Source organism: Anoplopoma fimbria, chromosome 9 (genome assembly GCF_027596085.1).
Source record: "Anoplopoma fimbria isolate UVic2021 breed Golden Eagle Sablefish chromosome 9, Afim_UVic_2022, whole genome shotgun sequence".
NCBI lineage: Eukaryota > Metazoa > Chordata > Actinopteri > Perciformes > Anoplopomatidae > Anoplopoma > Anoplopoma fimbria.
The window spans coordinates 4,980,986-5,095,817 of record NC_072457.1 but is presented as its reverse complement, the minus strand read 5'-3'; the positions used below and the strand labels follow the sequence as shown (position 1 = coordinate 5,095,817).

General features: G+C 40.5%; 11 protein-coding genes across 12 annotated transcripts; 7 read left to right on the top strand and 4 right to left on the bottom strand.

Annotated features, from left to right (window-relative positions):
* Positions 1–7,389: 7,389 nt before the first annotated feature.
* On the bottom strand, positions 7,390–19,032 carry tbce (tubulin folding cofactor E). Its single transcript, XM_054604083.1, has 16 exons — positions 18,714–19,032; positions 16,426–16,510; positions 15,890–16,054; positions 14,892–14,977; positions 14,064–14,163; positions 13,868–13,970; positions 12,399–12,475; positions 12,212–12,304; positions 11,845–11,909; positions 11,409–11,473; positions 10,099–10,251; positions 9,773–9,911; positions 8,946–9,014; positions 8,734–8,793; positions 8,481–8,572; positions 7,390–7,817 (listed from the first exon to the last, which is right to left on the bottom strand). Exons 1-16 carry the CDS (start codon positions 18,847–18,849, stop codon positions 7,722–7,724), a joined length of 1,584 nt encoding a protein of 527 aa, XP_054460058.1. The 5' UTR covers positions 18,850–19,032; the 3' UTR covers positions 7,390–7,721.
* A 235-nt stretch (positions 19,033–19,267) lies between these two features.
* On the top strand, positions 19,268–25,373 carry rbm34 (RNA binding motif protein 34). 2 transcript variants are annotated; one of them, XM_054604086.1, is made up of 12 exons: positions 19,268–19,321; positions 19,409–19,461; positions 20,513–20,669; positions 21,131–21,267; positions 21,549–21,762; positions 22,532–22,591; positions 23,170–23,213; positions 23,326–23,409; positions 23,498–23,561; positions 23,642–23,684; positions 23,787–23,905; positions 24,029–25,373. In XM_054604086.1, exons 2-12 carry the CDS (start codon positions 19,439–19,441, stop codon positions 24,359–24,361), a joined length of 1,278 nt encoding a protein of 425 aa, XP_054460061.1. In that variant the 5' UTR covers positions 19,268–19,321; positions 19,409–19,438; the 3' UTR covers positions 24,362–25,373. The 2 variants fall into 2 exon arrangements, with proteins under 2 accessions (XP_054460061.1, XP_054460062.1); XM_054604087.1 differs by having other exon boundaries at positions 19,284–19,302.
* A 1,253-nt stretch (positions 25,374–26,626) lies between these two features.
* On the top strand, positions 26,627–30,151 carry LOC129095588 (zinc finger protein RFP-like). Its single transcript, XM_054604092.1, has 2 exons — positions 26,627–26,742; positions 27,326–30,151. Exon 2 carries the CDS (start codon positions 27,339–27,341, stop codon positions 28,980–28,982), a length of 1,644 nt encoding a protein of 547 aa, XP_054460067.1. The 5' UTR covers positions 26,627–26,742; positions 27,326–27,338; the 3' UTR covers positions 28,983–30,151.
* A 4,757-nt stretch (positions 30,152–34,908) lies between these two features.
* LOC129096144 (E3 ubiquitin-protein ligase TRIM21-like) lies at positions 34,909–38,453 on the top strand. Its single transcript, XM_054604827.1, has 2 exons — positions 34,909–35,017; positions 35,622–38,453. Exon 2 carries the CDS (start codon positions 35,635–35,637, stop codon positions 37,246–37,248), a length of 1,614 nt encoding a protein of 537 aa, XP_054460802.1. The 5' UTR covers positions 34,909–35,017; positions 35,622–35,634; the 3' UTR covers positions 37,249–38,453.
* Positions 38,454–42,352: 3,899 nt separating this feature from the next.
* On the top strand, positions 42,353–45,061 carry LOC129096181 (E3 ubiquitin-protein ligase TRIM21-like). Its single transcript, XM_054604874.1, has 2 exons — positions 42,353–42,465; positions 42,968–45,061. Exon 2 carries the CDS (start codon positions 42,981–42,983, stop codon positions 44,622–44,624), a length of 1,644 nt encoding a protein of 547 aa, XP_054460849.1. The 5' UTR covers positions 42,353–42,465; positions 42,968–42,980; the 3' UTR covers positions 44,625–45,061.
* A 3,298-nt stretch (positions 45,062–48,359) lies between these two features.
* LOC129095333 (mitochondrial import receptor subunit TOM20 homolog) lies at positions 48,360–52,980 on the bottom strand (the record flags this gene model as incomplete). Its single annotated transcript, XM_054603736.1, has 4 exons — positions 48,360–49,016; positions 49,170–49,312; positions 49,745–49,826; positions 52,915–52,980. Coding segments are annotated over 4 exons (336 nt in total), but the record flags the coding sequence as incomplete, so codon positions are not given.
* Positions 52,981–53,460: 480 nt separating this feature from the next.
* LOC129096046 (E3 ubiquitin-protein ligase TRIM21-like) lies at positions 53,461–56,061 on the top strand. The gene is made up of 2 exons (XM_054604695.1): positions 53,461–53,596; positions 54,242–56,061. Exon 2 carries the CDS (start codon positions 54,255–54,257, stop codon positions 55,896–55,898), a length of 1,644 nt encoding a protein of 547 aa, XP_054460670.1. The 5' UTR covers positions 53,461–53,596; positions 54,242–54,254; the 3' UTR covers positions 55,899–56,061.
* A 4,109-nt stretch (positions 56,062–60,170) lies between these two features.
* LOC129095332 (mitochondrial import receptor subunit TOM20 homolog) lies at positions 60,171–65,330 on the bottom strand. Its single transcript, XM_054603735.1, has 5 exons — positions 65,318–65,330; positions 65,202–65,248; positions 61,563–61,644; positions 61,000–61,142; positions 60,171–60,846 (listed from the first exon to the last, which is right to left on the bottom strand). Exons 1-5 carry the CDS (start codon positions 65,328–65,330, stop codon positions 60,802–60,804), a joined length of 330 nt encoding a protein of 109 aa, XP_054459710.1. The 3' UTR covers positions 60,171–60,801.
* A 187-nt stretch (positions 65,331–65,517) lies between these two features.
* On the top strand, positions 65,518–68,469 carry LOC129096292 (E3 ubiquitin-protein ligase TRIM39-like). The gene is given in 6 exon segments (XM_054605043.1): positions 65,518–65,899; positions 66,507–67,801; positions 67,804–67,871; positions 67,874–67,901; positions 67,904–67,946; positions 67,948–68,469. Coding segments are annotated over 5 exon segments (1,635 nt in total). The 5' UTR covers positions 65,518–65,899; positions 66,507–66,519; the 3' UTR covers positions 68,162–68,469.
* A 3,577-nt stretch (positions 68,470–72,046) lies between these two features.
* Positions 72,047–82,788, bottom strand: LOC129096206 (mitochondrial import receptor subunit TOM20 homolog). The gene is made up of 5 exons (XM_054604913.1): positions 82,554–82,788; positions 77,047–77,093; positions 73,422–73,503; positions 72,852–72,994; positions 72,047–72,698 (listed from the first exon to the last, which is right to left on the bottom strand). Exons 1-5 carry the CDS (start codon positions 82,675–82,677, stop codon positions 72,654–72,656), a joined length of 441 nt encoding a protein of 146 aa, XP_054460888.1. The 5' UTR covers positions 82,678–82,788; the 3' UTR covers positions 72,047–72,653.
* LOC129096205 (E3 ubiquitin-protein ligase TRIM39-like) lies at positions 77,645–80,675 on the top strand. The gene is made up of 2 exons (XM_054604912.1): positions 77,645–77,744; positions 78,352–80,675. Exon 2 carries the CDS (start codon positions 78,365–78,367, stop codon positions 80,006–80,008), a length of 1,644 nt encoding a protein of 547 aa, XP_054460887.1. The 5' UTR covers positions 77,645–77,744; positions 78,352–78,364; the 3' UTR covers positions 80,009–80,675.
* Positions 82,789–114,832: the final 32,044 nt, after the last annotated feature.

The window sequence follows — 114,832 nt, the reverse complement described above, 5'->3', positions numbered from 1 at the left end:
CTATACTATGACTTTTTCGACATACTATACTATGACTTTTTTTTTCAACTTTTTCGACATACTATACTATGACTTTTTGTTAACATTCTATACTATGACATTTTTTTTTCTTTTTCGACATGCTATACTATGACTTTTTTTTTTACATGACTTTTTTTCGACATACTATACTATGACTTTTTTTTCAACTTTTTCGACATACTATACTATGACTTTTTTTTTTTTCGACATACTATACTATGACTTTTTTTTTTTTTTCGACATGCTATACTATGACATTTTTTTTTCTTTTTCGACATGCTATACTATGACTTTTTTTCGACATACTATACTATGACTTTTTTTCAACTTTTTTCGACACTATACTATACTTTTTTTATGACATTTTTTCGACAGTCTATCCTATGACTTTTTTGCAACTTTTTCGACATACAACACTATGACTTTTTTTCAACATTTTTATACTATATGACTATACTTTGACTTTTTTTTCGACATGCTATACTATGACTTTTTTTTTTTTTCGACATACTATACTATGACTTTTTTTTTTTTTCGACATACTATACTATGACTTTTTTTCAACTTTTTACATATATACTATAACTTTTTTTCAACATACTATACTATGACTTTTTTTTTTTCATGACTTTTTTCGACATGCTATACTATGACTTTTTTTGACATGCTATACTATCGCTTTTTTCAACTTTTTCGACATGATATACTACGACTTTTTTTCGACATACTATACTATGACTTTTTTTCAACTTTTTCGACATGCTATACTATGACTTTTTTTCGACATGCTATACTATGACTTTTTGTTGACATTCTATACTATGACTCTTTTTTTTTCTTTTTCGACATGCTATACGATGACTATTTTTTTTTTCGACATACTATATACTATGACTTTTTTTTTTTTCGACATACTATACTATGACTTTTTTTCAACTTTTTCGACATTACATATACTATGACTTTTTTTACATCACTATACTATGACTTTTTTTGCGACATGCTATACTATGACTTTTTTTTTTTTCAACTTTTTCGACATGCTATACTATGACTTTTTTTCGACATACTATACTATGACTTTTATTTTCAACTTTTTCGACATACTATACTATGACTTTTTGTTGACATTCTATACTATGACTTTTTTTTTTTCTTTTTCGACATGCTATACTATGACTTTTTTTCAACTTTTTTTTTTTCGACATATTATACTATGACTTTTTTTTTTTGACATGCTATACTATGACTTTTTTTTTTTCGACATGATATACTATGACTTTTTTTTCGACATACTATACTATGACTTTTTGTTGACATTCTATACTATGATCTTTTTTTTTTTTTTTTCTTTTTCGACATGCTATACTATGACTTTTTTTCAACATACTATACTATGACTTTTTTTCAACTTTTTCGACATACTATACTATGACTTTTTTTCAACTTTTTCGACATGCTATACTATGACTTTTTTTTTTTTCGACATTACATTACATTACATTACAGTTTTCAGACTTTTATCAAAGCGACATGCTATACTATGACTTTTTTTCGACATGCTATACTATGACTTTTTTTCGACATACTATACTATGACTTTTATTTTCAACTTTTTCGACATACTATACTATGACTTTTTGTTGACATTCTATACTATGACTCTTTTTTTTTCTTTTTCGACATGCTATACGATGACTTTTTTTTTACTATGACTTTTTTTCGACATACTATACTATGACTTTTTTTCGACATACTATACTATGACTTTTTTTCAACTTTTTCGACATGCTATACTATGACTTTTTTTTGACATGCTATACTATCGCTTTTTTCAACTTTTTCGACATGATATACTACGACTTTTTTTCGACATGCTATACTATGACTTTTATTTTCAACTTTTTCGACATACTATACTATGACTTTTTGTTGACATTCTATACTATGACTTTTTTTTTTCTTTTTCGACATGCTATACGATGACTTTTTTTCAACATACTATACTGACTTTTTTTCAACTTTTTCGACATACTATACTATGATTTTTTTTTTTTTTTTTCAACTTTTTCGACATACTATACTATGACTATACTTTTTTTCAACTTTGACATGCTATACTATGACTTTTTTTCAACTTTTTCGACATGCTATACTATGACTTTTTTTCGACATACTATACTATGACTTTTTTTTTTTTCGACATACTATACTATGACTTTTTTTCAACTTTTTCGACATGCTATACTATGACTTTTTTTCAACTTTTTCGACATACTATACTATGACTTTTTTTCGACATACTATACTATGACTTTTTTTCAACATACTATACTATGACTTTTTTTCAACTTTTTCGACATGCTATACTATTACTTTTTTTTGACATGCTATACTATCGCTTTTTTCAACTTTTTCGACATGATATACTACGACTTTGTTTTTACATGCTATACTATGACTTTTTTCTATTTTTTCGACATACCATACTATAACTTCATTATGATTTTTTTTGACATGCTATACTTATTTATTTTTACTGCTAGACAATGACTTTTTTACTCTTTAGACATACTTTTCTATGATTTATTTTTTACTCTTTCGGCATACTTACTATGACTTCTTTCAGCATGCTATACAATTACCTTTTTATTTTTTGACATGTTATACGTTGACTTTTATTTGACATGCTATACTACAACTTTTAAGTTACTCTACTATGACTTTTCTATGACATAAACATGACATGATATAGTTTGACTTTTTGAATGCATTTTCATAACATACTATACTTTTTACTATTTTTATGTCTAAGTACTACTCCTGTGGCTTAATTGATGACCCTGTCGCTCCACTTTGGTTCACTGCGATCTTTGCTGGCTGTATCTTGGTAGTCTTGCAGGATCCGGGGTTGTCAGACTCACCTTGGCCGGTGTGGCTCATGTGTGGCTCATTTAGTAAATTATCATCATCCGCAGTCCAAATATGGTGACTTCCATCCATTTGTTGCAAAAAGCCAAGATGGCGACGGCCGTAATCCAAGATGACGACGTCCAAATCGTCGAACTCAAGGCCTCAAAACGGCAGTCAACAAACAACGCTTTCTTCCCTTTGTCATGTGGCTGCTGTTTTGTTTTGTGTTTTGCAGAAAGTTCACACATTCCTACATGGTTAGATGACTGCTTACTGATATCCAAGTTTGTTTTGTAGTCTATAGTTGTGTTTTAAATAAATATGCTTATTTATCACTTTTGTCACTCTTCTTGTCTCACTTAGCGTATGAGTCGAGCAGTGTCATATGACATACTATAACAATTTTTTTATGACATACTATACAAGGACTGTTTATGACTCTTTGTTGAATTTTATAATTTATGGTACTATGACTGTTCTGAAATACTATAATATGAGTTTATTTCGACATGCTATACCATGACTTCTTTTTTCCTTTTCCGACATGCTATAATATGACTTTCTTTCTACTTTTTCAACATGCTATACTATGACTTTTTTTTAACTTTTTCGACATACTATACTGACTTTTTTTCAACTTTTTCGACATACAACACTATGACTTTTTTTGACATACTATACTATGACCTTTTTTCAACTTTTTCGACATACTATACTATGACTTTTTTTCTTTTTCGACATGCTATACTATGACTATACTATGACCTTTTTTTTTTCGACATACTATACTATGACTTTTTTTCAACTTTTTCGACATACTATACTATGACTTTTTTTCAACTTTTTCGACATACTATACTATGACTTTTTTTTTTTTCGACATACTATACTATGACTTTTTTTTTTTTTTTCTATGACTTTTTCGACATGCTATACTATGACTTTTTTTTTTTTCGACATACTATACTATGACTTTTTTTCAACTTTTTCGACATGCTATACTATGACTTTTTTTCAACTTTTTCGACATGCTATACTATGACTTTTTTTCGACATACTATACTATGACTTTTTTTCAACTTTTTCGACATGCTATACTATGACTTTTTTTTTTTTCGACATACTATACTATGACTTTTTTTCAACTTTTTCGACATACTATACTATGACTTTTTTTCAACTTTTTCGACATGCTATACTATGACTTTTTTTCGACACTATACTATGACTTTTTGATACTATACTTTTTTCAACTTTTTCGACATACTATACTATGACTTTTTTTCAACTTTTTCGACATGCTATACTATACTTTTTCTTTTTTCGACATACTATACTATGACTTTTTTTTTTCTTTTTCGACATACTATACTATGACTTTTTTTAAACTTTTTCGACATACTATACTATGACTTTTTTTTCAACTTTTTCGACATGCTATACTATGACTTATTTTTTTTCTAACTTTTTTTCAACTTTTTCACATACTATACTATGAGTTTTTTCGACATGCTATACTATGAGTTTTTTTTCGACATACTATACTATGACTTTTATTTTCAACTTTTTCGACATACTATACTATGACTTTTTTCTACTTTTTCGACATGCTATACTATTTTTTTTTTTTCGACATGCTATACTATGACTTTTTTTATTTTTCGACATACTATACTATGACTTTTTTTCAACTTTTTCGACATACTATACTATGACTTTTTTTTTTTCAACTTTTTCGACATACTATACTATGACTTTTTTCGACATGCTATACTATGACTTTTTTTCAACTTTTTCGACATACTATACTATGACTTTTTTTCGACATGCTATACTATGACTTTTTTTCAACTTTTTCGACATACTATACTGACTTTTTTTTTTTCAACTTTTTTCGACATACTACACTATGACTTTTTTTGACATACTATACTATGACTTTTTTTCAACTTTTTCGACATGCTATACTATGACTTTTTTTTTTTTCGACACATACTATACTATGACTTTTTTCAACTTTTTTTATACTATGACATACTATACTATGACTTTTTTTCAATTTTTTTTCGACATGCTATACTATGACTTTTTTTCGACATGCTATACTATGACATACTATTATGACCTTTTTTTTTTTCGACATGCTATACTATGACTTATTTTTCGACATACTATACTATGACTTTTTTTCAACTTTTTCGACATACTATACTATGACTTTTTTTCAACTTTTTCGACATACTATACTATGACTTTTTTTCGACATACTATACTATGACTTTTTTTCAACTTTTTCGACATACTATACTATGACTTTTTTTCAACTTTTTCGACATGCTATACTATGACTTTTTTTTTTCGACATGCTATACTACTTTTTTTTTTTTGACATTGACTTTTTTTCAACTTTTTCGACATGCTATACTATGACTTTTTTTTTACTATGACTTTTTCGACATACTATTTTTTCGACATGCTATACTATGACTTTTTTTTTTCGACATACTATACTATGACTTTTTTTTCAACTTTTTCGACATACTATACTATGACTTTTTTCTATTTTTTCGACATACTATACTATGACTTTTTTTCGACATACTATACTATGACTTTTTTTTTTCTTTTTCGACATGCTATACGATGACTTTTTTTCAACTTTTTCGACATACTATACTATGACTTTTTTTCGACATGCTATACTATGACTTTTTTTTCTTTTTCGACATGCTATACTATGACTTTTTTTGACATGCTATACTATGACTTTTTTTTTTAACTTTTTTTCGACATACTATACTATGACTTTTTTTTTTTGACATACTATACTATACTTTTTTATTTTTATGACTTTTTTTCAACTTTTTCGACATACTATACTATGACTTTTTTTTATTTTTTTTACTATTACATACTATACTGTGACTTTTTTCGACATACTATACTATGACTTTTTTTCAACTTTTTTGACATGCTATACTATGACTTTTTTTTCGACATACTATACAAGGACTGTTTGACTTTTTAACATTTTATAATTTATGGTACTGTGACTATTCTGACATACTATAATATGAGTATTTTTTTAAGTAACACTTTTCGACATATAGTACGATTACTAATTTTGACAAGTTTCAACCGACAGTGATTATTATTACATACTTTTCTATGACTCCTTTCAACATGCTATACTATGACTGTTTTTTTTCAACTTTTTCAGAATGCTATTCTATGACTTTTTTTACTCTTTCGACATGCTATACTATGATTTTCTTTTAACTTCCAACGACATATAGTATGAGTTGTTTTATATTTTTTCCAACATTCTATACTGTAACCTTTATTTAACTTTTTTGACATACTATTCTATAACTTTTTTTGACACACACTATCACTTTTTCCAAATTCTTTAAGATGACTTTTCCAACATAAAATTCGACATTATTTACTGCAACATTTTTCAACATACCATACTATGACTGTTTTATGAAATTACATTTTTTCATGACATACTATACTATGACTCCTTTTATGACTTTTTTCCCCACATGCTATACTGACTTTATTCAAGACTTTTTCGACATAATATACTATGAGTTTTTTTTTGTCATTTTTTGACATGCTAAACTTTGATACAATAAAGTGATTTTTATTGACTTTTTGCAACATACTATGCAATGATCTTTTATGACCTTTATAATTTTATTCACAAAATACTATACTACGACTTTTTATGAAAAGCAAAACGAGGTCTTTCAAGAAAAGAAATATGTTTTCTGCGACCCAGTGTTAGTCTGCTCAATTTGTGATTATGTTCAGTAGAATTTGGTGCACTTTTGTGAAGGGGAGAATTTTATTTTCAAATGGAGTCGTCTAATCCAGTATTTTTTTGTATTGCAGGTATTGACTTGATGAGTCACTGCAAATGAGAAGCCTTTATTTAGAACTGTGGTCTGAGGAGGGGTAAGTGACATTTTGCAGAAATTCACTTCAGGTTATTCAGATCCAACTCCCAGCTGTGTTAACTCTGCCCTTGTGTATATTACTGAACTGAATCTGTAAACTTCAAACGCATTACCTAGTATTAGCTAGTATTTTGTCCCCCTTGTTTTGGAAATGTGGGATGTCCTACCCTATCACATTATACCACACTATGACTTTTTATGACATAATACTATAATATGACTGTTTCATGACATACTATACTATGACTTTTTTGATATACTAAACTCACTTTTTTAACATCCTTCACTTTTTTTAATGACATATTATACCATGACTTTTCATGACAGTATTCATATAACACTCATAGTGTAGTACTATGACTGTTTTATGACATACTATACTATGAGGATTATACAGCTCTATCTGAATCCTCCTTATCAAACTGTTAAATCTAACCGATTACATTTAAATCAATAAAAAAAAGTAGGCATTCGCAAATAAAGTGTTGTTTATTCATCAAGTCCTTTGATTTGTTAGTGCACTTGTAGATTTCACTTTTTGACTGTGGTGACTCTGAATGAAGTCCTGAAAGAAGAACAAGGGTACCATGCATTAAGCTGAGAGGTGATTTGCTCCCGATGCGGTTACATTTTGGAAACAACAGATCCAGAATGAGCGTCATTATGCTGTTAATCCATCTCTCCGTGAGTCCTCTCCAATAGGGACACAGTCTGCTGATGGATCAGAGTCCAACACAGAAGCAGCTGCAGTTCAATTCCGTCCTGAAAGTTTTTGTTCCGTGAGAACGGGGTTTCTTCCTCACCGCTGCAGGGTCTGCAGGGTCAGGACCAGCGGACCAACACCTGGTCTCCGTCCTCTATGGAGTAAAACTCTAGAGTCTTCAGGTCACTGTCGATCTCAAACTCCGTCCCCAACATCTGCAAAAAAAGGATGAAACTTTAAGATTTTCTGGTTTGATATATTGAATATTAACAGAAGAAGCGTTAAATGTTTTTTTAGGATATTTAATGAAGGTATATTTAATATCTTTCCTTGAGGGTTGACATATGGTTCTACACAAAACAGATAAGGAAAGCTATAAACCAAGAATATTCAAGTAAATAAACCCTAATGATAAACAAATCTCAACATTGCATATCTAAGTATAATTAGTTATAATAGCAAGAAAGGTTTTTTACTAAATACAATAGAATATATCAAAGATGAGAATACAATAGAGTAAGAGTGACAGTTAATGGCAATTTTCAATTAGTAGCAAAGTAAATGACAATTTAAGATTTGCACTTTACTTGACTTCTATAATTAATAACAAACCACATATTACTGATTAAGAGGTTTGTCAGTTTCTGCTTGCTCACACAACAGCAACAAGCAGCTTCTTAAAACTCTGTATGACCTGTCTCTTCAAATGCAGAAACAGAGACATCTAAAAGTCCAACTCCTCTGCTCCTTAAACACCTCGTTAATCTCTAAGTGCTTCACTCGCCCAAAATATGCTAACAGTTCCAGGAACAAAAGTTGGAACTAAAAAGTCTGTTTTGCACATAACTTCTCATTGCATATTAATGTTAATATCTTACCTTGGGGCTGGTGTAGGTGAGCTTCAGATCTGCTGCAGGAACCTTCAGCAGTCTGTACAGGAGTCCCTTCACTTTCTGAACAACCATGGAGGCTGCAGAACAGACAACACACCGATGAACTCAACTGGAGCTTATTTCATATTTCAGTTTCATTTGGAAACATCCTCTCAGTTGATTCAAACAAAGTGTTATACAAGATAAGAGACGAGAAATACATTAAAGCTCTTGACTTCAATTTCTTTTGCGGTTTTACCTGGAAGCTTCTTCTCAATAGGCTTCCGGTCGGCGTCATCAGGAAACATAAACTTAATCTCTGGTGAGGAGAGGGGAGGAAGAGATCAGTGTTCAGTAAATATCACATACCATAATATCCTTGTGAGGTTTTACTCTGCAGGGAAAGCTGCTGGAACACAGTTTGTTTATAAAATATCAGCCAATCAGAGAGCAGAAGGAGGTGGGACTCACTTAACAGCTGATTTTTCAGAGCAAACGGCTCCGGCTTCTTCAGCTCGCCTTCCTCTGGAGCGCCGTACTCTGAAACACACGATGATGGTCTTCATCATTATCATCATCACTGCAGATCATCATAGGATAAGAAATCTAAATAGTAATCATAATAAACTTTATTCATCTAAAATTAATTTAAAAGTCAGTTGAATCTGTTCTGGTAGAATTTTTTTTTTTTTTAAATTTTTAAATACTTTTTGTTGTTTATAGATAACCAAAAAAACAACAACATAAATGAATTAAATAAAAAGCTATTTTATTAGTATTTGCTTATAAATACTCCACTCTCCCAGAACAACCCACTGAGTGCTCTGATCTTTCTCTAAAACCGACTGAGCATCCGTTTAAAGTCTTGAGTACTGATGTGAAGTTGGCATTGTACTTGTTTGCTGGCAGCTCACATCTCCAAAGAGTTAAATTCACTGCTGCAGTGACATTTATCAACAGTTGACTGATTAAATTATTGTTAAAAAGCAATCTGGCATAAAACACAAAGAAATGTGAAGTGTGTCTGCTAAGGAACAGACTGCTTGAGGAGTTGAAATGACTGAACTAATCCCAGTTAAACTATAATGTACTTCCACATCAGCTACAGTGTTTTTGTTGCTGCAACCCAAAAACTGTAGCTTGAAATCCCAGCATTGAATTGTCCAAACACTATTCAGGGCCATTAAGGAGAAATCATGTTTGCTGTAGTTTCCTATAGCTGCCTCTAGATGTCAGTGCTGAGTCACTCTTTATTTGACTGTTCCTTTAAATAAACCGGCCGGTCTGCTGGGCCTTACTGTCGATGAGGCTCAGGTAACGAGGGTGCTGACTGATGAACTCGGTGCTCGTCTGACTCCCCCCACCCGCCTTCAGCCACTCCTCTCCAAACATCTTGATGTAGTCGAGCTCCGCCCCCCTCCTCTCCTTTTGGGTGATCTGATGGAAACCATGGCAATAGGTTAGCATGTACACACACACACACACACACACACACACACACACACACACACACACACACACACACACACACACACACACACACACACACACACACACACACACACACACACACACACACACACACACACACACACACACACACACACACAGAGGTTGATTTTACCTCACAGTTGTTGAGGAAGACCAGATGTCGCAGTTTGGCGATGAGCAGCTGATTGGCTGTTTTGGGGTTTCCATCACTGCTCACCAGTTGGTTACTGCGACACACAAAGTGAGCCAACCTGGGAAGCTTCCCCAGTTCATCCACCACACACCACTAAGAGAGAGAGAGGGGGGGGCAGAGAGAGACACAGACAGAGAGACAGAGAGAGAGAGAGAGAGAGAGAGACAGAGAGAGAGAGAGACAGAGAGATAGACAAAGACAGAGAGAGACAGAGAGAGAGAGAGATAGACAAAGACAGAGAGAGACAGAGAGATAGACAGAGAGAGAGAGATAGACAGAGAGACAGAGAGACAGAGACAGAGAGACAGAGAGACAGAGAGAGAGAGATAGAGAGAGAGACAGAGAGAGAGAGAGAGACAGAGAGACAGAGACACAGAGACAGAGAGACAGAGAGACAGACAGAGAGAGAGAGAGAGACAGAGAGATAGAGAGCGACAGACAGACAGACAGACAGACAGACAGACAGACAGAGAGAGAGAGACAGAGAGACAGAGGGACAGAGAGACAGAGAGAGACAGAGAGAGAGACAAAGACAGAGAGAGACAGAGAGAGACAGACAGAGAGAGAGAGACAGAGAGACAAAGAGAGAGAGAGACAGAGAGAGACAGAGAGACAGAGAGATAGACAGAGAGACAGAGAGATAGACAGAGAGACAGAGAGACAGAGAGAGACAGAGAGACAGAGAGAGACAGAGAGACAGAGAGAGACAGAGAGATAGACAGAGAGATAGACAAAGAGAGAGAGAGACAGAGAGAGACAGAGAGAGACAGAGAGAGAGATAGACAGAGAGACAAAGAGACAGAGAGATAGACAGAGAGAGATAGACAGAGAGAGAGAGAGACAGATAGACAGAGAGAGAGAGAGACAGACAGAGACAGAGAGACAGAGAGAGAGAGATAGACAAAGAGAGAGAGACAGAGAGAGACAGAGAGATAGACAGAGAGACAGAGAGATAGACAAAGAGAGAGAGAGAGACAGAGACAGAGAGAGAGAGAGATAGACAGAGAGACAGAGAGACAGAGACAGAGAGAGACAGAGAGACAGAGACAGAGACAGAGAGAGACAGAGAGACAGAGACAGAGAGAGAGAGACAGACAGACAGACAGAGAGAGAGAGACAGAGAGAGAGAGAGACAGAGAGGTGAATCAAACGGACGAATCAAACCAACACTCTTAATAAAGCTGATTGTTTTCTGGCCGTTAACCGTGAATGTAAAGGTCAGCGTCTCTGTTCACCGTCTACACACTAACCTCTGTGATGTTGTTGTGGTCCACGTTGAGCTTGGTCAGCGCTGAGAACATGGCTGTTTGAGATCCTACAGAGGAAAGAGTCAACATTTACACTCAGTGATCGTCAGTGTTTGATCAAAACCCAGGCGTGTCTTATTTAGTATAATGCTATAAAAGACGTACAGATTAGGTTCTACTACTAGCAACCAGGACTAAAAATGGAGCCAAAATATCCCAAAACAACAATATAAATATTAAAAACTACAAAGTAATAGTAATAATTAAACAGATAAAACATATTGCAAATAAAACAGTGTGCTAGCATGAACAAAAATATGTTTAAAAAAGAAACTATATAATTAACTAAGGATGTGAATGTGAAGCAATAGGAGGTTAAATGTTAAACAGAGTAATTATTAATGTTAAGCGCGTTATTAAGATGTGTTATTTTTCTTACCAGGAGCAGCGTCGTCAAATCGAATGTCAGACAGTCCAGTCCTGGACAAGTTCAGATGCTCAAGTCTGCAAAAGTTTTTTCAATTTATTTTAAGAAGCTTATGTCAAAAGGGAGGACTACTGTATATTTCTGAATGGTCTTTCATGCTTTTAGGTTGCAGAAAGTCCTCTTTACAAATAGATGTTTTAGGTATGAAGGGTTTGTGTCCTACATGGAGAACATGCTGTTTTTATATCTGTTAGAATAGCCTTTATTTAAGGAAATAAGAAAAAAACATCAATCTCACAGCTGATTCCAAACTTTTGAAAGCTCAAGTGTGTGATATTGAACTGATCAAAGTATTGTGAACGTGTTGTGTGGTTTGTACCTGGGCAGAGCAGCTAAACTTAGCACACTGTGCTGCACTAAAGGATTACTGGACACGCTGAGGCTCTTCAGAGACTGCAGAACTCCTTCAGGCCTTTAAATCATCAAACACATGAGAGTTACACAAAGTGTCTGAATGACAGGTAAATAATGATGACGGAAACAGGAAGCAGAGACGACAGCGTTACCTCTGCAGCTCAGTGATGTCGTTCTCTTCTACACAGAGATCCTCAAGCTGTGGCCACATGGGGGCGCACTGCAGGATCTGACCAGAGACCAGCAGGGAGAGAGAAATCAATGAGAAACAAACACACACACACACTAAAAATAAGATATACACATGGAGAAATAAACACAAACAGGAAACAAGGGCAGTGTGTTCACCACACTTTCATTTTCACAGTCGAAAAAGAAAAAGATCAGGATTTGGACATACGTGTCACATAACATGGAAATGATGTTCTCAATTACAAGAGACCTTTAAATGATTAAACCTTTTATGTTAATTGTTTGTGTGAGAGAAATATATATATTTTTTAAATAAATAAATAAATGTATCGCTAATATAAAATAACTATTTATACTTTTATTATACTGTTGTGGAATATAGGAATATACATGAATTTAAAAATAAATCATTTCTTCAGAAATAAATAATCATAAAATATATTTGATATTAATTAATTCTAATTTCTAAGTTTTTTTCAATATACTTTATTTCTAAATAATACATCAATACATATATAAGGGCCCAAAATAAATACATACCTAAATACAACATAAGTAAATAAACTTTATTTATAAATAATAGCAATATAAATTAATAAGCTTTATACATAAATTATATCTTAATAAATACAATAATAAATCACTTTGATAATTTACTATAATATTTAAATGCAGGTATAAAGAAATACTAAATATAAAAAAAAAATACTGGTAATATATATATTCATTTTCACATACATGTTCTCTATTTTGAATAAGATTGAATTCTTTATATTATGTAATAAGTCCGTTTCACACTGACGGGTTACAGCTGAAAGAATAAGGCTAAAATATCGTCATGAATGTCACAATTTCCCCAAGAAGGAAGAATAAAGAAGGCCTATCTTCTATTCTAGCATATTCTATTCTATAAGAATAAATCAAAGCAGCAAATGTATTTATTGGAAGACACAAATGTTATCATAGTCAGTAAAAAGCAGTGGTATTATAAGCCTTTTAATTTACACATCCACACAGTCAGTGATTTTTTTCCCTGGCTTTCTGTTATGCATTTGGCAGCTGCAACTGTGTTACTTTTAACCCGGATTATGTGTTTAATTTCTTCATATTTGTCTTATATTATTGTCTCCTCTTCATTTGTAAAGATGCCGCTCTAGTGACACTAGACTTGTTCATGTTTGTAATTGGATATATGCTGCAAAACACCTCCTCTTCTAACGTGAACGTGCTCACAGCAATATTGAGAAAACCCACAGTTGACTTACTGAGTTGATAACCACCGTTGTTTAAAGTGAACATGTTTGTTAGGGTTAGTTAAACCGGATGCATTAGCCTGGGTATGTTATTATATTATTATTATTGAATTCTCTACGTTGTTCAGGCCTCTGGTGAACAGACAGGTGTGCGTTATGTGTGTGTTATGGTGTACCTGTGGCCAGGTGAGTTCACAGCCGTTCAGGACGAGGACTTTGATGCTGCGGAAAGCCTGGCAGTGAGCCGAGGGGTCAGAGGGCAAACTCAGTCTATTGTTACTGAAAAACAAAACAGGATGAAGAGCTCAGTGAAAAGAAAGAATAAAAAATATATAAATCAAATCCAACACACATAGTCAGAGGAATCTGTACCTGAGCTGTAGTCCCTCCAGTTGGTCCAGCTGCTGAGTGATGGCTGACACTTCCTCCCAGCAGGACAGCAGAGAGCCACTGATGTCCAACCACTCAACGTCTGATCATCGCTGTTAAGGACTCACTGAACAGTCACCAATTATCAAAACCAGACTGAGGCAACAGTGTGTTTATACCTTTAAAAAATTTCTCTGATGTTTTCAGAGGACAAAAAATGTCCATGTCAAAAATCTGCCATAGAAAATTATATATTCATATTTTCAACGTCACTGAGTTACATTTTTTAACCAACTTCAGTCCCGATCATAACTGCCGAATATTCATTATTTTGGTTTGTTTACATAATACCAATCTTGTGATTAAATTAAAAATGTATAATATTTTCTGTATACTTAATGCTATGGGAATTTGTCTTTTCACAGTTTGGATATATCAATGATTAGCAACAACACTGATTTCGATGCACTGCATTAAAAGACAGCAGTGCTCAATAATAGAGCAGCACTGCCCCTAGTGGAAACGAGGAAAATAGCACGTATTTGCCTGTGGGGATAAGCAGCACTTTTAGAAGCATAAACTAGTTATTTTCTGGCCGTTTGGCTTAAATGAAATGACTCAAAAAAAGCCATTAATCAACTCGTGGATTCAAATTCCGATCTTTATCACATATGCTAAGAGAAATAAAAGTTGCTGAGTTTCCACGGTGGACAAAGTCCAGTCAGAATTTACGCCTGGTAAACTATAAATGTCCTTAACAAAACATTAAATCACATCAGAAATGTATTTTTGTGAAGCCAGATGAGGCCTTGTGGGTCTGTAAAAAGATACTTGGCGTTGTTTCCCTGATTTCTCCATCAGGCCCGGACCCGTTCACTTCACAGCAGCCCAGCAGCGCCGATGGAAGACTCTCTAAACTGTTGAGACAAACAAACAAAAACATGGGAATCATTAAAAACTAAATACATCCTCCAGCCGTGAACTATTTCACAATGTTACCTTTCCCTCTCCAGTAAGACAAACAGAAACAAATGAAATCACCTGTACTTTAGGTCTACTGATACATTTTGTAAATCATAAACTACCGTTGTTTGGAATCAGCTGTTATATTGATGTTTATCTTTTTTCCTTCAATAATGGCTATTCTAACAGAAATAAAAACAGTACATTATTACAGTAGAAAAAGTTAATTATACACCATATGTATTATTTACATTCAATTAGTTTTAGCCAAAAAATAATAAGAAGAATTAAATGATTAAAAAACGTCCATTTAGCCAATGTCACCACAGTGTTGGATGACAGCATAGATTACTGTTGGAACTTGGATTTTGAATTTGTTTTCTAGTCCAGAGAAGCGTCAGTGACCCTCCATCAATATTGAACCCCAACGGTGCAGCCTGGCTCTAAATATTTAGTTTAAATATCTGTTAAATGTCAGTTTTTCTTTGGTCCCTATGCAGTCTACTCAGTGTTACATTGAAGAGGTTAAACTGTGATTTGTCAGTTCATAGTATGTTCAGCTGATATTCTAATATTGATAACCCTACAATAATGTTCTATTTCTAAAACAACACGTTTCCTCTTAACTCCAGCTTCCTATAGACTTAACGGAGCACTTGACACTGAAACAGGAACCTGTTCTTATTTAAATCTGCACATAATTTAATGCTAAGGTTCCACTGTCCGGCTGCCTTTGAGCAAAGCACCCGCAGCTGCTTCTCAATACCCTGACTATCTGCAGCTGTGTGAATATAAAGAAGGGCAGCGGTATGAATACTGAGGAGAGATTTAAACATATGACACAAACTGTCTGATGAGCATCGTACCCGCGGTCCTTGATTCTGCCCCACTTGAGCTTCTTCGAGTCGATGGAGATCTCCTCCCTCAGCACCTCCTCCTTGTCGATCCGATACAACTGTTGCACAGCGGTGAGGTAGTCCACTCCTAAGCTCACCTTGGCTGGACGGACAAAGGAGCCTCCTTTAGGGTGCCTGAGAGGATGCATAGAAAACAATCAGGGACATTTACTCATCTAAGATCGGATCATTTCAAATCACCAAATTAAAGGATTGTATAATTTTGGATTGAGCTATTGATCCTTATTCTATTTGTTGGATCTATCAAATGACAGAAACATGTTCATCACTCAGACGTCATATTTAGTAAAACAAACATAAAAAAGAAAAAAAAAGTCTCATTTTTGTGGAGAAATTAATTGTTTTAAGTTTTAATTTGAGCCCACTGAGTTTTCAGAAATCTGCATATGTTGCTTTTCTGAACTACACTTGAACTTATGTGAGTGGATAATAACTTTCTAGACTTCCGCTTGTAGCTTCACGTGGCATTAAAACGACAGAATTACCTGCACGTGAAGTACTGGACTCCCCCGTGGGTGCCGTTGTGTTTGCCTCTCTCCGGGTTATCCCACTCAACGCCGAGCCACAGCCCTGAACACACAATACAAACACTTGATTAATGCTCATGAACACTCAGGATCAACCCGTGTGGGAGGTGGAGTATCGATGTGGGCCCGTAGGAGTTTTTCAGCAAGTTTTTAAATTTAATAAAGAAGTTCTCCAATGTTGAATGTCGTCCAAACACAAGATGCCGTACAAAAAGTTAAGTCTAAAAGAAGCAAAACTTTGATTTGTCAGGAACTATCTGATCAAACCATAAGTAAACATTTTAAATCTGACTAGACATTTGATCTGAAACTTAAAGACACAGTTTTGCCTGCTCTTATAAAGTATTGAGGTTTTATAACTGGCCTACTTAGTGATGGTAAAACCGTAATGTATGGTGAGGCAAAGCATGATGACACTGGTCAAACATCTGTTGGACTAGAAAGCTGCAGATGTCATACAGCCTTCTTTTCTCTCGTCTTCTTCCATTTGTGTGTTGTAGTAATTACTCATTGTCTCGCCTGCAATGCGTTCAAAAAACTGATACTTAACTTCAGACCACATTACTCAGATGCTTCCAGTTTGGTGAAGAATTGCATTCAAAATATGTTTACCGTTTGTTTGTTTTTAAGGCACCCAATTGTCTACCCCCTTTACGACATTTAAAGGTTTTTAAATGTTAAAGTTCATCTCTCAGATCCTCTGTTTACAATCTAAGATATTTTACTTACTAAAAGTCCTGCATTCAAATGTTTAGTGAAGTAGCAGTACAGAAGTATTAGCATCAAAATATACTTAAAGGACAATAAGTAAAAGGTCTCTTTGTGCAAAATGGCCACATTTCTGAATAATATATTATATTATTAGATAGTTATAATGTGTCGATCACTGTAATGTTGCAGCTGGTAAAGGTGGAGCTTATTTTAATTACTTTATATCCTGCTGGGAGAATTTCACCAATAAATCAATAAAGCTTTATCTAAACCTACAATATTACACCATCATTTATTTGTTGATTATATTTAATATTGTTAATCTGAATCAACAAAGTAAATAAGGCTGTCCAGAATAATGTAATGGAATAAAAAGCCCATGTGTCTCTGAGCTGTAGTGGAGTAGAAGTACAGTACCAGTCAAAAGTTAGGACACACCTTCTCATTCAACTACTTTGAAGAATCTAAAATATAATTACTTAATTAATTAAAACATATTCTGGTTTGTTGAGCATTTGTTTGTTTACCACATAATTCCATATGTGTTCCTTCATAGTTTGGATGTCTTCAATATTAATCTACAATGTAGAAAAATAAAAAAATAAAAATAAAGAAAAACCATTGAATGAGAAGTTCTACCCTGAGCCTTCCACTTAGCACTTATTGTATTAGTTTATTAGTTTGTTTGCACTTATTGTATTCGTATTAGTTTGTTGCACTTATTGTATTCGTATTAGTTTGTTGCACTTATTGTATTCGTATTAGTTTGTTACACTTATTGTATTCGTATTAGTTTGTTGCACTTATTGTATGTATTAGTTTGTTGCACTTATTGGTATTAGTTTGTTTTGTTGCACTTATTGTATTGGTATTAGTTTGTTACACTTATTGTATTCGTATTATTGTACTTATTGTATTGTATTAGTTTGTTACACTTATTGTATTCGTATTAGTTTGTTACACTTATTGTATTCGTATTAGTTTGTTGCACTTATTGTATTCGTATTAGTTTGTTGCACTTATTGTATTCATATTAGTTTGTTGTATTGTATTAGTTTGTTGCACTTATTGTTAGTTTAGTTGTTGCACTTATTGTATTAGTTTGTTGCACTTATTGTAGTTTGTTTGCACTTATGGTATTGGTATTAGTTTGTTTCTGCTCTGGTTTCTGCTCTTAGATGCTTGTTTAAGAAAGGAGATGCACTTATGACTTCTGGTGACTAGTAGTTCTCTTGAATACCTATGTTGAATACACTTATTGTAAGTCGCTTTGGATAAAAGCATCTGCTAAATGACTGTAATGTAATGTAATGTAATGTAATGTGTCCAAACTTTTGACTGGTACTGTATATAAAAATGTGAATACTTTAGTAAAGCACAAGTACCTCAATACTACTTGCTTTAGTCAAATATACTGACCCCAGTTACTTCATTCTTTTGCAGAGATACACAACATGTCTGAGGATATTTGTATTGAATAAATCTAAAACAGTGACCTTACAACAGTCTGACCCTTCCTCCAGGTGTTGACTCACCTGCTGTCGGTGGCACCGGGCCCACGTACCGCACCGTGGCCCGCTCCCCGTCGCAGGAGACCCGCCTCCCCGCAGAGAGCTCCTTCTCCTCCGGCTCCTCCTGGTCGACTCCCATCGAAGCAGTGTTATCTGTCATCAACGCCAGAGCTGTTTTCTACAAACCTACCTCCCCAAAAATGAAACCTACTGGTAGACTAAGAACTGACAAGAACATATACAACGATGCAATGATTTGTGACGTTTAAAAATATAGTATTTAAGGTAGTTTAGCTTGTATTTATCCAGCAGTTCAGCGTTACAGCCCAAAACATTTGACGTCTCTGGCTAACCGGAACGGACAGATTTGCAGGTTGCACCAACGTCGCACCTTTTTTTTTTTCCCTCTCTAAATAAAACAGATGTTAAATACCTTTAATATTAAATAAAAAATGTACATTTACGCAATCTGACTTATTCGAACTATTATATATATATAGTGTTCAATTCGGCAATATCAAATCAACGTTGATTTAAAATAAACGGAACTATTGTTTCGCAGTGACTTTGTTCCCCATGGGAGATAATTTGCAGTAGGGCGGGCTGTGTGCTGGTAGGAAAAACGTGTGAACGTGAGTGTAATATATTGGTGTTTAAGTCGTGGAAATTCGTGTAATTGCGGGAATAAACCTGATAAATTACTTTTTTTTGATAAATAGAATAAACCTGTGGAATCTCAGGAAGAAACCATGAAGAAGGCACCCAAGAAGAGGTTTGTTTACACACTTCTATTTCCCAAAGTCACGTGAATGAAGATAAACTGCTCACTTTCTTTGACTACAAATTAATTTATAACATTTTGAAGCGAAACAGCTGTGTGGCAAACACAATGCAGGACAAAATGGCTCAAAATCATTAATTTAACTGTTTATATCATCCCTCAGTAATGGTGAATAAAGTATTCATAATCAGATCCTTTACTTAAGTACAAGTACTAATACCACACTGTATAAATACTCTTATACAAGTAAAAGTACTGCATTGAGATTGTTACTTAAATACATGTATGTAAGTTTAATCAGGAATCTGTACTTAAGGTTTAAAAGTATTAAAATGTCCCGTGCTTTTATACGTTATATCATTAGATTATAATTACTCATGCATTAATGTAAAAGCAGGATTTCACTGTTGTAGTTGGTTGAGGGTGAAGCTTATTTCGAAGTATTAACTGATGATTATTTCCATTATGGATTTATCTGCTGATTATTTTCTCAATTGATTGATTGTTTGGTTTGTAAAAATGGTAAAAAAAATTGTGAGAAAGAGTTAATGACATTATTAAAAGGAAAGGCAGCAAATCCTGACATTTGTGAAGCCAGAACCATGAAGTGTTTTACATGAAAAATGACTGAAGGGATTATCCAAGTAGCTTTCAGTGGATTTTCTGATCGTTTCAGCTGTACTTTTACATTTTCATATGTTTTGTGTGCTAAATTAGCAACAGTAACAGTGAGCGGAACAAAAGCTTAGATATTTACACATTGTTTTCGCTACAATTTCCTTTTCATGTACACTAAAAATCTACAAAATAAAGCCCTGATCTATCCAGTTATTGTACAGGTCAAACCCCGTATTCCCTATCCGGATGACAAATATCCACTGTTTTATCACTTTGAAGTTCATATCTTTAATCACATACTGTGTTCTCAGAGCTGATCCTTACGAATAAGTGTCACCCTTTTTGATTTAGCAGCTATGAGAATAGTGGATACGGATGTTTTCTGGGTGCTTCACCTTCTTCATTTCTGTGTTTCTGTCCTCAGTGAGGAGGCGTTGTCGGGGCAACCACCAGCTGACTACGAGGTGGGACAGGTGTCAGGAAGTTTGTTCAAGAAGAAATCTGCGGCCTCCGGATCTCTGTCGGCTTTATTCAGCACCGCTGCACCGGCTGGTCCTCTTCTGTTTCAGCCTGCACCCAAGGTAACTCAAACACACAATTATAGTGTTTCTAAATATGTCTTAAAACAGATTGCTACTGGAGTTCTTATCAAACAAACCAGGGGGAAATAGTGCATGTGTTGGGGACTACTTTCAGGGGCGGAATGATCCACATCTGTTGCTCTAGTGAGTATTTGTGGCAGCAGGAAGGTGTGTGTGCCATTGAGTCAAAGTAAACTACAGTGTGTGTGTTCATGGTGATGAAGGAACATGTCACAGAGTGCAACAGTGAGGCTCACTGATATGTTTTTAATATATGTTGGACAACAGAGGAGCTCTATGGCTCAGAGGAAGAAGATAACTCAGGCTTTAAAACACACATAATACTTGTTAGTAGATTCACTGTTGGTTTGAGTCTGAACATAAATAAAAATACAGAATATTATTACCGTACTTATACTTTAACATGTACCGTGTGGTTGTTTCTTTTGTTTTTATGGCAGCCTGTTCAGAAGATCACAGAGGAAAAGGAGGAACAGAAGGAAACTCCAGAGGTGAAAGGTCAACCCGGTCAGAAGAAGAAGACGAATCAGAAGCAACTTCTGGAGAAATCAGAAGCCGACCAGAAGCTGGAAAACAGGTGAGAAACAGACATCAGTCCAACTATCCATTCGTTAATCCACAGCTGTTGTCTTTCTTTCTTGTTATATTCTTTTTTCTTTGTTTCATCCTCTTTCCTTTTCTTTTTCTTTTTTTGCATTTGTATATAATACCAAAGTTATTATTTTTAAAGTTTGAAGAAAATAAAAAAAATCTCGTAATTTCTTGTTTTTGATTTTAAAAAAATTCTTTGATTCTATAACATCCATCACCTCTCATTTCTTTAATTTCTCTCCATCTCTCCTCCTCCATCGCTTTCAGGGAGATCAGTTTACAGAACGCCGACGAGGACGAGCAAGGGCCGGCGGCGCCCGCAAAAAAGAAGAAGAGGAAAGCGCCGGAGCCGGACGGGCAGACCAGTGCGGAGCAGTGGGTGATGAAGAGGCAGAAGCTGAAAGCCGTGAAAGAGGAGGAGGCGATGAAGGTGAAGAGGACGGTGTTTGTTGGCAACCTGCCCATCAGCTGCAACAGGAAGGTACGGAGAGAACAGAAGATTGAAATGCTTGTTGTTGAACGACTGAGGCCATGTCCATATAGCGTACAATAAGTCAATAACGTGACAGGCCTAATAGAGAACATTAAAAAATGAATTATTAACACACCTAAAAGCCTGTAACAGAAACCATTAACAAACCTTTTTTCATTTATCAGATTTTAATTTCCTTAATGGGTAAAGTGCTGGAATCCTACAGTACGTCACGCTACAACCTTTACTTTATTTATAGTCTTCTGTGACCTGACGGAGACAAGATTCAGCAACTGAAGATAAAACTATAAATCTAACAAATAAAACATAGTTTTCTTTTAGACCTACACCTCGAAGTCCGACAGTAATAAAAATGTTTTTGTGCAAAAGCAGTTGAAAAGGCATCTAAAAAGAGTTTAAACTGAGTGTAGATTTTAATGACAATGTTTCAACGTGTAGTAAATTTAAACATGAAGTGCTGGGAAAAATATGAAGACTATATGCAGCCTTTATTCAAAACCTGTCCTTACATTGATGACCAATCATAAAAACAATAATGTTAAAGATAGTCCTTGATAATTAACTTATACACATCCGGGATTTTGATAAACAAACTCAAGAGTTTTGATTAACGAGAACAGAATACATCTGTGTTTAGTGAAAAAACATTTGGCCTCAACAGCTTCACTGCTTTTTTTTTTAAACTTTAAACATGATTTTTCTTTTTAATAGTTTTTTCCTGGACTGATCAATAATATGTATTCCCTCTGTGTTTCAGACACTGCAAAGCCTCTTCAGAGATCAAGGATCCATCGAGTCCATCCGGTTTCGCTCTGTGGTAAAAACACAACAACAACACACAAATAATGCCAGCAAATCACTCTGAACAGCCGGATCTATGAGCTTCTCTCTCCCTTTCTATAATTCACAGCTCTTTGATATGTTGTTTTCCGGATTGTTCATCATTTAATTCAGGAAAAATGACCAAAGAGGGAGGAAGAAGAATGACGCTAAATGTCATTCGCTACCAAAACCAAAAATTCACAGTTCATTCAGAGGACACATTTTTCAGATTTGAAAGATCAAAACACTTTGCTATTAATTAAAATGTCAATTTTCCGACGTTTATTATCCGCCTGTGAGAAAAAGCACTGATTGATGTGATTCTGTTGAAATTAAATGATTAAAATGTTTGTGTGACTGAGCTTTTATTCTCTAAATTTGCGAACCTTAAGAGAAGGAGAGGCCTCACTGAATCTTTCTAGTTTCTTGGATTACACTGCACAAACAGAACTTTCTTGATTGACTCTTGTAGAAAAATGAGTTTTCACATCCACTTCACTACAGCCAGAGTCCATTAGGGAAACTGTATCTTCTCTTCAGCTCCTAATGATCTGTTTTGTTTGTCCTCTGCAGGTCAGAGAGGATCCCCTCATGTCCCGCAAAGTAGCAGTTATCCAGTAAGTTTCTGTCTGTGTCCGAGTGAAGAGTTGATAAAATAACCTCCTCAAATGTTAAAACTCTTGTGTGGTTTCATCATATTCTCATTTTTTTTTTTTGTTCCTTTTACAGACGCAAAATTCATCCAAAAAAGCAAAGCATGAACGCCTACGTGGTGTTTAAAGACGAGGCCGCAGTCGCCAACGCGCTAGAGAGGTCGGTCATTAAATCATTCCCACTAATGGAGTCGCCGCTTGCATTCAGACATCAACAAGCTTTTTCTTCTGTTTGTCTCTGCCGACAGGAACGGCATGGAGATCGAGACAGGCTTTCACATCCGAGTGGACAAAGTGACGGACGGCACATCGGTGAGTCTCCTCGTCACAATTCATCTGTAAATCTGTTGTTTTAGGAAAGTAGTTTTTGTGACGTTGTTCTTTTCTTGCAGTACGATAACAAACGCTCCGTGTTCGTGGGGAATCTGTCGTTCGGTGAGTCTCTCTGCTGCTTTAACGTTGATTGTTGAGTGTTGATGTTTGTCATACTGTGTTGAAGTTGACCTGCTGTGTGTGTGTTTTTTTGGGGGGGTTTAGAGATGAAGGAACTGACTTTTCGGCGGCACTTTGAGGAGTGTGGCCCGGTGGAGGCTGTACGAGTGGTGCGAGACCAGAACTCTGGACTCGGGAAAGGATTCGGTTACATCCTGTTTGAGGTACGACGACCCAAACGGCGCTTTATCTTTTTTAGTTTGTGTTCTCTTGAGCTTATTTTTTTTTATGCCAGGTTTTTATGTGAGAGTTTCTGGTGGTTATACCCGTTTGTCTTCCTGTCGCAGAGCGCCGACTCGGTGCAGCTGGCGTTGGAGCTGGACGGCACCAAACTGGAGGGCAGACCCATCCGGGTGAAGAGGGCAGAGAGGCAGAAGAATAAAACGGACAGTAAAGGAACCAAAGGAAGGACCGACAAGGGCCCCATGAAGGGCCCCAAGAAGGGCCCCATGAAGGGCTCGGGGCAGGAGAGAGGAGGTTTCAAGTCTAACAAGAAGTTCTCTGGAAACCAGCAGAATTTGACCAAGAGCTCCAACTCCTTCAAAGGAGAGATGGTGGATCATATCAAAAAGAAAGTGCTGAAGAAGAAACAGAAGCCCAGAAAGAAAGTTCATATCTGATCTACATCTTAATGAAATAAAAAAGTGTGTGAGGACTAAACAACAGTTTAAAGATGAACAAAAAGCCGGAATTTCTAGTTTGTCAACGATGACGGAGTAGTGATGGGCCTCTGTTGGGAAAAATAATCTGAATCGGAGGTGGTGAAGTTATAATTCGTGTGGACAATAATGGTGAGATGTATGTGTGACATTAGTTTTGGTTTTCCACCTCCGATGAGGAGCAGCTCACTGCCGACGGTTCTCTGTCTCAGACGGTCTGAATGAGATACTACTAAATCACTATTGGGGCAAGTTAAGTTGTTTTTCAAATATTACAACATTATTTTCATAACATTACGACTTTATTCTCGATTTACAGATATGTGGGTAATGTTTTAAATGTGCAAAAAGGTTTTGTGAAACACATATGAGCTATTAAAGTCCAGAGGACACGGCAGATATAACGTTAAATATTTGAAAGGACAACAGAATATCAGAAAATTAGTGTATTATATTTGATTTGTCACCTGGCATATGAATTTCGTGTTTTCCGTCACATACATAAAGACATTTCCACCATGAATCACTGCATTAAAGAAGTCCCCAGACTGCCGTTTGTTCCTGCTTCTAAAAGGTGATGACACGTTCAAGGCAACAAGGAAGAAGTAGAGGTGGCTTAATTACGTTATAAACAACGGTCAGCGGCGGGAAGTAAAAGTCTTCTTTCACCGTTTCTTTTTGGGTCTCAGTGGTCAGACCTCACAGGAAGTCATCATCCCATGAACAGTTATTAGCTCTGATCTGTGAGACAGTTGAACTTCAATCCTCCTCCAATCACCATTATCCAATAAGGAGCAAGATAAAAGCAACTAGCTTATAACTGAAGTCCTCTTCAAAATAAATGTGTATAGCTAGTGAACTGTTGAACTATGTATATCATTATATTCTCTCATTTGTATGTATACATGCTACATTTTATTCCCATAGCCATCTTTCAGAATGAAATAAGAAGTGATGTTTTGCCTTCAAAATAAAAAGCATAAGAACATGGTTTACTGCTTCTGCTAGAAATACTATTTGTTATCTAGCATACAGTGTTAATGTTATTACTTTTTTTTTTAACATAACATCACCGAGTACAACAATAATATTCTTAATAAGATACACTTATTATTTGGTGATTGTTATTTCAACAAACACATTTTTTTTACATTTTAGAGTCCCTGAACATATTTGACCATATTTTAATAACGTAATTAGTTTCCTCTCCACAGCATACAGCTCACTGATCTGTTCTGAATTGACTGACTGAAATCAGGAAGTGTGTTCAGTGAAGATGTTTTGCCTTCAAAATAAAAGAGTTTCCTGCTTCTACTAGAAATATTATATAAGTTTTCGAGCTTATCTATCTATACTGTTTTAATTTTATAACATGTGAAAAGGATTTTTTTTTTTAAAGAAATCATCACTGATGATAAAAATAACAATATTCTAAATGAGATATACTTACGATTATTTGATGACTGTTATTTCATTTAATAAGATTTTTCTTTCTTACATTTTAGTGTCACCGAGAAATATTAGATCATACTTTGTAAACTGAATTAGTTTCCTCTCCACAGCATACAGCTCACTGATCTGTTCTGAACTGATTGACTGACATCAGGAAGTGTTGCAACACAATAACAGGTTTCGTTGTTGAGCTCACCTTTGCCATGCCTGCCCTCTCTTTGACTGCCTTCTGCTTTCTCCGCCCTGCGACAGAAACACAAAGACAAACACCAAATACAGTCAGAGTCCAAAGGGTATAAGTGTTTCAATCACTGCCAGCTGACATGTCTCTATTGTCTCTCTGTAAACTGTATATGCAGAGAGGTAAATTAATCAGTTTAAATACATTAAATATTTATTTATGCCGAACATAAATGGTATGAATAATGGTTTGGTTTCATGAAAATGTACAGGGTTGTACCTGTTTGACTTCAGCCTTACCATGGCCTTTCTGCAGTGTCACTATATTTCATATAATAACTACATTTAAATCACATTCATTGGTTCAACTTGTACCTAACGTATGTTCTTGGCAGGCTTTAGGGTGTGTACGAAAGAGACAACTGGGACAAATCTGATGAGGGTCACATGACTGACTACACACAAATAGCCAGACTACTCTGTGTAGATAAGAGGGAGGAAATAAAACCTTAACAGAGCTACAGTTTAGAGGCGGAGCTACTCTGGAGGGAGGAGAGCTTCCACGTCACACTCCAGAAATAAAACTTAAGTTTGTCAGAGAGGCAGACACACACAGGCGAGACAAATCTCTGCTTTTTCTCTGAAAAACTATTCAAACTGACTTCATCAGGTTTTTCTCAACAACACAGCAGAGTCTCTTCAAAACACTGGTGAGTACAGCTGATCATATTTACACTTTCAACATCCAGGATTAACACAAAACTTCAGCTTTACTCAGGCAGCTTTTCCACTCTTTTTACTTCCTACTTGTTAAATATTTAACATTATAACTATGTCTGTTTATCCACAGTCCCTCTATACAGAATATCACTCTTATAGCTTTTAACAGTCTCGGGACTTTAGTAACTTGTAACTGAATCTCTGTGGTTTTAAGTTTAGCCTCACTCTGACTTCCCTGCTATTATTAATGTTTACTGACTGCTTCCTCTATTTCCTCTAGTTGTGTCACATTAAAAGTTTTGCACCAGCAAACAAGTGTGAAGCTCTTAATGTGAAGCAGCTAGAGGAAATGTGATGTGTTTTTAATCAAGTAAGCAGAGCGCTGTTAACAGTGTTGTTCTTCAATACAAATGTGAAACTTCTATCTCGGTTGCTCATGGCTCTGTTCAAGTCAAAACATAGTATACATTATTCAAAATGTATTCATTAAAATAACAGTAATCACATTTGTTTCCTTTTCAACATATAATTAAACTTTATTTTTAAATCAAATTGTTTTCTTTTCTTCCACAGTACCTGTGTAGATATGGCTGCTGCAAACTATCACTCATCTGAAGATCAGTTTCTGTGCTCCATCTGTCTGGATGTGTTCACTGATCCAGTCACCATACCATGTGGACACAACTTCTGCAAACATTGCATCAATGAACACTGGAATACTAGTGACCAGAACCTGTGTCCAATGTGTAAAAAGGTTTTCATCTCAAGACCCGAACTGCACGTCAACACTTTCATCTCTGAGATGGTTGTTCAGTTCAGACAGTCAGCTCAACAGAAAACCAGCAGCAGCAGCTCAGAGCATCAAGAGTCCAAACCAGGAGAAGTTCCCTGTGACGTCTGCACTGGAACCAAACTGAATTCCCTGAAGTCCTGCCTGGTGTGTCTGGCCTCCTACTGTGAGACTCACCTGGAGCCTCATCTGACAATGACAGGCCTGAAGAGACATCAGCTGATCGACCCTGTGGAGAACCTTGAAGCCAGGATGTGTACGAAGCACGATAAACCTCTGGAGCTGTTCTGTAAGACCGACCAGACATGTGTCTGCATGCTCTGCAGTGTTTTAGACCACAAGATGCACGAGTTTGTTCCTCTGAAAGAAGAATATGAAGGAAAGAAGGTCAAATTGGAGAAAACAGAGGCTGAAATTCAGCAGATGATCCAGAAGAGACGACTGAAGATTCAAGATATCAAACACTCAGTCGACCTCAGTGAAGAAGATGCAGAAAGAAAGATAGCAGAAGGTGTTCAGGTCTTCACTGCTCTGAAGGAGTCTGTTGAGAGAAGCCAGGCCAATCTCATCGACACGATCAAAGCGAAGCACAAAACAAAAGAAAACCAGGCCGAAGCTTTCATCAGAGAGCTGGAACAGGAAATCTCTGAGCTGATGAAGAAAAGCAATGAGGTGAAGCAGCTCGCCCACACTGAAGACCACCTCCACCTTCTCCAGAGTGTACAGACCTTAGACATCCACCACCCACCACCCAGCAAGGACTGGACAAAGGTCAGCATCCGTTCATCATATGAGCCGACTGTGGTGAACGCTGTGTCTCAGCTGGAGGAGACACTCAGTAAAAAGATAAAGACCCTGGTTGAAGCTGAGCTGAAGAGGGTCCAGAAGTATGAAGTGGATGTGACTTTCAATCCTGATACAGCTCATTCCATTCTCGTCCTGTCTGATGATCGAAAACAAGTACGTTGTGGTAAAGTACAGCAATTTCCCCCAGATAATCCACAGAGATTTTCTACTAATCCCGGTGTTTTAGGAAAACAGAATATCTCTTCAGAAAAATTGTACTACGAGGTTCAAGTTAAAAGAAAGTCTGATTGGGATTTAGGAGTGGTCAGAGAGTCAAATAACAGGAAAGGAGAAATCACACTGAGCCCTCAGTATGGTTACTGGACTATATGGTTGAGAGAGGGAAATGAGTACAAAGCTCTTGCTGGCCCTTCAGTTCTTCTCTCTCTAAAGTCTCGGCCTCAGAAGGTGGGGGTGTTTGTGGATTACGAGGAGGGTCTGGTCTCCTTTTATGACGTAGATGCTGCAGCTCTTATCTACTCCTTCACTGACTGCTCCTTCAATGAGAAACTCATCCCTTACTTCAGTCCCTCTCTTTATTATGGTGGTAAAAACTCTGCACCTCTGATCATCACTCCTGTCGTAGTAAACTAATCACTTATCCCACTTCATTCAAGGGAACATATTCAGCCTCAACACCGTATAGTCTACATCTTATCTTCTACAGAACCTGGTAGCTGTAAGGATGCACAGATACAGATACAGATACCAGTTTGGAAACTGTGCTCATGTACTCGGTACATGCAGCCACTTTCCCTGTAAGTCTCCTCCACATCGATAACTTCAGCAGTGAGGTTCTCAGCTGTGTGTCTGTCTGGCATATTCTGTCAGAGTTTCCACCAGTGTATTGCAATATTGTATACATAACAGTTTAACTGATTGCATACATTAGTCAAAATTGTTATTATCATTGTAATTATTAACATCCCTACTGCAAACTATGCTAAGTTGAATGTTAAAATGTAAAATGAAGCATGTTTTAAAAGTCATTGCTTGCTCTGAAATTGTATTATTTAGTGCTAATATCAGTACTCGGTATCGGGAAGTGACCAAATGTACTTGTTGAAAAAAAAAAAGCGTATCGGTGCATACCAAATTTACTGTTAAGGATTTTCATTATATGTATCCCTTTACATAGGCAACACGTTTATCTTATACCTTCATCTTTACAACCCTGTATCATGATTTACGTAATCCTTTAAATCCACTGACATTTATTTTCACTTCCAGAAGAAATCATTATTTCTAATGACACCAAATATGTCAAGGTGCAGTTTGTGTATATTTCCAAAGAATTAAAATAAATACAGCAAAAAAATCTTATTCTTATATTATATATTATATTCTGTCTGATGTGCAGCTGCAGAAAACATATTGTTGAATATTTCATGGTCATAAAGTTTCATTTAAGAGTAAGGATTATTACATGTGTTTAGTTTCTACAGAATACAGTATGTCTCATTATAATACAGGACATAAAAAGTTTATCTACAAAGTTAAGAAGAATAGATGCCAATAGAATGTTTTAATTGGTTTGAAAAGTGGTTTGATTGATTACTGGTCACTTTGGCCATTTGTTGTTTGTTATTTTTGGATAATAGTTGAGTGGCTTATGAGTCAAATAAATCTGTAAATATATGATTGTTGAACACGAGGGCTGAATAAGAAGTGACTTGTGCATTAACCTATGACCTTGTATTTCATTAAAAATGCATTGTGATTCCCGTGACTGCTGCTTCACAATAAAAGCTTCTTGTTCAAGACTTTGACTCGAAACATTTTAATGATTGACCTTAAAACATAAGTCAACAAGTAGAAACTACTCAGTTTGCAGAGTTGTATTTGAAGTCCGATGTGTAGATGGAGAAGAGGATTGACAAAAACAAAACATTTCATCACTTTTTATGTTTCCAAGTCGAGACCGACAGACGACTGATTACTAAAAAAAAACAAAAAACAATTTAAGCTGCAAGCAGCGATGATCGGGCCCTCGCACTGCGCGCGCGACGGGGTGCCGGCGGGACGCCACGAACGCCTGCGACAGTCGGACACCGCGTCCAATACTTAGATGCCTAAAAGTACAGAAATTTAACAAATTACTGTAGCGACCCCTATTGGATGAACGTAATGAAAGTTTCAGGGTTTGTTACAGGATGCTATGCCGACATATTCTGCAAGTTTCTTGACGATAGGCCAAACGGTTTTCTATTTAATTGTGTTGTTGTATTATGCTCACAGCTGCATATCTTGTAAACGCAATGAGATATGAACAAGCTTTTGATCACTTTTGATGACATCGATCCAATAATGATCCACAGGAAATCTGGTGGAAATTGGACTGAGCGTTCAGGAGGAGTTCGCAAAAATGTGTTTTTCAGAAAGTTTAAAATGGCGGAAAATCTAGGAGGCGGAGCCTAAAAGTTGTAGGGCATGGTTTGTAGAGCAGATGGAACTGGATATGTGTGTAAAATTTCAAGTCAAGCGGACATACGAGATGAGGGCCGTGGCCTTTCAAAATCGAAATTTTGTAGGGGGCGCTATCGAGTCGTCTTGCAACTCTGACGCATTCAAATCATATCAGGCAACTACATTTTGGACTTTTAATGTGTGTGCCAAGTGTGGTTGTGTTTCAAGCATTTTTAGACCTTTAAAAACACATTCGTTTTCATGGCGAACAATGCGTCGCCACGGTAACAACAAACTTTTGATAAGTTTTAATCATTAAGGTCTTTAGATTGGACTGACCAAAATTTAAGTGGATTCGATGAAATCCCTAGGAGGAGTTCGTTAAAGTGTAGTGCCTGTAAATAACCGAGAAAGTGATGAAAATGCACACAAAAATCTAAATGGTTGACTTCCGGTTTGGTTTGGAGCATGGTCCCGAAAGGCTTTTTTTTAAGTCCACATGAGATACATACGCCTAGCAAATTTCATACATCTAGGTCAAACGTAGCGCTGGGGCAGCTTATTTGAAAATTTGTAGGGGGCGCTATCGAGGCAATTTTAAACGGCAAAGCACAATTCTGATACGAAATATTTATTTACATCACCTATTACACGTGTGAGAAGATCCATGAGTTCATGAGCATCCCAAGCCACAGAAAAATCAACTTCCTTTTTCATGGCGAACATAGCGTTGCCACGGCAACGGGGTTCAACTAAATCCAACAATATTCAGGATGATGCATCAACAAGGTCTTAAGGCTTTCCTTACCAAATTTGAAGTTGATCTGGTTCACTGGCTAGGAGCAGTACATCAAAGTATAAAGCTTGTCATTTCCTTTTGTCAGTAGGTGGCGCTATGCTTTTGTCAATTTTTTTGCATTGGAATCTGTTCAGCCCTGAACCAGCATCATGCACAAGAGATTTTGGCCAGAATGGACTACGTACCTTGGAGTTACAACAACTTCCTTTTTCATGGCGACAGGCAGAAAGTTGCCACAAAATGGTCGTCACACCACGTCAAGGTGCTTGTATCAAACCTCACCATTTTGATAACTTTTGATCATAAAGGTCTCAAGATCATCCTGACCAAATCTGAAGTCGATTGCATAAATTCTGTAGGAGGAGTTCGTCAAAGTACAACCCCTGAAAATGATGAAAAATGCAGCAAATTGAAAAAGTGACTGTATCGCTCCCTAGTGGTAGAATTTAATGAAAATGTAAGGGTATGTAACAGGAACTCCTCCAAGGCCGCAGTGTCAGAATCCTCGAAGGCTGAGGCAAGGTGGACGGGCAGAAGCCCTCTGGGAGGGGTGAACAGGAGGACGACCAAGGCGGACGGGGCCTCTCTGGGGATCGGCCACGAGGAAGACCAGGCCGAAGGGGCCTCCCTGGAGGTCAACCACGGGGACGACCAGGCCTCTCTGGAGGTCGGGCGAGGGTCTCTCGTGGCGGGCGGAGGATCCTCTCTGGAGGTCGGGCGAGGGTCTCTCGAGGCGGGCAGATCATCTCTGGAGGTCGGGTGAGAGTCTCTGGAGACTGGGGCTCTGGAGACTTGGGCTCTGGAGACTGGGGCTCTGGAGACTGGGGCTCTGGAGCCTGGGGCTCTCGCGGCAAGGTCTCTCGGACCTGGGGCTCTGGCGGCAAGGCGGGAACAGGAGCAGGGGGACGCTGCGACCCAGCGGGAATAGGAGCAGGGGGACGCTGCGACCCAGCGGGAACAGGTGGGCGCTGCAGCCCAGCCGGGACAGGACCCAGGGAAGGGCGGCTGCCCTGCCGGGAGGGTGGTGAGTCGGCCGGAGAGCCGACGGGACGGGTGGTGCAGGAGTCGGCCAGGGCCCCGACGAGTCAAGAGTCGGCTGGAAAGCCGACGGGTCAGGAGGTGACAGGAATCGGCAGGAAAGCCGACGGGTCAGGAGGTGAAGGAGTCGGCATGAAAGCCGACGGGTCAGGAGTCGGCAGGGACAGGAGTCGGGTCAGGAGTCGGCCGGAATGACAGGAGTCGGCTGGAACGCCGACTGGACAGGAGTCGGCAGGAACGCCGACTGGGTCAGGAGTCGGCGGAACGCCGACGGGACAGGAGTCGGCTGGAACGCCGACGGGTCAGGAGTCGGCAGGAACGCCGACGGGTCAGGAGTCGGCAGGAACGCCGAAGGGTCAGGAGTCGGCCGGAACGCCGAAGGGACAGGAGCGGCCAGAAAGCCCGTGAGACAGGCGCAGTCTGGAAAACCGCCGAGACAGGCGCAGTCTGAGACAAGCTCAAGCAAGCTCAAGACAAGACTCAAGACAAGCTTAGGGACAGGCTGAGCGAAGGTCTGCGAAATGGCTGTCGTGAGCTGCTGAACCTGGTTAAACAAGGCAGTCCAGGCCTGGTTGCTGCTCGCCAGGGTGTGGCAAACGTCAGCGGTGTTGGTGACAACCTGGGTCTCCCGTCTCTGGAGCGCCTCTTCGATGAACCCGAATGCTGGGTCCATGTCGTGGCCAGATCGTACTGTCACGGGTGTGGTGTGGACCCAAAAGCAGAACGACCAGGAGACAGATAAAGTTCTGGAGCTTTATTCAAAGCTGAGCACACAGCAGACATACAGGCAGGGTCAGAATGCAGGTGAACAGAGTGAGCCAATTAGGTGAGTGAGACAGAGTGACAGGGAGTATGGAGCCACTGACAGTATGGAGGAAGAACTGTGACAAGCTGGTGAACTTTTAAAGTACATATATCGTCATATTTTCTCATTTGTATGTATACATGCTACATTTTATGCCCATAGCCATCTTTCAGAATAAAACGAGAAGTGAGGATGTTTTGCCTTCAAAATAAAGGCTTAAAAACAGGATTTACTGCTTCTGCTAGAAATATTGTTATTTTTTATCTAGCATACAGTGTTCATGTTATAACATAATGTCTCAAATTTTTTAAAGAAAAACCAAAAGCCACTGATAATAGTATTAATAATAATTTAAAAAAGATTCACTTTGGAGATTACGTGGAGATTGTTATTTCATCAAACACGATTTTTTTACATTTTAGAGTCCCTGAAAATATTTGAACATACTTTGTAAACTTAATTAGTTTCCTCTCCACAGCATACAGCTCAATGATCTGTTCTGAATTGACTGACTGAAATCAGGAAGTGTATTCAGTGAAGATGTTTTGACTTAATAACAGGGTTTACTGCTTCTACTAGAAATATTATATTAGTTATCTAGCATACTGTTTTAATTAACATGATGTGAACAGGATTTTTATTTTTAAAGAAAATGTCACTGATGATAAAAATAATAATATTCTAAATGAGATATACTTAAGATTATTTGGTGACTGTTATTTTATTAAATAAGATTTTTTTTTTTTACATTTTACAGTCACTGAGAAATATTAGACCATATTTTTTAAACTTAATTAGTTTCCTCTCCACAGCATACAGCTCACTGATCTGTTCTGAATTGATTGACTGACATCAGGAAGTGTTGCAACATAATAACAGGTTTCGTTGTTGAGCTCACCTTTGCCATGCCTGCCCTCTCTTTGACTGCCTTCTGCTTTCTCCGCCCTGCGACAGAAACACAAAGACAAACACCAAATACAGTCAGAGTGTTTCAATCACTGCCAGCTGACATGTCTCTATTGTCTCTCTGTAAACTGTATATGCAGAGAGGTAAATTAATCAGTTTAAATATATTAAATAGCTATTTATGCCGAACATAAATGGTATGAATAATGGTTTGGTTTAATGAAAATCTTCAGGGTTGTACCTGTTTGACTTCAGCCTTACCATGGCCTTTCTGCAGTGTCACTATATTTCATATAATAACTACATTTAAATCATATTCATTGGTTCAACTTGTACCTAACGTATGTTCTTATCAGGCTTTAGGGTGTGTACGAAAGAGACAACTGGGACAAATATGATGAGGGTCACATGACTGACTACAGGTCAAATAGCCAGACTACTCTGTGTAGATAAGAGGGAGGAAATAAAACCTCAACAACAGAGCTACAGTTTAGAGGCGGAGCTACTCTGGAGGGAGGAGAGCTTCCACGTCACACTCCAGAAATAAAACTTAAGTTTGTCAGAGAGGCAGACACACACAGGCGAGACAAGTCTCTGCTTTTTCTCTGAAAAACTATTCAAACTGACTTCATCAGGTTTTTCTCAACAACACAGCAGAGTCTCTTCAAAACACTGGTGAGTACAGCTGATCATATTTACACTTTCAAAAAACAGGATTAAACACAAAACTTCAGCTTTACTCAGGCAGGAAGTTCTACTCTTTTTACTTCCTACTTGTTAAATATTTAACAATATAACTATGTCTGTTTATCCACATTCCCTCTATACAGAATATCACTCTTATAGCTTTTAACAGTCTCGGGACTTTAGTAACTTGTGATTTAATCTCTGTGGTTTTAAATTTAGTCTCACTCTGACTTCCCTGCTATTATTAATGTTTACTGACCGCTTCCTCTATTTCCTCTAGTTGTGTCACATTACAAATTTTACACCAGCAAATAAGTGTGAAGCTCTTAATGTGAAGCTCTTAATGTGAAGCAGCCAGAGGAAATGTGATGTGTTTTTCATCAAGAAAGCAGAGCGCTGTTAACAGTGTTGTTCTTCAATGCAAATGTGAAACTTCTATCTCGGTTGCTCATGGCTCTGTTCATGGCTCTGTTCAAAACATAGTATACATTATTCAAAATGTATTCATTAAAATAACAGTAATCACATTTGTTTCCTTTTCAACATATAATTAAACTCTATTTTGAATCAAATTTTTTCTTTTCTTCCACAGTTTCTGTGTAGATATGGCTGCTGCAAACTATCACCATGAAGATCAGTTTCTGTGCTCCATCTGTCTGGATGTGTTCACTGATCCAGTCACCATACCATGTGGACACAACTTCTGCAAACACTGCATCAATGAACACTGGAATACTAGTGACCAGTATCTGTGTCCAATGTGTAAAAAGGTTTTCATCTCAAGACCCGAACTGCACGTCAACACTTTCATCTCTGAGATGGTTGTTCAGTTCAGACAGTCAGCTCAACAGAAAACCAGCAGCAGCAGCTCAGAGCAACAAGAGTCCAAACCAGGAGAAGTTCCCTGTGACGTCTGCACTGGAACCAAACTGAAGGCCCTGAAGTCCTGCCTGGTGTGTCTGGCCTCCTACTGTGAGACTCACCTGGAGCCTCATCTGACAATGACAGGCCTGAAGAGACATCAGCTGATCGACCCTGTGGAGAACCTTGAAGCCAGGATGTGTACGAAGCACGATAAACCTCTGGAGCTGTTCTGTAAGACCGACCAGACATGTGTCTGCATGCTCTGCAGTGTTTTAGATCATAAGACGCACGAGTTTGTTCCTCTGAAAGAAGAATATGAAGGAAAGAAGGTCAAACTGGAGAAAACAGAGGCTGAAATTCAGCAGATGATCCAGAAGAGACGACTGAAGATTCAGGAGATCAAACACTCAGTGGACCTCAGTGAAGAAGATGCAGAAAGAAAGATAGCAGAAGGTGTTCAGGTCTTCACTGCTCTGAAGGAGTCTGTTGAGAGAAGCCAGGCCAATCTCATCGACACGATCAAAGCGAAGCACAAAACAAAAGAAAACCAGGCCGAAGCTTTCATCAGAGAGCTGGAACAGGAAATCTCTGAGCTGATGAAGAAAAGCAATGAGGTGAAGCAGCTCGCCCACACTGAAGACCACCTCCACCTTCTCCAGAGTGTACAGACCTTAGACATCCACCACCCACCACCCAGCAAGGACTGGACAAAGGTCAGCATCCGTTCATCATATGAGCCGACTGTGGTGAACGCTGTGTCTCAGCTGGAGGAGACACTCAGTAAAAAGATAAAGACGCTGGTTGAAGCTGAGCTGAAGAGGGTCCAGAAGTATGAAGTGGATGTGACTTTTGATCCTGATACAGCTCATTCCATTCTCATCCTGTCTGATGATGAAAAACAAGTACGTTGTGGTAAGGTACCGCAACATCTCCCAGATAATCCACAGAGATTTTCTCTTCATGCCTGTGTTTTAGGAAAACAGAATATCTCTTCAGAAAAATTGTACTACGAGGTTCAAGTTAAAAGAAAGTCTGAATGGGATTTAGGAGTGGCCAGAGAGTCAAATAACAGGAAGGGACAAATCACACTGAGACCTCAGAATGGTTACTGGACTATATGTTTGAGAAATGGAAATGAGTACAAATCTTTTGCAAGCCCTCCAGTCAGTCTCTCTCTCAAGTCTCAGCCTCAGAAGGTGGGGGTGTTTGTGGATTATGAGGAGGGTCTGGTCTCCTTTTATGACGTAGATGCTGCAGCTCTTATCTACTCCTTCACTGACTGCTCCTTCAATGAGAAACTCATCCCTTACTTCGGTCCCTCTCATAATAATGTGGTAAAAACTCTGCACCTCTGATCATCACTCCTGTCGTAGTAAACTAATCACTTATCCCACTTCATTCAAGGGAACATATTCAGCCTCAACACCGTATAGTCTACATCTTATCTTCTACAGAACCTGGTAGCTGTAAGGATGCACAGATACAGATACAGATACTGATACCAGTTTGAATACTGTGCTCATGTACTCGGTACATGCAGCCACTTTCCCTGTAAGTCTCCTCCACATCGATAACTTCAGCAGTGAGGTTCTCAGCTGTGTGTCTGTCTGGCATATTCTGTCAGAGTTTCCACCAGTGTATTGCAATATTGTATACATAACAGTTTAACTGATTGCATACATTAGTCAAAATTGTTATTGTCGGTTCAACGGTTAATTATTAACATCCCTACTGCAAACTATGCTAAGTTGAATGTGAAAATGAAGCATGTTTTCAAAGTCATTGCTAGTTTTGAAATTGTATTATTTAGTGCTAATATCAGTACTCGGTATCGGCAAGTGACCAAATGTACTTGTTGAAAAAAAAAAAGCGTATCGGTGCATACCAAATTTACTGTTAAGGATTTTCATTATATGTATCCCTTTACATAGGCAACACGTTTATCTTATACCTTCATCTTTACAACCCTGTATCATGATTTACGTAATCCTTTAAATCCACTGACATTTATTTTCACTTCCAGAAGAAATCATTGTTTCTAATGACACCAAATATGTCAAGGTGCAGTTTGTGTATATTTCCAAAGAATTAAAATAAATACAGCAAAAAAATCTTATTCTTATATTATATATTATATTCTGTCTGATGTGCAGCTGCAGAAAACATATTGTTGAATATTTCATGGTCATAAAGTTTCATTTAAAAGTAAGGATTATTACATGTGTTTAGTTTCTACAGAATACAGTATGTCTCATTATAATACTGGACATAAAAAGTTAATCGACAAAGTTAAGAAGAATAGATGCCAATGGAATGTTTTAATTGGTTTGAAAAGTGGTTTGATTGATTACTGGTCACTTTGGCCATTTTTTGTTTGTTATTTTTGGATAATGGTTGAGTGGGTTATGAGTCAAATAAATCTGTAAATATATGATTGTTGAACACGAGGGCTGAATAAGAAGTGACTTGTGCATTAACCTATGACCTTGTATTTCATTACAAATGCATTGTGATTCCTGTGACTGCTGCTTCACAATAAAAGCTTCTTGTTTAAGACTTTGACTCGAAACGTTTTAATGATTGACCTTAAAACATAAGTCAACAAGTGGAAACTACTCCAAAAAAAAAATCTGCAGGTGGCAGTTTGCAGAGTTGTATTTGAAGTCCGATGTGTAGATGGAGAAGAGGATTGACAAAAACAAAACATTTCATCACTTTTTATGTTTCCAAGTCGAGACCGACAGACAACTGATTACTAAAAAAAACCAAAAAAACAATTGAAGCTGCAAGCAGCGATGATCGGGCCCTCGCACTGCGCGTGCGATGGGGTGACGGCGGGACGCCACGAACGCCTGCGACAGTCGGACACCGCGTCCAATACTTAGATGCCTAAAAGTACAGAAATTTAACAAATTACTGTAGCGACCCCTATTGGATGAACGTAATGAAAGTTTCAAGGTTTGTTACAGGATGCTATGCCGACATATTCTGCAAGTTTCTTGACGATAGGCCAAACGGTTTTCTATTTAATTGTGTTGTTGTACAAAGCTACGCCCCTATTATGTTCACAGCTGCATATCTTGTAAACGCAATGAGATATGAACAAGCTTTTGACCACTTTTGATGACATCGATCCAATAATGATCCACAGGAAATCTGGTGGAAATCAGACTGAGCGTTCAGGAGGAGTTCGCAAAAATGTGTTTTTCAGAAAGTTTAAAATGGCGGAAAATCTAGGAGGCGGAGCCTAAAAGTTGTAGGCATGGTTTGTAGAGCAGATGGAACTGGATATGTGTGTAAAATTTCAAGTCAATCGGACATACGAGATGAGGGCCGTGGCCTTTCAAAATCGAAATTTTGTAGGGGGCGCTATCGAGTCGTCTTGCAACTCTGACGCATTCAAATCATATCAGGCAACTACATTTTGGACTTTTAATGTGTGTGCCAAGTGTGGTTGTGTTTCAAGCATTTTTAGACCTTTAAAAACACCTTCGTTTTCATGGCGAACAATGCGTCGCCACGGTAACGGCGTTACGCGAAACAACAAACTTTTGATAAGTTTTAATCATTAAGGTCTTTAGATTGGACTGACCAAAATTTAAGTGGATTCGATGAAATCCCTAGGAGGAGTTCGTTAAAGTGTAGTGCCTGTAAATAACCGAGAAAGTGATGAAAATGCACACAAAAATCTAAATGGTTGACTTCCGGTTTGGTTTGGAGCATGGTCCCGAGAGGCTTTTTTTTTAAGTCCACATGAGATACATATGCCTAGCAAATTTCATACATCTAGGTCAAACGTAGCGCTGGGGCAGCTTATTTGAAAATTTGTAGGGGGCGCTATTGAGGCAATTTTAAACGGCAAAGCACGAATCTGATACAAAATATTTATTTACATCACTTATTACACGTGTGAGAAGATCCATGAGTTCAAGGTGGACGGGCAGAACCCTCTGGGAGGGCGAACAGGAGGACGACCAAGGCGGACGGGCAGAACCCCTCTGGGGGGGTCGAACTGGAGGACGACCAGGCCGACGGGGCCTCTCTGGGGATCGGCCACGAGGTCGACCAGGCCGAAGGGGCCTCCCTGGAGGTCGACCATGGGGACGACCAGGCCTCTCTGGAGGTCGGGCGAGGGTCTCTCGTGGCGGGCGGATCCTCTCTGGAGGTCGGGCGAGGGTCTCTCGAGGCGGGCGGATCATCTCTGGAGGTCAGGTGAGAGTCTCTGGAGACTGGGGCTCTGGAGACTTGGGCTCTGGAGACTGGGGCTCTGGAGACTTGGGCTCTGGAGACTTGGGCTCTGGAGACTGGGGCTCTGGAGACTTGGGCTCTGGAGACTGGGGCTCTGGAGACTGGGGCTCTGGAGACTGGGGCTCTCGGACCTGGGGCTCTGGCGGCAAGGTCTCTCGGACCTGGGGCTCTGGCGGCAAGGCGGGAACAGGAGCAGGGGGATGCTGCGACCCAGCGGGAACAGGTGGGCGCTGCAGCCCAGCCGGGACGGGACCCAGGGAAGGCTGCTGCCCGGCCGGGACTGGAGTCGGCTGGAGAGCCGACGGTTCAGGAGGTACAGGAATTGTACCAGAAAGCCCGTGAGACAGGCGCAGTCTGGAAAACCGCCGAGACAGGCGCAGTCTGAGACAAGCTCAAGCAAGCTCAAGACAAGACTCAAGACAAGCTTAGGGACAGGCTGAGCGAAGGTCTGCGAAATGGCTGTCGTGAGCTGCTGAACCTGGTTAAACAAGGCAGTCCAGGCCTGGTTGCTGCTCGCCAGGGCGTGGCAAACGTCAGCGGTGTTGGTGACAACCTGGGTCTCTGGAGTTCTCTGGAGCGCCTCTTCGATGAACCCGAATGCTGGGTCCATGTCGTGGCCAGATCGTACTGTCACGGGTGTGGTGTGGACCCAAAAGCAGAACGACCAGGAGACAGATAAAGTTCTGGAGCTTTATTCAAAGCTGAGCACACAGCAGACATACAGGCAGGGTCAGAATGCAGGTGAACAGAGTGAGCCAATTAGGTGAGTGAGACAGAGTGACAGGGAGTATGGAGCCACTGACAGTATGGAGGAAGAACTGTGACAAGCTGGTGAACTTTTAAACTAGATATATAGTCATATTTTCTCATTTGTATGTATACATGCTACATTTTATGCCCATAGCCATCTTTCAGAATAAAACGAGAAGTGAGGATGTTTTGCCTTCAAAATGAAGGCTTAAAAACAGGGTTTACTGCTTCTGCTAGAAATATTGTTATTTTTTATCTAGCATACAGTGTTCATGTTATAACATAATGTCTCGAATTTTTTTAAAGAAAAACCAAAAGCCACTGATAATAGTATTAATAATAATTTAAATAAGATTCACTTTGGAGATTACGTGGAGATTGTTATTTCATCAAACACGATTTTTTTTACATTTTAGAGTCCCTGAAAATATTTGAACATACTTTGTAAACTTCATTAGTTTCCTCTCCACAGCATACAGCTCAATGATCTGTTCTGAATTGACTGACTGAAATCAGGAAGTGTATTCAGTGACGATGTTTTGACTTAATAACAGGGTTTACTGCTTCTACTAGAAATATTATTATTAGTTATCTAGCATACTGTTTTAATTAACATGATGTGAACAGGATTTTTATTTTTAAAGAAAATGTCACTGATGATAAAAATAATAATATTCTAAATGAGATATACTTAAGATTATTTGGTGACTGTTATTTTATTAAATAAGATTTGTTTTTTACATTTTACAGTCACTGAGAAATATTAGAACATATTTTTTAGCCTTAATTAGTTTCCTCTCCACAGCATACAGCTCACTGATCTGTTCTGAACTGATTGACTGACATCAGGAAGTGTTGCAACACAATAACAGGTTTCGTTGTTGAGCTCACCTTTGCCATGCCTGCCCTCTCTTTGACTGCCTTCTGCTTTCTCCGCCCTGCGACAGAAACACAAAGACAAACACCAAATACAGTCAGAGTGTTTCAATCACTGCCAGCTGACATGTCTCTATTGTCTCTCTGTAGACTGTATATGCAGAGAGGTAAATTAATCAGTTTAAATATATTAAATAGCTATTTATGCCGAACATAAATGGTATGAATAATGGTTTGGTTTCATGAAAATCTTCAGGGTTGTACCTGTTTGACTTCAGCCTTACCATGGCCTTTCTGCAGTGTCACTATATTTCATATAATAACTACATTTAAATCATATTCATTGGTTCAACTTGTACCTAACGTATGTTCTTGGCAGGCTTTAGGGTGTGTACGAAAGAGACAACTGGGACAAATATGATGAGGGTCACATGACTGACTACAGGTCAAATAGCCAGACTACTCTGTGTAGATAAGAGGGAGGAAACAAAACCTCAACAACAGAGCTACAGTTTAGAGGCGGAGCTACTCTGGAGATAGGTGAGCTTCCACGTCACACTCTAGAAATAAAACTTAAGTTTGTCAGAGAGGCAGACACACACAGGCGAGACAAGTCTCTGCTTTTTCTCTGAAAAACTATTCAAACTGACTTCATCAGGTTTTTCTCAACAACACAGCAGAGTCTCTTCAAAACACTGGTGAGTACAGCTGATCATATTTACACTTTCAACAACCAGGATTAACACAAAACTTCAGCTTTACTCAGGCAGCTTTACTCTTTACTTCATACTTGTTAAATATTGAACAATATAACTATGTCTGTTTATGTCCCTCTTTTCATCTTAAGCTTTAAACAGTCTCAGGACTTTAGTAACTTTAACAGTGTTGTTTTTAAGTTTACAAATGTGCTATTATTAATGTTTCTGTGCTGCTTTGACAGTCAAATTTTACACCAGCAAATAAGTGTGAAGCTTGAGCTTAATGTGAAGCAGCCGAAATTCTATCTCGGTTTTGCATCATGGCTCTGTTAACAGTGTTGTTCAAAACAAATGTATACATAATTCAAAATGACTTTACCAAGTCAAAACATAGTATACATTTTCAAAATACTTCATTAAAATAACAGTAATCACATTTGTTTCCTTTTCAATGTAGAATTAAACTCTATTTTGAATCAAATTATTTTCTTTTCTTCCACAGTATCTGTGTAGATATGGCTGCTGCAAACTATCTGCCAGGTGAAGATCAGTTTCTGTGCTCCATCTGTCTGGATGTGTTCACTGATCCAGTCACCATACCATGTGGACACAACTTCTGCAAACATTGCATCAATGAACACTGGAATACTAGTGACCAGAACCAGTGTCCAATGTGTAAAAAGGTTTTCATCTCAAGACCCGAACTGCACGTCAACACTTTCATCTCTGAGATGGTTGTTCAGTTCAGACAGTCAGCTCAACAGAAAACCAGCAGCAGCAGCTCAGAGCAACAAGAGTCCAAACCAGGAGAAGTTCCCTGTGACGTCTGCACTGGAACCAAACTGAAGGCCCTGAAGTCCTGCCTGGTGTGTCTGGCCTCCTACTGTGAGACTCACCTGGAGCCTCATCTGACAATGACAGGCCTGAAGAGACATCAGCTGATCGACCCTGTGGAGAACCTTGAAGCCAGGATGTGTACGAAGCACGATAAACCTCTGGAGCTGTTCTGTAAGACCGACCAGACATGTGTCTGCATGCTCTGCAGTGTTTTAGACCACAAGACGCACAAGTTTGTTCCTCTGAAAGAAGAATATGAAGGAAAGAAGGTCAAACTGGAGAAGACAGAGGCTGAAATTCAGCAGATGATCCAGAAGAGAAAACTGAAGATTCAGGAGATCAAACACTCAGTCGACCTCAGTGAAGAAGATGCAGACAGAAAGATAGCAGAAGGTGTTCAGGTCTTCACTGCTCTGAAGGAGTCTGTTGAGAGAAGCCAGGCCAATCTCATCGACACGATCAAAGCGAAGCACAAAACAAAAGAAAACCAGGCCGAAGCTTTCATCAGAGAGCTGGAACAGGAAATCTCTGAGCTGATGAAGAAAAGCAATGAGGTGAAGCAGCTCGCTCACACTGAAGACCACCTCCACCTTCTCCAGAGTGTACAGACCTTAGACATCCACCACCCACCACCCAGCAAGGACTGGACAAAGGTCAGCATCCGTTCATCATATGAGCCGACTGTGGTGAACGCTGTGTCTCAGCTGGAGGAGACACTCAGTAAAAAGATAAAGACCCTGGTTGAAGCTGAGCTGAAGAGGGTCCAGAAGTATGCAGTGGATGTGACTTTCAATCCTGATACAGCTAATCCTTATCTCATCCTGTCTGATGATGAAAAACAAGTATGTTGTGGTAAAGTACATCAATTTCTCCTAGATAATCCACAGAGATTTTCTCTTCATGCCTGTGTTTTAGGAAAACAGAATATCTCTTCAGAAAAATTGTACTACGAGGTTCAAGTTAAAAGAAAGTCTGATTGGGATTTAGGAGTGGCCAGAGAGTCAAATAACAGGAAGGGAGAAATTAATCTTAGACCTCAGAATGGTTACTGGACTATAATGTTGAGAAATGGAAATGAGTACAAAGCTCCTGCTGACCCTCCAGTCAGTCTCTCTCTGAAGTCTCGGCCTCAGAAGGTGGGGGTGTTTGTGGATTATGAGGAGGGTCTGGTCTCCTTTCATGACGTAGATGCTGCAGCTCTTATCTACTCCTTCACTGACTGCTCCTTCAATGAGAAACTCATCCCTTACTTCGGTCCCGGTCTTAATAATGGTGGTAAAAACTCTGCACCTCTGATCATCACTCCTGTCGTAGTAAACTAATCACTTATCCCACTTCATTCAAGGGAACATATTCAGCCTCAACACCGTATAGTCTACATCTTATCTTCTACAGAACCTGGTAGCTGTAAGGATGCACAGATACAGATACAGATACCAGTTTGGATACTGTGCTCATGTACTCGGTACATGCAGCCACTTTCCCTGTAAGTCTCCTCCACATCGATAACTTCAGCAGTGAGGTTCTCAGCTGTGTGTCTGTCTGGCATATTCTGTCAGAGTTTCCACCAGTGTATTGCAATATTGTATACATAACAGTTTAACTGATTGCATACATTAGTCAAAATTGTTATTGTCGGTTCAACGGTTAATTATTAACATCCCTACTGCAAACTATGCTAAGTTGAATGTGAAAATGAAGCATGTTTTCAAAGTCATTGCTAGTTTTGAAATTGTATTATTTAGTGCTAATATCAGTACTCGGTATCGGCAAGTGACTTGTTGAAAGAAAAAAAAGCGTATCGGTGCATACCAAATTTACTGTTAATTTACACTTTATTGGATTTTCATTATATGTATCCCTTTACATAGGCAACACGTTTATCTTATACCTTCATCTTTACAACCCTGTATCATGATTTACGTAATCTTTTAAATCCACTGACATTTATTTTCACTTCCAGAAGAAATTATTGTTTCTAATGACACCAAATATGTCAAGTGGCAGTTTGAGTAAACTTCCCATATCATTAAAATAAATACATCAAAATATCTTATTCTTATATTATATATTATATTCTGTCTGATGTGCAGCTGCAGAAAACATATTGTTGAATATTCCATTGTCATAAAGATTAATTTAAGAGTAAGGATTATTACATGTGTTTAGTTTCTACACAATACAGTATGTCTCATTATAATACAGGACATAAAAAGTTAATCGACAAAGTTAAGAAGAATAGATGCCAATGGAATGTTTTGGTTTGAAAATTGGTTTGATTGATTACTGGTCACTTTGGCAATTTTTTTTTTTGGGATAATGGTTGAGTGGCTTATGAGTCAAATAAATCTGTAAATATATGATTGTTGAACACGAGGGCTGAATAAGAAGTGACTTGTGCATTAACCTATGACCTTGTATTTCATTACAAATGCATTGTGATTCCTGTGACTGCTCCTTCACAATAAAAGCTTCTTGTTTAAGACTTTGACTCGAAAAGTTTTAATGATTGACACTTAAAACACAAGTTAACAAGTGGAAACTACTGGACGGCACCAAACTGGAGGGCAGACCCATCCGGGTGAAGAGGGCTGAGAGGCAGAAGAATAAAACGGACAGTAAAGGAACCAAAGGAAGGACCGACAAGGGCCCCATGAAGGGCCCGATGAGGGGCCCCAAGAAGGGCCCCATGAAGGGCTCGGGGCAGGAGAGAGGAGGTTTCAAGTCTAACAAGAAGTTCTCTGGAAACCAGCAGAATTTGACCAAGAGCTCCAACTCCTTCAAAGGAGAGATGGTGGATCATATCAAAAAGAAAGTGCTGAAGAAGAAACAGAAGCCCAGAAAGAAAGTTCATATCTGATCTACATCTTAAAGAAATAAAAAAGTGTGTGAGGACTAAACAACAGTTTAAAGATGAACCAAAAGCCGGAATTTCTAGTTTGTCACGATGACAGAGTAGTGATGGGCCTCTGTTGGGAAAAATAATCTGAATCGGAGGTGGTGAAGTTATAATTCGTGTGGACAATAATGGTGAGATGTATGTGTGACATTAGTTTTGGTTTTCCACCTCCAATGAGGAGCAGCTCACTGCCGACGGTTCTCTGTCTCAGACGGTCTGAATGAGATACTACTAAATCACTATTGGGGCAAGTAAAGTTGTTTTTCAGATATTACATTATTTTCGCAACATTACGACTTTATTCTCGATTTACAGATATGTGGGTAATGTTTTGAATGTGCAAAAAGTTTCGAACATGAGCAGAAATGTTTTGTGAAACACATATGAGCTATTAAAGTCCAGAGGACACCGCAGAGATAACGTTAAATATTTGAAAGACAGAATATCAGAAAATTACTGTATTATATTTTTATTTGTCAACTGGCGTATGAATTTTGTGTTTTCCGTCACATACATAAAGACATTTCCTCCATGAATCGCTGCATTAAAAAAAAAAAGTCATCAGACTACCGTTTCTTACTGCTTCAAGTCTTTATGCTAAGCTAGTCTAACCACATTCTGTCTGTAGCTTCATAAATAACATCCAGACGTGGTATTTATTGATCTTCTCTTCTATAACTGGGCAAGAAAGTCAATAAACATGTTCCCTGAAATGTTAAATGTTCCATTAATACTGCGTTCACATCATATCTAGTTTTAGTAAACATCACGTCAACTTTTTGTGTAGAAATATGGAGGTGCCTAAAGTGCCAAACAAATTGCTGGAGAAGGTAATTCCATTCAAGTGTAATGCATAATTTTTTAATAATATTAACACACAGTATTTTAACCCTTTAATGACTCTGAAATCATTCAACCAGCACGAGTCTTCTGATGTAAACGCTCCAAAGTTTTAAACAATTGAATTTTACTCTTCATTGCCTTCTAGTCAATAAGGAATAAATAATAATAATAAATAATAATAATAATAATAATAATAATACTTTAATTTTATATAGCGCTTTTCTAGGTACTCAAAGACACTTTACATAGGGTGAAGACAAACAAAACAAAAAAGAACACAAAGGAGCAAACAAAACAAACAAACAGAACATTTTAGTAAAAAAGAAAACTGGAGAAGCTGTGCGGAATGAGTCATGTAGTGGAGGGTAGGGAGGGAAAGGGAGCAGGGGTTAGCAGGTGAAGGCGAGTTTGAAGAGGTGGGTTTTGAGGGCTTGTTTGAATGATGATAGGGTGGGAGCCTGACGGATGTGGATGGGGAGGGCGTTCCAGAGGGAGGGTGCAGCAACTGAGAAGGCCCTGTCACCCCAGGTCCGGCGCTTGGTCCTGATGGTCTTCAGAGTGTTTGCGCCGGCGGACCTGAGGCAACGGGTTGGGGCGTGGAGGGGAGGAGGTCTGAAAGGTAGGGAGGGGCCAGGTTGTTTAGGGCTTTGTAGGTGGTGAGTAATATTTTAAAGTCTATCCTGTATTTGACCGGGAGCCAGTGGAGGTGGCGTAGGACCGGGGTGATGTGTTCATAGCGGCGGGTGGAGGTGAGCAGTCGAGCGGCAGAGTTCTGAACATATTGGAGTTTATTGAGGATTTTGTTGGGAGAGCCATAGAGGATGCTGTTGCAGTAGTCGAGTCTGGAGGTTATGAGGGCATGGATGAGAATTTCGGTGGTGGCAGAGGACAGGGAGGGCCGGAGGCCGCAAAGACCGCATGAATGCAGCGCAAAGTTTGACAATTTATTTCCATGGGACACACGTGGATCGCAAGGCATTGTGGGATTCCAGGCAACACAGGACTAACTGACAACGCAGAAAAATTTAACTTTATTTTGCCTCAACATTTTTTAAAGACAAAAGAGAAAGTGATGCAGCAGCAGGACAAAAGGTTTAGTTTTTACTTACTGAGGATGAATCTTCCTGTAGGAGAAGATCTTTTCTGTAGTTTCTAGGATGTGTTTTTTGTTTGTCCTGCAAGATTACAGGGACAGAAGTTGAAGGATGCTGATTTGAACTGTATGTTAACTAGGAGCTACTTTCTAAAAAAAATGCGATGAGGCTTAATTATTACATTATAAATAAAATAAACTCACGAGACAACTTCATAGTTTGTTCATATTTTGTATTTATTTTTTCCTAAAGAGGGTCGTCCTCTTTAAAATGACAAAAACAAAACATTTCATCACTTTTTAAAAAGTGTTTCCAGACAGACGACTGATAACAAAAAAAACCAAAAAACAATAAATACTTTGTGAAGCATCCGAGCGGAGAGAAGATTCCTGTTTCTGTAACTTTCCACGCCTGATATCATGAGAACCGTGAGGATGGCTGGTACGAACACGTCAGACGGTGTAAACCTGGTACATGATGCTGTCAGGACGTGTGCTACACCACCCTGAAGGGAGGAGCGGATTCGTGTTAACACCCGGTCCACTTAATGAGTGCGTACCTAATGATGGTGAAGCTGGGACGGGCTCTTGTGTTTCTCTGACCGTTAAGATCCAGATACTCTTAATACCCCAAAACGGGTAATTTAAGTTAAAAAAAAATAAAAACACTACTGTGATGGTTAAACCAGGAATTAAAAAAAACCGAATTCCAATTTAGGAGGTGATGGACGTCGGCCGGAGTGATGGAGGCCGAGGCGTTGGCGGGGTCGTCATGGAAGTAGCACATGAAGAAGAGGAAGAGGAGGGTTTGTGGGTCGTCTCCTCCCGGTCCTCTCATTCTATATCGTCCTCGCTCAGACTCTGTGCACTCACAATACGCTGCAGGACAGAAGCAGAAAAACAAACTGGCTTGTTTTTTTTGTTTGTTTCATTGATAATCATTTCAAACAGTTTATTATTGTTTCTGTGTGGAGAACAGAAGGACTCATGGAGATCATCAATGAAGAATTAAAAGAGAAGTGTTGGGCCTACCTGGCTGATGCTGGGCAGCTTGGTGAGCAGCATCTGGAAGACGGGCGGAGGCAGAGTCTGCTGCAGCACCTGGAGCAGCTGCTGAGGCTGACCGCACACGGCGATGGCGTTGGTCAGGTGGTCAACACCTTTCTCATAGTCTCCTGTGGAGCCAAGCACAAACACGAGACATAAAGACACATATACTCGCACACGTCTCGTATGATATCTTATGAAAAGTCATTCCTCATTTTTCTTTTTCCTATAAAAAGCCTCTTTTATCTATACAAAGCATCTATAACGTGTCAATTTTAGTTTTTTTGAATTTTTTGAAAACTCATTACTTTACGTTTTACAGAAATAATTAAGAAATAATTTCATGGGATGTTTACAAATTATTATTATAAATTACAAATACTGGATGAGCACAGCCTGCCAGTATAAAGACACCATTACAGACTCCACAGAGACCAGAGGAAAGACTTTGACAGAACTCACTGCTGCCTGTAAAAACACTGAGAAACAGCAAAAAAATCACATGAATGACAATGAAAAACTGTGAATGTAGAGAAGGTGTAGGTGTGAGGAGGTGTTACCCTGAGCCAGCAGCTCCTCCCCCAGCTGGATCTCCTCCAGGAAGAACTTCTGCACCGCCTCAGCGTCCTTCAGGTCGGGGAGCTGCAGGACAAACAACGGTCAGCAGCGGGAAGTAAAAGTCTTCTTTCACCGTTTCTTTTTGGGTCTCAGTGGTCAGACCTCACAGGAAGTCATCATCCCATGAACAGTTATAAGCTCTGATCTGTGAGACAGTTGAACTTCAATCCTCCTTCAATCACCATTATCCAATAAGGAGCCAGATAAAAGCAACTAGCTTATAACTGAAGTCCTCTTCAAAATAAATGCATATAGCTGGTGAACTGTTAAACTAGGCATATCACCATATTCTCTCATTTGTATGTATACATGCTACATTTTATGCCCATAGCCATCTTTCAGAATAAAATGTAAAAAGTGAGGATATTTTGCCTTCAAAATAAAAAGCATAAGAACATGGTTTACTGCTTCTGCTAGAAATATTATTATTTGTTATCTAGCATACAGTGTTCATGTTATAACATAATGTCTCGACTTTTTTAAAGAAAAACCAAAAGCCATTGATAGTAATAATAATAATTTAAATAAGATTCACTTTGGAGATTACGTGGAGATTGTTATTTCATCAAACACGGTTTCTTTTACATTTTAGAGTCCCTGAAAATATACTTTGTAAACTTAATTAGTTTCCTCTCCACAGCATACAGCTCAATGATCTGTTCTGAATTGACTGACTGAAATCAGGAAGTGTATTCAGTGAAGATGTTTTGACTTAATAACAGGATTTACTGCTTCTACTAGAAATATTATTATTATTAGTTATCTAGCATACTGTTTTCATTTTATAACATGATGTGAACAGGATTTTTATTTTTAAAGAAAATGTCACTGATGATAAAAATAATAATATTCTAAATGAGATATATCTAAGATTATTTGGTGACTGTTACTCCTCCAATGAATCGCCACCTTATCGTGGTGGAGGGGTTTGTGTGCCCCAGTGATCCTGAGAGCTGTGTTGTCGGGGGCAATAGCTTCCGATTCACAAAATTCACAAAACCCCAATGAATCGGATGATGCAAGGTTGTGGCACCTCGCCCGGAATAGGGAAACCGGGGCACCATCCTGGAGCCAGACCCGGTAGGGGAGCTTGCCGGCAGCGTCTGGTGGCCGGGCCTTGGCACATGGGGCCCGGCCGGGTCAAACACCCGAAAAAGCTACATCGTGCTGCCAACCTGTGGGCCCACCAACCGCAGGGATAGGCATTGGGGTCGGGTGTAATGTGAGCTGGGCGGCAGGCTGGGGCGGAAACCTGGGCGTGCTGACCCCCGGCATCACAGACTAGCTCTAGGGACGTGGAATGTCACCTCTCTGGCGGGGAAGGAACCGGAGCTGGTGCGGGAGGTGGAACGCTACCAACTAGAAATAGTTGGGCTCACCTCCACGCATAGCACCGGTTCTGGAACCAAACTCCTGGAGAGGCTGGACTTTTTCCTTTTCCGGAGTTGCCCAGGGTGAGAGGCGCCGGGCGGGTGTGGGGATACTCACAAGCCCCCGGCTCATCGCCGCTGTTCTGGAGTTCTCCCCGGAGAACGAGAGGGTCGCTCTCTGCGACTGCGAATCGCAGGGGAAAGTCTCTAACTGTCGTTTGTGCCTATGCACCAAACGGCAGTTCGGAGTACGCAGCCTTCTTGGAGTCCTTGGGTGGTGTTCTGGAAAGGGCGCCGACTGGGGACTCCATAGTTCTTCTGGGAGACTTCAACGCTCACGTGGGTAACGATGGAGAAACCTGGAGGGGTGTGATTGGGAGGAACGGCCTGCCCGATCTGAACCCGAGTGGTGCTTTGTTGTTGGACTTCTGTGCTAGTCATGGACTGTCCATAACAAACACCATGTTTGAGCATAGGGAGGTTCATAAGTGTACTTGGTACCAGAACACCCTAGGCCAAAGGTCTATGATCGACTTTGTAGTTGTGTCATCAGACCTGCGGCCGTATGTCTTGGACACTCGGGTGAAGAGAGGAGCAGAGCTGTCAACTGATCACCACCTGGTGGTGAGTTGGATCAGGTGGCGGGGGAGGCTGCCGGACAGACCTGGTAAACCCAAACGTGTAGTGAGGGTGAACTGGGACACACTGCTCAGCCTCCCCGGGAAAGTTTACTCCAGGGTGCTGGAAAGGAGGCTCCGTCAGATTGTCCAACCTTAATAAGGAGGAGCAATGTGGATTCCGTCCTGGACGTGGAACAGCGGACCAACTCTTTACCCTTGCAGGTCTGTTGGAGGGTGCATGGGAGTTTGCTCATCCAGTCTACATGTGTTTTGTGGACTTGGAGAAGGCCTTCGACCGTGTCCCGAAGGCCTGTGGGGGGTACTGCGGGAATATGGGGTACCTGGTTCGTTACTACGAGCCATTCGGTCCTTGTATGACCAAAGTGAGAGCTGTGTCCGGATACTCGGCACAAAGTCGAGCTTGTTCCCAGTGCGTGTTGGCCTCCGCCAGGGCTGCCCATTGTCACCAATCCTGTTTGTGATTTTCATGGACAGGATTTCAAGGCGCAGCCGGGGGGAGGAGAGTTTCCGGTTTGGGGACCTCAGAATCACATCCCTGCTTTTTGCAGATGATGTGGTTCTGTTGGCTTCTTCAGAACGTGACCTTCAGCACGCACTGGGGCGGTTCACAGCCGAGTGTGAAGCGGTCGGGATGAGAGTCAGTACCTCCAAGTCTGAGGCCTTGGTTCTCTTCCGGAAAACGGTGGATTGCACCCTCTGGGTTGGGAGTGAGATCTTACTGCCCCAAGCGTCAGCAGTGAGTTCAAGCCGTATCTCGGGATCTTATGGTTGAGCTTTGGGTAGTGAAGGGTAAAATGGAGCGGGAGATGGACATCCGGAGGGAGCGGTTCGTGTCCGAAAGGGGCCAGCTGAGGTGGCTCGGGTGCAGGATGCTTTAGAGGTTTTCCAGCAGTCCAACTGGTGCGGGCGTTGTGGCCGGACCGTTTTGTTGTGAAGAAGGAGCTGAAGAAGATTTTTTTTTTTTACATTTTACAGTCACTGAGAAATATTACACCATATTTTTTAAACTTAATTAGTTTCTTCTCCACAGCATACAGCTCACTGATTGACTGACATCAGGAAGTGTTGCAACACAATAACAGGGTTCGTTGTTGAGCTCACCTTTGCCATGCCTGCCCTCTCTTTGACTGCCTTCTGCTTTCTCCGCCCTGCGACAGAAACACAAAGACAAACACCAAATACAGTCAGGGAGTGTTTCAATCACTGCCAGCTGACATGTCTCTATTGTCTCTCTGTAGACTGTATATGCAGAGAGGTAAATTAATCAGTTTAAATACATTAAATAGCTATTTATGCCGAACATAAATGGTATGAATAATTTGGTTTCATGAAAATCTTCAGGGTTGTACCTGTTTGACTTCAGCCTTACCATGGCCTTTCTGCAGTGTCACTATATTTCATATAATAACTACATTTAAATCATATTCATTGGTTCAACTTGTACCTAACGTATGTTCTTGGCAGGCTTTAGGGTGTGTACGAAAGAGACAACTGGGACAAATATGATGAGGGTCACATGACTGACTACAGGTCAAATAGCCAGACTACTCTGTGTAGATAAGAGGGAGGAAACAAAACCTCAACAACAGAGCTACAGTTTAGAGGCGGAGCTACTCTGGAGATAGGTGAGCTTCCACGTCACACTCCAGAAATGAAACTTAAGTTTGTCAGAGAGGCAGACACACACAGGCGAGACAAATCTCTGCTTTTTCTCTGAAAAACTATTCAAACTGACTTCATCAGGTTTTTCTCAACAACACAGCAGAGTCTCTTCAAAACACTGGTGAGTACAGCTGATCATATTTACACTTTCAACATCCAGGATTAACACAAAACTTCAGCTTTACTCAGGCAGCTTTACTCTTTACTTCATACTTGTTAAATATTTAACAATATAACTATGTCTGTTTATCCACAGTCCCTCTATACAGAATATCACTCTTAAAGCTTTTAACAGTCTCAGGACTTTAGTAACTTGTGATTTAATCTCTATCTGGTTTTAAGTTTAGTCTCACTCTGACTTCCCTGCTATTATTAATGTTTACTGACTGCTTCCTCTATTTCCTCTAGTTGTTTCACATTAAAAGTTTTCCACCAGTGAACCAGCAGAAGGCTTTTAATGTGAAGCAGCTAGAGGAAATGTGATGTGTTTTTCATCAAGTAAGCAGAGCGCTGTTAACAGTGTTGTTCTTAAATACAAATGTGACATATTCTGTGCTGCTTTGACAGTCTAGCAAGCTTGAGCTTGTCGGCCCGACTTCTATCTCGGTTGCTCATGGCTCTGTTCAAGTCAAAACACAGTATACATAATTCAAAATGACTTTACCTAATATATTTAATACTTAAAATAACAGTAATCACATTTGTTTCCTTTTCAATGTAGAATTAAACTCTATTTTGAATCAAATGTTTTTGTTTTCTTCCACAGTTTCTGTGTAGATATGGCTGCTGCAAACTATCACTCATCTGAAGATCAGTTTCTGTGCTCCATCTGTCTGGATGTGTTCACTGATCCAGTCACCATACCATGTGGACACAACTTCTGCAAACATTGCATCAATGAACACTGGAATACTAGTGACCAGAACCTGTGTCCAATGTGTAAAAAGGTTTTCATCTCAAGACCCGAACTGCACGTCAACACTTTCATCTCTGAGATGGTTGTTCAGTTCAGACAGTCAGCTCAACAGAAAACCAGCAGCAGCAGCTCAGAGCAACAAGAGTCCAAACCAGGAGAAGTTCCCTGTGACGTCTGCACTGGAACCAAACTGAAGGCCCTGAAGTCCTGCCTGGTGTGTCTGGTCTCCTACTGTGAGACTCACCTGGAGCCTCATCTGACAATGACAGGCCTGAAGAGACATCAGCTGATCGACCCTGTGGAGAACCTTGAAGCCAGGATGTGTACGAAGCACGATAAACCTCTGGAGCTGTTCTGTAAGACCGACCAGACATGTGTCTGCATGCTCTGCAGTGTTTTAGATCATAAGACGCACGAGTTTGTTCCTCTGAAAGAAGAATATGAAGGAAAGAAGGTCAAACTGGAGAAAACAGAGGCTGAAATTCAGCAGATGATCCAGAAGAGACGACTGAAGATTCAGGAGATCAAACACTCAGTCGACCTCAGTGAGGAAGATGCAGAAAGAAAGATAGCAGAAGGTGTTCAGGTCTTCACTGCTCTGAAGGAGTCTGTTGAGAGAAGCCAGGCCAATCTCATCGACACGATCAAAGCGAAGCACAAAACAAAAGAAAACCAGGCCGAAGCTTTCATCAGAGAGCTGGAACAGGAAATCTCTGAGCTGATGAAGAAAAGCAATGAGGTGAAGCAGCTCGCCCACACTGAAGACCACCTCCACCTTCTCCAGAGTGTACAGACCTTAGACATCCACCACCCACCACCCAGCAAGGACTGGACAAAGGTCAGCATCCGTTCATCATATGAGCCGACTGTGGTGAACGCTGTGTCTCAGCTGGAGGAGACACTCAGTAAAAAGATAAAGACGCTGGTTGAAGCTGAGCTGAAGAGGGTCCAGAAGTATGAAGTGGATGTGACTTTTGATCCTGATACAGCTAATCCTTATCTCATCCTGTCTGATGATGAAAAACAAGTACGTTGTGGTAAGGTACCGCAACATCTCCCAGATAATCCACAGAGATTTTCTCTTCATGCCTGTGTTTTAGGAAAACAGAATATCTCTTCAGAAAAATTGTACTACGAGGTTCAAGTTAAAAGAAAGTCTGATTGGTATTTAGGAGTGGCCAGAGAGTCAATCAACAGGAAGGGAGAAATTAATCTTAGACCTCAGAATGGTTACTGGACTATAATGTTGAGAAATGGAAATGAGTACAACGCTTTTGCTGGCCCTCCAGTCAGTCTCGCTCTAAAGTCTCGGCCTCAGAAGGTGGGGGTGTTTGTGGATTATGAGGAGGGTCTGGTCTCCTTTTATGACGTAGATGCTGCAGCTCTTATCTACTCCTTCACTGACTGCTCCTTCAATGAGAAACTCATCCCTTACTTCGGTCCCGGTCTTAATAATGGTGGTAAAAACTCTGCACCTCTGATCATCACTCCTGTCGTAGTAAACTAATCACTTATCCCACTTCATTCAAGGGAACATATTCAGCCTCAACACCGTATAGTCTACATCTTATCTTCTACAGAACCTGGTAGCTGTAAGGATGCACAGATACAGATACTGATACTGATACCAGTTTGGATACTGTGCTCATGTACTCGGTACATGCAGCCACTTTCCCTGTAAGTCAGCACCGCATTAAAAACAGACTTCCCTTTCCCGGGCCACATTGACCAACTCTGACGGGGGGATCCGAGGCGTTCCCAGGCCAGTGTTGAGATATAATCTCTCCACCTAGTCCTGGGTCTTCCCCGAGGTCTCCTCCCCACTGGACGTGCCTGAAACACCTCCCAAGGAAGGCGCCCAGTGGGCATCCTTGCCAGATGCCCGAACCACCTCAGCTGACTCCTTTCTAAGTAAAGGAGCAGCGGCTCTAATCCGAGTTCCTCACGGATGGCTGAGCTTCTCACCCTATCCCTAAGGGAGACGCCAGCCACCCTTCTGAGAAAACTCATCTCGGCCGCTTGTACCCGCGATCTCGTCCTTTCGGTCATCACCCAGCCCTCATGACCATAGGTGAGGATAGGAACGAAGATCGACCGGTAGATCGAGAGCTTTGCCTTGCGGCTCAGCTCTCTTTTCGTTACAACGGTGCGGTAAAGCGAACGCAATACCGCCCCCGCTGCTCCGATTCTCCGGCCAATCTCACGCTCCATAGTACCCTCACTCGCGAACAAGACCCGAGGTACTTGAACTCCTTCACTTGGGCTAAGGACTCATTTCCTACCCGGAGTAAGCAATCCATCGGTTTCCTGCTAAGAGTCATGGCCTCAGATTTAGCGGTGCTGATCCTCATCCCAGCCGCTTCACACTCGGCCGCCAGCCGATCCAGTGAGTGCTGAAGGTCACAGGCCGATGATCCAATGAGGACCACATCATCTGCAAAAAGCAGTGACGAGATCCTCAGACCACCGAACTGCAACCCCTCCCCACCACGACTACGCCTCGATATCCTGTCCATGTATATCACAAACAGTAATTATTAACATCCCTACTGCAAACTATGTTAAGTTGAAAAAAAAAGTCATTATCGGTGCATACCAAATTTACTGTTAATACCAAATTTACTGTGGTGATTTTCATTATATGTATCCCTTTACATAGGCAACACGTTTATCTTATACATTCATCTTTACAACCCTGTATCATGATTTACGTAATCTTTTAAATCCACTGACATTTATTTTCACTTCCAGAAGAAATCATTGTTTCTAATGACACCAAATATGTCAAGGTGCAGTTTGTGTATATTTCCAAAACATTAAAATAAATACAGCAAAATATCTTATTCTTATATTATATATTATATTCTGTCTGATGTGCAGCTGCAGAAAACATATTGTTGAATATTTCATGGTCATAAAGTTTCATTTAAGAGTAAGGATTATTACATGTGTTTAGTTTCTACACAATACAGTATGTCTCATTATAATACAGGACATGAAAAGTTAATCGACAAAGTTAAGAAGAATAGATGCCAATGGAATGTTTTGGTTTGAAAAGTGGTTTGATTGATTACTGGTCACTTTGGCAATTTTTTTTTTTGGGATAATGGTTGAGTGGCTTATGAGTCAAATAAATCTGTAAATATATGATTGTTGAACACGAGGGCTGAATAAGAAGTGACTTGTGCATTAACCTATGACCTTGTATTTCATTACAAATGCATTGTGATTCCTGTGACTGCTCCTTCACAATAAAAGCTTCTTGTTTAAGACTTTGACTCGAAAAGTTTTAATGATTGACACTTAAAACACAAGTTAACAAGTGGAAACTACTGGACGGCACCAAACTGGAGGGCAGACCCATCCGGGTGAAGAGGGCTGAGAGGCAGAAGAATAAAACGGACAGTAAAGGAACCAAAGGAAGGACCGACAAGGGCCCCATGAAGGGCCCGATGAGGGGCCCCAAGAAGGGCCCCATGAAGGGCTCGGGGCAGGAGAGAGGAGGTTTCAAGTCTAACAAGAAGTTCTCTGGAAACCAGCAGAATTTGACCAAGAGCTCCAACTCCTTCAAAGGAGAGATGGTGGATCATATCAAAAAGAAAGTGCTGAAGAAGAAACAGAAGCCCAGAAAGAAAGTTCATATCTGATCTACATCTTAAAGAAATAAAAAAGTGTGTGAGGACTAAACAACAGTTTAAAGATGAACCAAAAGCCGGAATTTCTAGTTTGTCACGATGACAGAGTAGTGATGGGCCTCTGTTAGGAAAAATAATCTGAATCGGAGGTGGTGAAGTTATAATTCGTGTGGACAATAATGGTGAGATGTATGTGTGACATTAGTTTTGGTTTTCCACCTCCAATGAGGAGCAGCTCACTGCCGACGGTTCTCTGTCTCAGACGGTCTGAATGAGATACTACTAAATCAATTAAGTTGTTTTTCAGATATTACATTATTTTCACAACATTACGACTTTATTCTCGATTTACAAGTTAAGAACATGAGCAGAAATGTTTTTGAAACACATTCTATTAAAGTCCAGAGGACACGGCAGAGATAACGTTAAATATTTGAAAGACAGAATATCAGAATATTACTGTATTATATTTTGATTTGTCACCTGGCGTATGAATTTTGTGTTTTCCGTCACATACATAAAGACATTTCCACCATGAATCACTGCATTAAAAAAAAAAAAGTCATCAGACTACCGTTTCTTACTGCTTCAAGTCTTTATGCTAAGCTAGGCTAATCACATTCTGTCTGTAGCTTCATAAATAACATCCAGACGTGGTATTTATTGATCTTCTCTTCTATAACTGGGCAAGAAAGTCAATAAACATGTTCCCTGGAAATGTTAAATGTTCCATTAATACTGCGTTCACATCATATCTAGTTTTAGTAAACATCACGTCAACTTTTTGTGTAGAAATATGGAGGTGCCTAAAGTGCCAAACAAATTGCTGGAGAAGGTAATTCCACTCAAGTGTAATGCATAATTTTTTAATAATATTAACACACAGTATTTTAACCCTTTAATGACTCTGAAATCATTCAACCAGCACAGTCTTCTGATGTAAACGCTCCAAAGTTTTAAACAATTGAATTTTACTCTTCATTGCCTTCTAGTCAATAAGGAATAATAATAATAATAATAATAATAATAATAATAATACTTTAATTTTATATAGCGCTTTTCTAGGTACTCAAAGACGCTTTACATAGGGCGAAGACAAACAAAACAAAAAAGAACACAAAGGAGCAAACAAAACAAACAAACAGAACATTTTAGTAAAAAAGAAAACTGGAGAAGCTGTGCGGAATGAGTCATGTAGTGGAGGGTAGGGAGGGAAAGGGAGCAGGGGTTAGCAGGTGAAGGCGAGTTTGAAGAGGTGGGTTTTGAGGGCTTGTTTGAATGATGATAGGGTGGGAGCCTGACGGATGTGGATGGGGAGGGCGTTCCAGAGGGAGGGTGCAGCAACTGAGAAGGCCCTGTCACCCCAGGTCCGGCGCTTGGTCCTGATGGTCTTCAGAGTGTTTGCGCCGGCGGACCTGAGGCAACGGGTTGGGGCGTGGAGGGGAGGAGGTCTGAAAGGCAGGGAGGGGCCAGGTTGTTTAGGGCTTTGTAGGTGGTGAGTAATATTTTAAAGTCTATCCTGTATTTGACCGGGAGCCAGTGGAGGTGGCGTAGGACCGGGGTGATGTGTTCATAGCGGCGGGTGGAGGTGAGCAGTCGAGCGGCAGAGTTCTGAACATATTGGAGTTTATTGAGGATTTTGTTGGGAGAGCCATAGAGGATGCTGTTGCAGTAGTCGAGTCTGGAGGTTATGAGGGCATGGATGAGAATTTCGGTGGTGGCAGAGGACAGGGAGGGCCGGAGGCCGCAAAGAATGCAGCGCAAAGTTTGACAATTTATTTCCATGGGACACACGTGGATCGCAAGGCATTGTGGGATTCCAGGCAACACAGGACTAACTGACAACGCAGAAAAATTGAACTTATTTATTTTGCCTCAACATTTTTTAAAGACAAAAGAGAAAGTGATGCAGCAGCAGGACAAAAGGTTTAGTTTTTACTTACTGAGGATGAATCTTCCTGTAGGAGAAGATCTTTTCTGTAGTTTCTAGGATGTGTTTTTTGTTTGTCCTGCAAGATTACAGGGACAGAAGTTGAAGGATGCTGATTTGAACTGTATGTTAACTAGGAGCTACTTTCTAAAAAGCGATGAGGCTTAATTACATTATAAATAAAATAAACTCACAAGACAACTTCATAGTTTGTTCATATTTTGTATTTATTTTTTCCTAAAGAGGGTCGTCCTCTTTAAAATGACAAAAACAAAACATTTCATCACTTTTTAAAAAGTGTTTCCAAGTCAGAGACCGAACAGAAAGACAGACGACTGATAACAAAAAAAACCAAAAAACAATAAATACTTTGTGAAGCATCCGAGCGGAGAGAAGATTCCTGTTTCTGTAACTTTCCACGCCTGATATCATGAGAACCGTGAGGATGGCTGGTACGAACACGTCAGTCGGTGTAAACCTGGTACATGATGCTGTCAGGACGTGTGCTACACCACCCTGAAGGGAGGAGCGGATTCGTGTTAACACCCGGTCCACTTAATGAGTGCGTACCTAATGATGGTGAAGCTGGGACGGGCTCTTGTGTTTCTCTGACCGTTAAGATCCAGATACTCTTAATACCCCAAAACGGGTAATTTAAGTTAAAAAAAAAATAAAAACACTACTGTGATGGTTAAACCAGGAATTAAAAAAAACCGAATTCCAATTTAGGAGGTGATGGACGTCGGCCGGAGTGATGGAGGCCGAGGCGTTGGCGGGGTCGTCATGGAAGTAGCACATGAAGAAGAGGAAGAGGAGGGTTTGTGGGTCGTCTCCTCCCGGTCCTCTCATTCTATATCGTCCTCGCTCAGACTCTGTGCACTCACAATACGCTGCAGGACAGAAGCAGAAAAACAAACTGGCTTGTTTTTTTTGTTTGTTTCATTGATAATCATTTCAAACAGTTTATTATTGTTTCTGTGTGGAGAACAGAAGGACTCGTGGAGATCATCAATGAAGAATTAAAAGAGAAGTGTTGGGCCTACCTGGCTGATGCTGGGCAGCTTGGTGAGCAGCATCTGGAAGACGGGCGGAGGCAGAGTCTGCTGCAGCACCTGGAGCAGCTGCTGAGGCTGACCGCACACGGCGATGGCGTTGGTCAGGTGGTCAACACCTTTCTCATAGTCTCCTGTGGAGCCAAGCACAAACACGAGACATAAAGACACATATACTCGCACACGTCTCATATGATATCTTATGAAAAGTCATTCCTCATTTTTCTTTTTCCTATAAAAAGCCTCTTTTATCTATACAAAGCATCTATAACGTGTCAATTTTGTTTTTTGAAAACTCATTACTTTACGTTTTACAGAAATAATTAAGAAATAATTTCATGGGATGTTTACAAATTATTATTATAAATTACAAATGCTGGATGAGCACAGCCTGCCAGTATAAAGACACCATTACAGACTCCACAGAGACCAGAGGAAAGACTTTGACAGAACTCACTGCTGCCTGTAAAAACACTGAGAAACAGCAAAAAATCACATGAATGACAATGAAAAACTGTGAATGTAGAGAAGGTGTAGGTGTGAGGAGGTGTTACCCTGAGCCAGCAGCTCCTCCCCCAGCTGGATCTCCTCCAGGAAGAACTTCTGCACCGCCTCAGCGTCCTTCAGGTCGGGGAGCTGCAGGACAAACAACGGTCAGCAGCGGGAAGTTAAAGTCTTTCACCGTTTCTTTTTGGGTCTCAGTGGTCAGACCTCACAGGAAGTCATCATCCCATGAACAGTTATCAGCTCTGATCTGTGAGACAGTTGAACTTCAATCCTCCTTCAATCACCATTATCCAATAAGGAGCCAGATAAAAGCAACTAGCTTATAACTGAAGTCCTCTTCAAAATAAATGTATATAGCTGGTGAACTGTTAAACTAGGTATATCACCATATTCTCTCATTTGTATGTATACATGCTACATTTTATGCCCATAGCCATCTTTCAGAATAAAATGCAAAAAGTGATGATGTTTTGCCTTCAAAATAAAAAGCATAAGAACATGGTTTACTGCTTCTGCTAGAAATAGTATTATTTTTTATCTAGCATACAGTGTTCATGTTATAACATAATGTCTCGACTTTTTTAAAGAAAAACCAAAAGCCATTGATAGTAATATTAATAATAATTTAAATAAGATTCACTTTGGAGATTAAGTGGAGATTGTTATTTCATCAAACACGGTTTCTTTTACATTTTAGAGTCCCTGAAAAATATACTTTGTAAACTTAATTAGTTTCCTCTCCACAGCATACAGCTCAATGATCTGTTCTTAATTGACTGACTGAAATCAGGAAGTGTGTTCAGTGAAGATGTTTTGACTTAATAACAGGATTTACTGCTTCTACTAGAAATATTATTATTATTAGTTATCTAGCATACTGTTTTAATTTTATAACATGATGTGAACAGGATTTTTATTTTTAAAGAAAATGTCACTGATGATAAAAAATAATATTCTAAATGAGATATATCTAAGATTATTTGGTGACTGTTACTCCTCCAATGAATCGCCACCTTATCGTGGTGGAGGGGTTTGTGTGCCCCAGTGATCCTGAGAGCTGTGTTGTCGGGGGCAATAGCTCCTGGTAGGGTCTCCCAAGGCAAAGTGGTCTCGGGGGAGGGGTCAGACTAAAAATTCACAAAACCCCAATGAATCGGATGATGCAAGGTTGTGGCACCTCGCCCAGAATAGGGAAACCGGGGCACCCATCCTGGAGCCAGACCCGGTAGGGGAGCTTGCCGGCGAGCGTCTGGTGGCCGGGCCTTGGCACATGGGGCCCGGCCGGGTCAAACACCCGAAAAAGCTACATCGTGCCGCCACCCTGTGGGCCCACCAACCACAGGGATAGGCATTGGGGTCGGGTGCAATGTGAGCTGGGCGGCAGGCGGGTGGGAACCTGGGCGTGCTGACCCCCGGCATCACAGACTAGCTCTAGGGACGTGGAATGTCACCTCTCTGGTGGGGAAGGAACCGGAGCTGGTGCGGGAGGTGGAACGCTACCAACTAGAAATAGTTGGGCTCACCTCCACGCATAGCACCGGTTCTGGAACCAAACTCCTGGAGAGGGGCTGGACTTTTTCCTTTTCCGGAGTTGCCCAGGGTGAGAGGCGCCGGGCGGGTGTGGGGATACTCACAAGCCCCCGGCTCATCGCCGCTGTTCTGGAGTTCTCCCCGGAGAACGAGAGGGTCGCCTCTCTGCGACTGGGAATCGCAGGGGAAAGTCTCTAACTGTCGTTTGTGCCTATGCACCAAACGGCAGTTCGGAGTACGCGGCCTTCTTGGAGTCCTTGGGTGGTGTTCTGGAAAGGGCGCCGACTGGGGACTCCATAGTTCTTCTGGGAGACTTCAACGCTCACGTGGGTAACGATGGAGAAACCTGGAGGGGTGTGATTGGGAGGAACGGCCTGCCCGATCTGAACCCGAGTGGTGCTTTGTTGTTGGACTTCTGTGCTAGTCATGGACTGTCCATAACAAACACCATGTTTGAGCATAGGGAGGTTCATAAGTGTACTTGGTACCAGAACACCCTAGGCCAAAGGTCTATGATCGACTTTGTAGTTGTGTCATCAGACCTGCGGCCGTATGTCTTGGACACTCGGGTGAAGAGAGGAGCAGAGCTGTCAACTGATCACCACCTGGTGGTGAGTTGGATCAGGTGGCGGGGAGGCTGCCGGACAGACCTGGTAAACCCAAACGTGTAGTGAGGGTGAACTGGGACACACTGCTCAGCCTCCCCGGGAAAGTTTACTCCAGGGTGCTGGAAAGGAGGCTCCGTCCGATTGTCGAACCTTAATAAGGAGGAGCAATGCGGATTCTGTCCTGGACGTGGAACAGCGGACCAACTCTTTACCCTTGCAGGTCTGTTGGAGGGTGCATGGGAGTTTGCTCATCCAGTCTACATGTGTTTTGTGGAGGCCTTTGACCGTGTCCCGGGGAGTCCTGTGGGGGTACTGCGGGAATATGGGGTACCTGGTTCGTTACTACGAGCCATTCGGTCCTTGTATGACCAAAGTGAGAGCTGTGTCCGGATACTCGGCACAAAGTCGAGCTTGTTCCCAGTGCGTGTTGGCCTCCGCCAGGGCTGCCCATTGTCACCAATCCTGTTTGTGATTTTCATGGACAGGATTTCAAGGCGCAGCCAAGGGAGGAGAGTTTCCGGTTTGGGGACCTCAGAATCACATCCCTGCTTTTTGCAGATGATGTGGTTCTGTTGGCTTCTTCAGAACGTGACCTTCAGCACGCACTGGGGCGGTTCACAGCCGAGTGTGAAGCGGTCGGGATGAGAGTCAGTACCTCCAAGTCTGAGGCCATGGTTCTCTTCCGGAAAACGGTGGATTGCACCCTCTGGGTTGGGAGTGAGTCACTGCCCCAAGCGAGGGAGTTCAAGTATCTCGGGATCTTATTCACGAGTGAGGGTAAAATGGAGCGGGAGATGGACAGGCGGTTCGGTGCAGCGTCAGCAGTGATGCGGGCGTTGTACCGGACCGTTTGGTGAAGAAGGAGCTGAGCCGTAAGGCAAAGCTCTCGATTTACCAGTCCATCTACGTTCCAACCCTCACCTATGGTCATGAGCTTTGGGTAGTGACCGAAAGAATGAGATCGCGAATACAAGCGGCCGAAATGAGCTTCCTTCGTAGGGTGGCTGGGCTCAGCCTTAGAGATAGGGTGAGGAGCTCAGACATCCGGAGGGAGCTCGGAGTAGAGCCGCTGCTCCTTCGCGTCGAAAGGGGCCAGCTGAGGTGGCTCGGGCATCTGATCAGGATGCCTCCCTTTAGAGGTTTTCCAGGCACGTCCAACTGGTAAGAGGCCCCGGGGTAGACCCAGAACACGCTGGAGAGATTATACATCTCGTCTGGCCTGGGAACGCCTCGGGGTTCCCCAGGAGGAGCTGGAAAGTGTTGCTGGGGAGAAGGACGTCTGGAGGACCCTCCTTAGCTTGCTGCCCCCGCGACCCGGCCCCGGATAAGCGGAAGGAAATGGATGGATGGATGGATGGTGACTGTTATTTCATTAAATAAGATTTTTTTTTTTTTTACATTTTACAGTCACTGAGAAATATTAGACCATATTTTTTAAACTTAATTAGTTTCTTCTCCACAGCATACAGCTCACTGATCTGTTCTGAATTGACTGACTGACATCAGGAAGTGTTGCAACATAATAACAGGTTTTGTTGTTGAGCTCACCTTTGCCATGCCTGCCCTCTCTTTGACTGCCTTCTGCTTTCTCCGCCCTGCGACAGAAACACAAAGACAAACACCAAATACAGTCAGAGTCCAAAGGGTATAAGTGTTTCAATCACTGCCAGCTGACATGTCTCTATTGTCTCTCTGTAAACTGTATATGCAGAGAGGTAAATTAATCAGTTTAAATATATTAAATAGCTATTTATGCCGAACATAAATGGTATGGATAATGGTTGGGTTTAATGGAAATCTTCAGGGTTGTACCTGTTTGACTTCAGCCTTACCATGGCCTTTCTGCAGTGTCACTATATTTCATATAATAACTACATTTAAATCATATTCATTGGTTCAACTTGTACCTGACGTATGTTCTTGGCAGGCTTTAGGGTGTGTACGAAAGAGACAACTGGGACAAATATGATGAGGGTCACATGACTGACTACAGACAAATAGCCAGACTACTCTGTGTAGATAAGAGGGAGGAAATAAAACCTCAACAACAGAGCTACAGTTTAGAGGAGGAGCTACTCTGGAGATAGGTGAGCTTCCACGTCACACTCCAGAAATGAAACTTAAGTTTGTCAGAGAGGCTGACACACTGCAGGCGAGACAAGTCTCTGCTTTTTCTCTGAAAAACTATTCAAACTGACTTCATCAGGTTTTTCTCAACAACACAGCAGAGTCTCTTCAAAACACTGGTGAGTACAGCTGATCATATTTACACTTTCAACATCCAGGATTAACACAAAACTTCAGCTTTACTCAGGCAGCTTTTCCACTCGTTAACAATATAACTATGTCTGTTTATCCACATTCCCTCTATACAGACTATCACTCTTATAGCTTTAAACAGTCTCAGGACTTTAGTAACTTGTGATTTAATCTCTGTAGTTTTAAAATCCCTGCTATTATTAATGTTTACTGACCGCTTCCTCCATTTCCTCTAGTTGTTTCACATTAAAAGTTTTCCACCAGTGAACCAGCAGAAGGCTTTTAATGTGAAGCAGCCAGAGGAAATGTGATGTGTTTTTCATCAAGTAAGCAGAGCGCTGTTAACAGTGTTGTTCTTCAATACAAATGTGACATATTCTGTGCTGCTTTGACAGTCTAGCAAGCTTGAGCTTGTCGGCCCGACTTCTATCTCGGTTGCTCATGGCTCTGTTCAAGTCAAAACACTGTATACATAATTCAAAATGACTTTACCTAATATATTTAATACTTAAAATAACAGTAATCACATTTGTTTCCTTTTCAACGTAGAATTAAACTCTATTTTGAATCAAATGTTTTTGTTTTCTTCCACAGTTTCTGTGTAGATATGGCTGCTGCAAACTATCTGCCAGGTGAAGATCAGTTTCTGTGCTCCATCTGTCTGGATGTGTTCACTGATCCGGTCACCACATCATGTGGACACAACTTCTGCAAACACTGCATCAATGAACACTGGAATACTAGTGACCAGAACCAGTGTCCAATGTGTAAAAAGGTTTTCATCTCAAGACCTGAGCTGCACGTCAACACTTTCATCTCTGAGATGGTTGTTCAGTTCAGACAGTCAGCTCAACAGAAAACCAGCAGCAGCAGCTCAGAGCAACAAGAGTCCAAACCAGGAGAAGTTCCCTGTGACGTCTGCACTGGAACCAAACTGAAGGCCCTGAAGTCCTGCCTGGTGTGTCTGGTCTCCTACTGTGAGACTCACCTGGAGCCTCATCTGACAATGACAGGCCTGAAGAGACATCAGCTGATCGACCCTGTGGAGAACCTTGAAGCCAGGATGTGTACGAAGCACGATAAACCTCTGGAGCTGTTCTGTAAGACCGACCAGACATGTGTCTGCATGCTTTGTCCCGTTTTAGATCATAAGACACACGAGTTTGTTCCTCTGAAAGAAGAATATGAAGGAAAGAAGGTCGAACTGGAGAAAACAGAGGCTGAAATTCAGCAGATGATCCAGAAGAGACGACTGAAGATTCAGGAGATCAAACACTCAGTGGACCTCAGTGAGGAAGATGCAGAAAGAAAGATAGCAGAAGGTGTTCAGGTCTTCACTGCTCTGAAGGAGTCTGTTGAGAGAAGCCAGGCCAATCTCATCAACACGATCAAAGCGAAGCACAAAAGAAAAGAAAACCAGGCCGAAGCTTTCATCAGAGAGCTGGAACAGGAAATCTCTGAGCTGATGAAGAAAAGCAATGAGGTGAAGCAGCTCGCCCACACTGAAGACCACCTCCACCTTCTCCAGAGTGTACAGACCTTAGACATCCACCACCCACCACCCAGCAAGGACTGGACAAAGGTCAGCATCCGTTCATCATATGAGCCGACTGTGGTGAACGCTGTGTCTCAGCTGGAGGAGACACTCAGTAAAAAGATAAAGACCCTGGTTGAAGCTGAGCTGAAGAGGGTCCAGAAGTATGAAGTGGATGTGACTTTTGATCCTGATACAGCTCATCCTCAACTCATCCTGTCTGATGATGGAAAACAAGTACGTTGTGGTAAGGTACAGCAACATCTCCCCGACAATCCACAGAGATTTTCTCTTCATGCCTGTGTTTTAGGAAAACAGAATATCTCTTCAGAAAAATTGTACTACGAGGTTCAAGTTAAAGAAAGTCTGAATGGGATTTAGGAGTGGCCAGAGAGTCAAATAACAGGAAGGAGAACAAATTAATCCAAGCCCTCAGTATGGTTACTGGATTATATGTTGAGAAATGGAAATGAGTACAACGCTTTTGCTGGCCCTCCAGTCAGTCTCTCTCAAGTCTCGGCCTCAGAAGGTGGGGGTGTTTGTGGATTATGAGGAGGGTCTGGTCTCCTTTTATGACGTAGATGCTGCAGCTCTTATCTACTCCTTCACTGACTGCTCCTTCACTGAGAAGCTCTACCCATTCTTCGGTCCCTCTCTTTATTATGGTGGTAAAAACTCTGCACCTCTGATCATCACTCCTGTCGTAGTAAACTAATCACTTATCCCACTTCATTCAAGGGAACATATTCAGCCTCAACACCGTATAGTCTACATCTTATCTTCTACAGAACCTGGTAGCTGTAAGGATGCACAGATACAGATACAGATACTGATACCAGTTTGATACTGTGCTCATGTACTCGGAATCCTTGTTTCTAATGACACCAAATATGTCAAGTGGCAGTTTGTGTAAACTTGCCAAAACATTAAATAAATACATCAAAATATCTTATTCTTATATTATATATTATATTCTGTCTGATGTGCAGCTGCAGAAAACATATTGCTGATTATTTCATTGTGTCATAAAGATTAATTTAAGAGTAAGGATTATTACATGTGTTTAGTTTCTACAGAATTACAGTATGTCTCATTATAATACTGGACATAAAAAGTTAATCTACAAAGTTTAAGAATAGATGCCAATGGAATGTTTTAATTGGTTTGAAAAGTGGTTTGATTGATTACTGGTCACTTTGGCCATTTTTTGTTTGTTATTTTTGGATAATGGTTGAGTGGGTTATGAGTCAAATAAATCTGTAAATATATGATTGTTGAACACGAGGGCTGAATAAGAAGTGACTTGTGCATTAACCTATGACCTTGTATTTCATTACAAATGCATTGTGATTCCTGTGACTGCTCCTTCACAATAAAAGCTTCTTGTTCAAGACTTTGACTCGAAACGTTTTAATGATTGACCTTAAAACTTTAAGTCAACAAGTGAAACTACTCCAAAATAAAATTATAATCTGCAGGTGGCAGTTTGCAGAGTTGTATTTGAAGTCATTGATGTAGATGGAGAAGAGGAATGGAGCCAGAACGGTTCCTTGTGGGGCCCCCGTGCTGCAGGACACCAGGTCTGACTCACACTCCCTTATCCTCACATACTGTGGACGGTTGGTGAGGTAGTCCAGGATCCACGCAGTAAGGTGGTATTCCACATGTGTTTGCTCCAGCTTGTCCCTCAGAAGCAAAGGCTGGATGGTGTTGAAGGCACTGGAGACAAAGTTAAGAACATGACTCTCACAGTGCTTCCAGCCTTTTCCAATGGAAAATGTTTTAGCATTGGTAGATGAAAGTGCCATCCACCCTGATGCCAGATTACTAGGCGTCAAAAACTGGAAAATTCATTTTTTTTTCAGTAATAGTTGGCCTCATGCTAAGCCAACAGTCAATGTCCTCTGTAAGGTCTGTTCCTTAATAGTGATTGTTGAACACCATCTGTCATTAACAAACACTGCCAATAAGAAGTGACTTTTGCATTCCTTGTCCTGTCTATTTATTGAGGCTTGGATTAGTGAGTAAGGTGTTCTCCAATTCAAATAAAAGCTTCTTGATGTGTCCTTTAAGACACTTAACCCCATGTTGCTCCTGAAGGCTTGCCATCGGTGTGGACTGGATGATGAATGTTAGTTAGAGTCTGATGGTGGCACCTTGCATGGTAGCCTGTCATCAGTGTGTTTGGGTGAATGATATTCACAATATACTACTGTTTAAGTCGCTTTGATAAAACGTCTTAAATGACTGTAATGTAATGTAAACTATGATGCGGAACCAAACTCCAGTGCAGACCCATCCGTGTGAAGAGGGCAGGCAGAAGAATGTCGGACAGTAAAGGAACCAAAGGAAGGACCGACAACTCCCGGTATTCATTCTGGTGGCGAGTCAGTCTTGTTTGTCTTCCTGTTTTAAAGCGGAACTCGGTGCAGCTGGCGTTGGAGAGAGGAGGTTTCAAGTCCAAACTGGAGGGAAACCATCCGGGTGACCAAGAGCTCCAACTCCTTCAAAGGAGAGATGGTGGATCATATCAAAAAGAAAGTGCTGAAGAAGAAACAGAAGCCCAGAAAGAAAGTTCATATCTGATCTACATCTTAAAGAAATAAAAAAGTGTGTGAGGACTAAACAACAGTTTAAAGATGAACCAAAAGCCGGAATTTCTAGTTTGTCAACGATGACAGAGTAGTGATGGGCCTCTGTTAGGAAAAATAATCTGAATCGGAGGTGATGAAGTTATAATTCGTGTGGACAATAATGGTGAGATGTATGTGTGACATTAGTTTTGGTTTTCCACCTCCGATGAGAGAGCTCAGCACTCAGACGGTCTGAAGAGATACTACTAAATACTATTGGGGCAAGTTAAGTTGTTTTTCAGTGACAAGAGATAACGTTAAATATTTGAAAGACAGAATATCAGAAAATTACTGTATTATATTTTTATTTGTCACCTGGTGTATGAATTTTGTGTTTTCCGTCACATACATAAAGACATTTCCACCATGAATCACTGCATTAAAAAAAAAAGTCATCAGACTACCGTTTCTTACTGCTTCAAGTCTTTATGCTAAGCTAGGCTAACCACATTCTGTCTGTAGCTTCATAAATAACATCCAGACGTGGTATTTATTGATCTTCTCTTCTATAACTGGGCAAGAAAGTCAATAAACATGTTCCCTGAAATGTTAAATGTTCCATTAATACTGCGTTCACATCATATCTAATTTTAGTAAACATCACGTCAACTTTTTGTGTAGAAATATGGAGGTGCCTAAAGTGCCAAACAAATTGCTGGAGAAGGTAATTCCACTCAAGTGTAATGCATCATTTTTTAATAATATTAACACACAGTATTTTAACCCTTTAATGACTCTGAAATCATTCAACCAGCACGAGTCTTCTGATGTAAACGCTCCAAAGTTTTAAACAATTGAATTTTACTCTTCATTGCCTTCTAGTCAATAAGGAATAAATAATAATAATAATACTTTAATTTTATATAGCGCTTTTCTAGGTACTCAAAGACGCTTTACATAGGGCGAAGACAAACAAAACAAAAAAGAACACAAAGGAGCAAACAAAACAAACAAACAGAACATTTTAGTAAAAAAGAAAACTGGAGAAGCTGTGCGGAATGAGTCATGTAGTGGAGGGTAGGGAGGGAAAGGGAGCAGGGGTTAGCAGGTGAAGGCGAGTTTGAAGAGGTGGGTTTTGAGGGCTTGTTTGAATGATGATAGGGTGGGAGCCTGACGGATGTGGATGGGGAGGGCGTTCCAGAGGGAGGGTGCAGCAACTGAGAAGGCCCTGTCACCCCAGGTCCGGCGCTTGGTCCTGATGGTCTTCAGAGTGTTTGCGCCGGCGGACCTGAGGCAACGGGTTGGGGCGTGGAGGGGGAGGAGGTCTGAAAGGTAGGGAGGGGCCAGGTTGTTTAGGGCTTTGTAGGTGGTGAGTAATATTTTAAAGTCTATCCTGTATTTGACCGGGAGCCAGTGGAGGTGGCGTAGGACCGGGGTGATGTGTTCATAGCGGCGGGTGGAGGTGAGCAGTCGAGCGGCAGAGTTCTGAACATATTGGAGTTTATTGAGGATTTTGTTGGGAGAGCCATAGAGGATGCTGTTGCAGTAGTCGAGTCTGGAGGTTATGAGGGCATGGATGAGAATTTCGGTGGTGGCAGAGGACAGGGAGGGCCGGAGGCCGCAAAGACCGCATGAATGCAGCGCAAAGTTTGACAATTTATTTCCATGGGACACACGTGGATCGCAAGGCATTGTGGGATTCCAGGCAACACAGGACTAACTGACAACGCAGAAAAATTTAACTTTATTTTGCCTCAACATTTTTTAAAGACAAAAGAGAAAGTGATGCAGCAGCAGGACAAAAGGTTTAGTTTTTACTTACTGAGGATGAATCTTCCTGTAGGAGAAGATCTTTTCTGTAGTTTCTAGGATGTGTTTTTTGTTTGTCCTGCAAGATTACAGGGACAGAAGTTGAAGGATGCTGATTTGAACTGTATGTTAACTAGGAGCTACTTTCTAAAAAGCGATGAGGCTTAATTACATTATAAATAAAATAAACTCACGAGACAACTTCATAGTTTGTTCATATTTTGTATTTATTTTTTCCTAAAGAGGGTCGTCCTCTTTAAAATGACAAAAACAAAACATTTCATCACTTTTTAAAAAGTGTTTCCAGACAGACGACTGATAACAAAAAAAACCAAAAAACAATAAATACTTTGTGAAGCATCCGAGCGGAGAGAAGATTCCTGTTTCTGTAACTTTCCACGCCTGATATCATGAGAACCGTGAGGATGGCTGGTACGAACACGTCAGTCGGTGTAAACCTGGTACATGATGCTGTCAGGACGTGTGCTACACCACCCTGAAGGGAGGAGCGGATTCGTGTTAACACCCGGTCCACTTAATGAGTGCGTACCTAATGATGGTGAAGCTGGGACGGGCTCTTGTGTTTCTCTGACCGTTAAGATCCAGATACTCTTAATACCCCAAAACGGGTAATTTAAGTTAAAAAAAAATAAAAACACTACTGTGATGGTTAAACCAGGAATTTAAAAAAAAACAAATTCCAATTTAGGAGGTGATGGACGTCGGCCGGAGTGATGGAGGCCGAGGCGTTGGCGGGGTCGTCATGGAAGTAGCACATGAAGAAGAGGAAGAGGAGGGTTTGTGGGTCGTCTCCTCCCGGTCCTCTCATTCTATATCGTCCTCGCTCAGACTCTGTGCACTCACAATACGCTGCAGGACAGAAGCAGAACAACAAACTGGCTTGTTTTTTTTGTTTGTTTCATTGATAATCATTTCAAACAGTTTATTATTGTTTCTGTGTGGAGAACAGAAGGACTCGTGGAGATCATCAATGAAGAATTAAAAGAGAAGTGTTGGGCCTACCTGGCTGATGCTGGGCAGCTTGGTGAGCAGCATCTGGAAGACGGGCGGAGGCAGAGTCTGCTGCAGCACCTGGAGCAGCTGCTGAGGCTGACCGCACACGGCGATGGCGTTGGTCAGGTGGTCAACACCTTTCTCATAGTCTCCTGTGGAGCCAAGCACAAACACGAGACATAAAGACACATATACTCGCACACGTCTCGTATGATATCTTATGAAAAGTCATTCCTCATTTTTCTTTTTCCTATAAAAAGCCTCTTTTATCTATACAAAGCATCTATTGCGTGTCAAGTTTTTTTGAATTTTTTGAAAACTCATTACTTTACGTTTTACAGAGATAATTAAGAAATAATTTCATGGGATGTTTACAAATTATTATTATGAATTACAAATGCTGGATGAGCACAGCCTGCCAGTATAAAGACACCATTACAGACTCCACAGAGACCAGAGGAAAGACTTTGACAGAACTCACTGCTGCCTGTAAAAACACTGAGAAACAGCAAAAAAATCACATGAATGACAATGAAAAACTGTGAATGTAGAGAAGGTGTAGGTGTGAGGAGGTGTTACCCTGAGCCAGCAGCTCCTCCCCCAGCTGGATCTCCTCCAGGAAGAACTTCTGCACCGCCTCAGCGTCCTTCAGGTCGGGGAGCTGCAGGACAAACAACGGTCAGCAGCGGGAAGTAAAAGTCTTCTTTCACCGTTTCTTTTTGGGTCTCAGTGGTCAGACCTCACAGGAAGTCATCATCCCATGAACAGTTATAAGCTCTGATCTGTGAGACAGTTGAACTTCAATCCTCCTCCAATCACCATTATCCAATAAGGAGCCAGATAAAAGCAACTAGCTTATAACTGAAGTCCTCTTCAAAATAAATGTGTATAGCTGGTGAACTGTTGAACTAGGCATATCACCATATTCTCTCATTTGTATGTATACATGCTACATTTTATGCCCATAGCCATCTTTCAGAATAAAATGTAAAAAGTGAGGATATTTTGCCTTCAAAATAAAAAGCATAAGAACATGGTTTACTGCTTCTGCTAGAAATATTATTATTTGTTATCTAGCATACAGTGTTAATGTTATAACATAATGTCTCGACTTTTTTAAAGAAAAACCAAAAGCCATTGATAGTAATAATAATAATTTAAATAAGATTCACTTTGGAGATTAAGTGGAGATTGTTATTTCATCAAACACGTTTTTTTTTTACATTTTAGAGTCCCTGAAAATATACTTTGTAAACTTAATTAGTTTCCTCTCCACAGCATACAGCTCACTGATCTGTTCTGAATTGACTGACTGAAATCAGGAAGTGTGTTCAGTGAAGATGTTTTGACTTAATAACAGGATTTACTGCTTCTACTAGAAATATTATTATTATTAGTTATCTAGCATACTGTTTTCATTTTATAACATGATGTGAACAGGATTTTTATTTTTAAAGAAAATGTCACTGATGATAAAAATAATAATATTCTAAATGAGATATATCTAAGATTATTTGGTGACTGTTACTCCTCCAATGAATCGCCACCTTATCGTGGTGGAGGGGTTTGTGTGCCCCAGTGATCCTGAGAGCTGTGTTGTCGGGGGCAATAGCTTCCAAGGCAAAGTGGTCTCACAAGGGGTCACAAAATTCCCAAAACCCCAATGAATCGGATGATGCAAGGTTGTGGCACCTCGCCCGGAATAGGGAAACCGGGGCACCCTCCTGGAGCCAGACCCGGTAGGGGAGCTTGCCGGCGAGCGTCTGGTGGCCGGGCCTTGGCACATGGGGCCCGGCCGGGTCAAACACCCGAAAAAGCTACATCGTGCTGCCACCCTGTGGGCCCACCAACCGCAGGGATAGGCATTGGGGTCGGGTGTAATGTGAGCTGGGCGGCAGGCTGGGGCGGAAACCTGGGCGTGCTGACCCCCGGCATCACAGACTAGCTCTAGGGACGTGGAATGTCACCTCTCTGGCGGGGAAGGAACCGGAGCTGGTGCGGGAGGTGGAACGCTACCAACTAGAAATAGTTGGGCTCACCTCCACGCATAGCACCGGTTCTGGAACCAAACTCCTGGAGAGGGGCTGGACTTTTTCCTTTTCCGGAGTTGCCCAGGGTGAGAGGCGCCGGGGTGTGGGGATACTCACAAGCCCCCGGCTCATCGCCGCTGTTCTGGAGTTCTCCCCGGAGAACGAGAGGGTCGCCTCTCTGCGACTGCGAATCGCAGGGGGAAAGTCTCTAACTGTCGTTTGTGCCTATGCACCAAACGGCAGTTCGGAGTACGCGGCCTTCTTGGAGTCCTTGGGTGGTGTTCTGGAAAGGGCGCCGACTGGGGACTCCATAGTTCTTCTGGGAGACTTCAACGCTCACGTGGGTAACGATGGAGAAACCTGGAGGGGTGTGATTGGGAGGAACGGCCTGCCCGATCTGAACCCGAGTGGTGCTTTGTTGTTGGACTTCTGTGCTAGTCATGGACTGTCCATAACAAACACCATGTTTGAGCATAGGGAGGTTCATAAGTGTACTTGGTACCAGAACACCCTAGGCCAAAGGTCTATGATCGACTTTGTAGTTGTGTCATCAGACCTGCGGCCGTATGTCTTGGACACTCGGGTGAAGAGAGGAGCAGAGCTGTCAACTGATCACCACCTGGTGGTGAGTTGGATCAGGTGGCGGGGGAGGCTGCCGGACAGACCTGGTAAACCCAAACGTGTAGTGAGGGTGAACTGGGACACACTGCTCAGCCTCCCCGGGAAAGTTTACTCCAGGGTGCTGGAAAGGAGGCTCCGTCCGATTGTCCAACCTTAATAAGGAGGAGCAATGTGGATTCCGTCCTGGACGTGGAACAGCGGACCAACTCTTTACCCTTGCAGGTCTGTTGGAGGGTGCATGGGAGTTTGCTCATCCAGTCTACATGTGTTTTGTGGACTTGGAGAAGGCCTTCGACCGTGTCCCGAAGGCCTGTGGGGGGTACTGCGGGAATATGGGGTACCTGGTTCGTTACTACGAGCCATTCGGTCCTTGTATGACCAAAGTGAGAGCTGTGTCCGGATACTCGGCACAAAGTCGAGCTTGTTCCCAGTGCGTGTTGGCCTCCGCCAGGGCTGCCCATTGTCACCAATCCTGTTTGTGATTTTCATGGACAGGATTTCAAGGCGCAGCCGGGGAGGAGAGTTTCCGGTTTGGGGACCTCAGAATCACATCCCTGCTTTTTGCAGATGATGTGGTTCTGTTGGCTTCTTCAGAACGTGACCTTCAGCACGCACTGGGGCGGTTCACAGCCGAGTGTGAAGCGGTCGGGATGAGAGTCAGTACCTCCAAGTCTGAGGCCATGGTTCTCTTCCGGAAAACGGTGGATTGCACCCTCTGGGTTGGGAGTGAGTCACTGCCCCAAGCGAGGGACTTCAAGTATCTCGGGATCTTATTGACGAGTGAGGGTAAAATGGAGCGGGAGATGGACAGGCGGTTCGGTGCAGCGTCAGCAGTGATGCGGGCGTTGTACCGGACCGTTTGGTGAAGAAGGAGCTGAGCCGTAAGGCAAAGCTCTCGATTTACCAGTCCATCTACGTTCCAACCCTCACCTATGGTCATGAGCTTTGGGTAGTGACCGAAAGAATGAGATCGCGAATACAAGCGGCCGAAATGAGCTTCCTTCGTAGGGTGGCTGGGCTCAGCCTTAGAGATAGGGTGAGGAGCTCAGACATCCGGAGGGAGCTCGGAGTAGAGCCGCTGCTCCTTCGCGTCGAAAGGGGCCAGCTGAGGTGGCTCGGGCATCTGATCAGGATGCCTCCCTTTAGAGGTTTTCCAGGCACGTCCAACTGGTAAGAGGCCCGGGGTAGACCCAGAACACGCTGGAGAGATTATACATCTCGTCTGGCCTGGGAACGCCTCGGGGTTCCCCAGGAGGAGCTGGAAAGTGTTGCTGGGGAGAAGGACGTCTGGAGGACCCTCCTTAGCTTGCTGCCCCCGCGACCCGGCCCCGGATAAGCGGAAGGAAATGGATGGATGGATGGATGGTGACTGTTATTTCATTAAATAAGATTTTTTTTTTTACATTTTACAGTCACTGAGAAATATTAGACCATATTTTTTAAACTTAATTAGTTTCTTCTCCACAGCATACAGCTCACTGATCTGTTCTGAATTGACTGACTGACATCAGGAAGTGTTGCAACATAATAACAGGGTTTGTTGTTGGGCTCACCTTTGCCATGCCTGCCCTCTCTTTGACTGCCTTCTGCTTTCTCCGCCCTGCGACAGAAACACAAAGACAAACACCAAATACAGTCAGAGTCCAAAGGGTATAAGCGTTTCAATCACTGCCAGCTGACATGTCTCTATTGTCTCTCTGTAAACTGTATATGCAGAGAGGTAAATTAATCAGTTTAAATATATTAAATAGCTATTTATGCCGAACATAAATGGTATGAATAATGGTTGGGTTTAATGAAAATCTTCAGGGTTGTACCTGTTTGACTTCAGCCTTACCATGGCCTTTCTGCAGTGTCACTATATTTCATATAATAACTACATTTAAATCATATTCATTGGTTCAACTTGTACCTAACGTATGTTCTTGGCAGGCTTTAGGGTGTGTACGAAAGAGACAACTGGGACAAATATGATGAGGGTCACATGACTGACTACACACAAATAGCCAGACTACTCTGTGTAGATAAGAGGGAGGAAACAAAACCTCAACAACAGAGCTACAGTTTAGAGGAGGAGCTACTCTGGAGATAGGTGAGCTTCCACGTCACACTCCAGAAATGAAACTTAAGTTTGTCAGAGAGGCAGACACACTACAGGCGAGACAAGTCTCTGCTTTTTCTCTGAAAAACTATTCAAACTGACTTCATCAGGTTTTTCTCAACAACACAGCAGAGTCTCTTCAAAACACTGGTGAGTACAGCTGATCATATTTACACTTTCAACATCCAGGATTAACACAAAACTTCAGCTTTACTCAGGCAGCTTTTCCACTCGTTAACAATATAACTATGTCTGTTTATCCACATTCCCTCTATACAGACTATCACTCTTATAGCTTTAAACAGTCTCAGGACTTTAGTAACTTGTGATTTAATCTCTGTAGTTTTAAAATCCCTGCTATTATTAATGTTTACTGACCGCTTCCTCCATTTCCTCTAGTTGTTTCACATTAAAAGTTTTCCACCAGTGAACCAGCAGAAGGCTTTTAATGTGAAGCAGCTAGAGGAAATGTGATGTGTTTTTCATCAAGTAAGCAGAGCGCTGTTAACAGTGTTGTTCTTAAATACAAATGTGACATATTCTGTGTTGCTTTGACAGTCTAGCAAGCTTGAGCTTGTCGGCCCGACTTCTATCTCGGTTGCTCATGGCTCTGTTCAAGTCAAAACACAGTATACATAATTCAAAATGACTTTACCTAATATATTTAATACTTAAAATAACAGTAATCACATTTGTTTCCTTTTCAACGTAGAATTAAACTCTATTTTGAATCAAATGTTTTTGTTTTCTTCCACAGTTTCTGTGTAGATATGGCTGCTGCAAACTATCTGCCAGGTGAAGATCAGTTTCTGTGCTCCATCTGTCTGGATGTGTTCACTGATCCAGTCACCATACCATGTGGACACAACTTCTGCAAACACTGCATCAATGAACACTGGAATACTAGTGACCAGTATCTGTGTCCAATGTGTAAAAAGGTTTTCATCTCAAGACCCGAACTGCACGTCAACACTTTCATCTCTGAGATGGTTGTTCAGTTCAGACAGTCAGCTCAACAGAAAACCAGCAGCAGCAGCTCAGAGCAACAAGAGTCCAAACCAGGAGAAGTTCCCTGTGACGTCTGCACTGGAACCAAACTGAATTCCCTGAAGTCCTGCCTGGTGTGTCTGGCCTCCTACTGTGAGACTCACCTGGAGCCTCATCTGACAATGATAGGCCTGAAGAGACATCAGCTGATCGACCCTGTGGAGAACCTTGAAGCCAGGATGTGTACGAAGCACGATAAACCTCTGGAGCTGTTCTGTAAGACCGACCAGACATGTGTCTGCATGCTCTGCAGTGTTTTAGATCATAAGACGCACGAGTTTGTTCCTCTGAAAGAAGAATATGAAGGAAAGAAGGTCGAACTGGAGAAAACAGAGGCTGAAATTCAGCAGATGATCCAGAAGAGACGACTGAAGATTCTGGAGATCAAACACTCAGTGGACCTCAGTGAGGAAGATGCAGAAAGAAAGATAGCAGAAGGTGTTCAGGTCTTCACTGCTCTGAAGGAGTCTGTTGAGAGAAGCCAGGCCAATCTCATCGACACGATCAAAGCGAAGCACAAAACAAAAGAAAACCAGGCCGAAGCTTTCATCAGAGAGCTGGAACAGGAAATCTCTGAGCTGATGAAGAAAAGCAATGAGGTGAAGCAGCTCGCCCACACTGAAGACCACCTCCACCTTCTCCAGAGTGTACAGACCTTAGACATCCACCACCCACCACCCAGCAAGGACTGGACAAAGGTCAGCATCCGTTCATCATATGAGCCGACTGTGGTGAACGCTGTGTCTCAGCTGGAGGAGACACTCAGTAAAAAGATAAAGACGCTGGTTGAAGCTGAGCTGAAGAGGGTCCAGAAGTATGAAGTGGATGTGACTTTTGATCCTGATACAGCTCATCTTAAACTCATCCTGTCTGATGATGGAAAACAAGTACGTTGTGGTAAAGTACAGCAACATCTCCCAGATAATCCACAGAGATTTTCTACTAATCCCTGTGTTTTAGGAAAACAGAATATCTCTTCAGAAAAATTGTACTACGAGGTTCAAGTTAAAAGAAAGTCTGATTGGTATTTAGGAGTGGCCAGAGAGTCAAATAACAGGAAAGGACAAATTAATGCAAGCCCTCAGTATGGTTACTGGATTATATGTATGAGAAATGGAAATGAGTACAAAGCTTTTGCTGGCCCTCCAGTCAGTCTCTCTCTGAAGTCTCGGCCTCAGAAGGTGGGGGTGTTTGTGGATTATGAGGAGGGTCTGGTCTCCTTTTATGACGTAGATGCTGCAGCTCTTATCTACTCCTTTACTGACTGCTCCTTCACTGGGAAGCTCTACCCATTCTTCGGTCCCTCTCTTAATCATGGTGGTAAAAACTCTGCACCTCTGATCATCACTCCTGTCGTAGTAAACTAATCACTTATCCCACTTCATTCAAGGGAACATATTCAGCCTCAACACCGTATAGTCTACATCTTATCTTCTACAGAACCTGGTAGCTGTAAGGATGCACAGATACAGATACTGATACCAGTTTGGATACTGTGCTCATGTACTCAGAATCATTGTTTCTAATGACACCAAATATGTCAACAGGCAGTTTGTGTATATTTCCCAAAAAATTTAAATAAATACATCAAAATATCTTATTCTTATATTATATATTATATTCTGTCTGATGTGCAGCCGCAGAAAACATATTGCTGATTATTTCATTGTGTCATAAAGATTAATTTAAGAGTAAGGATTATTACATGTGTTTAGTTTCGACAGAATACAGTATGTCTCATTATAATACTGGACATAAAAAGTTAATCGACAAAGTTAAGAAGAATAGATGCCAATGGAATGTTTTAATTGGTTTGAAAAGTGGTTTGATTGATTACTGGTCACTTTGGCCATTTGTTGTTTGTTATTTTTGGATAATGGTTGAGTGGCTTATGAGTCAAATAAATCTGTAAATATATGATTGTTGAACACGAGGGCTGAATAAGAAGTGACTTGTGCATTAACCTATGACCTTGTATTTCATTACAAATGCATTGTGATTCCTGTGACTGCTCCTTCACAATAAAAGCTTCTTGTTTAAGACTTTGACTCGAAAAGTTTTAATGATTGACACTTAAAACATAAGTTAACAAGTGGGAAATAATAAAAATAATAATAATAATCATTAACCAGTCAGAAACAGGAGGTTCTGAATCAATTAATAGACCTCACAAGAATAGTGTTTGAGAAAGTTTGTTTGTCCTCCACCCACAAAGTGTTACTCCTGAAGCAGCCGCATGCCTCTGTTCCCTGAGTAACACCATAATCTCCATTTGGCAGGAAGCCAATCTGCCGGCTGTGTTGTTGTGTAACAGCTTTATGAATGAGTCTGTGTTGCCGGTTTTGACAGCATGCAACTGTTTGACCTGAGGCATTTAAAAAATAGAAAAAAAGAGTGTTTGCTATAAACAAACCCACCCTGGATGGATAGGATTGCAAAAAAAAAGTCCCAAGTCTCACCAAACTCCATTGAAATATTTGTCAGTTTTAAATGACCTTGAATATATCTACAATGTGCATACCAGGTCATCTGACTCCAATAGCATATACAGTACCAGTCAAAAGTTTGGACACACCTTCTCATTCTATGGTTTTTCTTTATTTCTTTTTTTCTACATTGTAGATTAATATTGAAGACATCCAAACTATGAAGGAACACATATGGAATTATGTGGTAAACAAACAAATGCTCAACAAACCAGAATATGTTTCATATTTTACATTCTTCAAAGTAGTTGAATGAGAAGGTGTGTCCTAACTTTTGACTGGTACTGTACACACAATTCTACCTTTTCCCTAAGTCTCTACCCTACCAGGGAACATGGTGGGAGTGAAACCACACAATGTAGATCTGTCCCAACAAAATAACATTTGCATCCTAGAATTACTTGTAAGCACAAACCAACCATTTTTTTTACCTCTTTACTTAAGATTTCATTAAATTTACATTTCTTTCAATTTTACAAAAAGTACCAAAACACTGACGTCATTGCCCTTTAACTGCTGCTGATTGGTTGGTCGACTGTAAGCCGAATTAACCCGAAGTTAAAGTCTCATCAAACTCCATTGAAATATTTGTCAGTTTTACGTGACCTTGAATATATCTAGAAGGTGTCTACCAGGTCATCTGACTCCAATAGCACATATACACTTTAACAGTTTTACTTTTTCAATAAAAAAAAATAGCTTATTTCTAAGAAGGTTGAGGGAACATGTTGGGAGTGAAACCACACAATGTAGATCTGTCCCAATCTGTCCCTGCTGATTGGTTGGTCGACTGTAAGCCGAATTAACCAAAGTCCTGGTGGACCTGTGAACTGTCTTTATTTTTAACTTTAAAGAAAGCTAAATATCTCTTATAACAGGAAGAAATTAAAAACCTCCAATAAGTGTAATGGAGTCTGGTTTGGGACCTTCAACTCCATACTGGTTGTACTGGTTGTACTGGGACGTCACAGCCTTTGATCCCGAATTAAACCGACCAGAACCTAAAAACACAAACACACTGGACCGGATCCGAGCTCCTGGTGATGAAGAGGAGGAGGAGGAGGAGGAGGAAGAGGAGGAGGAGGAAGAGGAGAAAGAGGAGGAAGAAGAGGAGGAGGAGGAGGAAGAGGAGGAGGAGGAGGAAGAGGAAGAAGAGGAGGAGGAGGAAGAGAGGAGGAGGAAGAGGAGGAGGAGGGAGGAGGAGGAGAAGGAGGAGGAGGAGGAAGGAGGAGGAGGAGGAGAAGAGGAGGAAGAGGAGGAGGAGGAAGAGGAGGAGGAGGAAGAGGAGGAAGAAGAGGAGGAAGAGGATGAGGAAGAGGAGGAGGAGGAAGAAGAGGAGAAGGAGGAGGAAGAGGAGAAAGAGGAGGAGGAGGAAGAGGAGGAGGAAGAAGAGGAGGAGGAAGAGGAGGAGGAGGTCAACACTCACGTTCTCGCAGCCTGTTCTTGAAGTCGGGGTCACTCCGTCGCTTCTTGTCGTAGTAGATGCAGTAACTGACGAACAGAGCCCCGCACACCCCCGCAGCTAACGCACTGGTCCTCCCGCCCATCATCACGTCCGGGACCCGGTCGCTTCGAGGAGGATTTCGGGGGTTAATTAACCGTTTTCTGTCTCCGGTGGTCGGCTTACGACGAGAGGCTGGAGGCTGGCGGAGCGGCTCAGGGCAGGAAGGACCCGGATGGACCTTTTTTTTTTCTCGTTTGACAGCTCGTAGTCGTCTGTGAGATGCCTGACTGAAAACAAAGATTTATAAAAATATTTCATAGGTGAAGAAGATGTGAAGGGGTTAAAGAAGTGTTGGTGTTTTGAAATCCAACGTTATAGCTTTGTTTTTTAATATGAATGTGATTTATAATGATGAGAGGTTTGTTAGATACACACAGGCGGAAACCTCTCAAAAGCGAGGCGTCTTAGTGTTGCGTTCTCTCCACCGGCCAGCAGGGGGCGACTCCTCTGGTAGGAATGTATGGAGGTCTATGGGTACATCCCAAGTCTCTTATTTACACAGAACACAGTATAAATACACAGAACACAGTATAAATACACAGAACACAGTATAAATACACAGAACACAGTATAAATACACAGAACACAGTATAAATACACAGAACACAGTATAAATACACAGAACACAGTATAGAACACAGTATAAATAAATACAGAACACAGTATAGAACACAGTATAAATACACAGAACACAGTATAGAACACAGTATAAATACACAGAACACACAGTATAAATACACAGAACACAGTATAAATACACAGAACACAGTATAGAACACAGTATAAATACACAGAACACAGACAGTATAGAACACAGTATAAATACACAGAACACAGTATAAATACACAGAACACAGTATAAATACACAATGCAGTTTGTTAAACAGGTAACAGGCTGCAGAGAGAAATACATTTCTACTCGGCAGTGATGATTACTTTAGTTAATTATTAATATTAGTACAGTGATGATTACTTTATTTAATTATTAATATTAGTACAGTGATGATTACTTTATTTAATTATTAATATTAGTACAGTGATGATTACTTTGTTTCATTATTAATATTAGTACAGTGATGATTACTTTATTTTATTAATATTAGTACAGTGATGATTACTTTATTTCATTATTAATATTAGTACAGTGATGATTACTTTGTGTCATTATTAATATTAGTACAGTGATGATTACTTTGTGTCATTATTAATATTAGTACAGTGATGATTACTTTGTGTCATTATTAATATTAGTACAGTGATGATTACTTTGTGTCATTAGTAATATTAGTACAGTGATGATTACTTCATTTCATAATTAATATTAGTACAGTGATCATGTGTGCAGACATAAAATCAAAAGTCTCTCCAGCTGTGATCAGCGGCCGCCTCCATCAGAAACAGATGTCGCTTCACGTGATGCTACAGAGGAAAGGACGTCTCATGTCTTTTAAAACACATTTCCTCGTTTCCTCTCTCCTCGCCTGGTTTCCTTGCGTCTCTCCATGCATCCCTGGTGGGCGGGACTAAGACGCAAGGAAACGATGATTACTTTGTGTGGGGAATCAAGGAGGCAATTTAAGAGACTTGGGATGTAACCCGTGTGAAATTGACCCTATACTTCTAACTTGAATTATTACCTCAGTAAACATTGTTAACATTATGTTTTCTTATTTTCATGTGATTGTTGCATTCTATTGTATTTATTTCCTGTATTCTAATTGTAAATTGTTACTTTTTGATGACAGCAGAGTCGCTGCCCATCTTTCGCCGCAGGCTGAAAACTCACCGCTTCAAGAAGTACTACCCTGAGCCTTCCACTCAGCTCTTATTGTATTCATATTAGTTTGTTGCACTTCTTGTATTCGTATTAGTCTGTTGCACTTATTGTATTCATATTAGTTTGTTGCACTTATTGTATTCGTATTAGTTTGTTGCACTTATTGTATTCGTATTAGTTTGTTGCACTTATTGTATTCATATTAGTTTGTTGCACTTATTGTATTCATATTAGTTTGTTTTTGCACTTATTGGTATTAGTTTGTTTCTGTACTTTTGCTCTGGTTTATGCTTTTAGATGCTTGTTTAAGAAAGGAGATGCACTTATGACTTCTGGTGACTAGTAGTTCTCTTGAATACCTATGTTGAATACACTTATTGTAAGTCGCTTTGGATAAAAGCATCTGCTAAATGACTGTAATGTAATGTAATGTAATGATGTATGCATTTAAATGTGAAGCACATTGAGTTCACTTGTAATGATAAGTGCCATGTAAATAAAAGTGCCTTGCCTATTTTTTTTGGGGCCAGGACATGCACTGATCTCAAGACACTAGTCTGATAAAATAAAGGGACATTTCGACAAAATCACTTAAAAAACCTCATCAAAATTTAAATTATAAGCAAGTAAAATAATGATTGTTTATAATTGGAGTGAATTGGTGCTTTAGATAAATTCATAAAGTAGATGTATAATCTCACATACATTTTGTCAGTACTTTCTATTTGTGTTTGGGTCTCTGTAGTTTCCCCTCAGCGATCAGCACACATTCGGAAGGACAGAAATATTGTGCCCTGTGGCATTATGGGTACAGCAGGCTGCACAGCACAACAGTAGTGACGCCTGTCTGTCTGCAGGGGTAGCTGTTGATCCATCACAGCCTCCATAAAACACACACACACTGAGATTACACTCAGTCTGTCACAGTCCAACACACACACACACACAGTCCAGTGGTGTGTGTGTGTGTGTGCAGAGTCTGCATCCTTGAATATCTTAATATTCGTAGGTCTGATGGTGTTTAGGATTTAAACAGACAGTCAGCAGCCCGTAGGGCAGCATGAATGAGCAACACACAACACTGGAATGTGTGTGTCTGACACACACACACACACACACACACACACACACACACACACACACACACACACACACACACACACTTGCCTGGATGGTTTGTCCTGCGGCATCATGGGAGAGCAGGACAGCCTCTGTTTACAGTCTATGTGAACAGATCGACCCGGGTTATCTGACCCTGCTGACGATCGGGTTTACCACGACTGTGTCTCCACTTAACTCTGAGAGAAAGAACACAGGTTACTATTAGTAACTATGGGGCTGCCTGATCTGACTCCATTGGTTTAACATGAAATATGTGTTTGAGATTTACACAATGTATGTTTTGAAGGCCTCAGTATGCTTCAAATGAAGTCCATGTTGGATGTTGATCGATGTGATCAGAGATGTGAAAGTAAGCAGGGTTTTGACTCCGATTTTTCATTTTTTTCCTCACAATTACTTTCTATGAACAACTAAGTGCAACACTCAGGATATCTTCAAGGAGAGGCTGTCTGAAAGTTTGCTTCATATCCCCGTTTGAATGATGACTCATCCCACTCTCTTCACCCTGAGTGTGGGCGTTCACATGAGATATAAACACTTTAACATTTAGAATTCCCCTTCAGACTCGGGCTGTATTGGTCTGTGTTCTCCAGTCACAACAAGTCTCAGTTCGGAGCACGTAGGATTCGCAATACATGCATCGGTGCACATCATTTTGGTCTCTATGCCTCTGAATTATTGTATTTAGCTGTAGTTTGCTCTGTAATGAGCTTCCGAGGTGTCACAATAAGTTCACTGATAAAAGCGCTTTTTTTTTTACATTTTTGATGATCTTAAAAAGACGGCCAACTCGTTTTTAAATGCTTTGGAAACAGGAAGTCTTAAAATTATTATTACCAGCCAAATGAAATTGTTTACAGGATTTTTACCCTTTCTTTCTTTATATTGCATTTAATACTTGACTTCTTTCTTTACAGGGCTTGTATGAAGGCAATTTAGTATGACCATGAATATGAGATATGAGTTTACAGTTAATTACAATTGAATGCTTATTTCTGATTTTGTCTAAATGTTATCAGTCAGTAAAAACATTTTTTGCAGTGTGTGTGTGTGTGTGTGTGTGTGTGTGTGTGTGTGTGTGTGTGTGTGTTGAAGGTGTCTTTCAGTCTGTTTTGGTGTGTGTAAAGTGTGTGTGTAAAGTGTGTTTGCTTTGGCAGCGTCCTGTTCTCCACAGATGGCGGTTCTCTGTGTGAAGCCTCCACTGAGGACCGTTATCGAGGCTGAAGCTGCCGAGACAAAGAGGACCAGAGCTGTATGATCCCGCAAAATGGAGCCAATCAATGGGGAGACTAATACCAGCAACACCATTAGTAAACTCCGTAAAGCGTTGTGTGTGTGTGTGTGTGTGTCTCTTTCCTCAGGCCTGCAGACTCCCGCTCATACTGGAATGTGAATTTGTGGTTTAACTTCAGAGTGTTTGAAGGAGAGCGTTTTAAGGCAGCGTCACTGATCTCTTTTAAAACGTATTTTACAGTTGAAGCCTGAATAAATGACAGTCGTGAGGGAATCAGTTACTATCTGCTCTATAAATAAAGCAATTATTCATTTAATTGAGATTATTATCATGAGACGCTTTATTTATTTGCGCCTTTAGTTTTTGTAGACTGATCTGACATGAGAAGGTGGATCGTCTTAAAATGTTTTTTTTTTCAATGTGTTACCTGGTTTATAAACAGTTATCTTAGAGGCCGATACAAGGTTATGTTAACGACAGACTTTATTTCAGGCATTTGACCAAAAACCCATTCAAAACAACATGTGACTGCAAGACGAAGGAACCAGAATTTAAATTCTTCCCCTCCAAAAGAATGCTACTACAAGATCTATCAAAGACAAACAAGCAAGTAAACATGAGAATCAGAGACATAAACCATGTGTTTCATGTTAGCACCCAGCATGAACTTCCATTGAATAAAAACTGGGGGGAAAAAAAGGCCCCTTTGCACTGTGGGAAACGTAGGCTCCTGGGTCATGTGACGGTTCGGTCAGGGGGACGATGAGGTCTCGGTTAGCGAGCGGTGGAATTTCCTTCTTGAGGGGCGAGCGAGCAGCCGAGCAGAACAGGAAAACATGAAATATGGGTGGGCTGACTTCAGAGTGTGGGACCCTCACTACACACACACACACACACACACACAGGAACACACACTCCTGAGCTGTGGGGGACTCTGGGGGATTAGAGAAGGGGTTGGCTGAGCTTCGCTGGAGTTTCCCACACACACAAACACACTCTCCTCGGCTTTAGTTTCCAGGAGAGAGAGGGGTGTTGGGTGTTGGGGGTCTCTGTCAGTCTTCTGGGGGTGAGAAGCAGAGAAGGAGCAGCGGGGTCTGAGGTTGTGTTGTTTTTTTTTTTTTTTTTTTTTTTATCAGGAAGTGATGGAGCTCCTCCAAACAAGCTGTTGTTTGGATTTCCAGCCGTGTTTGTGTGATCCCGTGTGAGTGTGTAAACAGAACCATGTGGAGCTGCAGGGCTGGTCGTGTTATCTCATGTTGTTCTGTTCAGGTTAAAAACCAGATGAGGGACTTTATTTTTCTTTCTCCATCAACTCAGGAACGACTCGAAGGAGATCAGACATCGTCGTGACTCAATCATGTCAAATCACACACAGTGTTTCATGGATTTATGCATTTTTATAAATATTAAAAATGTGTGTTTTTTTTAAACTGAAAATAGGGCTGTAACGTACGGTTTGTGTATTCAGGCAGAACCGGTCTGGTGCATGCAGAATGCAGAGATTCCAAAGTTCACAAGCTCAAGTTCTGCCTGGAGCTTTTTAGCTAAAGTTAGCCAACAAGCTGAATGGCGTTCAAGTAACACTATGGCGAGCACTAGTGATGCACAGGGCCCAGTTTTGTATAACTTGCACCAACTCCATCCATTATAAGAGCCATTACAGCGCCCCAAAACTTTGCGTTGGATTATTGCACGCATTGTTTCTGTAAGTCATTTATAACTTGCATTGGAAATCTCTTTTGTCTTTTTTTTTTTTGCAGGGCCATCTAAATAAAGAGTTGTGGCTGGTGCATTCATGTGCGAACGAGCATGTGTACAGAAACTTCCTACGCCTGAGAAAATGATGGCTACGGTGTAAGACGAACAATACAATCTTTACTGACACAAGCACTTGTGGTTATATTTAGGGTAACCTTGAAATGTCTTCGAACAAAATAACAAGTATATAATTAACAAATAATATGTCTGGTATCAATAAAATAGTAAAAACTGTAAAACATTGCTTGTTGTGAAAAGAAAATGAAACATACAGTGACAGAATTTTTTTTTATGAAAATGTAAAAAGACAAACACATAACAGTAAGTAAAGCAAAAGTTTTAAAGTAAACTCTGCAGAAGTTCAACAGCACATATAGTTCATCAAAATACAAATTAGACTTATACGAAATGGCATACATGAGAAACTATTAGGAATCACTCGAAACATTCAGAGAGTCTCCTCTGATCTATTTTTAGTGAGTTCATGTTTTTAATGATGGAGTTCAACCTTCATCCACATCACTAGCTCTGAGATGTGACTGCAAATTATTCCTGCCAGCCAAAGTGTGTGTGTGTGTTAGTGTGTGCGTGTGTGTGCGAGTGTTTAAACCACACACTGCTGCTGAGCAGTGCCGTTTGACCTTGTAACCTCCCACCCAGATTTACCCCGAGGAAAGGATTTGTGTGTGTGTGTGTGTGTGTGTGTGTGTGTGTGTGTGTGTGTGTGTGTGTGTGTGTGTGTGTGTGTGTGTGTGTGTGTGTGTGTGTGTGTGTGTATGTGTGTGTGTGCACTGGCCTACTTATCCAACAGGGGACCTCAGCCTTGTTATAAATTTAGTGGACCAGTGAGCCATCGGGGGACATATTGGAGGTTCATTGCTTAGGTTTTAAATCATGTTTAAATCATGTCTGGTGAATGTCCTTAAACTTTAGCCAAGAGGGGGCCGGCAGGTGTTTCAGTATAATTGTACATACTCAGTACTGCCCCCTGCAGGCTGGAGTTGAGATTTTAAAGACTAACATAGACAAGTAATTTTCTTCCCATAGTCTAAATGGCTTGCCAGCTTTAAGACTTTGAAAACAAACACAGGACTTTCAACAAAATGGCTGTTCCTGTCCCAAAGTGTTGTTGTGAGGTTATGCGTTCAAGATGTTTTTCATTAATAACTATTGTGTTTTTTTTGCCTGAACCTTCGTTTGAAAGTTGTGCTGAGCAAAACAATAAGAAACATAAAATGTGTGTATGTACGCAAATCAGTGCAGCAATTCGTGAGACAGGTTGGTGATTGATATTAGTGCAAATAGCCAAGTAACCAATGATGTACAAGTTAAAATAAAAGTGGCTGTGAATATTTTTTGTCACAGGTAGATTTTTCTTTTTTTTTTCAAAAAAGAACAGAAATAGTGGTCCAAACTTAGAAATGTTGGAAAGTATCTGCATGTGTATGTGAGTTTGTGTGTGATGCTGCTACGGGTTGACCTTTGACCCTTTTACCAGCAACTTTAAAAAAAAAGATTCAGATCAATTCTTTCCTGTTCTCACATCGTCACTGTCTGACTCTGTTTCTCCTTTTTGCCACACAATCTTCTCGGATAAAACAGATCTTTCTCTCCCACGTGGCTGAGCTGACCTTGCTGGCTAATGAGAACCTGCAAGCGTAGCGTGCTAACATCTCTGTGACCTCTGACCTCTGTGCAGCACATGGCAGTGATTAAACAGGACATGGAGAAACAGAGTTGGGAAGAAAGTCAATGCTTTTGTGTGTTTGTCTTTTTTCTATCTGATAAAAACAGTAGTCCTCTCATCTGTATCATCTAATTCTCCAGAATTACCATTTTGGGTCCATCAGGGGAAGCATTGGGGCACAAAAGGACTTTTCCCCATAGACCTACATTGGGTAAGAGACATCTCTAACTCAGCGGATGTTTTTTTTTGGTCTATTAGCTTCACAGCTGGAACACCTAAATAGCCTTTATTTAAATCATTAGGTCCTAAAAGTTTATTAGCTCCAATAGTCAAATCCAGAGTTATTTTCCTTCTTCCGTACATGTGAATGGGAACAAGGTTTGTCTGAGGGCTAGGAGGTGGGGTGGCTGTACCCATAATGGGTACTATCATCTGAATTTTATACTTGGAAGTGAAACCTTTTTGCTTTATTCAACACTGATGAACTTTCATAGGAACGAACAGGCCGTCGCCTTCAAAGCTGTATCCATTTCTCTTTATACATTCATGTTTGAGACACTTTATTCTTAAATTTTGGTTACTCTCTCATACACTCCACCTGGATTAGGCTTCTATTTCAACAGGGCGATCTTATTTTTAAACTGACCCCAAAGATGCCAAAGAATCTAAACTTATAGAGCATGTGCTACATGTTAAAATTGTTATTTTACATTTGACTAGCGCTGGTTAGTTAACTGCCCCAAGCGAGGGAGTTCAAGTATCTCGGGATCTTATTCACGAGTGAGGGTAAAATGGAGCGGGAGATGGACAGGCGGTTCGGTGCAGCGTCAGCAGTGATGCGGGCCTTGTACCGGACCGTTTTTGAAGAAGGAGCTGAGCCGTAAGGCAAAGCTCTCGATTTACCAGTCCATCTACGTTCCAACCCTCACCTATGGTCATGAGCTTTGGGTAGTGACCGAAAGAATGAGATCGCGAATACAAGCGGCCGAAATGAGCTTCCTCCGTAGGGTGGCTGGGCTCAGCCTTAGAGATAGGGTGAGGAGCTCAGACATCCGGAGGGAGCTCGGAGTAGAGCCGCTGCTCCTTCGCGTCGAAAGGGGCCAGCTGAGGTGGCTCGGGCATCTGATCAGGATGCCTCCTCCCTTTAGAGGTTTTCCAGGCACGTCCAACTGGTAAGAGGCCCCGGGGTAGACCCAGAACACGCTGGAGAGATTATATATCTCGTCTGGCCTGGGAACGCCTCGGGGTTCCCCAGGAGGAGCTGGAAAGTGTTGCTGGGGAGAAGAACGTCTGGAGGACCCTCCTTAGCTTGCTGCCCCCCGACCCGGCCCCGGATAAGCGGAAGGAGATGGATGGATGGATGGATGGTTAGTTAACATGCTAGTTTTAAAACAACTGCATACTGGAAATGAGCTAAAAGTCCACTTTAGTTTATAAATATACCCAACTCTGACCTAGTGTGCTAAAATGACCACCATACCATAAATCTTATAAAAATTTTCCCTGGCGCCACCCACAGGACAATTACTATTTATTTTACCACATGGTGGTAAAGATATAAGGATAGAAAAGTTCATCCATATATATTTTTTAGTTGAGTAACATCTTAGCTTCAGAATATTTCGTCGGCAGCCGGAACCTGAGCAGGAACACAGTACTACCTCATGAAATGAAACCTCCAAAGCGTTCACCCGATGATGTGATGCAGGCTGTGGGCTGAATAATTTGTGTGCAGAAACACACATGCTGCGCCCACTCTCAGATTGTGTCACTGCCTGAAGCAGCCAGTGGAGTGATTCAGCTGCCAGATCACATGCAACACGAGATGATTCCCTCCGCTGAGGGTTTCATGTTAATAATGCACAACAGACGCAATCGTCTAATCAGACATGCAGAGCGGCTCGCAGGCTTCCTGCAGAGCGCTACGCCTGGATCTGTGTTTGTTTTTTGTTTTTTCTCAAGGGGGGAGCTGGGGAGGAAGTTAGGTCAGTAGAAAGTAAGCGAACAAACAAGGACAAGATGATTCAGTTGAGTGAGAGTAAAGCTCTTTTACCCAAATTACCCAAACACGATATAGTGAAGATCACACCATTTACAAGCTACTGTAATTTTCTTACTTGTAGTTAAACTGCTCACATGCATGTTTAAGTATTCATTTTAGTCTTTCATTTGGGGATTTTCTGAAGGTATTAAAAAGCAATCAGACATGACTACCTCACATCTACCCAAGCAGCTCTGTCCCACAAATTACCATACAACACAACAAAAGTCTGAGGGGAAAGATATTTTGTCGTGGATTATGTTTGCTTTTGACGTATCATAAATTTGTTTCAAATGAGTCGGTGGAAGTCTGCGTAGGGTGTATACATATAGTCATAACCACGTGTTTTAACTGTGACCATTACAGGAGGAAATACATTTAGAGAATGCAGTTTAGTTGTATGGGACAGGGCTGACTTAAATCCAACACCTAAATAAATCTATTAAATGTCATTTTTATCTAGCTTACATTTGTCACCGCAACACCACATCATTGTGCACACTGACATCATTTCGGATCGCTTATGCAATGTTTTCATCAGTATTGCTGCTCTGTTTATAGCGTATAACGGATTTCTGCTATCTGCAGTAAAAATGCAAGTATGATTCCCATGATACATGATGAAATAAGTATTTATGATTTCAGAAAGCCAGTGAAAAAATTGTCCTTAGTATTAAATAACAAGAGATTATCTACTTACTCTGTATCTCTTGTGTTCAGGGTTTACATTCACCAGACACAACTCTGACGAGGTCTGACAGTGCAGTAATAGCTAAGACTCATGGGAACTGTAGTTGCTTAATGCTTAATGCTTATCTTTGTCAAAATAACAGTACAGTTAACGATACTTTCAGAATGAGAATGGATGATAGCTGGAAACTGAAGCTAACAAAAAGCAAACAGGAAGTTGAACTTTAATTCTCTACAAAAGAGAAAATTATGACTTTTGTCTACAAACACACTGGTTGCCCTGTGATTGGTCAGTGAACGCGGTAAGTGAAGCTAAACAAACAATCAGCAGACCTCTAATACACTCAAAGAGGCTGCTGTGGCTTCTGAAGGAAAACACACACACACACACACACACACACACACACACACACACACACACACACACACACACACACACACACACACACACACACACACAGTTTCAGTAAATTGGCTTGTAAATTAAGGCTGAGAAAGATTACGAAGATTACACAGGATTATTTTGGATTTACACGGCAAAGTATTCAAACCCTGCTGACCCATCTGTATAGTAAAACACACACACACACACACACACACACACACACACCTTAAACAAAACCTGTATTGAACCGAATCCATAAATTACACATTTATGGTTTGTTTTGCTTTTTTTTTCTGCTTCGAACTTCTCAAAGGAGAGGATTTGCTTCTTTTATTCTGTTTTCAGTAAACTAAAGTTAGTTGGACAAAATTGGACATTTGAAGATGTCACCCGGGGCTTCTTGGAAATTATGATAAACATTTTAATATTTTATGACATTTCATAGACTAAACAGTTGATAAATAGTTGCAGACGTTGTGTTGACAGACATGTCTCTGCTGAACTTCCATCTGCTTCTTTTTCCTCTCTTCCCTCACTGGCTTCCCACTTTGACACGAAAGACGCAAACAAGCTTAGAGCTTCACTGAGTGGTTTTACACATGTGTCATCCGTGCAGTAGAAAAAGTCTGGTCTGGAAAAACTACTACAACTATTACCTAATACTATTTCCAAAACTTCTGTTTTGTTTTTTCATAACTTATTAGGTTGATTCAGGAAGCATGAACGCTTTCTCTTTTTTTTAGGATATATGGTTGCACACATTTAGAGCTGGATGCTTCCCAGTACAACCAGTTGTTGTTGGCCTACAGAGCATCTGGAAATATTTTCTACTAAAAGTTCCTAGTAGTGAAACTGTTCATAGAACACAAACAGAGCATGAAACCACAGAAATATTAGAAAAAGGTTGAACAGGAGGAAGCTTTCCTTTTCTTTCTGACAGAGTGAGTCTCTTCCTCTCCTCATCCTCACTTCTTGAGCAGTCGGATCTGATCGGTTCACACGGGATCTCGTTCTGCAGCGAACCGACAACGTTAATCCAACTCCTGCATGCAATGTTTCCCAGCAGGCCACTGGCCAAACACCGCAGCTCTGTGAACCCCAAGAGTCAGTATCATCATCATCATCATCATCATCATCATCATGATCATCATCATCATCATTATCATCGTCCTCTGGAGGCTTGGACACATTCTTTCCTTTTCTAAGAGTTCTAAGGATTCACATTCACGTCTCTTCCGTTCGCTGAAAACCAGCAGAGGTAAAGAGGACAGGAAGTAAAAATGTTCTGTGTCTGAAGTTTGGATGTCTGGTTTTTGTCCGATGCTCTACGACAGCAACATACTTCACAAGGCAGTGAGGCATCCTACAGTCAAAGGGCAGAAAAAAAAATGCATAACCTTCGGTATGCAGAAAACTGTCAACATGTTGTTGCCTGTAAAGGGGACATTCTGGCCTGGATGTTATTTTCATAGTTTTTTCAATCATTCTGTTCCTCAAAAATAATACAATTGTACCTATCTAGTTAGTATCTGAGATCTAGGCGCAAGCAGACATCATTAAAAAGAAGTCGGACGGGGTACAAAACAGGTCCTTAAAGATCATTTCATCAATCAGAGGCCATTGTTACCATAATAACCTTACTTTTGGGGCAACAAAATTCAGACTGAGGCCGTCATTACCACAGTTTTGCACTTGTTGGCTCACCATACTGCACTTGATGAAAAATGGTGGCCTTCAGGTAGAAAAACGTGATGGCTTCTCTCTGGAGCCAGTGTTCGGTTTGTCCGTTCAGAGCTAATGTAAAAACATTCTGCAAGATGGCAGACTCCGTGTACAATCTGCTTCCTATGTAGATATGAAGGGCTCATTCTAAGCTAACGAAAACACAACAATTCTTAGTTTCAGATGATTAATACACTAATGAAAACATAGTTATGGATATTATATTACATTTCTGCTAATAGATCCATCATAATCCTACATACTGGACTTTTAAGCCATTATCCCCCAAACTGGACTGGTTAGATATTGTTTTTGCCAAATTCTGACCAAACCACTGGCTCAAGACTGCCTGAAAAGGGGGTCTCAGTCCACTAAGAATCAAACTCAGCTGTTGTCTGTTTGAGGTGTGAAAACAAAGCAAAACTGCAGTACTGTGAGATAGTAGATATGTAAGTTTAGTCCACTCAAGGCCCACAAACTCACTAATTTCGTAGCCTTTAAAAAATCGGATAACCGCAACGGCCAAGAAAATGGCAATGGGGGCATCTGTAATCAAACCAGGTGGATGGAAACACACGTAGTCAGTGTCAGTTGGTCAGAAGCAGCTCAGCTCAGTGACTGAACCAATGACACAACTATGAATAGAACCCAGAGGAACGTAAGTACATTTACATGTTTGTTTACCAGCCTGCTGTCGAGGGATTCCTGTCTTTGAAGGGTCAAAGTTCGCGAAGGCTCTTAGCGAGAGTACAGAGACTCTGTGTTCCCTCCTCCCCCTGTCGTCTTAAAAACACTCCGCTGAATTAGGTCAAGTTATCTTGTGTGATGGAAACTCCCGTGGCACCGCCTGAGTGATAAAGCCCTAGTTGCCCTCACTGAGCGGCACGTCACCCCTTGGACTCGTCTCCTCCGCTGGTTTCCAATGAAATTAGGACATTCGGCTGTGATGTCGATGCCAGCAAAAGCACATGAAACGAACACACCCACATGGCTCGAGTCTCTTATCTGCCAGAGCTGGGAGCGCTTCATTTAGACGCCAAGGGAGGAAAAGGAGGCCAGGAAAAACTGAGAGCAGAAACAGTTGCATGAACGTCTCGAGTGCACTTCCTTTTCCCTTCAAAGACGTTTTGTTTGCTTTCCTGTACCAGAACAACCTTTTCACAAATACCTTTTTTTCTATTTGGAATGACTAAGCTTAGAGTTTTCCCCAAATCCTGTCGTACATGTCGTAATCAGTCAACCTGTGACCCTTTGAGACCCAGCAGACGGAACCTGCAGCCTCGCAAATCAGCTTTAGTCCTCAGTCTGCCAACATCGTAATAAGCCCTCTGATTGTCAGACCTGATCGGCTCCCGTCTCAGCGAGGGAACCAATCTGAGCCGTGATACGACCGCCGATCTCAGCCTGGCCTCTAAATCCAAAAACCAGTGTGTATTTTGGCGGCTGAAATGAAAATGTACTTATTTGATCATTCACAGGTGCAACATTTTAGCCTTGTTTTACGTACTAAAAGACATTTAAGTCTAGTTTTTGTCAGTGAAATTCTAGTTTATAGCTCGCTCTGACGGTTGGTCGGTCCACATTAATGACCCCAACCTTTGACGGCCAAAGTTTTCACCATAATAGGCTGGAATTTGCCATGGAGGTCAAGTGTTTGTGATGTTTGATGTATGTTTGTGTGCGGTTGCAGCTATTAAGAGTTCATGCTTGGTTTTTTTTATCACCAAGCTAGCAGCATGGTTTCAGGGTGATATAAAATAAGCCTCTGATAATCATTGCCACAAAATGAATGGATGAGTCATACAGATTTCTGTTGATAACCTGACTTTCATCTAGTGCCACCATGAGGTTGATATACGACTTGATGGGTTGCCATAAAATGTGCTTCAGACATTCCCCTCAGGATGAACTGTAAAAACTTTGGTGATCCTCTGACTCTGACTTTCCAGAGGTTGTTGGATCGTTTGAGTGTGTTTGAAAGCATTTATTCTTTTTTAATAAGTGGGGAAATTTTTTTTTGTATACTTTTGATTTAGATTGTGATCATTCTGTCAAAGTTTTTCTCTGTAATAAAACTCGTCCAAAGGTCCAAGACAGACAATGAGACATCCTGTTTTCTATTTTAAAACGCTTCCTTCTTTGTATTGGCAGGACCTGAAGGCAATGAGATCCGTCCTACCTGATACGTGATACGTGTGATGTGATACCTTGTGAACGTAAAATTATTCGTCTTTTCTGTTCTTTATGCTGATGCAGGTTTTTTCATGTTGTTGTTGAAATGACCAGACGCCAGCCTCCCGAGAACGAGGAGTCCGGGACGCGAGCCAGCAGCGATGGCTAAAAGAGAAACAGCCATTTGTTTCTCATTTTGGCCTCGCGTAAGAAGCTTCAATGACCGCGACTCTCTTTTCTCCGGTTACACAGCTCCGTCCCATTTTTGTTTCGTGCCAGCGAGATGAATGCTTTGCGCTCTAACACACACAAAAACTCAAAACCCAGGAGTTAACCGTTCTTCAAGAGTGGGGAGAATCAGGGGGAGGTACTGAGATTTGGAAGATTTGGGAGGTCTGTCAGATTGACTGAAAGCTTACGGTTTACAGATGAAGCCTTTCCAGCCCGTCTCCAATGTGCCAAGTGTAATTGTTGGACCCTTTTTGGTCTGCAGAGATTTATTAAAGAAAAAAGGGGAAAAAGAAGAATCTCATTTCTTCATCGACTGTTCGTTTTGGTTGCTGGCAGGCAGGACGTCAGATTTTTTCCTTCATTGTTTGGACGCTCTCCAATCTCCAGTCTTTGGCGACGGTTCAAACTCATCTAAATGTGAATGTGGGATGATCCCAGAGCAGGCTAATGAGGACAACACATCAGAACTGTTAGACTGCAGGTTAGTCAGGACCACATTATTCAGTTTGGCGTTCACTGGGGAGGTTTTTTTTTAATCATGCAGGTGTGAAATGAACCATCAGTCAAAAAGAGAGGCCTCCGAGAAATGGGACGTCAGACAGAAAATACGAGGCTGTGACAGGAGTAGGTATGAAGGAGTGTGAGTACGAGCCGTGGTGACAGCGGTCATTATTATCAGGGTGACATTACTTTCACTGAAGAAAAAGTTTGACATTTCGAAGATTGCAAGTGCATAGATGAAATATGACGAAAACTGGACTTGACAAGACAACATATTAGCATGAATACAAGATGACCCACACTCCTCAAACACTGGACAACTAGGAATGGAAGTTAAGGGGTTAGGCAGTAGCTTCAGAGACTTTACAAGTATCCATCGAAGCTTCGCCGGAGTAAACATGCACCTCCTCAAAAATGTAACTGGACGTCGCTGCTGCAGCCACAGAGTGACTCGAGAACTATGATCAATGTCAGTTTGGGTTTCTTTGCGTTTTAACCCACAAGTTTCTGATTCCGGTGGAGATCGTTGAGAGTGATGATAACGTGATGAACACATTGCTAGACGGCCCCAAAAAATCGTGATGGTCAGCTTGCAGCTAACAGTGCAAACAGTGCAAACAGCAACAACAGTGCTGACAGAGCTAACAGTGCTTACCTGAGGGGTAATCGCAGCTTTGGCCATGAGTTATCCAACAGGGCACGCTCACATGCACTAACATGCACTAAAAGTTACTGACGGGCAGCCCGGCTATGACAACAAAGCACAGAGAATCTGTGATTACAACACACAGAGGGCTAATGACTTTATCCTCTGCTCAGGTAGTCATTACTCCAGTATATCTTTACATAGCAAAATATTATTTTTGCTGCCTTTAAGAATGTAAACACAGTGTTCTGTTGGGAATATAATACAAGCATGACATGGCCTGATGCCTCATCTAATGATGTGGTTGCACAACTATAAATCAAAACCCACGCTGTAGGTGTCTACAGCTGTACTCCGGTTTATTAAGCAGAAATTGGCTTTAGTCCAAAGAGAAAATAGTCACTTCTCCCACTGATGTGCCAGGGCTGCTTCACATTGTGGACCTGAGAGGACGAAAGCTGATTCCTTCTGAAGCAAAAATTCACACACTTGGAAATAGGAGAAGAATTACAGCTATATTGCCTATTTGACTAAGTATTACAAGAGAGTGATTTACGGACTGCAGAGTAAAAATTGCATACATTTTATATCAAAGGAATTGTTTCGAGTGTTGTGAAATATCTCCCGTCTTGCAAAGAGTAAGATGAGAAGGTCACCACTATGCTAATGTCTGAACATTTAGCTTAGCTTAGCATGAGGACTGGAAATAGAGAAACAGCTAACCTGGCTATGTCTAACAGTAACAAAGTCCACCTACCAGCACCTGTAAAGCCCACTGATATAAACAACATATTCCCTTTTTTATTAAAATGACATATGAAAGGCTGGAGGACTTTTAATGTAAAGTCTTTCAGGAGTTGAACTGAAGATGCTGCAACGAAAGCTTGAAAAAGGATCTCCATTTGAGTTAGAATTGAACAGATGAACATGAACATAGCAATCAAACGTGTAAAATAACTGCAGTAAAACTGTGTGTTTTGTATTTGTTAGGATTAAGTTATAATGTAAAAATCTTCCCTCGCTTTAATCAGACTACACAACAAAACAATTGTACATATGTCTTTAAGTCTTCTTGTCCCAATTGCTTTTTTTTTTATGTCTTTAGTTAGTTTCAAATGTAAGCCAGCTGTTACACTTTTGACATATCCAGATGGTATCCAGATTGATTTGAGAAAGTCTGGACAGTAAAAAAAAACTCTGTCAACAACAAAACAAAACATAAAAAAAACGAATGAAATGCAAGTTATGCAAATAAAATCCAAACCACGTTTATAGGCGTTTGGAAATGGTATTCAAATGAGATTTCTACAGACGCGTCACTAGAGTAGCTACGTAGCTACCTACATGGTTACCACAGCAACCCATGCAGATAGGTGGCTTATGTCTGGACACACAAATGCAATTTGATCGCATGCAAATAACAGTGCGGACAGTCTGTCTTTAATATTTGATTCCAGAAACCATTTGCGTGTGCACTTCTGTGTGTGTGTGTGTGTGTCTGTGTGTGTGTGTGTGTGTGTGTGTGTGTGTGTGTGTGTGTGTGTGTGTGTGTGTGTGTGTGTGTGTTCTGGTCTCAGCTTTCGAAGAAAACTTCTGTCCACATCTTCTGCTCGTTATAAAACACTGAAACCACTTATTCATCAGGGTTGACTTGAATAACAGAGGAAGAACCGCCAACTGCGCCGCACATCTGACTTCAATCCGGAGCGCCGCGGCGTCTTATCGAAGAAGCCAGCGACGGGTTCAAAGTGATGTCTTCCAAAGGAAAAAAAAACACACACCACCATCCGCTCCTTTTCCAGAGCAACATGAGGTTCAAATGTAAACCACAGGCCTCTCTCTGTGCTGGAGGAGGACAGAGTCATGTGACCTCCCTCCCTCATTCTCCCTGGCTATTTATATCCAACGCTCTCTGATCCATTATGTATTCTCCAGGTGCAGCGCCCCCTTTCATTCTCATCTACCCACCAACAGAGACAGAGAGAATGAAATTATGGCTCTCCATTGGCAGTAATTGTATAAAAGGCTCCCCTGGTCATTGCTGGAGGACACTGCAGAGAGGAGGAGGAGGAGAAAGGAGGAGGTGGAAGTAAGTGAGGGATATCAACATGAGCAGGGAGAGAATAAAAAGACAGTAAAGTGAAAGGAGTAAGGGGCTGAGTTATAGAAAACAAGTTGTTCGTTCAATATGTGGTACAACCGTTTGGTAGAAGTGGAGTCAGAAGAGGAGCAGATGTGATATCGTCTGAATATGCAGAGGACTGAGCACATTCTCACTCAGTTTTACTTCAGTTACATTTGTAGTGTTGCAGTCAGTTGTTCACATGAAAAGTGAGAGTACTGATCATGAATTTTTGCTTCTGCAAAGTCGACCAATCACGGTGTGAAGTGGCTTTGAATGTAAGATAGTTGCGTGAAAATGAAATGAAAATGTGACACGGGTAAGGTCGAAGTGGTTTTACCTTCCGACAAAACTGTATTTAGAAAAGAGAGAGAGAGAAAATAAATAATTTTAAAGGGACATACAAAACAAACTGATCTTCAGTGTTAAATCTCATTGATTGAGTTTGTTACGAACCGTTACTGCGATGTAAACATAGATAGTACAAAATATGAAAAATGTTGTTAAGAGAAGATATGGTAAGTAAATGTCCGCTGTAGGCTTTTTCGGTCGTGTAAGATCTTTGCATTACTTCCTACTTTGCACATGTAAATGTGATTTATGTTGTTTGAACAAATGAAGCAATTTGTTGTTTTTTTCTGGTGGGAAAGTCAAAAATGTTGTTACGACAAAAGGAATCTGTATATGACATACAGTAATATGTATGTAATATTAACGGAGCTACTGTATAACAACTAAATTGAAAACAAGTGGCATCTTTTGTGCAGAATCTGTTCACACAGTCGAAGTTGCGGATTGACGCAATTACAGAAATATCTGCAAAGTGCAAACTAATGCAACACTTCTTCAACACATATTCAGCTCATGATGTTCAGCTTCTGTTAAGAACGTCCAGGCTGAAATGTTTGTCGTTAATTCGTCCATTTATTTATCAGTTTGTCCAGTTTCCATCATCTTCAACGAGCCTGTTACGTAGTTCACCACCTCGCTGTGGTTCATCATCCGCCCGACAGAAGACACCACACACACCTCGAGCTGCGGCTCTCCACCAATTACAGCGCAGGTGTCTTTTCCATGACGACGGGTTACCGAGCAGAAATCTCCTCACCTGCTGCCTCCAGACGCAGAAAAACCCTGCGGAGCTGCTGTCTGCTGGAAGGAAGAGGAGGAGACACTCACACACACACACACACACACACACACACACACACACACACACACACACACACACACACACACACACACACACACACACACACACACACACACACACGATGAAGATGACGTCGGAAAACATGAAGAGTGCTTACAGTTGACCTGCAGATCATGTGGTGACAAATATGCCCTGAGAGAAAGATTGGAGAGTGAATGTAACTAAAGACCTGGAGGATCTATTGATCATTTTTAGTGTTGCTTGTGAATGTGTGTGTGTGTGTGTGTGTGTGTGTGTGTGTGTGTGCATTAGAGGATTATACATGACAGAAACAATCCAGCAATCCACCAATCAGCCTTTTAGCTGCAGTAAAACGTTACTTACTTTTCTCTTCAAGGACATTTTCCATTTATCAGTCAAGACATTACCATAAACCTTTATCAAGCAACGTATCCTCTTATAACAGTTCTTATGAATTCTTATTAAAAAGCTACTCCTCTTTTTTGAATGCGTTGTCCTACGGAAGTCCAGCAACTTCAATTCCCGTTCGTTACATGCATATACAGGTTAGGAAAAGATCATTAAATATTCAGTTAAGTTTAAATCAACTCTGACTTCTTGTCTATTGGATGAAAACGTATTTGGTTTGACCCATCCACATTTATTTCCATCAGTCCTGTGAGGGCTTTTGCAGACTTTATACTTCCTGGTTCATGATTACTAGGAATAAATAAAAGTTAATAATGTGGGGTATCAAAAAATTACAGCTTTTTTGTAGGTATAGCCATGAATGCTGCATGAGAACAGCCTGCATCAAGGTACAAATATGTACAGAAAGATAAAGTAAAGAAACAAACAAAAAAACAAAAACATTCCAACACAACAGTATATGAAACTGACAGATAAAGATTAAAAAAAGAAAAGTGCAGTTTGATCATAAATAAATAGGTCAGACCCAACCAGGTTGAAATCTCATAATGGAGCAGTTGAGGGTGCATCTGATTTTTCTCTCCTTTATGTTCTCCATCAAAACAGCCATTGATTGTGTGATGGAGGGGTTGAGCAATATTTGTTATTTTAGTTATTAATTTGTTTTGGTAAATCTCATCAAAAAACAGTTGCAGACAATCATGAGATATTGATCTTGAACATATAATGATAAGTGTGAGTTAAATTGATGATAACGTTATTAAAAACTGATGGCTGTTTACATTAGAATTGAGTTGACATGTTTTATTGACATATTATTAAAATAAATATATGACATATATAAATCAGTATATATGCAAAGCCTCACCACGAGGCATCATATCATTCTATACATATCTGGCATTGTGTATATTTTGATTTTGCGCCTTCTTGATCATCTTTATTGATTAGATTTAGTTTGATCTTGTCTCAGGAGCAACAATCAACAAAGAAACTATCAAGATAGGAAATCGAACCTGGGACCTACACACACAATACTATGTGTGTGCGTATGTATGTGTATATATTCATTGAGGTGTAGCACCCAACATTGTTACTGCTGCTGTTGCATAGCAACCTGCTGAGCTCACAGCTGCTTGAGATTGTACCGGATTTTGGCGAATCAGAGTCAGTCTGTCAAACGCAGTCAACAGGAAAGTGTGTGTGTGTGTGTGTGTGTGTGTGTGTGTGTGTGTGTGTGTGTGTGTGTGTGTGTGTGTGTGTGTGTGTGTGTGTGTGTCTTTACTTTGTCCGACACTAACAACCCTCCTGCTGAGATAAACAGGACTGATGTGACTAAATAAAAGTGCTTAATTATCAATAAATACTTGATGTAACTGATGATTTTGTTACTTTCTGGCAACAGCTGGTGAAGACAGTTTGAGCCTGTTTGTTTATTTCACTACTAGTAAGATAAGATACATGTTTAGAAATACCAAAATGTAACTTTTCCCGCAGGAGTTGCCTCACAAAATGGGAAAGAGTGTGAATTAACCAAAAATATAAACATGAAAGATTATCAGTAAGTTGAAAAAACGTAATGCACAATACCAGAAATAAACAGTTAACAGTACGTTAATGGGAAGTATTATAAAAGAACAAACTGGTTAAAGAAACACTTAAATAGTATTTTAAACTAAGATGCATTATATAAGGGCTCTGAGTTCAAACACTGCAATAGTTTAGGGCAGCGTTTTAGAAAACAGTCAACTCCTCTTTTGGTAAAAACATATTTTTTATTCTGTTCTGTGTGTATTTATTTACAACATCAGTAAGCGAAGTCAAGCTGAGATGTTCTTCTTCTTCTAGTGTTGTTGTTCTGCTGAACAGACGGAGATATTCGGAGCCTCCACCCTGCTCATTACCGACCGCTGGCAGGCCTCTCGCTGGAGGTCATGTGGACCGTCTGAACTGCACTTATCATCGTTGTGGTGATGCTGAGGCAACACACACAACTACACACACACATAAAAACACACACACACTGTCACCACACCGCAGCTCCCACAGTAAATCTGAGGTAAACAGGGAGGAAAAATGTTTCATTCAGCCGGGATTTCTAATGCATGAGCACCACGGTTTCAAGTTTCATGTCTTTATTTATCGTATGCACAACAGTGACAGTGGAATATTCTTTGTTTTTAGGTTCCAATAATATGACAACGATAGTATAAATATGCATATACCAAAAGAAAACATGCAGTATAAGAATCCAACACATAAAATATAAAGTAGTGCAGATGTTAAAACATAAAATAGAAGAAGAAGGAAAAGAAGATGAGGAAGAAGAACAACAACAAAGGATACATTAAGGATGGTCAATCACATGACGTATCATTCACATGACGTACTGATCACATGACATATCGATCATTTTGATCACAAGGTCACCGGTCCAAGCTACAGTTGAATGTAAATTGTTCATCACAAATCGAAATAAAAATAACTTCTTTCACTCCATGTTTTCCAGTATTATCACATAATATTATCAAATATTTTAGAGTTAAATGTTTCTACAATACATTATATTTGTGAACTCCAGCGCTTTCCCTCTTAACTGTTCATTAACGTCACTTGCCATCATTGGTAAATATTTCATCCATCTGGTTAATTATTTAAACTATAACTTTAAGCTATCTGTCAGTTAGCAAGCTAGTTATCTAAAGGGACAATAAACCAACATATTATTTATTTCAGAAGGTTTTCAGTCTTGTTTGATGAAGTTAAAGTTAGTTAAAGTTAAAATTCTTTATTGGTAAACGATTACAGTGAAGCAGGGAATTCTTGTTCACAGTCTGCCTCCAACAAGGATATAACAATACATATAAAAAAAAGTAAAATCTAAGACATGAACATGAAATGGTGCAGAAGTTAAAATATAATATATACAAAATATAAAAAAGAAAATATAGTACTGTGGTAAACTAGCGTAATGTCGCCATGTTGTGTAGAATATATGTACAGAGATGTAACCAGGAATTAGCATTTATAAAAACAATTCACAATTTTTCAGTATATTTGGGAATATAAGAGAATAATGTTCAAACACATCCTGCAGACAAACTGGTGTTTGTGTACATGAATCAGCGCTGAGTCGTCCTCCGTCCCCGCCTCGCTGCTCCAGATCAAATAACCTGCACACAGCCGACAGCTGAACGGAGACGGTGACCCTGAGGGACCGCAAAGTCAGAGACACACACACTGGAGAATTTTTGCCAACTCACATACTTGAGACTGCAGCGTTTGTTTCATCCACTTATATTTAAAAGGGTTTGACAACATTAGTTCCTTTATTCATTATTTTAAACACCCCAAACAGTTGGTTAAAAGAGGTTTTTCTCCAGATTTTATGCCAACATGCATCCAAAAGTTGTGTTTACAGCAGAGGGAAGACACCAATCATTGCAGTTCACCACGGAGACATTTTAAACTTGATTAAGAAAACAAAGTAGTGCATAAAAAGGACCCTTTTTTATTATTTACATGGGATCAATGTCAACATTTTACCAGTGAGGAACTGAATGTAGATAATGCAAGAGAAATATGCTTTTCTTGCAATTTGTCTGTGGGTGTTATCAGAAAATACATGTAAAAAAAAAGTATTTCAGAGCTCTAAAAAAGATTCAGAACCACAACATGTAAAATAAGTTATAAAAAAACCTCATTTTAAAGTGATATCCTTACTAATATAGTCTTACTTCTCTTGCTAAACATTGAACACATGTATATTCAGTGTTTGAACAGCTGATGAACATATGCATGTAATGAATCTGTCGTCGCTGCAGTGAAACTTACATTAAAACGTGGGTGGTTCTGTGATTTATAAACGCTGCCATAATCAAATGATTCACAGTTTATGTGTATGTACATAACTGATCAACACACTGCGGCGAGGTATCAAAGACCAACGACCATTTTTCAACGACTGTAAACAAACACGACCGTGAAAAAACGATCCCAGATGTCTGCCGGGAGTCAGTCATCATCAGTCTGAGTGTCACGAAACATGGAGAAAGAACGCTTTGTGACTTTTACACTTCGCCATATGGGGAGTTTTATTGACTTCAGTTACAATATTATAAAGTGTCAAATCACCAAAACAGAATAACAAACATGCTGTATTTTCCCACTTTGTCTCATTGGTTTCCAGCCATGTGGACAGTTTGCGTTTTATTGCAGAAGTTCATAGATTTACATCGCTTTTACTTCTTTCACCACCCGTTGATTTGATTGTGATGCACAAAGTATCTTAAACTCACACTGATAAAACCCAACAGCAATGTGTCTTATAACAAAAAATGTCCCAGTTCTCCAGAATAATCTGCAGATTCTCCACACTGAAATTGGACTTGGATATCTACAGGTTTATGGATATGCACACATATCCCAACGCCAACTTTTTAAGAAGGTGGTTGAAGGATTGTAAGAGGAAGGCTGCGTTTGCACTGTCCAACAGTCCAAAACCGGTTACTTAAATGGGAGTATGCACGGCTGCATGTGAACGGGAATAAAAGTGGAATATTTATTTTCATGTAAACGGCTCAGTAAGAATATGGACAAAAAAAACTGAATATTCTGTGCATGTAAATGTAATCAATGACAATGCAATCATGTTGATGTGAGCATAGGCTGCGGTCATTAGTTTTGCAAAGTATTTGGTCTTTAACAAAAAGTTGGAGAAATCTGAACTTTTCGTGTCAATCCATCCAATTGATGTTGTTACAGCCAGCCTTGAAAAACGGAAGACACACAGGTAGCATATACTAAATCACAAATAAATGTATTCACAACAATAACAAGTGGGCACAATGAACAATGATTAAAGTCATTAGAGTAGGGGGCAGTTTGAATGAAAATTATGTTTTGTAAAAACAAAGCACAGGAAACAAAATGCCACAAGTCAGGTGTGTGTGTGCGGGTAAGAGAGGAGATCTGCTAAAGGACTGGCTGCTGATTTGGATTATATTCATGAGACACACCTGGCTGCTGATTAACCACCAACATGACTGCAGCCCCGGAGACAGAAAACAGAGCAGATAGACGTGTAGACCAAGCACTGGGGAACGTCTTGTAAAACGACTTACACAACTGCAGTCTCAAGATATAAATAATAAATGGGCTTAAACCATAGAAACAGAATAGGAGTAGAGCAAACATTCCAATTCAAATCAATGCAGAGGTCGGTCAGAGCTGCAGACATTTTTATGTGTACCGCTGCCGATGCGACTGTTGTAGCGGGCCAACCTACTACAGACTAGTAGCTTTTTTTACTACTAACTATTAAGTGAGGTTTAGGAAAAGATCATTAAATATTTAGTTAAGTTTAAATCAACTCTGACTTCTTGTCTCTTGGATGAAAACGTATTTGGTTTGACCCATCCACATTTATTTCCATCAGTCCTGTGAGGGCTTTTGCAGACTTTATACTTCCTGGTTCATGATTACTAGGAATAAATAAAAGTTAATCATGTGGGGTAAACTAGTGTAGAGAGTAAATGAGTTAAAGTCAACAACTTAAATCTCTTAATTTAGATGAATTGAAAACTTTGTTCGGCTCATTTTCTGTAACCGATGTAGCATTATAGTATGCTGGAATTAGCAAGCTAGCTAGCTAGCTAGCTGACTAGTGGCCCGCTTGCTAGTTAGCTATAGCTTTCTAATTCCGACATGTAGTATTGCTAAACTGGTTACAGAAAAAGGAGCCAAACAGCAGGCTGATGGCCAGCTGAGTCCAACAGTCCACAACATTTAACTGCATACATAACATAACAGCTAACAACAGTCTTACAATTTGTTTTGTAAAAGGACCACAGAAAAGGTTTGTTTGCAATGTCCGTTATTGCACTGTTCTCTAGTGTGGTCCCTTATTGCGACAGAAATAAAAGACTGATGTTGAAGACAAATAACATGAAAAGAAGCCAATGTACTCCATCTTTAGAAGTGTCCATCAAAATGGTGTCAGGAGGCATTATTCTCGTATCCAAGCAGCCAAATTAGCCAATAAATGAAACATTGGTTTAAAAAAGCATTGCTGCTTTTAACCTAAACTCCAACAACATCTTCCCATCAGCTTAAACTTTTAATGATTTTCATGAATAAAGAAGAAGGCCAGTATGTGAAAGCTGCTCCAGCTGTGTCCCTTTGGCTGTCTTTTATTCTCTTTACTTCATAGGAAGATTAAATTTCAGAACTAAAGAGCTTTTAACTTCCTTTTATCTTCTTCTGTCAGTCTGTCGCAACACATCAGGCATGCTGAGGAAACACAGATTCATCTTGACGTTTTCAGATGAGTTTTAGTCGCGTTGTGATGAAAGAGATGTTTGTCCTTGACTTCCCCGACAGATTCTGGTGTCTGCCTGCAGCCGCTGGAAGAATCCAGTAGTGAAATATAATTACATACTTTCTCGAAGTACATATTTGAGGTGATTGTACTTTTCTTCTGTATTCCCATTTAATGTAAGTATATGCTTCTACTCTACTACATCTCAGATGTAAATATTTTACTTTTTATTCGACTACATTTGTCTGCCAGCAACGCTACAAACATCTGATGATCTTAAATAATATAATGCATAGCTGTAGATTAAACTAGCAAACAGTGTATGAAGGTGTTAAAAACAGCAGTAAAATGCAACATACACATTAATGCAGCAGTGATATTAATCCAGAACAGAAACTTGCATTCTCTCTAACAACCATCAGGGGGCGACTCCTTTAGTTGCAAAAAGAAGTCTGATTGTATAGAAGTCTATGAGAAAATGACTCTACTTCTCTCTTGATTTATTCCCTCAGTAAACATTGTAAACATGAGTTAATGGTCTCAATCTCTAGTTTCAAGTCTTCTTCAATACAACATGATGTTCATTTAGTACCAACCAATGGGTGACTTCACGACGACTATGTCCACTTCTTATAAACAGTCCAGAAACATCATATATAATTGTAAAACACTGACAGGGAACATTTTACTGCACAATGAGTTTTATTTTTCACTTTTAGTATATCATTCCAATAATACTTACATAGTTTTACCTCAATAAGGTTTTGAACTTTTACTTGTAGTGGAGTTTTTATGATAATACGGTAGTAGTAAGACTTTTTGAAGTAAAGGATCTGAATACTTTAAATATTAACAAGCTTCAAACAAACGAAACAAAAAACTTTGTGTTTAAAGTTGACGCCATTGCAAAGGTTCAATTAGCTTGCTGTCTTTGTCAAGAAACAGTTTTGGGTGTCTGACGCCCAAATTTGGAGGTTCCGCTGTCTTTATGATAGGAAGCCGATAGCTTTGGGAAACTGAAACTAACTGTGGAAGGTGTATCTTTCTTTTAAAACTGGCGGGGCGTTTAAGTTACAGGCAGCTTATCCTCGCAGACAATACAGTAAAGTAATACATGCTAACGCCTATCGGAATCAGATCGGATCACACAGTTTACACTTCATCCTTGAGGGGTTTCTGTTCTGATGACATGTGTACGTGTTGTAGATTTGAAGGTCAAAACCTCCCTCAAACCATGAAGAATAAAGAGCACACACAATGAAACAGCCGGTGAAACACAAATCTACCTGCTTGGCGATACAAAAGGTGACAACACATGAGTGCCACGCCCGTCGACAGGCCTGGAGAGGTGAGACAGGAGAGGAAGCTAACACCTGATCCCTGACAGGTGTCCGCAGCCGTGACGGATTCCACGTCAGCGCCTCCGCTCGCCGCTTTAACCCCTCAGCGTCTCGGCTGACGCAGCAGTCTGCCGGAGACTCGGACGTTTGATGAATAAGTCAGGAGCTGAGATGTCCCTGTTTTCCACTGTGGATATTTAATCTCGTCTCCGAGCGCCAAAAAACAAATCGCCCAAATTCACCAACTCATACTTGAGTCACTGTTTTTCTTTTTCTTCTAGTTTGACAGTTTTTCAAGTATTGTTATAGTACGTAGCATTCAGAATATTGAGCTATCTCAAATTAGGTTTGCAGCTGTGACTTACTGGATTACTTTTTATATTATATTAAAATAATCGTAATAGAATAATAATCATACTGTAAGTTACCTGAACACTCAAAACAAACACAGCGGTATTGCATCAGTAGTTGTGACACCGAATGAAAACCAGATGATTATTTATAAGCTTCTATAAATGTTCTGGTCGGAACCGAAACACCAAACTGGAAGTGGAGCAGAAACCTCAGCGTGTCTTTTAATAGACGTTTACAAATGGAATCCCTCGCAAGTAGGGAGCTTTTACAGTCGGAATACATCATGCTAAAAAGATTCCCACAAATCAGCATTTAGCATGGCTGTAAACTCTTAGACTCAGAGCATCAAAGGCAGATTTGACCCTGGGTTGTCATGGCTACACAGCGGGCATCTTAAAATATGAGCCCAACAGGAAGCCGTCAGAGCTGTGGAGTTTTGGGATGCAGGACGGATCGCTGAGACTTTGACACTGACGGATGATGTCTGCGCTGATAACGTCACGCAGCGTCAAAAGCGAAGCTGTTTGAGATGCGTGAAGAGTTTTTAAAGAAGAGATTAGCATGCCGCTGCTCTCCGAGGACTTCAAACACAACCGCCTCCAGGGGATCATCACTTATTGACCACGAGCTTCCACCGCGGCTGCCAATCTCTGAGTGTAAAGACAGAATTTCTTTATCATATTAAGACCTCGCTACAACGACGGCCGCTTGTCAGAGCGCGGAGTCAGAGAGACATTTATCACAGTCGACTCTTTGGACAGTTTGCTGTCAGAAGTAACATTTTAAAGAGGCCTTCTATGTTTCACTTTTTTTTCTTCTCAATAAAACCTGTTCCAGAACATGTTTGGTACCCTGAGCATGCAAACTACTGACATTTCTAAAAAAGAATAAAACAGAACATGTGGATGCTCTGTTATAAACCTGTAAATACAAGCAGTAAAACTGAGCAAAAATGTGTATATCCCCATTAATTGAGTTAAATTTGAGTCTTTTTTTTTTTTTTTTTTTTATCTAAGGTTCTAAGGGTGTCGAACGCTGTGCACATTATATTACTTCCTGTTTATTACTACAATACTACACAACCTCCTTGTCTACATTCAGGTTTATTCAGTTTAACACTACAGTACATCAGTGTACAGTACTATATTTATTGTTATATTATGTTGTATTCCTAGCATTGTAGGAATTAGCCTGAGAACATTGAAAGCTATTCCCAACGATGTTATGCATATTTAAGAAACATGGTTGTTTCATTTGGAATTTTTTCAACCAACATCTTGATGCATCTTCTCTTGCATTTGCAGCAAAACACAGAGTTTTACTTTTGCATTTACATTACATTACATTACATTACAGTCATTTAGCAGACGCTTTTATCCAAAGCGACTTACAGTCAGTAGTATATTACACATCATTCACCCATTCACACACTGATGACAGGCTACCATGCAAGGTGCCACCATCAGACTCTAACTAACATTCATGCAACATCCAGTCCACACCGATGGCAAGCCTTCGGGAGCAACTTGGGGTTAAGTGTCTTGCCCAAGGACACATCGACTGCCGAAGCCGGGTATCGAACCACCGATCCTCTGATTGGAGAACTACCTTGCTCTCCACTACGCCACAGCCGCCCCCCACAGCGCTTAAGATATTTCTTTTGATATAAAATCTTCTTATAATGGAAACTTGGAATATTTCTGCAGACAAAGAGACAAAACAACAACAAAGAGGGATCAGCAGCAGAAGTGTGTTACCTCCCTGTGGATTATCCCATTTATTTCATCCACACACACACCTGTGGCCCGCCTCCGGGGACACAGCTGGCTGTCTTCACCTCCTACTTCACCCCTCCATCCTCACCCTCTCCCTCCAACACACACACACACACACACACACCCTCCTCCCCCTCTTTTCCATCCACTGTCCTTCAACAGTCCTCACGTTTGAGTTCCTCCGCTGCTGCTGCTGCTGCTGCTGCTGCTGACTGGCCCCAGCAACTGTCGCCATGGCTACCAGCCGTGATCACACCCAATCGTGAGACGGATGCGAGGAGAAGACAGAGAGAGAGAGAGAGAGAGAGAGAGAGAGAATGGGGTGAGGAGGCGGGGGAGAGGCTCGTCTGTGACAAGGACGAATCAGCAGTCGGCGTGTCTCTGCACTTAACGAGGTCGTTCAGAGGTCAGGAGACAAGACGGACGCCCACCTCCGACACGTTGACCTTTGACCTTTACGACCCTCTAGGTGTAGCAGCAGGGTGGAACACAAGTGTTTTTAAGTGCCAGATGAGTTTGTGCATAATGTTAGAATGAATCCAAATGGGTCTAGTGATCATTGTCTGTTTAACTGTAGTCCAGGTGTGTTTTTCTTCTTTTTTTTAAGACTCGATCAGCTGCTGTTACTTCCAAAACATCTAAATAATGAAGTTGAAGGTTTATGCTTAAAACTTCAGATAAGGCTGCCTCTAAAACTAATGATTTTATTACACAACATGCTGAAAAAAAAGCATGCTATGGTGCTAAATCAGCATGCAGAGTCTGGTGCAAACCTGCAAATATATATATATTTATATATATATTGGATATATTGCTGCACTGAACACATTAACACCCTTCGTAGACGTTAAAACAAGGTCAACTATTATCCGCCTCCATCCTCAGGCTCCCCCGCCGCTTATCGTCTCAGGTGAGAACACTTCTTGTGAGTCGATGTGACTCATGGAATCAAACATTCACATTTATAGATTCTTCTGTGCGACCAGCCGCCGGTGTTGATTTTTTTTTTTTTTTCTCAGAAGGCTATAAACAGAAACAGAGTCGGCATCGACGTCTCCGGGATGTTTCCAACCGCGGAACAAACAAGGATCTTGTACAAAGAAAGAGCGGCCACCTCGCGGCGAAATCAATGTCGTCCCCATGACAACGCAGCTGCAAATAATGGGTGTTTTTTTGGGAGCGTCCTCGACAGGCCGGATGATACTATGTATTGATCCTGAGTGGCTGTTTTAGTTCATTGGAGACTGCAGGAGCAACAGTCTGCCTCCTCCATCATCAAGTCATCAGCAGGAGTCTGACAGCGGACGGTTCAACACGTCTGATAGTTTCAGCTCTTCACTTTATGTCTCATGCTTCATGTAAGTCGCCATTTATTCACTCGGCCTCTTTCCATTGCACATTTTTTTCGAAGCAAATTCTAATTTTCCACAGACAAGATCCATTGTGCCTCTATTTCACCCCAATTTCCGTAGTTTTCATTTCTCTGCACAAATGAAAAATCAGCATTATAAAAAGGTGATGTAAACTCATAAGTGGTGCAGCACACATTCTGTAATCTGTTTGGCAGTTAAAATTCAGCAGCACCAATATTGTCGTGCTCCAAACGTACGTACCGTTTTTATGTTAATTAAATATAAGTAAATATAAGTTTCCCAGAGAATGATTTCTGGCTAAAAACAAAATATGTGAAACATCAGTCAGGTTTCCATCTTTCTGTTTTTCCTGGAAATTAGAAACGTTAAATATGATGAGGAATAATCGCTGCATGATTCACACATGACTCACAGTCTGTGACGGAGTCTCCTAATATCTGTCTGTTTGCTGGTCTGAGTTCAGTTCCCACCGTTCTCTCGTTAGCTCTGCTGAGGAATTATTTGATCCCGTCGGATAATAGAAGAGCATTTTTCCTCCGCACATGGAGCGTCCAGTAATAACAGAGTAATAACTGTAATAACAGCCATATTTATAGTCACGCTGATGGAGTGCAGTTGGAAAATATCCCGGCTCCTGAGAAAATAAAAAATGAATCTCCATCTGTCTCATGTTCATGTTTGTTAAAAAAGAAAAGAAAAAGAAAGCGCTGTTATCTTGACAGCTGACCTCTGACCCCGGCCTGAAGGCTGAACGCTCTTCACTTTCTCTTCACAAAACAAAAACAAAATGGCAGCTGCGTCGTGTTTCTGAGCCTCAGCCCCCCCGCGGAGAGAAAACGTCTCTCCCGCCGAGCAGCGTGGATCACGTCCAAACATTCGCTTGGCTTGGTTTGGCTGGAGATCTCCCATGAGCCTTTGCTTTTCTCAGAGTGCTAAAACAGTTGATACATGGAGATGTGCTGAAAAGATTCCCTTCCTCACAAAACATTTGCAAAGTGAATTATTTCAAAGATACTTAAAACCTGCTTTGTTTACATCCATGTTTATTGGCTTTTCTTCTTGCCCGTCTGTTCAATTAAAAAGAAAATTATTTTCCTCTCATGGGATTTCTGGGCTGCAATCTTAAAGAGAAACTCGTTAGAAATAATTGCTTTTACACTGTACACGCAATCTGTTGGCAGGACTGTGAGGTCCATTACGTATGTTGTGTTTTTGGTTTTCGGTTATTTCCTCAGCACAATATGTGATGGAATATCAAGTGACACGTGTTTGTAAAACAAGGTTTAACTGTTTAATGCTTCTTGTTGTCTGCAATATTATGTTTGTATCTTTTAGTAATAATTTATTATCCTCAATTATTACACTTAATT

Bases quoted from the DNA above. Each gene is read 5' to 3' on its own strand.
- LOC129096144 (XM_054604827.1), top strand. From the start codon at position 35,635: ATGGCTGCTGCAAACTATCACCATGAAGATCAGTTTCTGTGCTCCATC.
- rbm34 (XM_054604086.1), top strand. From the start codon at position 19,439: ATGAAGAAGGCACCCAAGAAGAG. The intron at 19,462-20,512 runs GTTTGTTTACAC...TTCTGTCCTCAG, and splicing joins AAGAAGGCACCCAAGAAGAG to TGAGGAGGCGTTGTCGGGGC. The intron at 21,268-21,548 runs GTGAGAAACAGA...CATCGCTTTCAG, and splicing joins GACCAGAAGCTGGAAAACAG to GGAGATCAGTTTACAGAACG.
- LOC129096181 (XM_054604874.1), top strand. From the start codon at position 42,981: ATGGCTGCTGCAAACTATCTGCCAGGTGAAGATCAGTTTCTGTGCTCC.
- LOC129096205 (XM_054604912.1), top strand. From the start codon at position 78,365: ATGGCTGCTGCAAACTATCTGCCAGGTGAAGATCAGTTTCTGTGCTCC.
- LOC129096206 (XM_054604913.1), bottom strand. From the start codon at position 82,677: ATGATGGGCGGGAGGACCAGTGCGTTAGCTGCGGGGGTGTGCGGGGCT. The intron at 72,995-73,421 runs GTAACACCTCCT...TTGGCTCCACAG, and splicing joins GGAGGAGCTGCTGGCTCAGG to GAGACTATGAGAAAGGTGTT. The intron at 72,699-72,851 runs GTAGGCCCAACA...TCTGTCCTGCAG, and splicing joins AGCTGCCCAGCATCAGCCAG to CGTATTGTGAGTGCACAGAG.
- LOC129096046 (XM_054604695.1), top strand. From the start codon at position 54,255: ATGGCTGCTGCAAACTATCACTCATCTGAAGATCAGTTTCTGTGCTCC.
- LOC129095588 (XM_054604092.1), top strand. From the start codon at position 27,339: ATGGCTGCTGCAAACTATCACTCATCTGAAGATCAGTTTCTGTGCTCC.
- tbce (XM_054604083.1), bottom strand. From the start codon at position 18,849: ATGACAGATAACACTGCTTCGATGGGAGTCGACCAGGAGGAGCCGGAG. The intron at 16,511-18,713 runs GTGAGTCAACAC...TTGTGTGTTCAG, and splicing joins CCCGGTGCCACCGACAGCAG to GGCTGTGGCTCGGCGTTGAG. The intron at 13,971-14,063 runs GTACAGATTCCT...TTTGTTTTTCAG, and splicing joins CTGGAGGGACTACAGCTCAG to TAACAATAGACTGAGTTTGC.
- LOC129095332 (XM_054603735.1), bottom strand. The intron at 61,645-65,201 runs GTGAGCTCAACA...TTTGTCCTGCAG, and splicing joins AGAGGGCAGGCATGGCAAAG to CTCCCCGACCTGAAGGACGC. The intron at 61,143-61,562 runs GTAACACCTCCT...TTGGCTCCACAG, and splicing joins GGAGGAGCTGCTGGCTCAGG to GAGACTATGAGAAAGGTGTT.